Genomic DNA, 135,526 nt, shown 5'->3' with positions numbered 1-135,526 from the left:
AAGGAAATCCAGGATTCCAAAAGACTGGAAGAAGGGAATGCATTTCAAAGAAAGAGCCTGTGCAATGGTACGCAATAGAGTACCAGACAGGCCAGTACAGAGTATCCAGTAAGAACAGGTGACCAGTATAGTCAAAAGTTGAAGATAAGTCAAAAAGAATGAGCATTATAAAATCACTGAATTTGTCAATTAGGGTATCACTGGTGAATTTGTGGAAGAGAGTTTCAGAAGAGTGGTGGTGGCAAAAATCTAGTTAGGATTGACCAGAGAGTGGGTAAGGAAGGAACATCACATACTGACAACTTTTTTTAATTGGTGGACCCATCAAAGCACTCAAACAGATGAACAAGGATCATAGAAATAGAAGATATATTAATAGTCAACTATTCTAACCTGTTCATTTTACAGATGAGGAAACTAAAGACCAGAAAGGATGAATAATTTACCAAAGATCATGCCAGTAAGTAAGCAGCAGAGAGGATTCAATTCTAGGTTCCCACACTCCAGATATAATCCCCTTTACAAAACTGCACCAAACTGCCTCTGGAAAGGTATTACAAACAAAAGACCAAAATGAATCTTTCCCCAAAGTGCTAAGCAACAAATAAAGTGATTGTCTATAACTGTATGCGATAATAAGAACTGATGTCTAGAGCAGTTAGGTTGTACTGGGCCTAGAGTCAGGAATACCTGACAGTTTTCTCAGGTGTAAAATAAAGATAGAAGATAAATAAATGAAGATTTATTTATAAATAAAATTATCGATAAAGCTCTAAACTATAGGAGAAAAGGGAATAAACATTTATTTATCACCTATTATGTGCCAGGCACTATGTTAAGAACTTTACAGATATAATCTTTTTGATCATTTCAAAACCTTTTTGAGGTAGATGCTGTTATTATCCTCATTTTATAGTTGAAGAAACTGAGGCAAGCAGAGGTTAATTGATTTGTCTAAGATGACACAGCTAATAGGTATAAGAAACCAAATTTTAAGTCAGATCTTATTGACTTCTTGACTCTAGGTCCAGCAGTCCTAGCAAGAGCATCAGCTGGCTGCTTATAGGTCAATGACCTTAACTTTGTTTCCTGGAAAAAATTCTTAAATTATTAAAGAGGTAGTTAATTAACATGTAGAAAGGAGAGGCTTTCATGGCTTCATTAAGAACAGATCTCAGGATCAGAGTATTTTAGAATTACAAATTTGTAAAGGCCTCAAAGGTCAGATGAAACTAAGACCAAGAGGAAATAGACGACTTGTCCAAAGGTCATAGACATAGCTAATGAGAGAGCTGAAATTTGTCTCCCCTCTTTCTCCTAGTTTTTATAGTGGATAGAGCACTGATAAGTGTCAAGAAATTGAATTCTATTCTGACATCTGACTGAATATTATTAGTCCTCCTGGCAAAAGCCTCAAGCTACACCATCTTCTGGGAACTCACTTGGCTTCTGGACCCCCACAACTTCAGGTTTGCTCCTCCTCACCCTAGTTTGCATCCTCATAGTGACCTCCAATCTCCCTATCCCTCTGGCTCTGCTACATTCACTTCCCTTCCCAATTTCCACCCCTTGGTGAATCAGTCCGACTTGGTCTAAAGCTCTACTCCTGAATCCCATTTTCCTTTGTCCACAGATCATACTTTGCTAAACTTCAGCTCTAGATCTTCCACTTTTGTTTCTATGCTTAGAGACAGCTAGGCAGGTGAGCCCTCTCAACTGTGCTGTCTCTTGTAGCAAACCAATTCTATAACTCTTCCCTTATTCATTCTCTATCCCACTCAACACAAAAGCTCTTTCAAAATTTTTCTTTTCTCCTCAAACCTCCTATGGCATCTCTCTCCTCAACCAACTCTGCTGAAGATTTGGACTTCACTGATAAAAATTGAGGTGAGACATTTTCTGGGACCTTTTTCTCCAGTCCTCCTCATCTCATATCATCATTCCTCATCATCTCCTTCCTCACTTCAATATCTGATGATGAGATGACCCTTCTGCTTCCTAAGACCAACTACATATACTCTTGATCCCACTCCCTTCCATCTTCTCTTGCAAATTGGCCCCATTGTCATCCCGACTTCTTAATCTTCAAGCTCTCCCTCTACCAGTTGCTTCTCTGCTGCCTACAAATAAGCATGAGTCTCCCCATCCTTTAAAAAAAAAACACCTCATTGGACCTTACCATCTCCATCAATCATCATCTAAACTTCTTGAACAATATGTCTATAATTTCTCACTCTTTTTCAAAACCTCTACAATGTGGTTTCTGACTTCATTATTCAACAGAAAATGACCTCACAAAAGTTATATATAGTCTCTTAATGGGCAAGTGCAATTTTTTTTTCTCAGTCCTCATCCTTCTTGACTTCACTGAAGCTTTGGAAACTGTTGAACACCTCTTTCTCCTGGATACATTCTCCTCTCCAGATTTTCATTACTCTGATATCTCCTATTTTTTCTCCTACTTGCCTCAGTCCTCCTCAGTCTCCTTTGCTGGAACTTCACCTGTGTCATAGCCATTAAATGAAACTGTTCCCAAAGTTCTGTTCTGAGCCTGCTTCTCTCTACACTGTTTCACTTGAGTTTCTAGACTCTCAAGGTGTCATCATTATGTAGATGACTCCCAGATTAATTTATCCAGTCTCTGTATCTCTCCCGAACTTCAGTCACTCAGTACCAATTGCCTATTGGACATTTTGAACTGAATGTTATAGGTTTCTCAAACTCAACATATCTAAACAAAAAATCATTATCTTTCCCTGATAAACTCATATCTCTTTTAAATTTCCTTACTATTACCACTACCATGAGTCTAAGTACTTGGGTTTACAACTTCAGTGTCAACCATAATGCCTGAATCTTTCTTACTTCATATATCTAATCTGTTGTCAAGTCTTATCATTTTTACTTTCACAATATCTCTCTTGTGGTTTCCTTATTTCTACTTACACCACCACCACCACCCTAGTTCAAGTCCTTATCACCTCTCACCTGAATTATTGCGATAGTTTTCTTATTGACCTCAAGCATCTCTCCAATCCCTTCAACACAGATGTGTCAATACCAAAGTGATTTCCTAAAACATAGATATCTCCTACCTTGTCACTCCCTCCACCCTATAAATTCCAGTGTCTATCTATTAATATCTAAGATCAAATATAATGATGATGATGATGATGATAAAATAATAAATAGAATATATATTCTGGGTTAAGATTTGCAAAGCATTTTTATATGGGTTAGCTCATTTTATCCATCTACCATATAAGTGCTATTATTATTCCCTTGTTACAGATGGGTAAACTGAATCTGAGAAAGATTAAGTGACTTGCCCAAGGTCATATGCTAAGGAAATATCTGAACCAGTATGGGAACTAAGTTGTTTTGTTTTTTTTTCTGACCCAAGTCCAGTGTTCTATCTCTTTCATCAAGTATAAACTTTTGCTTTTCATTTGTAGGTTTTCACAACTTGGCCCCTTTCTACTGTTCCGGTCTTCTTACATATTATTCCTTTCCATGAATTCTGTAGTGTAGCCACATTTATCTGCTCATTATTCCTCACAATCTCCCATCTCTGTACCTTTGCTTTTCACTGTTCCTCATTCCTGGAATGTTCTGTCTTCACCTCCACCTCCTAGAATCAAACCCCTTTGAAGTGCTACTTTCCATAGGAGAGGTTTCTTGGATCCCCCTCTCAGCCCTGGGTCTTCCCTATCAAGGCTTCTTTTCACCTACTATCTATTTAACTTATGTGAACCAATTTACCAGTCAGTTGTTTCTCCTTTGGAATTTGAGTTCCTTGAGGGTAGGGACTATTGTTCTTCTTCTGTGTTTGGGTTGTTTTTTTTAATTCTCAATACTTAGTACAATATGAGACACACTAAATATTTAATCAATGTTCCTTCATTGATTGATTAACTTAAGCTCTCTTAGTATCAGTTTTGTCGTTCATAACATGGGGACAATAATGGCTTCACATGGTTAATGAAAGGATCAAATGTAAAGCAATTTGCAAACTTTTAAGTTACTATATAAACGTTTTATTACCAATGCCTTACCATTATTGGGTCTTTATCTTGAATCACAAAGTACTTTTCTCATAATTACCCTGTGTGGATGAAGAAATTGAGGCACAAAGAGATTAATATTTGTGCTAGATTATCATGAAGGTCTTTTCTAGCTAAAAGTTGTTACAATTTATCGTAATTTTCTCCAGGATCACACAACTAGATAAGTGTAGGAGTCTGAGCTTCAAACCAAATCTTCCAATTCCAACACCCAGTGTTCTTTCTATTAGACTACAATGTTTTTGATTTGTCTTCCTTTTTTCTTGGAGTATCTGAAAATCACAATTGTACTCCAGATTTGCCATTATGACTCCTTCATGTTCTTCCTCTCTTCTTTCCCTGACTTTTCATGGCTACAATAATTTTTTCTACCTACCTCCAACCCATACCTGACACTCACAGAACATGAATATCTAGCTAACATTGTAATAGTCCCTTCAAAAGCTCATAATACATTCTTAAATTTCCAAAGCAACACATAAGTTTGTATATCATGTATTTATATATACAAATATATATACACACATATATATACACACATATATGCACACACACATATATATACTCACATATATGCACACACACACATATATATATGCCCAATTTCTGCTATCTTGCTTTCCAGTTTTCCCAATAATATTTTTTAGCAAATAATGAATACTTGTCCCAAAATCTTAAGTCTTTACACTTGTCAAATACAAGGTTATGATATTTATGGGCTGCTGTAAATTGTATATTTACTCTATTCCATTGATATGCCTTTCTATTTCTCAGCCAGTAATAAATAGTTTTGATAATTACTGCCTTGTAATACATTTTAAGATCTGTTACTGCTAAACCTCTTTCCTTTATATTTTTTTCATTATTTTCTTTGATATTCCTGACTTTTTGTTTTTCTGAATAAATTTTGTTATTTTTTTAAACTCAATAAAATGGTTTTTGGTAATTTAATTAGGATGGCATTGAATATATAAACTAGTTTAGATGATCTCAATTATATTAAATTAAAAGGGGTTTATACAAATAAAACAACTACAGCCAGGATCAGAAGGACAGCAGAAAATTGGGAGGAGAGGGAAATTTTATAGGCAGTTTACCAGATAAAGGTCTCATTTCTAAAATATATAAAGAACTTTGTTAAATCTATAAGAATGAGTCATTGCTCAATAGATAAATGGTCAAAGGATATAAACAGGCAGTTTTCCAATGAAGAAATCAAAACAATTTAGGATCAAATAAAGATGCTCTAAATCATTATTGATTAGAGAAATGCAGATTTTAAAAATTGAGATATTTTATACCTATCAGATTGGCTACTGAGAGAAGGGAAAAGTGGCAAAAGTTGTAGTGTGGAAAAAGTGGGACGCTAATTCATTGTTGCTGGAATTGTGAAATGGTCCAACCATTTTGGAAAGCAATTTGGAATTATACCCAAAGAATTATTAACCTGCTTATACCCTTTGATAGCAATACCTCTACTTGGTCTATTTCCAAAGATGATTAGGGAAAACACAAAAGAACCCATATATTCTAAAATGTTTATAGTAGTTCTCGAAATAGCAGGAATGCCCATCAATTGGGGAATGGTTGAACAAGTTGTGGTATGCAATTATGATGGAACAGTACTGTGCTATAAAAAATGATGAGCACAATGATTTTAGAAAAACATGAAAAGACTTGCAAAATGAGTGCAACCAAGAGAACATTGTATACAGTAACAGCAATAGTGTTTTAAGAATGACTTTGAACAAATAATGCATTTTTCTATTATAAATACACAAATTAACTATAAAGGATGTATAAAGAAAGATACTATCTGAATCCAGAAAAAGAACTGATAAGTATGTATCGAACAGTAGTCATCTAAGGCATGGCTGGGTGAAAAGGAAGAAAAAAAAGAAATTTATATGATAATTTGATTGTATGTTTGAAAGGACTAGCAAGTTGTACATAGTAGATCTGTAGTTTCATGTACAATCGTCTCTTTTATTATACTGTGTTATGGAAATGCTTGTTTTATTCCATAAATTTATATATATACATATATGTATATGTGTGTGTATATATATATATATATATATATATAAAATATATGTATATAGTGTGTGTGTGTGTGTGTGTATTCAAAGTAACACATCTCTTTCCTAGCATTATCAGGAAATGTAGGCTAACCTAATTTCCTTTTGTGACATAGTAATTAGCGTGATAAATCAGGAGAATACTACAGAGATAATTTACCTATATTAATAAAGCACTTATGCCAATGTAAAGGCTGCTGGATTTGGAACTGGGTGCATGATTGACTATAAAGAGTACTCATCAGTGGTTCAACTTGAACTTGGAATGTGGTCCCCAGTAGAGTAATCCCAAATTTCTTCTTGATCTTGTCCCATTTAGGGTTGTCTCTTTTTTGATGTAGACAAAAGTATAAATTAAATGCTTATTAAAATTGATGATGTTCCCCAACTGATAAATCATCAAAAAATCTGAACAGGGAGTTTTCAGAGGATGAAATTAAAGCTATCTATAGTCATATGAAAAAATGCTCTAAATCACTATTGATTAGAGAGATGCAAATTAAAACAACTCTGAGGTACCATATCACACCTATCAGGGTGGCTAACATGACAAAACAAGAAGATGATAAATTTTGGAGAAGATGTGGGAGAGCTGGAACACATTCATTATTGGTGGAGCTGTGGAACTATGCCCAACGGGCTACAAAAATGTGCATACCCTTTGACTCAGCAATATCACTTCTAGGACTGTGTCTCAAAGAGATCATAAAAATGGGAAAGGCTCCCACATGTACAGTAATATTTATAGCAGCTCTCTTTGTGGTGGTCAAGAACTGGAAATCAAGGGGATGCCTATCAATTGGGGCATGGCTGAACAAGTTGTAGTATATGAATGTAATGGAATACTATTGTGCTATAAGAAATGATGAACAGGAAGACTTCAGAAAGGTCTGGAAGGACCTATATGAACTGATGCTGAGTGAAAGGAGCAGAACCAGAAGAACTTTGTATACAGCCACAACCACAGCATGAGAGGAATTTTTCTGGTAGACTTAGTCCTTCACAGCAATGCAAGGACCTAAAAAATCCCCAATGGACTCTTGAAGCAAAATGTCTTCCACATCCAGAGAAAGAACTATGGAACTGGAATGCAGAATGAAGCAGAATATTTTCTCTTGTGTTATATTTTGTTTTGCTTTCATGGTTTCTCCCATTCATTTTAATTCTTCTATGCAATATGACTAAAGTGAAAATGTATTTAATAAGAATGTATGTGTAGAACCTATATAACATTGCACACTGTCTCGGGGAGGCAGGGAGGGGGGAAATCTAAGATATATGGAAGTGATTGTAGAAAACTGAAAACAAATTAATTAATTAAAAAAAAAAGATAGGATTGGAAATAAATAAATAAATGAAATTGACAATACAAGGGGGAGGATGCTAAGAAAAGAGGAATAGTTAAAACACTGCATAGCACAGTCAGTGTCCAAATGGATTTTGACAAGCTAGAGCTTGGTGATTTAATTTGAGATTAAATTTAATTCAACAGTTTATAGATGAGCCACCATGCTAGGCCCTTGGGATAGAAAAACCCAAAAAAAGTGCACACTTGCATCCTATTGGGGGAAAGATAGCATTTTCATAGATGTGTCAATACCAGATAATCTGAGGAGGAAGAAAGCACCAATACAGAGGGAGATCTGATAAGACTTTCTATAGGATATGGCATCCAATCCAATTGAGCCTGGAAGAAATTTTCACTTATGTCTTTTAATCATTTTATAAATGTTTCTATGGTGATTTAATAGATAATGAGACAGTCATGGTTTCTCAAAAGCATGCCCAGCATCAGTTGATACCACAAAGCAATATGATTATCTTCCTACCTCATCTGTTTCATTCTCACATAGAATAAAGCATGATATGTGTACATTTAGATACATCTCCACTTCAAACGTTCATATCAACTATTTGTGCCCAATCTGTGGTAGATAGAGCCTTCTGAGCTCATATTAGTCTGATCAGAAACAGTCAGGCACACTGTACCTTGACCCCAACAAGCATTGTGATTCTGGTCCTCTTCTAGAATGAAGGACAATAACCACTATTCTTATTTGCATCTTCCCAGAAATTTACAAAGTCTGACCATTTGCAGGAGCCTTATCTTCACTAAGACACCAACTCTGTCATTTTCAGTAGCAAGGGGAGACTAAGATCTCTCTCTCCTTTTTTATTTTTACATTTTTATTTAAAATTTGGGGTTCCAAATTCTATCCCTTCCTTCTGAACCTTTTTCCTCCCTGAGACAGTAAGCAATCAGATATAGATTATACCTGTACAATTATGTAAAATATTTCCATATTAGTTATTTTGTACAAGAAGACTTGAAAAAAAGAAAAAATGAAAGAAAGTGAAAAATAGAATGCTTCAGTCTGTATTCAAACAGTGTCAGGGCTTTCTCTGGAAACAGATAGCATGCTTCATCATTAGTCCTTTGGGATTATCTTGGATCATTATATTGCTGATAATAGCTAAGTCATTCACAGTTCTTTATCGAACAATATTGCTGTTACTGTGTACAACATTGTCCTGGTTCTGCTCACTTCACTATGCATCAATTATTTAAGTCTTTCTAAGTTTTTCTGAAATCATCCTACTTGTCAGTTCTTCTAGCACAATAATGTTCCTTTACAATCATATACTACAGCTTGTTTAATCATTCTTCAATTGAAGGTCATATGATCTTTTAATGTAGTTACTAAGTGAGTTGATTGATTTGCCATTGGAAGAGCACATTATACAGTGTGCTTTACTTTGCTGGAAAGAGCTAATGACAGTAAGGAATCTTAAAAATTAGTGGGATGAAATTGTGAGACCTCACTTTGAAAACGTACATTTTTAAAATGAAATGGCAGGTGACGCTATCTAACTTAACAGTGGATCTTGAGGAAAGGAAAAAGTTTAAAATAGCAACTGAATAACATGATACAGAACAAATAAAAGTAGTACATACTCTTTGTAGGATCCCAAGTTAATCCTAATAAAGAGTGAAAAATAAAACATTATAAGTGTCTTAAGACACTTATAAGAGACTGTGAAACTTAAGCCATTAAGGGTCAAGCTGTGTTCAGAAAAGGCTAAATTACAAGCCATAATGTGAGAATGCAATAAGTTATATGAAGTGCTATGTTAGTTCATAGAAGGGATGAGTCATTTCTTACTGGAGGTGTCAGGGAAAGATTCATGGAAGAAACATATTTTGAACTGGGTCCTGAATGATGAGTAGAACAGGCTGATTTGATGGCAGGAGCATTCTAGGAGAAAGGAATTCTGGCAGGAGTGAAAATTCCTTGGAATCAAATGTTGCCTTCTAAAAGAGATCCTCTTTTTCTTTTTTTGAATTGACCATTTTTAAAATCCAATATCCTATCCTGTAACTTAAAAGAAAAAATCCTTCCTTTCTTTCTCCTTTTCTCCTCACTTCCTCTTTTCCTGCTTCTTTCCTCATTTTCTCTCTCCTTCATTCTTTCCTTGTTTTTCATTTCCTTCCGCCTCCAGTCTCTCTCTCTCTCTCTCTCTCTCTCTCTCTCTCTCTCTCTCTCTCTCTCTCTCTCTCTCTCTGTGTGTGTGTGTGTGTGTGTGTGTGTGTGTATGTGTGTGTCTGTCTCTCATTGGTTTGTAGCCCTTTTTTGCATTAATTTATTTCTTTTAGTCAGCATTCATTTCCACAAGATTTTGAGTTCCAAATTTTCTCCCCATCTCTCCCCTCCCCTCACCCCAAGATGGCTTGCATTCTGATTACCCCTTTACCCAGTCTGCCTTCCCTTCTATCAACCCCCTTCTATCCCCCTTCCTCTCACTTCTTGTAAGGCAAGATAGATTTCCATGCCCCATTGCCTGTACATTTTATTTCCCAGTTATATGTAAAAACAATTTTTAACATTCATTTTCAAAACTTTGAGTTCCAAATTCACCCCCTTCTTCCTTCCCCATCCACCTCAATTGAGAAGGCAAGCAATTCAATATAGGTTATACATGTATAGTTATGCAAAACACTTCCATAATAGTCATGTGGAAGACTAACTATATTGTCCTGATCCTATCCCACCCACTATTTATCCCTCTCCTTTGACCATGTCCAAATTCAAAAGTGTTTGCTTCCAACTACCCCCTCCCCCAAACCTCCCTTCTATTATCCCCTCACCTTATTCCCTTCTCCCTACTTTCCTGTAGGGTAAGATACCCAATTGAATATTTATGTTATTCCCTCCTTAAGCCAAATTCTATGAGAGTAAGGTTCACTCATTCCCTTTCACCTCTCCTTTCTTCCCTTCCATTGTAAACGCTTTTTCTTGTCTCTTTTATGTAAGATAATTTACCCCATTCTATCTCTCCCTTTTTCCTTCTCCCAAAAATATATTCTCTGACCCTTTAATTTTATTTTTTAGATATCATCCCTTAATATTCAACTCACCCTGTACCGTCTGTCTCTGTCTTTGTGTCTCTGTGTCTCTCTCTTTCTCTGTCTCTCTCTCTATCTCTCTAAGTTTTCCTTTTGGGATCTTTTTCAAGAGATGATCAGTAGATTTTTTAAATTTCTATTTTACCCTTTGATCCTAGAATATCAGGGCAGTTTTCCTTGATAATTTCTTGAGAGATGATGTCTAGGGTCTTTTTATGATCATGGCTTTCAGGTAGTCCAGTAAATTTTAAATTATCTCTCCTGGATCTATTTTCCAGGTCAGTGGTTTTTCCAGTGAGATATTTCATGTTGTCTTCTATTTTTTTCATTCTGCTAGTTCTATTTTATACTTTTGTGATTTCTCTTAAAGTCATTAGCTTCCATTTGTTCTGTGTGTTCGTCCTTTGTTGCCAAAGAAGACCATACCATCAGAGAAATAATGACATGACTTGCACTTGACTTTGTTTTGAGTGAGTGAGGGCTGTGCAGGTCATCAGCTTCACTTCTCCTCCAGAGTCATCTGAATTCAGTGACCAGATATTCATCAGGATGACTGGAGATGACCCAGGATGAGGCAATTGGGGTTGAGTGATTTGCCCAAGGTCACACAGCTAGTGAGTGTCAAGTATCTGAGGTGAGATTTGAACTCAAGTCCTCCTGACTCCTGCACTGCTGCTCTATCCACTGCACCACCTAGCTGCCCATCCATTTGTTCTATTCTGATTTTGAATGAATTATTTTCTTCAGTGAGCTTTTGGAACTCTTTTTCCATTTGCCTTTTCAATTCTGCCTTTTAAGATATTCTTCGCCTCATTGGCTTTTTGGATCTCTTTTGCCATTTGGGTTAGTTTATTTTTTAAGATGCTATTTTCTTCAGTATTTTGGGGGAGTCTCCTTTAGCAAGCTGACTCATTTTCATGATTGTCTTGCATCATTCATTTCTCTTCCCAATTTTTCCTCTCCTTCTCTTACTTGATATTCAAAATTCTTTTTGAGTTCTTCCATGGCCTGTGACCAATTCATATTTTTCTTAGAGGCTTTAGATGTAGGAACTTTGACTTTGTTGTCTTCTTCTGGTTGTATGTTTTGATCTTCTTTGTTACCAAAACAAGATTCTATAGTCTGAAGGGGTTTTTTATGCTATCTGCTCATTTCCCCAGTCAAAAATTTGTCTTTCCAACTCTTTGTCAAGATAGGACTCTGCTTCCAGTGGGGGAGGGGCAGTGTACTGTCCCAAATTTCAGGGGTTTTGTGCAGCTGTTTTCAGAGAGTCTCCTAGGATCTTGTAAATTTTCAGTTTTTCCAAGGTGGTATGCTCAAAGGAGAGGTATTTACCCCTTTCCTGGCCTGTGCTCTCGTCTGTGAGTGACCACGAGCACTCTTTTCTGTCTTGGAACTGTGAGGAGGGTTCCCTCTTCCACTGCACCATGAGCTCCACCACACCAGCTCTCCTCTTCACTCCAGGACCACCACCCAGGACTTCAACCCAGATCCAAGCAGGGTAAAGCAAGAAAATCCTCCTCAGTGCCAGCAAAGAGATCCCTGCAGTCATCCTCTGATCAGTCACTCAATCCCCACACTGTCTGTGGGCTAGGACCTCTGAAAGTAATTATCACTGCTACTGCTGCCCTAGCTGCCATGACTGGGGCTGGACCATGCTTCTCTCTCACCCAGGTCCAACAGTTTCCCCAGTGACCTTCTATGCTGTCTTTGGTGTTTGTGGGCCAAAACATCTAGAAAATGTCACAGCTGCCAGTGATTCAATTCCCTGGGTCCTGCTCTGGCTCTGTCTGTGCCAGTATGGTCCATGGAACATGCTGGACTGTGCTCTGCTCCCAGCCCAGTGCAATAGACCCTTACTGTTGGCCTTCCAGGCTGTCTTGGGCTGGAGACATTTCACTCCATCATTTTGTGGGTTCTGCAGCTCTAGAATTTGTTTAGAGTCATTTTTACAGGTATTTGTAGGGATTTGGGGGAGAGCTCAAGAAAACCCCGGCTTTTACTCAGCCTTCTTGGCTCTGCCCCTAGGAGATCCTCTTTTAAAATACACATCTCAATATGATGGATCAGGAAAACACTTAATGTGATTAATTTGAAAGCTTGATCCTCCACATTTTGAAAGTATTTGATGCTGTGGGGAGTTAGAGAGGCATGACATAGTTCAGTTCAATAAGGCATGTTTCTAGACTCAAGATAGAACATGTATCCAGTAAGTAGACATAAAGTAATTATTAAAAAGGAATTTCAAAAGAAAGAGACAATGCTATCCTAGATTAGTGCTTTAAAATAAACTAGGAATTTCATGAGGCAAATTCATTTTGAGATGGATGGTGAGGAGACAGACCTTGAAACACAAAGCCCTGTTGAGGCAAAATCCTGAGATGCCATCCTCTGGTTGGACAATGGAGAGAGATGCACACCTTAGACTTTCTGTGAGCAGAAGAAATTTCATTTCATATTACAGGGAAGAAATTTCATTCCCCACCATACCAGAAGAAAGTTTGATCTATCCTTTGGAGTCTGTCCCATCCCTGCCCATAGCTACAACATGGTTGGCAATCAACCCTTGACTCACTCACAAGCTCTGGGACAACATGAGTGGTGTGGGAAAAGAGAAGGTCAGTAGAGACATTGAGACAGACATGTCCAGGGAGAAGGCCAACAGGACAATGGTACAATTGTACCTGACATTACAAGTTCAGAGCTAAGTGAGAGCTAATGAGGGATAACAAAATACCAGAGGAGTATGTATTCCCCACCAATCACCCCATTCTAATTATAGCTCTATTTCTATGGTTTGTGGCAAGAAAAAGAATGGTGGAAATGTCAGAAAGAAAAAGAAAGAAAATACAGACACTTGCAAACTAGTAGAACCCTTGAATCTTGTTCAAAGCGTATTGTCAGTGCAAGTCTATACTAATTAATAATGTCAAAAGAAATGGCTGGGCATTAAAAAGTTTTGGAAATGTGGCTTTAGATACTTCCTAGTAGTGGCTCCAACCCTTCATGTCAGGTTATGAAATAATTAACTTTCCCAGGTTTGAAGTTGGATCATATTAGATCCACTCTCTAGCCTTTCCTACTCCAAGATCAATATCTGTGTTCTAAATTCAAATAAGAGTTTTGCCCTATGATAATTTGTGGAGAAATTCGTGTTATAACCTAGGTCATTCTGCTTCTTCAAAAGGAAAGAAGGAAGGAAGGACGAAAGGATGGAAGGAAGGAAGAAAAAAAGAAGAGTGAAAGGAGAAAGAAATGACAGAAAGAGAGAAAGAGAAATAGAATTGGTTCTTTGGAAAGATACATGTAATGGAATGCTTCTGTCACTCACTAGAGATAAGAAAAAAGGAAGAGTTCATTCCATCTGTTTCCGTACCAAAAGTTCCTTTTGCTCTGTGTCAAGGCCAGCATATCTCTGAGTATCCATGGGAGGACTTCCTGAAAGAGGCATAATATATTCAGCCTGTAGGTGACTCCTCCGTACTGATGAGGAGCAAAAGTAAGGAAGACTAGAGAAAGACAGACATTGGTCTTGGGACTGTGAAAGTGGTCTGTGCTCTCTGGTGCGGCAATCTGTTAAGCTCTATAATCCAGCAAAGGAAAAGACATGCAGGATGAAGATGGATACATCACATTAAATTTTAAATCAAGAACATCAATTGTGACTTCAGGATTTGGAGGTAGGAATTCAAATATTCTTGGTCATTGTAAGAGTCAGCAGATTAAGCTTATTCTAATTCCAGCAGTTATTGAGAAAAGTGCCCCCCCTTTTAAAAAAAAAGTGTCACCTATATACATTTATGGATATGCCAATATTTTCATATGTCTGTATTTTTCATATAGACAGCATGGTGTAGAGAGCTGGTCTTGAAGCCAAGAATTGAGTCAATTCTCATTTCTTACATGTCCAAGTTGTATGATAGTCAAAGAGGTAACCTCTTAGTATTCCAGGTATGTCTTATAAATTGTGAAGAAAGTGCCCCTTTTTTTGGTAGAAGGAGTTTTCTCATCTGGGAGTTCCCTATATCAATGAAATCACAGATCCCATCTCTAGATTTACATAACATGTGTGTTGGTGGCACTGGTGTGTGTTTAGTAGAAATAGCATGATATAGTGGATAAAGGGGCTGGACTTGGAATGAGGAAGATCTGAGGTCCTGTCTCAGAGATTAGATGTACAAATCACTTAACTTTTCTAAGCCTTTATTTCCTCATCTGTAAAATGGAGATAACAATAGAAATTACCTTACAGGATATTGTGAGAATCAATCAGATTTTATCTATCTATGTCTGTATTTATGTATGTACGTGTACATATGTACACATACATATGCATATGTGTATAGATATAGTGATACACACAAACATATATATGTATATGTTGTTTTGCAAAATTTAAAGTATTATGTAATTGTGATCTATTTTTCCCCCAGTCAAATAATATGCCAGTCTAGAGGTTATGTAGTATCCAGACATGGGGTACAGACTTATTTGGAAGAGAGATAGTTGAAAAGAAAAGTGCCTTGTTGAACTTATGTCCTTTGAGGAAGACTCCAAAAGACAGATCAGTTTTTAAAATTAATAACATAACTACTTATTTGGACATTATCTTCCACCTTTGCTTGACAGTTTATAGTGAGACAGAGCCTAATAACTTCCCAGGCAGGCCGTTCTCTCTTTCTGTCAGTAACAGTGAGACCATTGAGAGAGATGATCATAGGATCAAAGAGTTAGAGCTGGCAGGTATCTTTGAGGTCAAGTGATCACATACTTGTCTGAGAAGCATAGTATTTAGTGAAGAATGCAAAGTACCTGAGAGCAGAGACTATTTTGTTTCTAACCCCTCATCTTACAGTTGAAATTGAAACTCAAGGAGATTCAGTGATTGTCCAAGATCTCAGTGTTAGTAAATTACAGTCAAAAGCTGACCCCACATTGGGTTCCAAAACCTACTCTTGTTGTACCTCCCTTATCTATACACTCAGATAATATGGATGATTCCTTTGTAGTTGCCTAATAAGTTCCACTCTACCCAACCTAAAATCAGCTTTGAAGGTATCTTATTATTAAGGGAAAATGAAGCCTACTTACCAGTGAGAGTAATGTGTGGGAATGATCAGAAATTCATACTGGAGAGTCATTCCCTTCACTCTTAGCTTAGCTTTAATGATATCCCTATTGATGAGACTCAGGAAAGGAGAAAATGAAATAAAGCTCTCCGTAGCTAAAGGTGTAGGATAGCTCTCCCTTCTTTAATCCCATAAGCAGCAGTTTTAGCCCGTGTCATAGATGCAAGGTTAAGAGGAAAGGTATAGGCATACAACAGGGGAACAGCATATCCTGGAGAGGGGTGTGGAAATGCAGATAAACAGGAGACAAGAGGCAAGCTTGGTCTCTGGAGCTGCCTCTATATCTGGTCAGCTCCTGGGAAGGTAAGGAGAAGCCCCTAGCTTGTGTTTCCAGGACATGTGTGCTGTTCTCTGACTCTGCTCTCTTGCTGATTGCCCATAGTTGAACCCAGTATTTCTCCTGTATGGCGTCCAATGGCTCTAACGCTGCTGTTCGTGTGCCTAGGGCTGACAGCTGGTCTGGTGACTCTAGGAATAATGTGTAAGTATCAATTGGCCCCCAAGATTGGGCTGGGGGAAAAAAGTTCCAACTTACAATTCACCTGTTTATCTATCCTTATAACATCCATTTATACCCCATCATAGGGACCTTACCTCTGTGAAGAACCTCTCACCACATTTAGGCCTTTTTAGAGAAGCAAGATTCCAAACACCAAGAAAATGAAAACAGAGGGTTTTTCAACCCCAATTTACATGTAGTAATGTGATTCCAGAGATCTAGAGGGGAAGGTGTCCTCCTTGTTCTGGTTTAACTTTTCATCGTTGCTGTTTGGTTGTTGTTGCTGTGTGATTGTCCTTTGTTGCCGAAGAAGACCATGCCATCAGAGAAATGATGACATGACTTGCAATTGACTTTGTTTTGAGTGAGAGAGGGCTGTGCAGGTCACCAGCCTCACTTCTCCTCCAGAGCCATCTGAATCCAGTGACCAGATATTCATCAGGATGACTAGAGATGACCCAGGATGCACTGGGAGACCTTGGCCTCTTTAGGCCAAGGTCTATTTAGGTACTCACTTAGGGAGAGGTAAAGTGCATTCATTGAATAAGCCTGTTTAAGAAGTAGCCAGGGCATGGACCCTTTAATGAGGCAAAGAAAAGAAAGGCATCCATTAGGTTGGGAGGGAAATAGCAATAGTTACTATTGATAATCACTCTTAAGCCAGGAAGGTCCAGAAGAGAGCCTTTAGGTTAATATCCAACTCTCTGTGATGCCATTTTAGGCTTTTCTCAGCAGATGTTGGAGTGGTTTGCTGTTTCCTTCTCCAACTAATTTTGAAAATGAGGAATAAAAGAGATAAACAGGGTTAAGTGACTTGCCCAGGGTCACATAGCTAATAACCGTTGACCTCAGGAAGATGAGTCTTCCTGATTCCAAGCCCAGTGCTCTATCTACTGTACCATCTGGTTGTCTCTTTTTTTTTAGGCTTTCTCTTATTTATTAATTAGTTTTCTAGTGTCAGAATATATTCATTCAAGAAACTAATGAGTTCCCTATCACTGGGGACCTTAAATTGGAAGCTGGATAACTATTCATCTATGGATTTAGGTAGGAAGGTTCTAGAAGAATGAATTGGACTGGAAAACCTTTCGTGTTGCTTTTTAACTCTGAGATTTCACTATTTGGCATTTTGCCAAAATCCTGGTCTATTGAGTAAATACTCATGAGATAATTTGTTAGTTAGATTGATTTTCTGGAATTGTACCTGTCATCAATACTCATCTACCTCCCTTACTCTGGTTAGTGGTCTGCCACCATGGAAACACAGGGCATTTCCTGTAATATGTTATAAATTCTTCTTTGATAGGAGACACATTTTTTCTTTCTTCTTTGTCCTCAGCACCAAGCATAGCGCTTATCACAGGCTAGGGGTCATGCAAATGTGTATTGATTGATTTGCCTATTTTGTAGAGGTCATTTGATTCTTCACCTTTTATTCTGGGTTTCTGTCATAGAATAGCACAAGTGGAAGGAACTTCAGAAGCCTTTGACGTCACCTAAGGGGCACAGTAGATAGAAAACACTGGTCCTAGAACAGAAAGACTCAAGTTCAAATCTGACCTCAGAAGCTGATCAAGTCATTTAACCTCTGTTTGACTTAGTTTCTTCATCTGCACCTCCCACCTCCCAGGGTTGTTATGAGGATCAAGTGTGATAATATTCATAGAGCACTTTGGAAACTTAGCTATAGTTATTATTTTAACCCAAATCTGATTGAGAATCCCTCTACAAAGTCATCCCCTTTTTTTGACAGCTCATAGTGAGACAGAACCTAATAATTTCTGAGGCAGGCCATTCTTCTTTTGTGCAAGTCTAATTAATAAGAGAAGTATCTAGGTAGTGCAGTAGATAGAACACTGGGTCTGGAGTCAGGAACATTCACCTTCCTGAGTTCAAATGTGACCTCAGACACTTACTTGCTGTGTGACCCTGGGCAGGTCACTTAACCCTGTTCCCCACAGTTTCATCAGCTGTCAAATGAGCTGGAGAAGGAAATGGCAAACCAAACCCCAAATGAGTCTACAAAAAGTTGGACACAACTGAAACAACCAAACAGCAATTAATACAATTTTTCCTTCATGACTAAATTTTCCTCCTTGCAATTTCCACTCATTGCTCTTAGCTAGCATAGGCAAAGCAGGCTAATCCTTTTCACATGCTTGAAAGTAGCTATGACAATTTCAAGGCCCTTCATCATCATGGCCCTCCTATCTGGACACTCTAAAATTTATCAAGGTCCTTCTTAAAAAATGGTACCCAAAATTGAATGAAATACTCCAAATGTGTTCTGATTAGGGCAGGGAACAATGGAACTTTTACATATTTTGTTAACATTTGTTATCTAGATTCTCCAATCATTTGAGTAACAGCTGTGTTATATTCTAGACTTTCTTTGTCCCTTGATCCCTCTACAGAACTGCTTATCCTATATGTGTGTTATAAATTCTCCAGGGATTAACAACTATTTGATTCATAAAAAGGCCTTTGATTCATTATAAACTAACTTTATTGAATTTCTTTCAAATCCCCCTTCCCCAGCTTCTCCCGTCTTCAAACAGCAAGATTACCTTCCTACCCAGAATGGAAATCTCTCAGAGATTCTCCAGAAAGTAGCAAAAATCTTCTGTCAAGGGCTTAGTCAAAAGTCTGTGGGTAAGTGTATCTAGGGACTCATTATCTTCTTTAAAGTCCATCCCCTCTGGCTTTTCCAGAGGGCTCCTTTGGAGTCTTGAGATCTGAGAGAGACTCCAATATCCAGAGTTGGAAACCATAGCTAGACTGAGAAGGTACCTTTGCTCTGGTTTCTACTATAGATCACAAATGTTACCTCTGTGACAACAACTGGAGATATCATGGAGACAAGTGCTATGGTTTCTTCAGACACAATCTGACGTGGGCAGAGAGCAAACGATATTGCACTGAAAGGAATGCCACTCTTCTGAAGATAACCAGTCAGGATACTTTGGTAAGGATATTGAAGTCTCATCCCACTTCAGAAAGATCACCATAATGAATACTATAGGGAGACTGAGAAAAGACTTGAAATGGTTAGGTTAGCATGCTGACTCCCCTTGATTCCTCAAAAGGTGGCCTGCCTAAAGGGTGTAGGATGTTCCTAAGAAACTGGTAAACAATATCCTCTCACTTTGCCTGGGACTGCTGAAACCTCTACGGCAAAGTCTTTCTTGGCTTTTATGGATTTCTCTTTCTCTCCAGTCAGGCAACACAGAAGATGCTTTGAAACTCCCATATCAGTTAACAGGGGAATAGAGTGGAATTTTATCACCTGTATTTCTAAAAACTCCTTTGAGTTTCTGTAAAAATCTTCAAGGCCAAAGTTAGGTGAGAGATACCTACCTGAAAAATGTACACACACACACACACACACACACACACACACACACACACACATACCCCTCTATATCTATATACATATAGATATATGTGAAGAATAAAGAAGTATTCCCAGTGACTAAAAGTTATAGGGAAGAATTCAATCTAATATGAGGAGGGAGGATCCTCAGACAAAGTGGTCTGAAAATGAAATGAGGTAATTTTGGTAGAAAAATAGGTATAAAAAGAGAGGGCAAAAAATGAGCACTTATTGAGGATGATTTATGATTTATCTTAGATAGAATTTCTACTTAGTTAAGGATTAAACTCAGTAACTTCTGAGCTCTCTTCCACCTCTATGACAATAAGGACACTGACAGTAGATTGGTGAAAGTTAGGTAGCAAAGAGGATGGAGCACCAGCCCTGGGGTTAGGAGGACCTGAGTTCAAATCCAGCCATCACTTAACCCCAATTGCCTCCAAAAAACACCCCAAACAAACAAAAAGTGGATGAAATAGTTCTATAATGAATGGTGAGCTGGAGTCATATTTTTGAGGGATTTTGTTTTGTTTGTTTTGTTTTGCAAGGAGAAAGGCTTTTGCATCTGGAAAAAAAGGATGCTCAACAGGTTGTGAAGGGCAGCTCATTGTCACTTATATCATGGTTCTTATAAGTGATTATGGGTGGTAGAACAGTAACCTCAGACATTAGATACCTGCCAAATAACCTGTGCCATATTTTATTCCTAGGAGATTTTCCTTTGTCCTTTTGTCCCGCTCTCTATACCCCCAGAGTCACCACCCTAGTTCAGGCCCTCAACACCCCTTTATTGGATCTTTGCAAGAGTCTCCCTAATTCAAGTAGCTCTCCATTCCAATCCACTCTGTACATGGCTACCAAAGTGATGTCAGATGAAGTCATGTATCCTACCACACAATTCAAAAAGTATTCAAGCCTCAAAATATGCCTTTCCCCTCATCCTATCTAGCATCTATCTCGTTAACTTAATTCCATTCCATGCTTGTATTCTATCTTTGGTGTCTCCCCCACTCAAATCAAAGTCAACTGTAAGTCATGTCATCATTTTCCTGATGTTATAGTCCTCTTTAAAAACGATGGACAAACACAATAACCTGATGTATAAACTGTGAGAGATCATCTTACCAACAGACTCTGCTAGAGTTATAGTAATAGATCAATTGTTTAGAGTTCTCAGATCATGGGATCTTTCTCATTCTAAAACCACAAACCTTGGAACTCTAATAGACTTCTGTAGTCTACTTCATTCAATCCACCAACTCATTTTCCTATCTTTGCTATGGTGGAATCTTAAGTAACTATCCCCACCATGAGTTACTCTGACTAGTAGGACTTCATGTGTTCCTTTTAGGATTTCATCAAAGGAAGAACTTCTTATATTCGATGGATTGGACTATCCCGTAGAAACTCTGATGGAATTTGGTTTTGGGAAGATGGCTCATCCCTCTCTAAAAGTGTGTAAGTCACTAGACATCAACAATTAAGACATAACTAGATGTTTTGTTCCTTTGGCATGCTTAAAGAATTACACTCCTCCTAACTATTCTCTTATGTTTTTGCTATTTTCCCTCTTCTACTTGTTACTTTATTCCATGTCTGAAGTAGATAAAACTTGCAAGACAATTCAATGATAACACCAGAAAGCTATTTCTAATTGAAATATCTCATAGATTGGGGTCTGAAAGATTGCCTAACATTCAAGATCCTCTACAAGCTGGCCCCAACCTATATCATGTCATCTTGATCCCCAGCATAAACTTTTTGCTTTAGCTAGAGGTGGGAAACCTGCAGCCTTGAGGCCACATGTGACCCTCTAGGTCCTCAAGTGTAGCCTTTTGACTGAGTCTAAGTTTTACAAAACAAATCCTTTTATTAAGGGGATTTGTTCTGTGAAATTTGGATTCAGTCAAATGACCACCCTTGAGGACCTAGAGGGTCACATATGGCCTTGAGGCCACAGGTTCCCCACCCCTGCTTTAGCCTTTTTGTCCTTTCTTCCTCATTCTCCCTTGGTAGATAATTATCTATCAATAAAACAACCAATAAGCATTTATTAAGTGCCTACTATGTTTAGATACTATGCTAAGTACTGGGGTTACAAAAAGAGGCAAAAGAGAGCCCTCATTCTCAAAGAGTTCACAATTTAATGAGAGAGACAGCAAGCAAATATATACAAACATACCAGTACAGGATAAGTGGGAAATAACTGAGAGAGGGAAGGTATTAGAATAAGACTTCCTTGTAGAAGATGGAATTTTAGTTGAGACTTAAGGAAAGTCAGGGCAGGCAGCATGTGGTGTTGAAGAGAGAGAACATTTCAGTCATGGTGGACAGCAGAGAAAATGCCTGAAGCTGAGAGTAGTAATATCTTATTCATAGACTAGCAAGGAGGGCAGTATCACTGGATTACTAGTACATGTAGGGAATTAAGGTGTAAGAAGACTAAAAAGATAGGGAGCTATGTTATGAAGGGCTTTGAATGCTAAACAGAGTGTTTTATATTTGATCCTGGAGATATCAGAGAGCTACTAGAATTGATTGGGTAGGAGGGATGCCATAGTCAGACTTGCACTTTAAGAAAATCATTTCAGTGGCTGAATAAAGGATGCATTGGAGTGGAAGAAACTTGAGATAGACACACCCATTAGCAGGTTGTTTTGATAGTCCAAACATGCAGTGATAAGGACATATACCAGAATGATGGCAGTGTCAGAGAAAAGAAAGGGGTATTTTTAAGAGGTGCTGCAAAAATAACCAGACCTTGACAATAGACTGGATATAGAGAACAAGAGAAAAGAGATGATCCAGGATGAATGCTAGGTTGTGAACCTTAGGGAATAGAAGGATAGTGCTGCCCTCTACAGTAATAAGGAAAATGGGAGGAAGGGAGAGTTTAGCAGGAAAGATAATTAGTTCCATTTTGGACATGTTGAGTTTAGATGTCTACTGGGCAACTAGTTTGAGATGTCCAATAGGCAGTTGGAGCTGCAAGACCCGAAGTCAACAGAGAGTATAGTAGGGTAGGTAGGTAGATTTGAAAATCATTAGCATGGAGATGGTCACTAAAATCCATGGAAGCTGAAGAGGTCACCAAATAAGGTAATGTAGAGGGAGACAAGAATTGGGCCCAGGACAGAATTTCTTAATGATGAGGATATCTTAAGGATCCCTCCTCGAACCTCTTAGTGATCTCATCAGCTACCGTGGGTCAAACTATCATCTTTATTCAGATGATTGCTAGATTTATTCCTAGTCTTTCTTGAGTTTTAGTTCTATGTCACCAAATGCCTTTTGGACATTTGAATCGGGTATCTTGTAGGCATTTCAACTTAATGTGTTCCAAAGAGAATTCATCTTCTTTTCCCAAAACCCACCCTTTTACCAAACTTCACCATTACTGTCAAGGACAACACTGTCCTTCCAGTCACAAGAAAGTCGGGAACTTTCTTGTTATCTCTGGTATACCAAATCATCTGTCAGATATTGTGGTTTCTACTTCCACAACCTCCGTCACATCTATCACCTTCTCTCTACCCACACAGTCATACCCTCAATTCAGGACCTCTTCACTTCTCAATAGGATTATTATAATACTCTGTTAATGAGTCTCCCTGTTTATATTCTTGCCCCTGTCCAATCCATCTGCCAAAGTGGTTTTCCTAAAGTGTAAATCTGATCATGTCATCCCCTACACACATACACACACATACAGACCTCTTTATGCAGTCTTCCTTGCAGTCCAATCCATAGTGGTTTCTCTCTCCCTTGAACTCTTATAATATCTCTTTGACATTTCCTGACATATTGTCTTGTCTTGTTATTCCTCAAATTTTCACATATCAATTGCATTTGCTTGTCTCTTCAATGAGACTAACCTGTTTGAGGGGAAGGTCTACGTCTTAAATCTAATACATTATCATATGATGGTGATCAAATAAGTATTTCCTCTTTGCTTTTTAATTAACTTTTAGCTTTAACGTTTTAATTAAGTTACAGTTTTTATTAACTTTTACTTACCTTTTCCTCCCACAGGTTTAACCTTCTAGGAAATGAAAAAGATCAGCATTGTGCATACTTTCTTAAGGGAAAAATTTATACTTCACTCTGTGAGGACAAGCATTACTTAATGTGTGAGCGGAAAACCAACATAGTGAGGATAGACCAACTAATTACTGAAAAGACAGATGGAGAAGAATGATTTGTCAGTGATAAGCAGCTATTTGATAGTGGCAAGTGAGAAAGTCCTCAACACAAAGAAAAGACTTTGCTCCCTGCCTTTAACACACACACACACACACACACACACACACACACACTCATACACACACATACATACATAGTTTATTGGCTTATCATCTTTCTGCACCCATACACACCCCAATTTTGACTTTCTTCCCCAAGTTTGTTAGTTTGTTTGTTTTGCAAATAAGCCTCTTTCTCGGCCTGTTACTTCTCTTGTTTCAAACTTGAGCGTTTCTCTTTACTTTCTCAGCCATAAATCAGGGCAGGAATGGCTAGTGTCTTTTGGATGAAGCATTTGATCAGACTCAGAACACCTCTAGGAGGATAACAAAGTGATTCCTAAGGAAAACACCTTTGAAAGACAACAGAATGCTGGTTAATTCTGTGCCTGAGGATGACGTCAGAAGAAATCCAATAATGGAGCTAGCGTAGCTGTCTCTTGGCAGAGAGGAGATAGGCTGAAAATGAAGAATGAGATCCATATTTTCCCCTACTGGCCAATGTGGGGATATATTTTGCTTTATTGGACTTATTTGCTATGAGGGAGGATGTCAGAGTGGGCAGGAAACAGTGAGACATAACAAAGTTACCCAAAAAAGAACATCAGCAAACTGAAAAAATATAGACAAAGCCCAAACAAAAAAGTACAAAAAGGGAAACAGGACCATTTTGTAAGTACTGGTTAAATCTAACATACCTAACTATGTAATAGACATAGTTATGTAAATATAGTATACATAGCTAGGTGGGGAGGGGGTGGGCCATGTAACTAGGTGGTGCAGTAGATAGTGTGCTGGGCCTAGAGTCAAAAAGACTCATATTTATGAGTTCAACTCTGGCCTCAGATGCTTACTTTACCTTGGGCAGGTCACCTAACCGTGTTTGCCCCAGTTCTTCATCTGTAAAACATGAGCTAGAGAAGGAAATGGCAAACCACTCCAGTTTTTGCCAAGAAAACACCAAACTGAGTCATGAAGACATGACTGCATAACACCTTTTAAAAACAATCTACATGTAACAGCTCATGGTTTCACAAACAGTCTTCTTTATTCTTCTTTTTATAATGGAATATTTCTGTTTGTTGATGATTTTTAAATGCTTAATAAATAAATGCTGCTCCTATGAAGTACCCCCTTTTGTGGCAAAGTCTTTTCAGGGGTGGTGGAACCTGCAGCCTTGAGGCCACATGTGGCCCTTTAGGTTCTCAAGTGTGGCCCTTTGACTGAATCCAAACTTCACAGTACAAATTCAACCCTTTAGTCTTTTAAGCCCTTCCTGGGAAGGAACTAGGTGTTGATAACTAGGTTTTCTAGTAGCAGTAGTGTGGAAAGGCCTAATCAATTCCAGATCATAATGCCAAAGGCTATGCTGGACTTGCTATGTGTGTCCCATGCCAGTACCCATTTCAGGCTCCATGTTGCTGCATACTACTGAAGCTTAAGCATCTATTCCCTTTGCCAGGGACCACAGGTACTTCCACTACTCCTCTATACTTGGGTTGAATACTATCCCACTCTTCTAGGGTCTGGTCAGGACCCTTACCCAGCTGAAGCCTAAGTACTCATACCCTGTATTAGGGCCTGAGTACCACTAAGCTTTCCTGGGATGCTGAGGCCAAGCACTCAAGTCTACAAGAATGTCAGTCTCAGAACTGTTCTTTACTCACTTGGGCTCAGAAGATACACAAAGCAGACTCATTTAGGTGCCTTAGCTGCCATTTGTAAAGAGGTGTTATTTTAGCTACAATGGAAGAGGATAGACAGAGTCCTTACCACAGAGGTGCCCTACCCAGTTCTTACTCAAGGTCCCAGTGAGAAATAGCATTATTATAGCTAACCATTCTGGAGAAACGTCAAAAGCTGTAGCTGTCTCTCCTTTCAAAATGTCCTCAACGAATCAAGTGGAAATGCATTTAGCACATATATCCATGTCTTCAGTTTTTGAAAGGTCTTTAGGATTCTGGGAAGACCCAAGCATGGTCCTTTTAAGAATCTACCTAGTGCCTGGAACCAAAGAGTCTTAAAGACCTCCTAAATAGTAAATATAATGCACCCAGCAAATCATTTAGATGATCCTCATATTAAAAGTCATTAGGGAGGACCAGGCCTCCCATAACTGGTGGACTTGGAGGTCACTCTCCCACACCAAATATAAAAATTTCAAAAATTCAATTAACAAAAGTTATCATTTTTAGGCAAGGGTTTTAAATGCACAGGACACATTCACATCTGTTTCTAGTTGTGTCCACAGTTTACTAATCTCTCCAGGTCAGTGGGATCTGCCTGTCAGTATGCAATCAAAGGCAGAAACACCACCAGAATCATGGTGGTCAAAGGATGCTAGGCTCCCATATCATGGCATCTGGTCATTTGGGATTATTCTTCCTCTGCATAGCCCTTCCCCCTTCAATCATTCTGATCTAATCATGGTGACTGATCTGTTCTGACTCAAGCCACTTTAGCAATTCAGGTTTAGAACTGAAATAAAATAGGCATGTCTAAGTCATTTAGCAGTTAACAAAAGGAGGGTTAGTAACCACAGCACAGAAAGGATATTCAAGAATAAGGAACTACTTCAAGTGGCCGCAGCTTCTCTGACTCTGGGTTTGTCATGTGACTTACTGGTGTGAGAGACAGCAGAAGTTAAGTTTCCACAGTAAGTTATTGTTAGTTGACAAAGTCATTGAGAAGAAGTCAGATAATAAGAAGGCTAGCAGACTGCAGGTGGACTTAACCAATCAAAAGACAGACAGTAGCCTTCAGAAAATTACAAAGTTTTTGATAAAGGAGCCAAATCTACAGCTAGCTGGAACTAGCCAAGAAAAATGACCTAGAGTTACCTGGAGAAGGCACTGCACTTGCTGAATGAACCTCATGCAGACACACCCCACATAAAATTATCCCTTCATTTTCTGATCATGGGTCCTATGTTAAAGCATGGATCTGTCTTGAACTAACAGTATATAGCTCATCTCATTTCTGTATTCAGTAATCCCTCCTCCTGAAAAGAGGGTGAGGGTCCACTTTGGCCAGTGTTCAATTCCTCTGAACTCAGCTGTAATAAATTTTCCTTGATACCTTATTAGTGTCAAGCATGTCTCTAACACTGGTTAAGAAGTTTTTGTTAAACCTGAAGAGTCCAGCTACCTCCTCATAATCTGGCTACTTGAGGTAACAGGAAACTACATTAGCCTTCTTGGGGTAGATGGTGCTTACAAAACACTACTGCATAGCACAGTGATTGGCACATAGTAAGTGCTTAATAAATATTATGAGATTGATTTTTACTGTAATATTCATTTGTGGTGATGAATGAAATTTATAATTTTATAAAGAAAAAATGTTTTTTAAAAAGGGAAAAAGAAGCAAAAGCCAGATTGTGAAAGACTGTAAATGACAAGTAGAAAAATCTAGATTTAATCTTAAGGGCAATCCACTTTTGAGGAGGGGAAACAATATGATCAAATGTGTGCTTTGGGAAAATTGACAGCTGAGTGGGTATACAAATAGAAAACTGGAGATAGTCTCTGAACACAAAGAACTCACGTTCTAATGGGCAATGCATACAAGCAATTTTAGCTATGATCCAGATGGAAAGGTTCCATGATATTTAGGGTGACTCAGCAAAGAAGCTGGTAATGTATCTTCTTGAATGTCATGTGGGGATATGTAGTTGGATTCAGGACAGGACTGAACTTTCTGTTTGTGTTTCTTTACACAGAAAGAAGAGATGGTCAAAGGTGTCAAAGGTAAAAAGGAAAAAGGTTCAGTTTGTTTTGCATGACTATACATGTTTGTAATGGGTTTTGTTTATCTTGCCTTTTCAATGGTGGAGAAGAAGAAAGGAGGGAGAGAATTTGGAAATGAAAATAAAATTTAACTTAGAACAGGAAAAAAAAGAAAAAGTAGTTTCCTGGTTCTCTTGAATACAGTCATTTTCATCCTGTAGTCATTATCTTAGCAATTATCTATTTTGTGTGTTATCAGTATCAAAAGTAACCTGGACTCAGGAAGACTAGTCTTCCTAAGTTCAAATCTAGCCTCAGACCTTATTAGCCCAAGTCATTTAACCTCGTTTGTCTCAGTTGCTCATCTGTAAACTGAGCTGGTGCTTCAGTACCTTTGCCAAGAAAACCCCAAATGGGGTCAGGAAGAGTTGTACATGACTGAAACAACTGAACAACAAAGGTGAGGCACTTAATGTACTTGGTACTGTTCCAACTACTTTATGAAATCTGTTGAGGGGATAAAAATTTTTATTCTCCAGGTGCTTATGATTCAAAATATACGATACTGAAATGCATCTATGACCTCATGGAACTGTCTTCCCCAAAAAACCTTTCTCAATCTTCTTAATGCTAGTGTTTTGCCCCTAAATTATCTCCATTTTATCCTGTACAGCTTGCTTTATACAGTTGTTTGCCTGCTACCTCTCCTATTAGATTGTCATATCCTTGAGGGCAGAATTTGTTTTCCTTTCTATGTATCTCTTGTGTTTTAGCACAAAGCAGGAATGAAGTAGGTACCCTCATAAATGCTTGTTGACTTGACTTGGCTTAACACCAAGTTCTTTCCCTTTGGTAGAGTAGGGGGGAAATCAGGGTATTTCTGTAAGTAAAGAAAATTGCATAGATCACTGGAAAGGATGTTCTCATGTCTCTGACTATTTTCCATGAGGTAAACCTCAGCTAAGTGTAAAGTGACTACGCTGGCCTCTGCTGCCTAAAGGCCAGCTATGTTACATTTCACTTTACTCCCAGGGTTCCCTACTACTTGAAGTTGGAGGTTTCTAGTCTCTACCATTAGCTCAAGTCACCACCAATTATGTTCCTCCAATTTTAGCAGTTCCCCATACCCTAGTTCCATTTAACCACTAAACAGTGGGATTGGCTTTTACAAAGGATGATCTACCTCAAAGATATAGCTAGAACAACTATATAAACATCTTCCCCAACACAAGGGAACATAATCCATGCCACCACCAGCCCGTCAACACTATCTCAGTCTCCAAGGAAGGGAGAAGGATTAGGTTCACAGCCTAATTCAGTTGCTATATAGCATGGTCCCACCAAGTCCCAAGTCCAAAGTTCCCCTTGCCTTGAACTTTTGTTCTGGCCCTATGGCTTCTAAGAGATTGCTCATAGGGCTGGCAGCAACATTCAGCTTGGAATCCTGCCTCCAAGGCCACCATGACTCGAGCATCTGGGTCTAGGGATTCTATTGCAGGCACCTAGAACTGAAAAGCTCAAATGAAACAACAAAACCTCAAGCCCAGGGCTAAAAGCCATCCAGGGGGATGATAGCCCTACCCTCACACCCAGCTCAGTGCATGGTTCTCATATCCTCTTCCTTCACATCCCTCTGGACATCACCAGAAAGAGAATAACACTGTCTCAGTCTGATACAACTATGTAGTCAGTAGAAAGAGGTGCTTCTACCCATGTGGTAGGGGAACTCAGAATATCTTCCCCTAGAAACAGGTTCCAAGGATCTCCCATGTTGGTGTTTCCATTTTGCGTAATCTCAAAGCCCCATCGCATAGGAATGTCTGAAGGAGTTTTTACAGATCACTGAGAAAAATAGAGGCCCACTAGAAAGGGAATGAAAGTTGTTCTGATTATTTATGGGCATAGATATGAGTCTGCTCTTTTTTTGGTGGATAAAATAAATCCTCGTTTGTGTTTGATATTAGCTTAAGGGCTTTCATTGGAACTGAAAATTCTTTTATTCTGAGATTCCCAGAGAAACCCTTGGGTGGGAAACAAATCAAGGAGAGTGGTTTATGGGAAGATCAGACCCAATTTATGTAAACTCAGAGTTCTAGAATTTAATCTTTTCTACAGTAAAATGGGCATAAATTGTTTGTTGTTCGCTCTTTGGGGGACCTGATTTGTCAGTGCAATTGAGAATTGAGAGAAGCACTCTCAGGAATATGGATTTGAAAAATTTTGTAGAACTACTAGATTTATCCAGGGATGAGAATCTATGTTAGATTTTGTTGTCATTGCAATCCCAATGGTATCCAGCAGTGAACTGGAGCCAGCATCTGATATGCTATCTGGAATAAATTCCATTGATCAGCAGTTTCTTCTGTGGAAGTGAACTTGATGGGATGAATGCTTTATAGAAGATATTTTAACTTTGAATCCACCCTCCCCAGTGATCAAGTTGCTTTAGTGGAGAAGTGGGTTGTTGGTTTTTTTTTTTTTTTGCATTTCTTTTACTTTAGCTTCTCAGCAAATATCCCTTTGTGAAAGTTAATTGATTAAACCATATTGAGTAAATAGTCATTAGAGAATACAGATGATATAAAGCAGATACTAATTAACAGATGATTGATATTGGGGAGAGCACACCAGAATGGGGACTTGAACTTATAGCATTAGAAAAATGCCTCCAACCTCTTAGAGATATCTCCGCTATCCTTCCGGTAATCTGCCTGGTCCAGTGTGAATGGAGGTCCAAAGCCTTTATCAGGTTGCATAATACCCACAATCCTCTCAGTGTTTGTTTTTTTTATTTTTAAAATATATTTTATTTTTAACTTATGGAATAAAACAAGAATTTCCATGACAGTAGAATTTTAAAAAAAGATCATTGCACATGAAACTGCAAATCTGTTATGCACAACTTACTATCCCTTTTAAATACACAATAAAGATATCATGTAAATTTTTTTCTTCTCTCATGCTCCAGAGATGATTAGACACAAGTCTGTATATATATATATATGTATATGTATATATATATACATATATATATACATATACATATATATATATATATATAAATAATCAGTCTATACATCAGTTCTTTCTCTGGATGCAGATAGCATAACATATCCTTTGTAGTTAATTTGGGTGTTTATAATAGTCAAAATGACTTATTTGCTCAAAGCTATTCTTAAAACAATATTGCTTTTACTGTACGTAATGTTCTCTTGGTTCGGCTCATTTCCCTCTTTATCATTTCATCCAAGTCTATCCATGTTTTTCTAAGATCATCAAGCTCATCATTTCTTACAGTACGTTATATTCCATCACAATCATATACCACAACTTGTTCACGCAGGGTTTTTCTAAATAAAGCATTTAAGTTAGTGAGTGCACATAATAACAGCATTGCAAAATTTGGAAAGTGCTTTCTTCAAACACTACTGGGAGGTCAATAATCCAACTATTATTATTTCCCTTTTTGCAAATGAAAAAGCTAAGATCTAAAAAAGATAAGGTGATTTGTCCAGGATCACACAGCTGGTCTCACAGCTGGACCCAGGTCTCTCGATTCAAAATCCAGTGCTCTCAACACTAAACTTTAAAGCACAGCATTAAGTATGAGCTTCTTCAAGTCCTTTATTTTCCCCTACTTTTACATTGGAGTTTGAATAGTTATCTCAGAAATAAGTATATTTCATAAACTAGGATATTTCCCCTAGACATCTAATATGCTGAGTTTTATGAGAGAGAAGTCCAGTCTTTATGGCTGCTAAATACGTAGCAATTATATTCCACACAGCACCACTCTAGTTCAGGCTCTGATTGCCTTTCTTGAAGGTTATAGTAAAGAGCCTCCCATTGGCTCTCCTTCCTCCCAGTCTCTCCTCCCTTCATCCATTTTCTATGTAACTGACAAAGTAGTTTTCTTGCAGCTCAGGTCTGACCATGCCATTCTCTTGCTCAATAAATTCCAGTGGCTCTCTGTTTGTTCTAGGAACAACTACAGACTCCCCTGCCCTACCTTTAAAGCTCTTAAAAACTAGCTTCCTTCCAGCTTCTTCAGTCTCTTACACATTACCCCCTTCCACACACCATATGGTCCAACCATGCTGGAGTCCTTACCTTTCCTTGTGTGCAATGCTCCATCTCCTATCTTCAAGCCTTTACCCTAATCCTCCCTCCTTCCATCTTCCTTGTTCTTCAAAATTCAACTCCTACTACCTTTTACATAAAGTCTTTCCTGCAAAAACAGTTCTGAATGTTTTTTTTTTTAATTTTGAGTTCCAAGTTCTCTCCTTTCTTCTTTCTCCTCGTCTCTCCCTGAAAGAGTCAGCAATTTGATATAGGTTATACATGTGCAGTCATGCAAAACATATTTCCATATTAGTGATGTTGTGAAAGAAAACACAGACCAAAATAAAAAAACCCACAAAAAAGTGAAGTGAAAAATAGTATGCTTCAATCTTCGTTCAGACTTCATCAGTTCTTCCTCTGAGGGTGGACACAATTTTTCCTTCATGCATCCTTCGAAATTGTCTTGGGTCATTATTTTGCTGAGGATAGCTAAGTCATTCACTGTTGATCATTATACAGTATTGCTATTACTATGTACAATATTCTTCTGATTCTGTTCACTTCATTTTGCATCAGTTCATGTGAATCTTTCCAGGTTTTTCTGAAATCATCCTGCTTGTCATTTCTTATAGCACAATAGTATTCCATTATATTCATATACCACATATTGTTCAGCCATTCCCCAATAGATGGACATCCCCTCAATTTGCAATTCTCTGTCCTCACAAAAAGATCTGCAATAAATATTTTTGTACAAATAGGTTCTTATCTCAACCCTTCCCCCAACCTTTTTTAATCTCTTTGGGACACAGAACTAGTACCTGTATTGCTGGATCAAAGAGTATGTACATTTTGATAGCCCTTTGGACATAGTTTCAAATTGCTCTTCAGAATGGTTGGATCACTTCACAATTTCATATGCATTATCTGCCCCAATTTTCCCATATCCCTTTCAAAATATATTATTTTCCTTTTCTGTCATATTAGCTTATCTGATAGGTGTGAAGGGGTACCTCATAGCTCTTCTAATTTTCATTTTTCCAATCAATAGTGATTTAGAGCATTTTTTCATATGGGTAAGTTTTGATTTCTTTATCTGAAAACTGCCGGCTGAGATCCTTTGATATTGTCAACTAAGGAATGAATTGTATTCCTATAAATTTGACTCAATTCTCTAGGTATTTGAGAAATGAGACTTTTATCAATGACACATTGTAAAATATTCCCCCCCCCCCAGCTTCTGTTTTCTTTCTAATATTGGTTGCATTGGTTTTGTGTGTGAAAAGCCTTTTTAATTTAATAAAATCAAAAATTTCCACTTTACATCTTGTAATGTTCCATATTTCTTGTTTGGTCACAAATTCTTCCCTTATCTATAGATCTGGCAGGTAAACTACTGCATGTTTCCCTAGTTTACCCAGAGTATCACCCTTTAAGTTTAAATCATGTGCCCATTTTAACCTTATCTTGGCATATCATGTGAGATATTGGTCTATATCTAGTTTCTGCAAAACTTTTCCAGCTTTTCCAGCAGTTTTTTGTCAAATAGTGAGTTGTTGTTCCCAACACTTGGATCTTTGGATTGATCAAATGCTAGATTACTATGGTCACTTACTACTGTGTAATGTGTACCTGATCTATTCCATTGATCTACCATTCTGTTTCTTAACCAGTACCAGATTATTTTGATGATTACCACTTTATACATTCTTCCTTGATCCCTGCTTCTGGTGCCTTCCCTCCTCAAACTACCTTTGATTCATTTTGTATAATATTGTCTATATACAAACATATACACCCACATACACACATACATACACACTCCTAGAATGAAGGGTCTTTTAAGCTAGATAATATTTTGCTTTTGTCTTTGTATTACCAGTACTTAGTATAGTGCCAGGCACATAGTAGGTGCTTCACAAATTCTTGTTGATTGATTGATGTTCTAACCACAGATTATAGACCACAGTCCTGGAACTTGAGGAGACTTTTGTAGAGCTCATCTTGTCCAATACCCTCATTTTACAGATGTGGAAACTGAGATCCAGAAAGGTTAGTGACTTGCCCAATGTCACACAGGTAGTAAGATTCTAAGCCAGTATTGCTTCCTCTTACCCCAGTGCCAATTCTTCTTCATACAGAACCATACCACCTCCCTCTCATCTCTTAATGAGAAAATTGTCTGTCTAAGGGATAATGTGCATAGTAAATACAGTCATGACCTTAGAGTGAAGAAGACCTGAATTAAAGTCCAGTCTCTGAAACATATTAGGTGTATGACTGAGAATTTGCTTAATCTGTCAGTATACTATGAAATGTTTTAATATGACAGATTGCAACCTAGTGGCTAATCTGTATCATTGAGGGGACATTGGGGACCAGAGATTTCTGCAGTAGAGTTTTCCAACGCAGAGAAAATTCTAGGTTTGCACAACAAAGGGGTGTAAGGGTGGGTGGGATGAAATCCTCATGGACAATTAAATGGGCTTAATGAGGTACATAGATCCTTACAATGCAAATATTTTATCTGGAAAAATCTTGGTGGTCATAAGCAAAAGCAGTATAAAGCGACCAAAAAAAAAAAAAAAAGGAAATGAAACCATTATTACAGTACAAGGAGGAATGGAAGATAAAGACTCAGAAAACCAAGATTCAAATCCTAACTCCTGATAATTACTATGTTGTGTGATCTTAACCTGTTTGAGCCTCAGTTTCCTCATCTGTAAAAAAAATAGGGAGATTGATGTAATGGTCTTTGAGGACCCTTCCAACTCTAAACGTATGACCTTATGGGCTTAATAGCAGACTATCATCACTCTGCTCCCCTCCTATATATACCTTTCATATACACCTACAAGGGATTTCAGCTCTGACTTCCCTTCTACCACCTGGTAACCAAACCAAACCTGCCCTGTGAATATATCAGAGTATAGAAGGAAGGAAGGAAGGAAAGGAAGGAAAAAATCAACAGAGGGAGGGAAGGAGGAAGAGAGGAAAGTCACCAAAAATAGAATGAAATGGTACAATTCCATGATTGGTCAGCTTTAGAATGGGGGATTCACATGATCTCTGCCCTAAATTAATAAAGATCTCTTTCTTTGCACAAAAATCTTTTTTTATCTGTTTCATCTGCTCTGTTTAATCTTAGAAGGAAAACATACCTTACATCTATTTTTGCATTAAAGTTATTAAGAAGCAAAGTATATGTTGACTTGGTTTAGAATAGAAATTCTGTGTGTGTTATGCACACACTGGCAGTGTGGGGAAGACTATGGACTCCTCAGAATAATGTTTTTCAAATGCATAAGAAAATACATGGGATTACAAAGGAAATCAGTTATATTGAAATAGAGTTACAAAATTATTTTTGAAGTTCATGAATCTCAGTTTGGGAATCACTTTTAGCTGGAAATAGTATTTCCCTCTTTGGAAATTTATTGCATTTTTTTCATGTAATCTACTAAGTTGCTGGAAATACAAAAGCAAAAATGGAAGGAAAAATTATCTCCCTCTTCCATATCCCCACCCTGCTCTATAATCATCATTACAGGACTTTGGAAGGTCAGGGTTCCAACAGCTGTCTCTTTCCCCATCTAATTCCCAACTGTCATTCCCTCCAATCCTATGATTTAAAGTTTCTGTCCAATGAGGCATTAATCATTCTCCACCCCAAACTTTTCTCCCACTTTCATTCCTCCTCAGCTCAGCCCTACCTTACCTTTCCACTCCCTACCAAAATCTCTATTCTTCTTTGACCTTCTATTCTAATGTGAAATTCTTCTCTTTTTCAAGTATTCTATCTCCTTATTTACAATTTCTTCAGCTAACACTCTCAAAATAGGTGGGTGGCACAGTGGATAAAACATTGAACAGGAATCAGGAAGACCTGAGTTCAAATTCACTCTCAGATACTTACTACTCAATCTCTTTTTGCCTCAGTTTTCTCATCTGTAAAATGGGGATAATAATAGCATCTGCCCCACTCCCGAAGGTTGTTATGAGAATCAAATGAGATAATTGTAAAGCCTTTAGCACAATGCCAGGTATACAGTAACTGCTACATAAATGTTAGTTGTTATTATCATTATTATTCTATGGCACTCATTTAAATCTCTGTGTTGCCTATAAATGCCCACCCCAAAGCTCTCTGCTCTTTTTCTCGTATTACATGACACAAGATCGTGAGGAGGCATTTGTCAGCTCATAGAACCACAAAGTTATAGAATTAAAGAATCTCAGAATTAAAAGGACTTGAGTCCCCTTAGTTCAATCGTTATCTGAATAAGAATTTACAACACTTTAGACAAGTGCTCATGAAGTCATGGCATGCTGGACGTTTTATTTTCAGATATTGTTAGGAAATTTTCATTTTATGTAAGCCTAAATTTGATTCTCTGAAACTCTCACTTATTTTTCCTAGTTCTGCCCTATGAGGTCAAGCAGAACAATATAATCCCTCTTTCATGTAATGAAAACCTGAAAACAGCTACCATACCCCATGTTCTCTTTAGAAAATTAGCCCCTTCTCTTCTCCTTAGAACTGTTTCACCCTGAGTCTTCTGAGACCTCCTTCTCCTTCCTAAACTGACTGGCCTGGGGTACACCCATACATAGACCATGGGCTACGCACAGATGATGAATCTGCAACTAATCTAAGAACAATTAATTCAACATGTGGGAAAAGAATCATGAGAAACAGTGGTGTCATGAAAATGCAGAAAGGAGAAGATATTCCAAAGAAGAGGGTTGTCAACAGCAGCCAATGCTATAGAGAAGTAAAAAAATGATGAGGACTGAGATAAGGTCACTAAAATCAATAATCAAGATCTTTGGTGACTTTGAAGAGTGGAATTTCAGTCACATGGTGAGGTCTGAAGTCAGATTGCAAAGCATAAAGAAGTGAAAAGGAGATTTTTCCAAACCTTTGAAATATGTTCTACTCAATTCTGGGGCACATGTCTGACCATACTTGAGTTTTTTCTCTTCTCCATATCAAATTCTAAGTTGAATTGGTCCCTCCTCACCAAGGTTCCTATCATTGCTGTCCCAGATAGCAATTCCACCATGCTGATATGAACAAGATGTAGAATAAAAGTCCCACTTGTTCAGTTCACTTTGCGTATGCTCTCCTGACTGCTTTCAACTCCAGGGAACAAGATGTTCCTCCCATGATAAGCTCATCAGGTCTAAACTCAACATTATGTAACTAACTCAAGTCTTGCTTGACACTACCTCCCTCAACCTCCTCTCACCTCTGATTAGAGGACTGGAGAACAGAGTACCAGACTCCTCCCAATGCTTTCTTTTACAGAGGGCAGAAGTTGGACTCAGTTCATTCTGCTTTGTATCTGCTGCCCTACCTGGTTTCAGCTCCATGGAATAAGTCACCATTGTGCTGGGTGTCCCTTGGTGTCCCATCTCTCTCCCCTCCTCCCCCACCTCATCTACATCTGGTTTTCCTGTGTAGGTTACCCCCCCCCCCCGCCTCCTTTTGTCTGTTGTCTCCCCCTTTAGATTAAAACTCCTTGAGGGGAGAAATTGTCCTTTTTATTAATTACATCCCACAGTATCTGTCACATAAAAGGACTTAATAAATGTTCACTGGAATTTTGAACTTGTTAGTTCAGTCACCATCTCAAAGATGAAATTACCATTAAATCAAGTCAAAAAATTATTCACTGCTCTGCTTTGACCATCCTGGTTCAGTCCCTCATCACCTCAAGCCTATTGTAATCTCCTTGTCTGGTCAACCTGCCTTTAAACTCTACCTACTTCAGTCCATCTTCTGTTCTAATACCAAAGTGATCATCCTAAAGTTCAGGTCTGACCCTGTTACTCCCCTTCTCAATAAACTCCAGTGGTTCCTTATTATCTCTAGGTTCAAATACAAAATGATCTGCCTGGCTTTCAGTGTCCCTCATAACCCAGCCCCCTTCTACCTTTCCAATCTTCTTATACATTAGAGTTAAGTATGCTCCAAGTACTCTACAATCCAGCAACACTTGACCTTCTTACTGTTCTTCACATATGACACCCCATATCCCAACTTTCCACTTTTTCTCTAGCTGTTCCCCATGACTGCACTGCTCTCCCTTCTCATCTCCACTTCCTGGCTTTGGTGATTTCCTTCTAGATTCATCTCAATCTCAACCTCCTGAGAGATATTTGTCCCATTTTCCCCTACTGCTAGTGCCTTCCCTCAGAATTTACCTCCAACTTACCCTATATAGGTCTCGCATGTACACAGTTATTTACAGGTTATGTTTCCCTTTAGAATGTGAATACCTTGAGGGCAGGGAATATCTTTTTGCTTTTCGTTGTATCCACAAGTGCCTGGAGGCACTTGATGCATGGTTATTCACTGACTGGCAAAGAAAGAGCTCCAGTAATTCAGAGGATCCTTGAAAGTCCCCTATCAATAAAATATCAGGCCTCTTTCCTTCACTTGAAATCTGCTTTTGAACTCTTCATCTAGTTCCTCTTTTTGTCTATATGATCTATAGTGTACTCCTTTGACATTATTTCAGTTTCTGCCTCTGTGGAGCCTTCTCTGATACCTTTTTCTTAATTCTCTCTTTTCCTAATTACCTTGTATTTACTCAACCATGGAAATGTTGCATTCCCCCATTAGAAAATAAGTTCCTTGAAGACAGGGTCTGTCCTTGTATCCTCAGCACCTAGAACAGTGCCTGGTATATAAATAATAACATTGAATTTGTAGTTGATAGCATAAAGTGTAAAGTGAATCTACAAGACTATTGCTAAAGAACTCATAGTCCCAGAACAAGCTGTGGGTTTTCTTTTTAATTAAAAAAATATATATCTTTGATCTTGAGTTGAGATGGAGAGGAGCTATTTTCAAATTACCTCTCTTCTTCATGCTTGGCCCTGGGAAGGGATAATACAGAATGTTATAAAGAAGGGGCTTTATTTGAGGGTTCCTCTGAACTCCGTTGTCCTGCTGGTGTTTGGATAAAGTAGGGATAATAGTCACTGTTGGCAGGTAGTGATAGACAGAAGTGTCTAGAAGTCTTCAAAGGCTTTCACAAACTGGGGCTAAGTATAGTTCCAAAACAGGAAACTCTCATAACTCTTCTTAGCCACAGTACAATGAGGCAAGGGATAATAACATCCGCTTGCAAATGTCTTCCTCCCAACCAGTTGATACAGTGCTAGAAGAATGAGAGGTTTGTTTTCTGGTCCAGATGACCTTATCTCCTGGGAGTTTCATTATTGTCAACTGTTTAGCACGCAGGTGCATTGGGGAGGAGACTCTTTCTTGCAACTCACATCTGGGTCAAAATTCCTGGTCTTATGATAAGTGATTCAGAAATGAGAAGGGCCTTTGGATGCCTTGTCATCCAGCCCTCTTCTCTATCCCCTCCTCGCCTTTCTCCCCACTTTATAGATGAAAAAACTAATTCCCAGAAAGGAAAGGTGATTTACTCATCGTCCCATAGGTGCCAATGGCAGAGCCGAAGTTCAAAGCTAGTTACTCTTACTCCAGATTCAGGGTCCTTTCCACTGAAACATGCAGTCTCCTTTACCAGCTGTTAGATGTCAAACTTTGTTATTTCTGTTCAGAAAACAGTGTTTATAACTTCCATCACTGATGTACAAAAATCTTAAGTGATTTGGTTTTTGCTTGTTTTGAGTTTTGAGTTTTTGTTTTGTCTTTTTTCTTTGTTTTTTCACTTCTTTACTAGGTTGATATCTATGATGTATGAAGAATATATACCCTACCTTCTTCCTAAGATTATAGGAAGAGCTTATTTGCTGACATGATTAAAGTACTTTGAGCTCATTAAGATACATGTGTAGTGCTCATCCTAGGCCCTCTCTCTTAATTGGGTACTCACATTTGAAGTTTGAGGTCATGAAAGAGTGGCTGGCTATTTATTCCCAAGGTTCTAGGGGTAGGCCTGGGTTTCTAGTACCTTTATTCACGAACCCCCAATCCCTTGTCTTAGGGAAGTATAGGACTGCAGAAATAGCATGAGTTCCAGAGTTAGAGGACCTGAGTTCAAATCCTGCCTCTGACACTTACTGACTTGGACAAAGCACTTAAACTTCCTGTCTCAGTTTCTCTATCTGTAAAATGAGACAGCTAAGTCAGAGATGGCCTTAGAGGTTTTTCCAGCTTTAAATCTGTGATCCTACTTCGTATATATATGCAGATGCCTATTAAACATGTGGCATAGATAGAGTGCTGGGCTAGGCTTGGAATTTCAGATACTTACTAGCTATGCGACCTTGGCCAGGTCACTTAATTTCAGTCCCAATTTCCTCATCTCCTAAAATTAGGGAGCTGAACTTGATGGCATCTAAGGTCCCTTCCAATCCTACATCTACATTCTTATGAACAGCCAACTGACTCAATTAACTTTTAGAAAATAGATTTACAAAGATGATAAAAGCTGGTAAAAAAAAATTCTTTCCATAATCCTAGTTTACATTATCCCACAAATACATATAGGTCCATGGGAAGAGTCAGCTCATAGAGTACAGCAGCATGAAACACACTTAGATGATTCACTTACTCTTATGGCAAAAAAGCAACTCACAACGACTGGCTTTTTATACACTGGAAGTCCTCCCTGGATTTCATAGCCAGCATTCTTCTCTGATATTAGGGGTTACACTCCTGAAAGTGGCCTTCCTCCTTTCATGACTATCTTTCCCTGGCTAGATGTTCTGACTCTTACTGGTTTCCCTTCTTCCATTGTCTGTTACTGGTTCTCTGATGCCATGGTTAATGTTGTTGGATTTGTTCCGTCATTCCAACCATGTCAGACTCTTCATGACCCCATTTGGGGTTTTCTTGGCAAAGATACTGAAGTGGTTTACCATTTCCTTCTCCAGCTCATTTTACAGATGAGGAAACTGAGGCAAACAGGGTCATACAGGTAGTAAGTGTCTGAAGGCAATTGTGAACTCAAATCTTTCTAACTCCAGGCCAGGCATTCTATCCAATGTGTCACCTAGCAATGGTTTATGTTATGGGTAAGGTAAAGAGAGGAGGGAGAAAAGAGAAAGGAGAGAGGAGGGGAGAGAAAGAAAAACACTCTCCTCCCTCCTAGATTAATTCCTTCCCAGGGATTCTCATCTCCTGAACTTGGAATCCTCTACCGTTTGATTGGGTCACCACCTGACTGACTCACTGCTGTAATTCCTCCAGCTGCTTAAATTCCCTCAGACCCTGGTGGCCCTTTTTGCTGAGCCAAAGACCTACTCCCTTCTTGATCTAATCAAAGAGGTTTACAGCTTAAAGAGACCACAAGCTACAGATCTTGCATTTAAACATTTAAAACTTCATCCAGTTGTGCTTATTACATTGAAGTAGGGGATGTGGAACTCCAATTAATGTAATCAACATAACTGTGTGAAGTTTTAAATTTATAAACATGCATGTACATATATGGATATATATGTGTACACACATATATGTTGCTTGCCTCTGTCAGCAGTTATAATATGTGTCAAAAAATGAATATTAGCAACGTCTGCCAATGGACCTTTCTCTAAGGAATCACAATGTACTGAATATTGGAAATAGTGTTCTGTTCCTATGTACATTAAGTACTGGAGCATACAAGGTGTTCAGGGAGGACAAGCCCTTCTGGTGTGAGGGCTGCTCATCTACCTTTGGGGTCCACCTGCCCCCCCAGCTCTCATTTGGGGCTCCAAAAATCTGTAGCATGCACAGCAGCCACACCCAGGTAAAACCTCAGCAGACAGTCTAAGCTAGGTTGAGAGTAACTGATAGGTCTCAAACTTGTCAGTGAGTTAGGGGGATGTCTACTCCAAGAATATGAAGACTTCCCCTTCCAGAATGGGAGGACGAAAGAATTCATTCCAAAAGTTATGAGGGCATCTGAAGCAGGTACTGTGAAGCATTTAGAGATTGGTCAGTCATTGAAGACACCAAGGTCATCCATTTCATCCCAGGCCATTGCCAATCATCTTGACTTTTATCTTTCACACTGGACTTTGATGACTCTGGAAGAAAGAGTGAGGCTGACAACTTTGTGCAACTCTGCCACACTTAAATCCAATTCATACACAAGTCATGATATCACCCTGTGATGTCATTGATCCTCTTTGAAAAATAAAGGACAGGCAACAGCATTAAACACTAATACTAAGAACACAAAAATCCCTTAAGAGTGCTTTTGGCCAGACTTCTTTAGATGACGCTCAGATCTCCTTGGTCAATGCCTCTTTTGGCTAGACTGCTGCCTAAATGCCCACCCACTTTTTCTGAATCAGTTTGTATCTGAAGTCAAAGCCCCATAGCATATTTCCTGCTATTGCAGTGTTTACCTCCTGTATCCTGCTGATAAAACCTAACTACTGGTTCTGTGTTCTGAGGAAAAGAAAGAGCTAATTACTTACTGTGAGCCATTTAGTCTATCATAAGCAGTTCCTTCAGAGCAACCTTCTCAAATGATGGCAGGAAGATCTCAGAGAAGCAGAATCCTTGAAACTAATTCCACTTAGTTGCTGCTTCTCTGTTATTTCTGTCAAGGATTATTCTTGCTCAGCCTTAACTGGAGCCACCTCTTCCCAAGTCTCACCAGAATTTGTTACTTGAAAAAATTATTTTACTCTCTTCTTCTGTCCCTATTCCTCAGGACATAGGATAATGTTGTGAGGCCTCTTCTAAAATGTTAATTACAATGAAGGAGAGTAACGAGTTCAAGGTCACAGAAAATGTTGATGACTGAGATAGGAATACATCTCATATCTCTGTTCTGCAACTCATTATACAAACTCTCCTGGCTTTCTCCAAACTTTCTTTAGGTAGGTTTAAGTTTATTTTAATTCACAGTTACATTTCTCTTAGGATAATCACATCCAATTCACATTTGCAGGATGCTAAGACTTGTATGTATCAACCCTTCTAACACATGTTTTAGCAACTTTCATCGATCCTTACCCATAAAATCTAGGTACTTCACAAATTATTCATTTATCTACAGATCTCTGGGGAAGAACTTTCCCCACATTTCTGTAGCTTCCTTACTTCTAATGATGTCCCTAAGGACTAAAATATATCCTTCGAATTTCAATCTGCTGCTTCAATATAGGCTTGAATATATAGTATAACAGTACTGACAATACAGATTGTTTTTCATTCTCCACTCTAGACATTCCTCCAAGCAATTCCATAACTACCAATCACCAGGTGAACTGGTAGACAACTTTTAGGGAACCTTTCAACACAAAGAGGTGCTGACTGAGTTCTAAGTAACTTATGGAAGTTTCACCACCATCCCAACACTTTCACTGAAAATTGACCTGAAACACCCAGGATGTAAGTGTCCCTATTGGACCATGCACAGGGTCTTTTGGCTTTCCTCTGCAAGTCACTTTCTGTGCTGAATGGCAGTCTCTTCATATAGATGTTTGGTCTTCCATCTCAAGGGTCATTTTAACCTTTCTTGCGAGCTTGGAAAAGAACCATCTGCCCTCTTTGGGACTAAGTTAATTCATTTATAACCTGTCCTTGACACTCCATCATAGGACCCCTCCCCTCACAGCAAAGGTCATGGTATTGAGCACTGAATACAACTGCAAATCCACCTCACAGTTAGTCTATACACACACATTTATTCTTGTACCTGAAAGGACTGATGGTAATTATCTCATGACAAGAGGACCTTAAAAGTCACCAATCCCCTGTATGGAGAGACATCTGGAGCCTTATTTTTCTCTGGACTCCCAAATCCATGAAAGGAGGAAATGAGTCTTATTCCTTCCCATAGTGATCTAAAATAGATATCCTTGGCTGCTGTTGGCCTCAGATAAACTTTCCTCCCTGGTGACTTCTGGGGTAAATGAAAAATTTTGGAACCCATTAGGGGTTTAGAGAATTGCAGTGGTCAAATAATTCTCAAAGGAGGAAAATCATTCATTGCTATAATTTGCAGGAAATGTACCATGAAACAAAAACAAAAATAAACAAAAAAGGATAAATGATGGTCACTCTTCAGGGCACAGAATTTTCTGTTAGTGGCATAATTTTTGTCCAAGAATTTCTCATTTTCCTTCTAAAAGTAGAAGCAATGTCTACAGAGGAATATTAACAGCCAATATAAATGGGAGAAGTTAGGATCTTGAGAATTAAAAACAAGCCCAGGTTATAGAGGATGGGAGTCTAGGGTAGGGTGAAGTATCAAAATTGGTTTTTTCTGTGGCTGAAAAGTTTGTGCTTAAACCCAGGTACATGGGGCTGATCTTCCTTAGTAGTTTCCATGAACAAAGTTCTTTTTTTTTTTTTTTACTGGCCAGAGAGATACGCTCTTCTCCTTCTATTCACAGTGATCCCAGTGTTTCGGAAAGCTCTTGTCCTTTCTCCTGCTTGGCCTGCAGCCTTTTTGGTTTGTGGATATGCTTGAAGGTCCATTTATCTCCCTCTATTCTTTAGGAAGGTTATTCCAGCCATTCTGGCTTCACCATCGCTGCTGTCCTCTGACATGCACAGCGCCTCAGCTCCTTACAGTTCTTTGAGAAAGCCCTTCCATTCAAAATTGTCACACAGTCCCTGCTCCTTAAGCTGCTGAAGTCAATGACAATCTCAAACCTGAGGGGGAAAAAATTAATCTTGGATCACTCCCCATTACCATAAAGGAGTTAAGATCATAGAAAAGAAATGGTCCCTATCCCAAACACTCTCACTCCTATGATGGGGTCACAAAGGCTAAGTCTGGAAACTCCACTTTCTCCCACATTGTATTTATTCTCTCCTTACACCTTGGTAAAATAGTACAGAATTAGCTATTGTGAATAAGAGACAAAGATTTTGTGTTCTGACCTATGGCAGTGACTTAATTCTTTGTACTTCAGTTTTTCCATCTCTAAAATGGGAATGATTGAACCTTCCTATCTCCTAGAAGCATATAAATGTGACAGTTCAGTATATAACCTTCTCTGGGTTCCTTTAAAGAGGAGTACAACATCAATCCAAGACTTTGCTTAAAATGGTGAAAATGTAATAGGTAAAGATTACATCTGAGTGCATATTCTCTACTCACTCAGGTTAGGTGATTTTTGATGCATGCTAGAGAGAGACTGAGAGATGAGGAAATGAGAAGATGAGAAAATGGTGAACCACAATGCATGCATGGAGAATGGAGGCTCAAGATGGTTTGATAACCACTAGAGATGCAAGCTTGGTCTTTTGAAAGGCAGAAAGAGAGGAGGGCGAAGCCAAGATGGCAGAGCAGAAGGATAGACTTACTCTTAGCTCTACCTGCAAAGCCCATAAAATACCTATGAAAAATGACTCTAAACAAATTCTAGAGCAGCAGAAGCCACAAAATGACAGAGTGAAAGAAATGTCCAGCCCAAGACAGCCTGGAAGGCCGACAGGAAAAGTCTATTGCAGGAGTGTGGAGCTGAGTACAGCCCAGCCTTGGCCAAACTGCACAGCAGGGACAGGACTAGAGCAGGTGGAATCCTGGGCAGCAGTTGTGGTTCTGAGATTTCTCACCTCACAAATGCCAAAGACAGCTTCAAAAGTCAGTGAGAAAGCTCTTTCACCTGGGTGAGAAGGGAGCAGGGTCCAGTCCTAGCCTCGGGTCCAGGGCAGTGGAAGTCACTGCAGCACAGCATCCATTTTTGGAGCCCTTGGCCTAAAGATCCTGGGGGAATTGAGCCACTGATCTGGATCTCAGCCCTGAGTGGCAGTCCTGGGGTGAGGAGAAGCACTGGCATGGTGGAGCTGGAGGCAGTTGTGGAGAGAGAAATCTGCTAGAATATCCTGGGCAGAAAAGTCTGTGGTTGCTCCCAGACCAGAGCACAGGCCAGGAGAGGAGTAAACTCCTCTCCCTTGATTGTGCCATCTTAGAGGAACTGAAAACACACAGGTCGCTAGAGTATACCCTCCTCTTGACAAAGGACTCAAAAGTCAAGTAACTGGCTGGGAAAATGCCCAGAAAAGGGAAAAAAATAAAACTATAGAAGGTTACTTTTTTAGTAAACAGGTATTTTCCTCCATCCTTTCAGATGAGGAAGAACAAAGCAAACCATTAGAGGAAGACATCAAAGTCAAGGCTTCTTCATCCAAAACCTCCAAAATAAAATTGCAATGGTCTCAGGTCATGGAAGACCTCAAAAAAGATTTTGAAAATCAAGTAAGAGAGGTGGAGGAAAAATTGGGAAGAGAAATGAGAGCAATGTAAGAAAGTCATGAAAAGTGAGTCAACAGCTTGCTAAAGAAGACCCCCCCCCCCCGCCCAAAAAAAATGCTGAAGAAAATAACACCTTTAAAAACAGACTAACTCAAATGGCAAAAGAGGTCCAAAAAGCCAATGAGGGGAAAAATGCTTTAAAAAGTAGAAAGGGGGGGTGTGGAGCCAAGATGGAGGAGTGAGAGCAGCTACTCACCTAAGCTCTTAGACAAACTCCTTCAGATACCTCTAAACAGAGAATCTGACCAAATTTTGGAGGTGCAGAATCCAATAGGAGACAGATTTGGCATATTCACAGCCCAGGACAGACTGAGAGGTCGATAGGAAGGATCTGTTCTGTGGGAGTGGAGGAGCACACAGGGCACAGCACAGCATGTCCCCACCGAGGCAGGACCAAGGAGGAAAGCCCTGGGGCAGCCTGAGGCAGTGGCAGCAGGGTGGAATAGCAGTGCAGGGTGGGAGTCCAGAAGAGTCGAGTGGGTGAGAGCTGCAGTGCCCCAGGTATCAGCAATAGCTGCTCCTGAGACTATCAATCCACAGATTAAATGCCTCTAAGTCACCTACTTGAACTTCCGGGAGCCAGAATGGTAGAATGATTAGTAAATACTCTCTCTTCCTCCCCTTGCTGACCTTGAAAGAACCATAAAATATTTCCCCAGAAAAATCCTGGATCAGTAGGATCAGCAGAAGGGGCAAAGAGTCTCATAGCATGTGAGGCTAGGAAAATCACTAAGGCATATTCCTCTTACTGTGGCAGAGGACTGGAGCTGTCCCAGACAGTCTCACCTCAGCAGGAGGAGATCCAGAGCTCCAGGGGGCTGGAGCCTTGCAACCACCAACACCAGGAGCCCAGGCATGCCTCAGCACTCCAAGGGAAATGGGAAGACACCAATCGGGAAGACACCAATCACTGAGCTTGCCTTTGCCTCAGCTCAGCTGAGGAGATCTCCCTCAGACCACCAAGCCAGATCACCCTTCCCCCACACTTAAGCTAGCTCCAGGGCTAATCTGGGGAAATACAAAACAAAAAAATAGAATTCACCTGGCCTTTGCTTTCTCACATCTGCTCAGCACCAGGTTCTTTAGCTTCTAGATGAAAGAACCAGAGGCCACAATGCACTAAGAGTCATCATCATGAGTAAGAAGCAAAGCAGGAAGGAAAAGACCATAGAATCTTTCTATGGGGACAAGGACCAGAACACAAATACCAAAGAAGTCAGTATTGAGACTGTACTCCCATATGAAACTTCAAAAGGGACTATGAACTGCTTGCATGCACAAAGAGCTCTCTTGGAAGAGCTAAAGAAAGAAAGAAGAAAAACTAGCCAATGATTTTAAAAGTATGAAAAAAGAATTCACTGAAGAGGACAACTCTTTAAGAAGGGAAATCGAACAAATGGAAAAGGAAGCACAAAACCAAATTGGGAAAACTGGACAAATGGAAAAGAAAGTACAAAAACCAAGTGGAGAAGATAACTCCTTAAAAGGAATAATTGGACAGATGGAAAAGGAGATGCAAAAGTTAACTGAAGAAAATAATTTGATAAAAATTAGAATTGGGCAAGTAGAAGCTGATGACTCTATGAGACATGAAGAATCAGTCAAATAAAATCTAAAGAATGAAAAGATAGAAGAAAAAGAAAATTATCTAATTGGAAAAAACCTGGAAGACAGTTCCAGAAGAAAAAATTAAAGTTATTGGCCCCCCAGAAAGCCATGATAAAAAAAAAAAAAGAACCTGGACAATATCTTCCAAGAAATCATGAAGGAAGTGTCCAGAATTGTTAGAACCAGTGGGCAAAATAGTCATCGAAAGAATCCACCATTCACCTCCCAAAACATCAACGAATATTGTTGCCAAATTCCAGAACTAACAAGTGAAAGAGAAAATACTACAGACAGTCAGAAAGAAACCATTTAAATATCGAGGAGCTACACAGGACCTTGCAGCTTCTACATTAAAAGATCGAAGGAATTGGAATATGATATTCCATAAGGCAAGGGAGCTGGGACTACAACCAAGGATCAATTACCCAGCAAAGTTCATCATAACATTTCAGGCAAAGAGATGATATTCAATGAAATAAGGGATTTCCAGATCATGTTGATAAAAAGTCCAGAACTCAATAGAAAACTCGATCTCCAAATGCAGGTCTCAAGAGAGGCATAAAAAGGTAAACAAGGGAAAAGAAGAACTTGTTACTCAATATGGGCAAACTGTTTACCTCCCTATAAGGGAAGATGACACTTGTTAATCTTGAGAATTGTACATCTGTTATGAAAGATAAAAGGGATATAAATAGATAGAGGGAGCAGGTATAAAAGCAGACAGGCATAAAGGAGACCCCCTGGAGCTTCAGACATGTGTGAAAATGGGACCCAACATGTCCCTTGGCTTCTAACCTTTGCAAATTTAAAGATTACTAAGAACAGATGTCACTTGGTTGAGTTCATTTTTTTTCTCTTTGATGTTGTTTATTTGTTTCAGTCTAGTCAGACCCCATTTGGGGTTTTCTTGGCAAGATACTGAAATTGCTTGCCATTTCCTTCTCCAGTTCATTTGACAAATGAGGCAAACAGGGTTAAATAACTTTCTCAGAGTCATATGATTTTCTCTCATGATTTTCTCAGGGTCACACAGCTAGTAAGTGTCTGAAACCACATTTGAACTTAGGTCTCCCTGATTCCAGGTCTATCCACTAAGCCACTTTATTGCTTTTTGGTGAGCTGGATTCTTATCATCTCACAGCTGCAAAGATATCTTATTCTTGTATGTCTTTGGTATACTCTATCTTGGATAACATCCCTAATGTCCACTTACTGCTTACTTTGATAGAGATTTACTGAGGTTTATTGATGTTGGTCATGTGTGTAACTAGTGTTTGGTTGGGGCAGGGGAGAAAGAGGACCTAGGTTTCATTTGAGAGCTGTCAAGGAAAGTGGAATTGATCATCACTATGGAAGCACCAGACTTCAGAGAGACAACCCAATTTCAGAATCACTATTAAAATAACTTCATTTTTAATTTTAATCAAAAGGAAAAGAAAATTTCTTGCAAAAGAAATTGCTAGCAATCACTAGTGTGAAAATATTCCTGCAGACAAACTCTCCCATGTAGGAAATATGTGGTTGGCTAATGTAATAGAAAGATGGCTAGACATGTGCTTGGCATGGATAGCTATCAGAACTGAGATCTGGTCCACCTATCTCCTAGGGAGACTGTCATTTCTGCTTTTGTGGAAAGCATGAGGAGTACTGTGGTTGGGTTTTTTGGCCTTCCATCTTCCAGAGAGGAACTGGGCTAGAAATATTTCTACTATTATTTAAATAGTGGTATTCCGGAGGGCAGTCCAGGATCATTTTTCCTGATTGCACAAAGTGACATTTCAAATAACTAACACACCTATTTATTAAAGTAACGAGTAAATAGAAATCAGGAAAGTTACATAGATTAGACTAGATCAACAATACTCAAAAATGTAAGAGTTCTTCAGCTGGGAGTAAGGTAAGATCTTGGCTCAAAAAAGAAATAGAACAATTACTAAGGGCAGTCTGCTTTTAGCAGTATCTAGGTTGAAAGCCCTAGAGATTAAAGGATATGTTGGAGCCCACTTCCCTACTGAATTGAAGCTCCAGGGGAAATCTCTTTTTGCCATTCAAAATGTTGAGTTTGCCTCTTATGATCACTTCTCACAAAGACTTCAGATCCCCAGCCCCCAGCCCATCGTTACCCAACATTCTCTCAACCAACAAAGAGTTATATCTGTCTCAATCATATTCAGTAAAAATCATCCATCCTAAATGTGCAAAGATGTTATAAAAGAATTTCAAATCTTCACATTCTTTGCTTCATAGTCATCTTCCCTAAAGTGATATTTCCATTTCACAGTGAATTTTCCCTCATCCCTCCACCCCTCTCCATATTACTGAGAGTCTGGATTCTTACAATTCAGAGGAATGAAGAGATCCATCCATCCACAGCCAGGGATTGCCACTGCTATTGCGGGACAGCCCTGTCCAATAGGAGTAGAAAAACTGAGAGTAGCTCTGAGGCATCACAAATTCCTGTAAAGGAGATAGAGAATGTGGGTTGTTCTTTACCTTCTCTTTGTGCTGTTAGGGCATAACAATTAAACAAAGAAGACAATGTATTAATGAAAAATTCTCTAATAATGTGTCACTTGAGCCACCACATTTGGACTATAACCAATCAATAACTACTTTAAAAGCACTATGCTAGGGATACAAGTACAAAAAAAGGAAAAAAAATTCTTACTTCCAAGGAGATCACATTCTAATTGTAAACACATGCAACATAAATATAAATTTAATAAATATAGATATGCATTACACCAATATATATTTATATATGTATATAAAATAGATATATGTGTGTGCACATATATATGTGTATATATATACATGTATGTATATAAAGTGGCTAAATATAAGGTAGTTTGGGAAAAAAGGAATTAGTTGAAGGACCAGAAAAGGCTTCATGTAGAACATGGTGCTTTAGCAGCATCTTAAAGGAAGAGTAGTTCTCTATGAAAAGGAGTTAAGGAGGGCATGAATTCCAGTCTTGTGGGATGGTCAGTGCAAAAGCAAAGAGCTGTCACAGTCCTTGATTTTGTACATGAGAGAGTAGAAAAGAAATGAAAGAAAACAAAGACAGGAAGAACAAGTGTATCAAGCCAAGAGTGTGTGTGTGTGTATATATATATATATATATATATATATATATATATATACACACACACACACACACACATATATATATACATATATACATACATATATACATATATATATATACATACATATACATACATATATATATATATATATATATATAAAACCCTATTGTCACCAACACTATTGTGAGGCTTTCATGAGAACTATTCTCACATTTTTTGAGAGGACATCAAATTATTTGGAGGAGGGAACAGCAAAATGTTATTTCTTTTTTAGTTTTTTTAAAATAAGCTTTTATTGATATTTCTTATATCACCATAGTTATTTTTGATGTCCTTCTCTTTCTCCCTCCCAGGAAGTTATCTCTTTAGAAAGGAAGAAAAATCAGTACAACAGATCAATACATTGAAAAAGAAAAAAAATATGCACAGTGTGTAACACCTGTGGGCCTTCCACTTCCACAAAGGAGTAGTTGGGGATGTCTTCTTATATTTCTTCATTTGAGTATTGCTTGATCTTTATAATTTTGGTTTTTTTTACCTTCAGTTTTCTAGTGTATAGTTGTGCTTTTCATCTACATTATTGTAGTTACTGGGTATATTTTTTCTTGGCTCTGCTTACTTCACTATGCATCAGTTCATACAGATCTTTCCATGCTTCTCTGTATTCATCATACGCATTATTTCTTATAGCACAGTAACATTCTACTACATCTATGTACCACAATTTGTTTAGTTGGTTTCCCAATTTATAGGCATCAAAGTTGTTTCCAATTCTTAGCTATTATAAAAAGTATTACTATAAATATTTGGGAATATATAAGGACCTTTTTCGTATTGATCACTTCCTTGGGTTATAATCCCAGTAAGAGAGTCTGTGGTTCCTACTTTAGTCATTTTACTTGAATAATGCCAAACTATGTTCCAAAATAACTGTACCATTTCACAGTTCCACCAGCAATGGATTAGTGGGCTTATCCTTTCACAGTACTTCCAACATTGACTGTTGCTATTTTGGGGGTCATTTCGCCAGTTCTCAGGGTGTTGGATAAAACCAGAAGGTTGTTTTAATTTAATTTCTCTTATTATTAGTGACTTGGATCATTCACGTTGTGATTACTTTGCAGTTCTTTTAATAACTGTTTCTTCATATTCTTTGACTATCTATTGGGGAATAGCTATTAGTATACAAACACATACATACAAACACATGTATATGTATGTGTGTGTGTTGTTTATATATCTTGGATACCAAACCTTTATAGTGGAAATTGAATACAAAGATTTTCCCCGTACCAGATTTCAAACTATATTACAAAGCAGTAATCTTCAAAACAATGTTATTGGCTAAGAAATGAGTGGTGGATCAGTGGCATAGATTAGCTACACACTACACAGTAGAAAAGTGTAACTAAGTGGCATGGTGCATAGAGTGCCAGGCTTGGAGTCAGGAAGACTCATCTTCCTGAGTCCAAATCTGGCCTCAGACACTTACTAGCTGTGTGACCCTGGGCAAGTTATATAAAACTGTTTGCCTCAGTTCCTCATCGATAAAATGAGCTGGAGAAGGAAATAGCAAATGACTTTAGTATCTTTGCCAAGAAAACCTCAAATGGAGTCATGAAGAGTTGGACATAACTGAAATGATTAAACACCAGCAACACAGTAGAAAATGGTCATAATAATCTAGTGTGTGGTAAACCCAAAGATCCAAGCTTTGGGGGAAAAAACTCACCGTTTGACAAAAATTGTTGGGAAAACTAGAAAGCATTTGGTAGAAACTAGGCATAGACAAATATCTCATACTATATACCAAAATAAGGTCAAAATAAGTAAAAAAATTTGGATATAAGGGTGATATCCTAAGTAAATTAGGGGAGTACAGAACAATTTACCTGTCAAATCTATATATAAAGAAAGCATTTATGACCAAACAAGAGAAAGAGAGCATTCCAAGAAGTAAAATGGATAATTTTGATTATATGAAATTAAAAAGGTTTTACACAAATAAAATTGATACAGATAAAATTAGAAGGAAACTTGGGGGGTATAATTTAGAACAAGTTTCTCTAATAAAGGTCTCATTTCTCAAATATATTGGAAACTGAGCCAAATTTATGAAAATAAGAGCCATTCCCCAATTATAAGTGGTCAAAAGATAGGACTAGCAGTTTTCAGAAAAAGAAATCAAAGCTATCAGTAGTTACATTAAAAAGTGCTCTAAATCACTGTTGATTAGATAAATGAAAATTAAAACAACTCTGAGGTACCACCTCACACCTATTATGTTGGCCAACATGAAAGAAAATGAAAATGATAAAAACTGGAGGGGATGTGGAAAAATAAGGACATTAACGCATTGTTGTTAGACTTGTGAACTAGTCCAGTCATTCTGGGGAACAACTTGGAACTATGCCCAAAGGGCTATAAAAATGCACATACTCTTTGACCCAGCAATATCACTACTAGGTCTATATTCCAAAGAGATCAAAGAAAAGGGGAAAGGACCTATTTCTGCAAAAATATTTATAGCAACTCTTTTTGCAGTGACAAAGAATTGGAAATTGAAGGTATGCCCATTACCTGGAGAATAGTTGAACAGGTCGTGGTATATGATTGTGATGGAATTCTATTGTCCAATAAGAAATGACGATCAGGATGGTTTCAGAAAAATCCAGGAAGACATATATGAAATGATGCAAAGTAAGGTGAGCAGGAGCAGAACCAGAAGAACAGGGTACACAATAACAGAGATATTGTAACAATGATCATCTATGAAAGACTTAGCTACTTTTATCATGACAGTAATCTAAGATAATTCCAAAGGACCCATGAAGAAAAATGTTATCCACCTTCAGAGAGGGAATTAAGGAATTCCTTGTGAAGATTAAAGCTTTTAATTAAAGCTTTCTTTCTTTTCTCTTTCTCTGTTGTTCTTGCATTTTTGCACTTGTGTGTGATTGCCAAAACGTTAACACAGAAATATATTTTGCATGTCTTCACATGTATAATTTACGTCACATTGCTTACCTTATGAATAGGTGGGAGGGGTGGGAGGCAGGAAAGAACTTGGAGCTCATTCATCCTAAAGATGAATGTTTAAAAAAATGTTTAATGTAATTGGGAAACATTTAATAAAATAAATAAAAATATAATTCAAAAATATTTCTCCATTCAATCCTTTCCTTCTTATGCTAGATGTATTAATTTTGTCTGTTCAATTTCAAGTAATCAAAATTGTCTAGTCTATCTTTTGTAGTTGCTTCTGTCTCTCATTTGATTAAGAATACATGTTTTACCCATAGCTTTGGGAAATATATGATCTGTTCTATTCTATTTTTTACAGTATAATCTTTAATATTAAGGTCATTTACTATTTTGGAATGTATTGTGAAATATAGTGTAAAGTGTTGGTCTAAATTCAATTTCTGCCAGACTGCTTTCCAGTTTTTCCAGCAGTTTTTTTAATCAAATAAAGAGATGTGTTTGTTTTTAACTAGGAAATTTATGCTTTCCATTTTATCAAACGCTGGGCTATTGAATTCAATTTTTTCAGATTCTCCTTTGTATAATCTTTTCTGCTGATTTATCTCTCCATTCCTTAACCAATACCAGGTGGTTTTCATGACTACTGCTTCATTATATGGTTTGAGGTGTGCAAATGATATCTCCCTCTTGTCCCTACTTCTTTTCCATCATTTCCTTTGATATGATAAATCTTTCACTTTTCCAAGTGATTTTTTTATTGTTTTATCAAGTTCAGTAAAGTATCTCCTTGGTAATTTGATTGGTATGACATTAAAAGTTTAAATTAATCTTAGTACATTCTAATTTTTATTTATATTGGCATGGACCACTGATGAGATTCCTCTAGCTATTTAAGCTATTCTTTATTTCTTTAAGGAACACTTTGTAATTGACTGTATAGAAGTCTTTTGTATTCTTTGGTAGGTTAATTCACAGATGTTTTTACATTTTATAGTTATTAGGAATGAAATTGCCCTTTCTCTTACTGTTTCTTGTGTTTTATTACTATTGTATAGAAAGGTTGTTGATTTTTGATGATATATTTTGCAGCTTGCAACTTTGCTGAAGCTATTAAATATCTCAGTTAGTATCTCAGTTAGTTAGTGATTCCCTATAATTTCCAGGTAAATCATCATATCAACCGCAAACAGGGAAAATAATATTTTAACTCAATTCCACAAGCATTGATTAGGTGCATGCTTGACATATGACATGCAAGCACCTAAAGGAAACAATCTCTGCCTTCAAGGAGCTTATACCATACTAATTGAAAACAACATGTATGTAGATGAATAAATATAAAAATATGCAAAATAAACATAAAGTAATCTGAAGTAGCAACACTAACAACCTGGGGGGTCAGAAAAGATCTTTCACCAAACGTGACATTTAAGATAAGACTTGAAATACCAACTCTAGAGATGCCAAGAGGTAAAGAGGGAGAGTTATCTTAAACTGGGTGGGAGGAAGAGGGAGAAATTGCAAAAGCATGGAGACAAGGGAGAAAAAAATACTGTGTATGGGTGATACAAAGCAAAATAATTGGACTGGGACTTAGAGTGCGTGAGGGAGATTAACAGCATAAGCCTTCAAACATGGGCTGGGGTTAGACTGAAAAGGCCTTGACATGCCAAAGAAATTAGTTTATATTTTATTCTATAGGCAATAGAGAATCAATGAAGTTTATTGAGCACGGAAGCATCATGGTCATACCAATCATATCAACATAACAGTTCTGTGGAGAATGGATGAGAGAGAGAGGAGGTTGGATGTAGAGTGAAGTAAAGTATTTCAGTAGGCCAGATGAATGATGACAAGGGCCTGAAGCAGGGTGGTGGCTGCTTGAATGAAAAGAAGAGGATAAAATTGTGTAAAATGTAGAATGAAGGAGAATCAGCAAGTCTTACAAGTGACTATGTACAGCTGAAGGAGGGTACGGAGTTGGAAATGACTCATAGTCTATGAACCTGGGTGACAGTGGTGTTGTCAATAGGAAAAGGGGAAAGTAGGAGGCAGGATGGACTTCTTTCTTGTGTTTTATTAGTATTATATAGAAAGGCTGTTGATTTTTCATGATGGACTAAGTTAGCTAAATTAAGACAGCTAAGTTAAAGGCATGCTGAGTTTGAGATGCCCATAGGGTTGTCAGATGGAGATATTTATAAAACAATTAGACATGTAGAACTGGAGTCCCAGACAGATATAAGGGCTTGACATATAGATAGGAGGTGCCTAAAAACAGATGATATTTAAACTCCTGGGAGCTAATGAGATGACCAAGAGACAGATTGTAGAGAATGAAAAGAAGAGAGTCCAGGTTAGTGCCCTTGACATATTGATACAATATAAAAAATACAGGACATAGATGATGATCCTGCAAAGGCCACTGAGATTGAACAGACAGCTAGAAGGAGAAGCAGGAGAGAACAATGTCACAAAAATCCAGAATCAAGAATAGTCAAGTGTAGAGAAAGGGTAATCAATAGCATAAGATGCTGCCCAATGTTCGTTCAATCAAGTGATGAGCTCTAAAGTTAGGTTGTAAGGCATTGAGAAGTGAGGAGGAAGTATGAAAGTCAAAACAATGAAGGCACACAATTTTTTTCTACCAAATATTTCTTCTTGAAAAATGTGACTGTGGAAATAATAATAGTTGCCAATCCTTGTATCTGTTTCCCTAACTCTATAAAATCTTTATGAGAATATTCTGTCCAAGCATCCAGAGCATCCTTAATGAGAATAGAATAGACAGACTTTCATAATATTTTATAGGAATTGATTTTTTAAAATCACACAATTGATTGAAAAGTACAGAAACTCTAAGATCCTTTTGAGATTATCAATTTTTTTTGTTTATAAAACTTTTGGTTCAGCATTGCAAAATGTCACTTTAAAAGCTATCTGTCAATAAGATGTCTCTGATGCATGTGAAAATTATATGACTCCCTAGGAAATGAAACAGTAGAGGTAACTTTGCTCAATGATTTTTTGATTATTAATATCAAATGAGACAAAAAAATACAGAGATGTATGCTCACCAAAGGTGTTTGTCCACTGTCATGTAGACTAGTACAGAGACCAAGTAGATGAGAAATTCCCTATGGGTGATGAGATCCTCCAAATGCTCCTTTTTGTGGATAACATTGGGCTTGTATCAAACCTCAAAACACTGCAGAGCCTCCTAAATGAAATTCATAGTCACGCAAAAAAGTTTAACCTAACTATTTACTCAGGAAAAACTAAGTGGATGAAGAATGTATATAGTTCAGACTATTATATGCAGTTGAATGGACAGCCCATAGATTGTAGCCATCAGTACATATACCTTAAGTGGACAGCTTACAGATTTTATCTCTAGGTACATATGTCTTAAACAGATACTGCAGAAAGACAATGAACTGAATTGAGAATTGAAGAGGAGGAAAACAGAGGACTGGGTGGCATTTGGGAAATTTCATTGTTCTTTTATGACCCCATGTTTATGAAACCAAAATTAAAAAACCTCAACTTTGTAGCAGCAATAGTCATTAGTAATTTAAAAAAAAATCATTATCTCAGAAGAATCAAAATTGGAGGCACTCAAAGGCAATAGAGAGATAAATGGTGAATGTAAGCTCAAGAATTGTGCACAAGAATAGTCCCAAAAATATATAATCAAAGAGATTTGTGACTGGAAAAGAAGAACCAGTCATTTAGCAAAAGCAAGAGATTGCTACCCATGTAATAGCAAGATTAAAGGAAATTATGTTGGGTAGATCCTCTGTGAAGAATTTATAAGAGAACATAGACATGTCATACAAAATACGAAGATGTAGATGGTTTGCTCTTTACCCAGTTGAAGGAAGTATCCACACTGATGAGGTCACGCTAAGAGATCAGTAGTTACACTAAAGCAGTAGTTATCATAGTGTGACTGAGGGACCCTTGGAGGTTCCTAAGATGCTTTGGGGAGTTCTGCAAGGTCAAAACTATTTTCATAGTCATACTGTTTTAAATTCTAATATGGTAAGTAACAATAGGAATAACATACATAAACAAATAGTCTTTGGGGGTCCTCAATAAATTTTATGAGTGTAAAGGAATCTAAGACCAAAAAGTTTGAGAACAGCCATACTGGAGTACTAAAAAAAAATGTCTATAAGTGGACTCTGAGGTCACCTTAGTATATAGTATATAGTATACATCTGAGTATATAGTATATATCTTAGTATGCATTACATATAGTATAGTAGTATAGTTCTTAGTATTAATAAGAGCACAATATAGGAATTTTGATGACATTGTTCACAGTGATAATCTATATTTTTGTCAATAATTTGTGTATTTGAGAGGAGGATGGCTGTGGCTGTTTATGAAACAGCCAGCAAGTCTGTTTTTGCCCATTTTACCCTACACTATGACTCCTTCTATTCCTTAAAAAAAACAACTAGACATTTGAAACTCAGATACTCTTCCAGCTACCTGATCCTGGGTTGAAATAAAGATCTTACTAGGTTTCTCCAGTCCTCTGTGTTGAGTTGAGGTGCTGGGCTAGGAAGTCTCCCTCTTAGATGCACCCAATGAAAGCGGCCAAAAGGAATGGGATCTGAAATGTGAGACTTTGCTTCTCTTCCTGTCTCAAGAATATTAGGGAAAAAAGCCCCAAACAAGCACACCTTACCAGAACATCTTGTGTCTCTATCTTCAGAAGGGTAGAGTTCTCAGCAGTGCAGAAATGTTCACAGCCTTGCCAAGTATTGCTTTCCTTAGAGAAACAGTAGCAATTGTCCTTGTGCCACTTCCATTTCTTTGGGCAAGGACTGCATGGGTGTTCTGGGAAAGAATCCAGACATTGTATTGGTTTGATTTGTTTAGCTACACTCCTCCCCTTTTTTTTTACAATGGAGTTTTCTAGGGAGGAGGGACGATAAAGACTGATTAGGAAGTAATAGTGACGTAAGGAAGAAAAAAAACAATGATAAAGCACTTTTTTTCTTTTTTGGAGGAAAGAAGTCCGAGTTAGAAAGTTCCTCCTCCAAGTGACTGTCACTGGGCTCTTAGAGTTAAATAGTGTCTCAATCAAATAGTCAATCAATCCATCAAGAAGGCTTTATCAAGTATTTATGATGTGAATAATCACTGGGGTACAAAGGTAAAAGTGAAACAGGATCTGCCCCCAAGGAACTTACTTACATTCTAAGAAGTTCAAGATAACACCCTCTTATTAATTTCCCATATCACTTCATCTCTGCCTAGTTACCTAGACTTCCTGATATTCAGAAACTCATCATTCCGTAAGCTACAAAAAGGAAAGGGGTCAAACCTTGGCATATAGGGCTTGGGGTCTTCCTTACTCCCCCAAATGATAAGGCAATCCATAAGTTAGATGGAACTCAATCATATTCCTTAGATGAACAATATTTAAGGAAGCAGATAGATATGATTCTAGCCCACATCCCCCTCTCTCTGAGGAGTCATTCTGCCTCCAACTTCCTGCTTCTTTTTGAAGAAATAAAAGTATCGCCTGGAGAATGGTAAGGAGAGAAATGAGAACTAAGCCTTTGCAACACATGGGCCTCTCCACAAATGTGGGGCCCACCACTTTCTTTTGCTATAGTGCCCTATCAGGCAGACTTAATAGGAGACTTACCTCCAGTTTTGTTATAGAGCTCCTGACAGAGCTTTTTAGCCAGGTGCTGCAGAGTATCTGTGAGCTTCCTGTTCTGGGCCTGGAGAGAATGTAGCTGTCTAGAAAAATTTGCCAGCTTTTCTTCCTTTTGAGTGAGAATATCCCGCTGGGTGACTGAGAATTGGTTGATCTGAAAAACTGATTTCCTGACATGGTCAGAATATGTATTGGAAATACCCCTATCACTATGCATCATTTATATATAAGCTTCTTTGCTCCACTTTCTGTATGCACTGTCTACTCACCAGCACAACCTAGGCTCTCATTAAATGCTTATATGGGTAACATAGATTGCCCCCTGTGCTTCTATTGTTACTTACCATATTAGAATTTAAAACTGTATGACTATGAAAATAGTTTTGACCTTGCAGAACTCCCCAAAGCATCTTAGGAACTTCCAAGGGTCCCTAGGTCACACTATGATAACTACTGCTTTAGTATATCTACTAATCAGTGTAGATACTTCTTTCAACTGTGTAAAGAGCAAAGATTAGAATCTGGGGCAGGGGTGTGCTGGTACATATTTAATATCAGACTTTCTGTATACATGACATACTTAAAAGCTTAATCTGTGTTTTTATACTTAACATTTTTCTCCATCACTCTCTTTAAAAAAATCAATAAACATTTATTAAGTACCTGCTGTGTGCCAAGTACTCTGCTAAGCTCAGAATACAGAAAGAGGGAAAAGACAGTCTCTGCCCTCAAGGAACATAGAATCTAATGAGGAAGATACCATAAAGGCAAATATACAAAGTATACTAGATACAAGGTGGGGAAAGGAAATAATTAACAAAGGGAAGGCTCTAGAATAAAGAGGGCTTGGGGAAGTCTTCTAGTAAAAGATGGAATTTTAATTGGGATTTAAAAGAAGCCAAGGAAGTCAGTAATGAGAATGAAGGAGAGAAAGTGTGGAAGGAATGGGAGATAGCCAGAGAAAATGCCCAGAGCCGAGAGATGGAGTATATTCTGTTTGTGGTGAGACCAAAGTCACTGGATAGAAGAGTATGTGTTAGGGACTAAGGTATAAGAAGATTGAAAAGTAACAGGGGGCTGGGTTATGATGGGTTTTGAATGACAAAAAGAACATTTTATATTTGATCCTAGAGGCAATAGGGACCACTGGAGTTTGAAAATCACTGTAGGGGTTGAATGAAGGACGGATTAGGGTGGGGAGAGACCTGAGGTAGGCAGTCACCAGCAGTCTATTGCAATAGTCCAGGCATGATGTGACGAGGGCTTGCTATAGAATGATGGTAATATCAGAAAAGAAAAGGGGGCAAATTTAAGAGATGTTGCAAAGGTGAAATTGACAAGCCAACAGATTGAATATTGAGGGTGAGAGATATTGAGCAATCCAAGATGACTGCTAGATTGTGAACCTGAAGGATTTGGAGGATGGTGTTACCTTCTATATTAACAGAGAAAGTGGGAGGAGAGGAAGAGTTTAGGGGGAAAGACAATGAGTTTTGGACATACCAGCTTTAAGATATCTACTGAACGTCCAATTTGAGATAGTCTATACAATCCACAAAACAATGAAATCTTCTAAGTTCCCAGGTGTACATGTTCAGATTAAAAATTTAACAACTGACTCTCTCAAGCCCCTAAATCTTCATCATTCCCATCTCAGGGCAAACCCTTGCTCCAGTACAATCCTGAATTTGAGTATATACTTACATTCAAGTCCTAATATCCCCAGTCCGATCAGCAACATGAAGCACAAAGTCAACAGAATTAGAGCAACTGGGCGCCAAGGAGAAGTAGTTGGGTATCCTAGGAAAACATGAGGAATCAACATTTTTCTTTTTTCCTGGAACAAACTGAGTTTGATTATTATCAAACTCAATTAAACAATATGCATTTATTAAGTGCCTATTATGCGCCAGGCAATGACAGAGTTGGAGAACGTAAAAAAGACAACTGGGAATAGTCTTGGCTCTCAAGGACAATCAGTGATACTGACACAGCCTCTGTCATTGAATTGCTTAGCTTCAGTAGTCAGTGAGGCTAAAAGACACTCATTTCATTCCTGCATAAAGCCAGACCCTCTCCTAAATCCCTCAAGGTCATTTGTTAAGCTTTATATTTGTATGTGATATACTTAATTTATATTATATATAGATAATATATGCTTAATTTATATATATACATACACATTATATACTTAATCACAGCCCTGTGATCCTAGGCTCAAGAACAAGAGCTACATATCCTTAATCATCTAGTCAATAAAGTATTTATCAAGCACCTACTACATTCCAGGCACTAAACTAGACACAGGAGATACAAATAAAAAATGAGCTAGCTCCTGACTTCAAGGAGCTTATATTCTACTCGAAGAATACTATAGTCACAGATAAGTTAATATAGGATAGCAAAAGTACAAAGGTGGGGGAGAACCAGAAATGTAGAAGTGGTGGGAATAAGAAAAGATCTCTTGAAAGAAATAAAACTTGAGTGGAAACTTTAGAAGGGGAGGTTGGGGTCAGAAGAGAATATTCTAGGTATGAAGGGAATCCTGTTGTAAAGTGATGAAGACAGAAAATAGCATGTTGGATACAAGGAATAGTAAACAGAGTGGTTTGGTTGGGAGAATAGAGTGTATAAAATAGAATAATATGTAATCAGCCTGGAAAATGAACTCATGTCAAACTGTAAAAAAAACAGAGAAGTTGAAATTTTAATGCAAAGGCAATGGGGAGCTACTTAAGCTTCCTGAGGAGTGAAATGGTCAGATCTGCACTTTGGGAATATAAATTTGACAGCTTACTGTATTGGAGAGGAGAGGGAGATTACATACTTCCAGATAAACTTTAGGACCATTATAGTAGTCCAGAAAACGGGTAATGAGGACCTAGATAGACTAGGGTGATTCTGGTGTGATTAAGAATAAAGGGATGAATATGAAGGATGACAGTTGTAGTGGAATTGATAAGACTTGGTAACTAATTGGACTTCAAGGGTGAATCTGATCCTTAGTATTAAGGTGAATAAACAGAATCCTAAAGTAGTGAGTGATTTTTTCCAAGATACCACATAGAAAGTAGAAGAGCTGAAGCCAAATCCTCTAACTCCAAGTCCATTAAGCCATTGTGCTTGCCTGGTTTTGGTGAGCTGGAGAAAGTGAGACACAATATAAATGGAAGTCATTATGGCTGTCCTTTGAGAATTTGGAATTTAACTGGATGAAGACAACATAAACTAGCTACATTAATTGGGGGGCAGGAGCGGAAACTCTAGTTTTTGAGGCATAACCTTTCTCATATGCCCTAGTCATACTTCCTCCTCCTCCCTAGTGTCCCCTCCCTCCTTCCCTGCCTCTTTTCTGGAACTTTCCATGTCTGGAGTCTTCTATGCCTATTAGCTTCCAAACCAGAAAAGTCTAGCTTCCCTGTTTATTAGCTGTGACGACAAAGGCAAAGAAAACAATGAAGGACATCACTCTTCCCCCAAAAAATACTTGTGTTACCTGGATCCTTGAAATGCTCTCATGAATACAACTGTAGACTCAGAAGTCTTAGAAATAGCCTAGGGTGACAAAGTCAGTGGCCTCTAAAAAGAACATGTGCTTACATTCGGTACATAGTAGGCACTTAATAAATGCTAATTCACCAATCAACTGGACTCTCTCCTCCTTCCATGGCCTGAAAGCCATCAAACCCAGGGCTCTGTGAAAATCCTTGAGTGAAGCTGATCTTTTTTTCCCTCCCATTTTAGAGGTTTCATTCTTGGGTTCAGTAGGAGAGGCTGTTCAACAGCCATAGTTTCAGATGTACCAGCTGCTACCCCCCAGGGATGCTGCTCTCGTGCTCTTCCTTTGCTGCCCCGGCTTCCTGTGCCATATTCCCTTGGATGTCTGCACTTAAGGCACATGGCATTCCCTGTAAATGCAACAACTAGAAAAGGATATTAGTAAAACATTTTTTTTTAATTTGAATGAAATAAAAGGGTGTATTACTTTTAGCATTGATTAACTCAGTCAATTAACTTAGTTCAATCTTCTTGAGTTGCAATAATGGAATTATATAGAGCTATCTTTGCAAATGTTAAGAGGACACACAAACAATACTGGAATTATTGAATTGAAATAGGAGTCAATCAGCAATAGCACCCGAAGCTTTCTTATAAAAGTTTTTTTCAGGCAGTGTCAGTTGAGGAGCATTTCTTATGGACTGGACAGCTTTCATGCTAAGGTCTAGGGATACAAAGAAAGGGAGAAATAGACACGTGTCCCCAGGGAGTTTACGTTCTCATCAGAGAGATAATGGGAAGGAGGCTCATATTATAATACTTGGATTTTAGGAAATACCACTTTGACAACAAAGTAGAGGATAATTTAGAGTTAGGCAGAGAGACCAACCATTTGACAACTGATCCAACCAGACAACCAGACCCAGCTTAAGAACTGAGCAAAATGATTTATATAATTTAGTTAAGATGGATGCTGTGAAGTTTTATATTAATTTGCCCAGAGAATTATATTAATTTTGTAATTTGCAGTGGAGTCCTGGTCCCTGGGATCTTTAATTTATGTCCCTTGATAGCAATAATGATAAGATTCCACTTCCAAGGGTTCCCTGTGGGATAGTAAAAAGAAATTCAGCATGTCTCATAGATAGGTCAAAATTTTCCAGAATTATTTGAAAGGAATCCTCTTTTTCTGATTACATTTTGGAGTCCACTCTACACAGATATTTTCTTTCTCTTTTTATCCAGAACTTACTCATTCTTGTTGGAGTTGAAAATTTTCAGACTTCAAAAGCTTTCCAAAGTAGGCTTAGTGCCTAGTTCAGCCTGAACCTTTTGTCTTTGGAAAGAAGTATAGGGTCAAAATTTCTCTGACTTACACACACACCCCTACCCCATCCCCACCAATGCTTTTACTCCCTCTGTGTTTTCTCCTTAGGCTGAATTTAATGTTCTTCAAAATTGTTCCAAGTGCCCTCACTTTTAATGAGGTCTCTCTCAAGGGGTTCCATCCCAGAACAAAGCGGCTTTTCATGTGCTGAAACTGCCTGGGAGGTGCCTCTGTTTGGCTTGGCTTTAACTGGATTTTATATTTTAGAAGAACACTCCCATACTATTTGTCGAAACATGTTTGGCAAAGAGGTATGGACAGGTCAAAGACTGATATAAACATCCCAGAGAATAATAATATATGTATATAATTAGTCCTTTCCTGTATCTCATTACTTTGAAAAGGTCTGTCATCAGTCTGAAATTAGAAATATTTCCACTTTGTATAGGACTTGCCAAATATTGTGCTCTCCTGTCATAGGATTCTCAAGGTCACTTCCACACAGCAGTAAGAATCAGAGCCATGAGCATATCTGCCCTTTCTGCCTACACACTCTAGGATAATTTCCCCAGGTTTTAAATAATGAATAGCATTTGAATCCTAGAATTGTACTTATTTTTCTATCTAACAGGGGGCTACATTATTCATTAAAGAAAGATCCAGAACATCAGAATCCTATGCACTGATGTTTGAATGCAAGGATTGCACCAGGAGCTGAAAACTTGAATAAGAAGAGGGAAGAAAAAAGAAAGCCATATGGAAAGGGGAATTTGAGGCATTCTTGTAAGAGAAGCACAATAATGGCGGCTTTGACGTTAAAGGACACGGTCCACTGTACAGGAGGTATTTGGCATGACAACTGCACTTGGTTCATCCAAGTTCCAAGAAGATAAGGACCCATGAACTCCACTATGCATAGAAAAAGCTGGCAGCCCAAAACTAAAATTAAACCCAATTAAGGATTTGCAATAAACTTCAGTGACCATCACTAAGAGAAAACTGGGAAATGATGAATATTTCCCTCATCCCATTTACCTTTATGTTGTTTTTATCCCTTTCTAAGTTTTCCCCTGAGGGGTTTTTCCCTCCTCTATCCACTGCCTCAGAAAATACAGAAAGTTTAACTTATTTGCATATGGAAAGTGGGGTGGAGGTGGGGGAATTGACTGAGATTGATTACCCTACTTGAATCTCCCTCTCTATTTATGACTCCATTAAATGCCTTTGCTAATGGACTTGTGATTCTTGCAAGATTTTTAAGTAAAGAATATTGCACAAGTGGAGGCTTGGATCTTAATTTGCATAAATTTACCCCTCAAAAAGAAGTTGAACTGGAAAAAGTAGTAAAAGGCTTGAGAGTTCAAATTTTCCAAACTTTCAAAGGTTCAATTTTTAGACACAGAAGATACTGTGGTGATAGATTTCTGACAATTGAGTAATCCTCATTAGACTTCTTTACCCATTACCAGGGCCTGCAAGGCAATGGACAGATATGCTCATGATCCTCCTCACAGTTCTCTACTGAAGTCCCACTCAGTCTGATAGTTACCATGATGAAGAGATCCTTGAGAAGACCATTCAAGTAAAGTGTAATTTCCTACAGGTCCTATACTAAGTGGAAATGCTTCTGTTCTAGACCCTGCAGACCATAAGTCTGGTCTTAGCTTAGCTAACATAGTGAGAACCTTCACACCAGGTTGCCACAGATGCCTCATGCATCTGGTTTTTAAGGCATAGAAGGGTTGTGAAGTGCATCAATGGGACAAATATACCGACAATAAAATCAAAGCTCTTTTGAATTATTTAAGTGTCTCCATTGCCCCTTTGTAAAGGAGAAAGGATGTCTGACTCTTTAGAGATGGAGAACACACAGAGAAGTACCTCACCCCAAATCACCGGGAAGATTGATGGCAGCTAAATTTTCAGTTTCTTCTGGTGCTCTCTCTACAGTAGAGTGCATACACATCTTCAAAGGGAAGTGAGAATTAAACTTTCTGTACAGCCAATAACACCAGAAAGGTAGAAACAGCCCCTTGAAGGGCTGTGTCTACTAGTCTTCTCATGCGTGTGTGTGTATGTATATGTGTGTGTGTGTGTGTGTGTTGGCTCCCATTTATGTATTCTTTCTGACCCCTATGCTGCCTATTGAATATACTTTTGCTTTTCTTCCAAAATAAATGTTTTTCTTTTGGAAACTTTCTTGGATTATATTTATTTTTTCTTTAATCTGCATATGTGGAATATAGTGAACACGCCCCATGAGCTGGTCACAACATACTGATCAAAGTTTGGTTCCAAATCATTATTTCTTCCATATGCTTCCAAATAAAGAATAACATTCTATCTAAAAATTTTGTTATTACTTACAGAAGAATTTCTACATGACTTACATGATAGGAAAAAAAGGAAAAGGAAAGGGCCAAAGGCAAAGATTATTTCTATGGGAGAGAGGTTAGACCAGATCTGGTTGGCTCTGGAGGGCAGACCTAGGATCAGTGGATGAGAGTTGGAGAAAGCCAGTTTTAGAACCATTAAAAAATGGAATGGATTGATTTAGGCAGTGATGTGTTCTCCTTCACTAGAGGTCTTCAAGGCAAGGTTAGATGACTACTCATTGGGATGTTGTAGAGGGAATTCCTGCCTGAGTAAGTTGGGACTAGATGACCTCCATGCTTGTTCCTAACTCAGCTTCTGTGATCTGGAAGAAACTGGAACTTTTACATGTCAATGTTTCACCTTAGAGTCATTTTTGCCACTCATTCATTCATTCAACAACACTTATTTTATAAGATATTCCAATTAGGGATTCCATCCAAAGGGATTTAGTTACTGAAAGATAATAACAAAATTACTTTGTAAAGTACCAAAGTTATCTCATATTGGGGTGATTTTAATTAGTGAGATGCTGGAACAAGCTTGTAACATTTATACCTCGGGGACAAAAGCTAACAAAGCAGAGTTTGCTTTATTATTTTGTTGATGGTCTAGGAAAATGATGGAGAAAATATTAATAATGCAGATTAAACTTCAAAGTGTGTCATGTGTACATTTTTTTTCTGGAGAGTCAGTTGTGCAATATTTACCAGCATAGCTCTGGTTTTATCATTACATGGATGCCAAAGACAAAGTTATAGACAAAGTTATACTACCAGCTTCTCATAGATCACATGATTTTAGAGCTGGAAAACTCATCTAAGAGGTTTAAGAGAGAAATCATGATATAGAAAATAGAGAATTGGCACTGGAGTCAGGAAAACCAATCAAATTCCACCTTTGACACCAGCTGTGTGACTAATATTTAAGTTTTCTGGGCTTCAATTTCCTCATCTAAAAAATGGTGATAATGGCACTTGAGGTCCTATTTCATGGGAATGTTTATCAATCTCCAGTGAGAGAATATATGTAAAATGCTTTGCAAACTTTAAAGAGAGAAAAAAAAAAGTCAGCTATTTATTATTATCGTCACTTTCATTATGCCCCATGCTCTCTTTTTAGAGATGAGGAAACTGAAGCCCAGAGAGATTAAATGACTAGTTGAAGATCACATTTTTGTTTTTGTTTTGTTTTGTAATTGCTTCGTTTTGTAATTGTTTCCTCTGAGTTCAAAGTTCTGATGATTCTAGCATGAAAGAAATTGATTTTCTCTTCACCTCCCCTCCTTGTCTAGAGTCTTAATAAGCCTTCCAGTTTGCAATAGGGGCAGAAATCATGCAATAGATTCAAAATATCCTAGTTGAACTTTGTAATTCCCTTGTCTTACTTCCTGTCTTTTCTTCTTGCTATCCACACTTCAGAGAAGAAATAAAAGTGACTGGGGTCACCAGGATGCACATTGATAGGTACCTACACTACTGTCATACAGTACTGTCCAGACGTGGAAGGAGAGCATATGGTGGAAGTGGAGGAGAAGATGGAGAGGGAAGCTAGTGCACCCAGTTAATATTTTTTAGCCTGAGCCATGGATTAGCTTTATCTAGAAACAGTAAAAAAAACTACCTGCTTGAACTCAGGCACTTGCTTCCCCTTCATATTTCCCTAAATCAAGAGTTGTCAAAGTATGGTCCATGGACCCCTGAGGATCTCTGAGATCTGTTCAAGGGATTTGTGATGTCAAAATTATTTTCATAATAATGTCATTTGCCTATTAAAATGATGGGCAGGTAAATATTTAGCAACCAGTTCTCCATTAAAGAGCAGATACTGATGATATACTTTTGGGTTCAATCTGTATGACTAAGACTTTTTCTATCATTTTTAAAAGTCAAGAGACATTTGCAAAGCAATAAGTCAAGCCTTGGTTTATAGTATTTGCCAATTTCTAGGGAGTATTTACTAATTTCTTTATTCATACTGAAAATTTAACAGCTTGTTGTTAAATTTGAATGACTCTAGCACATCCCTGTCTATTAAAGTACTCCTTCCTTCGCCAACTACACATCTGCACAAGGTCAGATTTTTTTCATATACTTCAACCAAAATGACATATCACACCAGACTGAATGCAGAAGCAGATTAAGCCAGATGTTAAAGAGATTAGCAAAAATGTATGAAACAGTGCTACTTTTCTCAATATTTCTTTTGGTTTTGGAAAATATTTTTCTTTTTTAAGTACTTTATTTTTTTAAACTTAGTTAATTTATTTGTTTTCAGTTTTTAACACTCATTTCCATAAGTTTTAAATTTTCTCCCCCTCCCTCCTCCCTACCTCCCTGAGACACATGCAATCTTATATGGGCTCTACACAGACATTCTTATTAAACACATTTTCACATTAGTCATGTTGCATAGAAGAATTAAAATGAGTGGAAGAAACCATGAGAAAAACGAAACCAAAACATAACGTAACACAAGAGAAAATAGTCTGCTTCCTTTGCTGTGAAGGGCTAAGTCTATCAGAAACACTCCTCACACACTGTGGCTGTTACTGTGTATAAAGTTCTCCTGGTTCTGCTCATTTCACTCAGCATCAGTTCATATAAGTCTTTCCAGGTGGAAAATAGTGATTTTTCATAAAAATGTTACTTATGTTAATATGTGATGGGTTTGCTACTTTTAAATGAATTAAATATTTTAAAATTTAATTTTAACATTTAATATACTAGATATCAATATATATGACTCACAAAAACAAAAGAAATCTTCGGGGTCCTCAATAATTGTTAAGAGTATAAAGGTATCCTCAGACCAAAGGGTTGAAAATTACTGCTCTTAGTAAACTCATGTAATTTCAGATAAGAGAAAAGGAATGCTCCATCCCTGCCTACTTTATACAGGACAGGGGTGCACTATTGAGAGAATTTCTCATCTGTACAGAAGATTTGAGAGAGGGGAAGGTGCAACAGAATTAGTTAATATTTCTTTTACATTTATGTCCATGTTATCAAAATCTATGTTGTCACTACAGCATCCTTAAGTTAACTTTATTGGTAAGCCACTTTGGAGAGCATCATATTTAACTAAATATAGAGAGTAGATTTCATATTTTAATATTTTGAGCAATATTCCATTTTGCCTCCTAGATGAAATTGAAACCCAGCCAATGAGGGGTTGCATCAGCAGGACCCCGACATACATAGGAGAGCCTGCTGTACAGGTTCTTACATCTGCTTTTCTAAAAGTAAAGGCAACAATCCCTTTAATCAAGCACATATATCATTCACTTAGTTCAGGGGAAAAAGTCAGCACCCTGAACTTCAGAGAAATGCTAAACAATACAATCAATAGATCCAACTGTCTGACCATACACACATAGTTGTGTGTGTTCATTCTTCATTGCCAAAGAAGACTATGCCATCAGAGAAATGATGACATGACTTGCACTTGACTTTGCTTTGAGTGAGGGAGGGCTGTGCAGGTCACCAGCCTCACTTCTCCTCCAGAGTCATCTGAATCCAGTGACTAGATATTCATCAGGATGACTAGAGATGACCCAGGATGAGGCAAGTTGGGGTTAAGTGACTTGCCCAAGGTCACACAGCTAGTGAGCGTCAAGTGTCTGAGGTGAGATTTGAACTCAGGTTCTCCTGACTCCTGCACTGGTGCTCTACCCATTGCACCACCTAGAGAGAAGCACCAGCATCTGGGTTTTCAAAGCTGGGGGGCTCCTTAGCAGCTGCTCAGAGATTTATTTGGCCAAACAAACACTTTCAATGAGTAAGCCCAAAACAAAACCTCACCTCCAAGTATATATATACTTTTCAGCGCAAGAGGGCATCAAAACCCTTAACAACCAGTGCCTCACTAGAAATTAGCAAAAGGTGTGGGCCTCCCCTAATCACACTTCCTTTAATGGATAGGCCTATTAATGGGTGGGGAAGATCTTTAACTCTCTAATTAACATTACAGGGATTAATAAAAACTATTGGTGATAGTGGTGAGTATCTGCCTAGGTGTTTATAGGACAAGAATTCTTGTGGTCAAGGGAAATACTGCAGTCTCTTAGGAAATGGTGTTCTTCAAGATAGCACCAGAGAGTCACTAATAAGACCAGGAAGGTATTTAAGTAGACTACTACCATCTAGGCAACTTAGACATTTAAATTAGTTATCTGAATTCCACTGATGGAATGGACTTAAGTAAGGTAGTGATCAAGTCATATAATTAAAAGGCCTCACATGTGGGTCAATGTCATATAGGCAAAAAAAAAAAAAAAAAGTTGATATTCAAATCCAGGTCTAGTAATAAGTTAGGTATTTTCTTACAAATCTATAGGTCAAGGAATATAAACTTTATAAAGTAGACATATTGTAAATTTCTGAATTTGGTGAAAGTAGTTTTAAGAAGATTCATCTGGCAGGAGTATAGAAAATAGATTAGAATAGACCAGAGTCAGGAAGACCTTAGCTTAGAAGCTATACTCATGGTTGAGGAATGAGGTCATAAAGCCTGAACTTGGATAAAGACAATGGAAATGGAGAGGAACAGATAGAGCTATTTTGAGAAAAAAAAATATGACTTGGTGGCATATGAGAAGTAAAGGATGAAGAAGCAGAGGTCAAAAGTAATAAAAGGGAATCTAGCCTGAGAGACAAGAAAAAATTTAGTCACTGGTAGAAATAAAGAATTTGGGTTGGGAATTGATTTGGGGGGGAAAGTTAAGAAGTTTAGTTTTGGACAAGTTAGTTGAGTTAATAGTAAAACATTAAATTTTCGAACTGGGAAATATATGTAGTGCTGCATTGTGATGGAGATGCTACAAATGTTTTAGAACCGAGATTTCTGGGAAGGGCTGTGCTTCTTGGTGTCTTAACAACACAGGCTACAGAGTATCAGATTAGAACTACACGTGAAAAATACATTGCTTTGGGAGTTTTCAACACTGAGGTAAGAGCTGAAACTACAACAACAGATGAGGTTTTTGGATTGGATAGAAAGCAAGCAGAGGCAGCTAGGTGGAGAGAGTGCTGGACTTGGAGTCCAGAAGACCCGAGTTCAAATCCTGTTTTAGACATTTACTGGGCTCTATGACCCTGCTAAGGAATTCAAATAACTAATTCAAATGTCTAAGTTGCCCACATAAATACTTTTCCTGGCCTTGTCCCAGCCTGCCTCGGTTTCCTCATCTGTAAAATGGAGGTAATTATAACACCTCCTTCACAGGGATTTTTCAAGGACTAAATGACAGAACACATGTAAAGTATTTTGGAAGCCTGAACGTGCTAGCCACAGTTATTAAATGGTAAAAGGAAGAAGTACCACCTTTTTCCTATTGCTACTAGCACTATTTATTTGAAACTAATCCTAGATAATACATTCAAGCTGCCTGGGGATAATGATTCTATTATAAAGGAATTACTCCATTACCCAGAGAAACCCCTGAACCTTATTTTTGCAGCTGATTCTTTTTTTAAGTTAATTAATTGTTTATTTTTAATTTATTAAAAAATTCTTTCTAGAATCTTTTTAGATCTGTTTTCTTTTCTAAAAAAAATAGTTTTACCATTTTCCCTAAATAGTACTAATATTGCCTGAGTTTGGAAACATAATTATTAGTAATAGGCACAGAGGGTGAGGTTTTTATGTCCAGATGTTTGTCTTCAAGATTTGTTCTCTAGTCTCCACTCCCTGAATCATTAATTTTTCTCTGCAATGGGAGGGGAAGCTGGAGCTGGTTTCCTACCTCTCTGCCCCTGCCATCCCAGCAGCAGGAATTTGAACACTATGTTCCCTGACAATGCCAATTCTTCCCTTCACTAAAAGGAGCTTCCAGACCTTTTCATTGCTAGATTTGAAAGCAGGAAGACTCAAGTTCATATTCCTCTGACACTATGCAACTATGGACAAGTTGCGTAAATTCTGGGCCTCAGTTTCCTCAGGTATAAAATGAGATATCTGTAGTTCTTACCTTGCAGGGTGATTGTAAGGCTCAAATAAGATAATCTTTTTCAACATTAAAGCACGCTAAACATGCCAATCGTTGTTCTAGGAATAGGAACTGGACTTGACACTTGAGAAATTCACTCTACTAAAGCAGATTGCTACCTTCTCTGCAAGTTATAGTCTCAAAAATCTGCCAAGAGCACATAAAGTTAGTGGCTTACCCAAGGTCACATAGCCAGTTATGTATCAGAGGCAGGGCTTGAACTCCATTACAAGGCCAATTCTCTATCCACGGACCTGAATTGCCTTCTTGTTACTATTTTTGCTTTTACTGTAATATAGCAATGGGATTAGATAAGAAACCCAGTCCTTATAAGAACATGACATGCCCAGCTGATGTGGTCCCAGCATGGACTTGGAGCATGTACAGACTTTATGTAAATGGTTCTAGTCTGCTAACCTTCTGATGAAGATGAGACTTTTTGGCTGGTTGGAGAGCTGAAGTAGGTTGCATTCAAAAGGTATTAACTGGCCAAAAGTGAATTCTTTTCCTCTTTCCTACCATTCTAGTAAATAGGTGGGCCTCCAAAACACAGGCCAGACAAGAAGAGAAGTCACTGTGGATACTTAGTTTCTTCCAAATGCACCCTAGTTGTGGTTTCATAGTCAATTTCAATAGCTCCCTTTCGCTGCAGAGCTAGGAGACTAGAACCAGTTACGGTCCATGCATGCACCAAAGTCCACATAGATACTGCATCAACCAATCATGCTGCACATGCTCATAAGAATTGGGCTGATTGAGCAGTTTCACTCTCCTATTTCAGTAATAGTAGTAGCAGCAGTAATAATAGTAGTAGTAATGGTGATAGTAGTAGTAGTAGTAGTAGTAGTAGTAGTAGTAGTAGTAGTAGTAGTAGTAGTAGTAGCAGTAGTATTCCCACACAGATCTAATTCTGTATAAGATTAGCAGAGGGAAAAATTCCTTCTCTATTGCTCACATCCTATGACTGCAGAGACTATCGTCAAACAGGCCCCCACCATGATGTCTAGAGGACTGGAAATCCCCAGGGAGCATTTCCAAAACATGGTACTAGCAGGGAAAGAAATTGTAACTGGGCTTGTATAGGGATTTTGTACAAATGTGACACCAGGAATAACATTAAAACATATTAAAATGTGAATAATTTAGTGCAGAAATAGAAAGGAGAATTTTCAGCTAGGGCCTGAAAAGGACCAGTGTTCCCGAAGTATTATGGGACAGAAATGGAGAAGTTTCAGGGCTAGAAAGGGAATGGAAAGGACACTTTAAATGAAAAACAATAAGGCTTGGAGTTGTATGAAACTTGAGAGAGGGAAGAAAAATGGGATTTTTGACAAATTGTAATGTAATGGATACAATATAAATTACAAAATGGAGGGAAATTTTAGTTCTAGGCATGAAACATTTGAAATGAACTAGAAATTAGAGAATGACAAGTTCATGACACAGGCTAACCATGAACTGAGAGAGAATAAAATTTCCTCTGCCTCTGTTTTTCTTTTGTAAAACTGAGAATAAAATGAAATCTTCAGTTTCAGAAAAATACAGAGACAATCATAAGATGAAAAGGATTAATCCAACACTTTAAAGTAAATGCATTCATAAATAAATCCTCCTATACTAATAGCATTAAGAGGTTTACTAGATCTGGTGTGCTTACAAATTGGGTGGACAGAGCCAGATTTATAATACACTACTTTTATCTTCAAAACCAATGATAGTGTTTCCACTTTGAAACCATTAAGCCAAGTCAAAAAAAAAAAAAAAGCCAGGTAGGAGGTAGCTTTCATAATATTATAATTTGCAAGTTAGTCACATTACAAGGCATTAAATGTTTGGTTTTCATGTAAGAAAAACAAAAAACTTTCTACCAATTCAGACCACTGAGACATATGATCATCCTCATCTCTCTCAGTCTCTTTCTTTCTCTTTCTCTCTCTTTCACACACACACACACACAAACACACACACATCATGGCATAGCATAAAAGAAAAAACAAACACTCATTGAAATACATAACTGACCCAACAATACCTTCTAGCTCTATATCTTTGATCATATGTTCCTATAACAACATGTGTACATATGTACGTGAATACATATGTATATCAAAATGCCATCAGTTCAAATATGATACATATGTAGAGGTAAACACCTAACAACATACTCAAGGGAACTCATAGCAATATAACTACTCACAAAAGCTCTTCTCCTTCCTCTTCCCAAGCTGTACCCACCAACGCTCCCCAAATGGTAAACAACATCATATCAATGCCTTTGGCCTCTTCAACCAAGGAACGCATTGACTACAAGGGCTAACAGTACCTGTGTTCTTGCTCTCTGATCTCTGAGAGATAGTTAGGGCTTGGGAACGCAGGCTTAGGGTGGTCTCCCCATCATCATCCAGCATATCCAGTGTGCTGTTGTACTTTGCCTGCATCTGAATCCTTAGAGATAAGAAACAGCCACAGTGTTTATTCCCTAGCTGCCTAGGATGTTGTAAGGCAAATCAATGCCGCATGAGAAGGAAAAAACATTCCTAATGCTCTGTGCTGCTGGCTTCAGTTGCTGAGGAAGTCACCGACCCCTGTTCCTGAATGGAGAGGCCCAGCCCTTCTCCTGTGTACTTGTAGCAGTCAGAGCTAATGCCAAAAAGTCAAGCTGAGGGGAAATCATTTCTTTCCCTGGTTTGGACCATCCCTTACCAAGCTCTCAGTGAGGGGGCTGACCATCTTAGATCATTATTGTTTTTCAGTCTTTCCCCTTGCTATTGAAGGCATTGTGAAATTCTATTGTTTTGGCCATAACAGATTGGCCCTCTCAGACACCACAGCTGTGAGGTGGAGAGGAAGGACCTGCATTGTTGGTGTCCACAGGGAATCTTTGAAGCAAAAGGCCAAGTAAGTCTCAAGAGATCTTGACAGTCAGGCAGTCCATAGGCATTTATTAGGGCCATCCTTCTGGCCAGGTACTACGGAGAAAGGCAAAAACACCATCACTACCTTCAAGCAGCTCATATTACAATGGGGAAGAAAACATGCCAAAAATTATCGGTACAAGATGCGTAGTCTCAGAGAGAAGTCACAGTCAGTCAATCAACATTCATTAAGTGCTTAGTACTGTGCCAGCACTATTCTAAGCACTGGAGATACAAAAAAAGACAAATACAGTCCCTGCTCTTAGAGAGTTCACAGTCTGATGGAGACAACATGAAAATAACTACGTACAAACATTGTGTTTTCAGGATAAACTGGAGAAAATAAATAGAGAGGAGCTGGAGCAGGAGGAAGAACCACCACATAAGACCTCCAGGCTAAAGGAAGCCAGGAAAGTCAGGAGGAGAGCATTCCACAATTAGAGAATTCATTAGAGAAGAAGGGAAAGACATGAAGTCAAGAGATGAAATTTTGTGTGTGTGATGAGTAGCAAGGATGGCAGCAGGACCAGATCAAAGAATTTGTGGAGGGGAGTGAAACCTAAGAAAACTGGAAAGATCAGAAGGGTCCAGGCTACGTAAACCTTTAAATGTCAGAGGACTATATATTTGAGCCTGAGGTAATGAGGAGCCACCGGGATTCATGTGGTCAGAGAATGTACTAGAGAAAGGAGAGACTTCATTTCAGAGATTTCCTAGGGAGTCCTGGGTCATCTCACCTCCACGCCACACACCTGTGGCCTCTGTCCTAAGACCCAAGGTCTCTCCAGGCATCCAGAGGGTTTTCTCATAGTAGAATATCAGCTCTTATGCACTATCCAGACCCCCACCCCCACCACAGACCATCTTTGATATGCTCCAGCTTTCTGTGAGTTCATTATCTTGAGCCTCACATAAGTCTATACCACCACCTGCCATAAGGCAGACAGAAGGCCTTGAACAGTCTAATCCCATGCCTCTCACAGTGAACCCATCTCCAGCCTCTAATACTCTCCTCAATGGTTAGCATATTATTGCCTTGTCATATTATCCCCATCACAGTGAATCTAAGCTCCTGGTTATAAAAAAAAATCCGATTCCATATCCCCCATGGCCCACTCCATTTCCCCCATCCTCCTCAACTATACCCCTCAAAATGTTCCACTCCAGAACTACCTACCCCTTTCACTGTGGCCTCTGGAACGCCTTCTCCATAATAAACACACTTGCTTTCATCTTAAACTTTATGCCTTTTCTCTTCTCACTCTTGCCACCTCCTGGCATTTACTGAGACATGATAGGGTATATGGGGTAAACAAGAAGAATTAACACCTCTGATTTGAGGGCTTGCTGGGTCCACCTTTCACCCAACTCTCACCTGTGGCTCCAAGAAGCTATAGAACGTGCAGCATCCACACCCTTGTAAAATGATATCAGCAGATAGGCTAAGTCAGGTTGACGATAACTGACAGGTCCCAAACCCATCGATGAATTAGGGGGATGTCTACCCCTGCTGGAACAAGTAGATAAAAACAATTAATTCCCACAGGTATGAAGATAACTGAAGCAGGCACTGTGGAGCACTTAGAGCTTGGTCAAACACCAAAGTCATCCACTGCATCCTGGGCCATCACCAGTCATCCTGATTTTTGTCTTGCCCCTTGTAGGGTTAATGGAATATAAGATCTTCCCTGTCCACTAATAGGCCTATGTGGCCATATATGTCCCCTTTTCCCTTTGAACAAGAGTTGTGTTCCTAGGTCTAAAGGTACACAGGTATTTCACTCACAGATATCTTGCTGCTTTGAAATTTGGCTCAGTTCACAGATATGATTTGTTCTGAGTCATATATAGCCCTGGCAGGTGCTGAGCCAATTAGGCACTAAGTCACATGGGTTGTGATGCCTTCTGGCTCTGAACCTATTAGTTGAAAACTATATATACTGGGAGGTTGGTATTTTACTTTGGGGCTCACTCATGGGAAGAATGTGTCTTTGTGATTTTCAGACCAGTCTCTGGGGAGCCGTTGTTAAGGGGTCCCCCAGCTATAAATGTAAATGTAGGCCTAGATGTTGGTGCTCCCTGGTCTGGTGATGTATGTACCTTTACTTTGTTTAGACAGTTGGAGCCCTGTCTATTGGATTCTTTCTTGCATACTCACTTCTCTTTACTTATATATCTTTATCTTTCTGCATTGCTAAATTAAAGTAAGATTGTTACTGTCTTTCCTTTAGAAAAACAGATCAAGAATCTGTGTTAGCAGTCCTCCTCTGTGCTGGTGTTATTGATCTTACACCTCCACAGCATCTGCTAGTAGCATTAGCAACACACCACTAGACTTTGATTATTTTGGGAGAGAGAGACTGACAGCTTTGTACAACTGCCTCACTAAAATCAAACTCATGCAGAAGTCAAAACATCACCCTTCTGATGTCATTGGTCCTCTTCACAAACAAAGGACAAACAAGAAAAATTAAAACCTGATTCTCTCCTGATGACCCTGTATTCCTTACTATCTTTTCTAGCACTGATTATATTTTCACTCATATTGACTCAGAAGTAATGGCAGGGGAGTTGAATTACACCCTGTTTCTCATTGTCATTTTTAAATTCTCACTCTGCTGCCATCATTCAGTAACCTACCTTCCTTTGAAATTCATTCCATCCAAAGTCATCACTCAATCAATATTCTGGCAACTATTATCTATCCAGCATAATAATCTCCCTCTTGCTTTGATGAGATGATTGTCTGGTACCCAAACTCCTACTCTCATATAGGGGATTTCAGCATACCTTGAACACCCTAACCTCCGCAGTTCCTCAATCTACTGAATTCTTATGAATTCACTTTAGCTACACACAGAAATAGCCGTATTCTTGCTCTTGCCATCACTTAGAAGTGATCTCCACGTTCATGAACTCTGAAATTCATTTTTCAGAACGTAATATTTTCATTCATCTTTCCCTTTGCCTAAAGCCCTTGACCCTGTTCTTTGATGTCACAATGATGTCTAATCCCTTCACTCTTAGTTCTTTCCCAGGCCAGTACTGCTTCAATGACAATCCTTCTTTTTCTGTCCCTATGCCTTGGTAAATTCAACTCTACATTGTCCTTTACACTGGAGTTCCTTTGCCCTCTTATCATCTCAGGCTCGGCCAAGTCTCAACCTGGGATTGCTTTCACCATCTACTGTCTTCCCTCCTATTCACATGCTAGTGAACAGAGCTGGAGAAAATTGCAAAACTGAGCTGATTGGGTCCACTACAAATCTGTGTTATCTACTCTCAAGTAGGCCCTCACTACAGCAAGGTAATCCTTTACACCTTCCTAACTGATTCAGTATCCCACTCAACAAAGTGATTCCCAACCTTTTCATTTCTCTTCAATCCTCCCATGGCACATTTCCCCTCACCCTCTCAGCTGAAGACCTTGTCCTATACTTCATTGAAAAAATTGAAACCATTTGCCAAAAGCTCCCTGTTCTCCACTCGTCCTTATCTAACATTATTAAAACATCCCCCTATTATTTCCTCCTTCACCCTTGTTTCACATGAAGAGGTGACCTCCTTGTCAAAACAAACACTCACTCTTGTTCTCATTCCATCCCACCTTCCCCAGTATATCACCTTCTTTTTCATATCCCTTTCTCACTAATTTTTAATGTCTTTATCTCTCCTTATCTCCTGACTCCTTGCCTTCTTCCTGCAAGACATAGCCATATCTATTCTATCCTTTAAAAACCCTCATTTGATCTGAACATTCAATTAATTATTTTCCTATGTCTTTTTCTCTTTCAAGCTAAACTCCTTGAGAAAGTCATATAGGTGATATCTCTGCTGCTTCTCCTTTCTCTTCTCTTCTAAACCTTCTGCAATTTGGCTTCTGCAATTAGCATTCCAGTAAAACAGTTCTCCAAAGTTAGCAAGGATCTCTTAATAGCCTTTTCTTTGTCCTCATACTTCCTGTGTACTCTGCAAGCTTAAACACTATCAATCACCCTTTTCTGTATAATCTCTCCTTTTTAGGTTTTCATGAAGGTGTTCTGCTCCAGCCTGTTTGTCTCTTTATTTCCCTTTGTTAGAGTTTGCTCCAGGTCAAGGCCGATACCTAGGAGTTTCCTTCAAGGTCCTGTCCTGGGCCCTCTTCTCTTCCCTCTCTACAATGTCTCCCCTGGTGAGCTCATCAATTCCCATGAGTTTAATTATCATCTCTCTTCAGATGATGCTAAGATCTATTTATCTAGCCCTAATCTCTCCTGACTTCCAAAGCTTAGTATACTTCCCAAACCCAACATATCTGAAACAGAATTCATTATCTTTCCCTCAAAACCCCCACCTGGTACTCTCAGAGGTACCAACCAGTCACCCTGTGTCATCCGTAATTTCCCAATTGAATTCCCTCTATATATCTAATGTGCTGTCAAGTCTGGATGCTTCCACCTTCACAGCATCTCTCTTGGATGTCCAAATCTCTCCATTCAGACAGTCATACCCTGATGCAGGCCCTCATTACATCACACCTAGACGCTTGTAATAGCTAACTGTCTGGTCTCTCTGTCTCAAGTCACTTCCATCCGTTCTCCACTCAGGTGCCAAAGTGACCTTTGTAACATGTCACTTCTCTAATCAATGAATTCCAGTGGCTTTTTATTATCTCCAATATTAAATATATAGTTCTCTGAAGCATCTGATGACTCAATGGATAAAGCCCTGAGCTAGATGACCTAAGTTCAAATCTGGCCTCAGAAACTTATTAGCTTATTAGCTGGGTAGTCACTTAACCTCTGTTTGTCTCAGTTTCCTCAACTATAAAATGGGGATAAAAATAGCATTGTTGTGAGGATCAAATGAGATAATGCTTGTAGAAATCACTTAGTGCCTGATACATAATAGAAGCAACATATATGTTTGTTCCCATTCCCTTCTGTTTAGCTTTTAAAGGCCTTCCTAATCTTTCCTATGTACTTTTCCATTTTTCTTACACCTTACTTACCGACATACTTTGCAACCAGTGACATTGTCTTCTTACTGTTCCTTGCATACAACTCTCTGCTTCTGACATTATGCCTTTTCATTGACTGTCCTCTCCTGCCTGGAAAACTTTCTCTCTTCATACAGAAGCAAATAATTTTAATTATTTCTATTTGAGAAAGAGGTAAGTGCTGCATTTGACATGCAAGTTCATAGAGAGTAAAAGAACATAAATTAATAAAGCATGAAAAGACCAAGCAAGTGAAACCATGTTTATATATTTCAAGAAAAGGATGAAATTATTGTCTTACAGTCTATTAATGGTTGTATGAGTAGTAAGAAAGGGACAAATGCAAGGGACACTGCAAAAAAATAGTGATGACCAATGACCATGAAGAGCACAATTTCAGTCTTGTGGTAAAGACATAATCCAGTGGGGGTGAGGAGAATTCAAAAGCAGTAGAGAAGAAGGATAAGGAGACACTCTTAAACAGATTCAGCATCAGGGTATAGAAGATGCAGTATTTGACTTTGTATGTGAGTTCTCAAAACGTTACTTCATTTAGTCTTGTGTTAGTTCTTTCCTGGAGTTGTGTTTAGTAGAAATGTAGCTAGGTGGCAAAGTAGACAAAGCATCAGGCCTGGAGTCAGGAAGACTCAGTTTCCTGAGAGGTCCAATCTGACCTCAGACACTTACTAGCTGTGTGACCTTGGGCAAGTCACTTAACCCTGTTTGCCTCTGTTTCCTCATCTGTCAAATGAACTGGAGAAGGAAATGGCAAACCACTTTAGCATCTCTGCCAAGAAAACCCTAAATGAGACCATGAAGAATTGGGCACAACTGAAATGAATGAATAACAACAAAACTGTTTAGTATAAAAGAAAAGAATACATCTCTGACCCCAAGGATTCTTCAGAACTAATAAAGTTCTAGGGATTTTAGTGAACTACAAGTTCACTATGAGTCAGTTTCTCAATATGAAGTCCCTAGGTGACACAGTGGATAGAGTTCTGTACTTGGAAACAGGAAGATTTGTCTCAGGAACTTATTAGCTGTGTGACTGTGACTTGGCTTCTCTCCACTTTAGCTTTCTCATCTATAAAATGGGGATCATAATAGCACTGATGTCTCAGGGGTGTTATGAGGTTCAAATGAGATAACGTATAGTGCTTTGCAAACTTTAAAACCACTAGATAAAGACTGGCTATTATTAGTATCTATGTGGCAAGTTAACACCTGAATACAGTCTTGGATTGTTTTAAGGAATAAGAAGGCAAGAGTTTCATTGGATTTTTTCTTGTCAGACCCTATCTGGAGCATTTTGTTTGATTTGGGGCCCCATATTTTGGAAAGAGCATTGACAAACTGCAGTGTTGTGGTGAGGACAGCTAAGATGATGAAAAACCACAGTATTAAGGTCGGGAAGAAGGATCATTTGGATGACCTGGAATTTCTTTCCAAGTAGACAAGAGCTATCATTAAGCTTTTCAAGGGGTATCAATATGAAAGAAGAATTAGATTTATTCTGTTTAGTGTCAGAAGGAAGAATTTAGAACCAAAGCATAAAGGTTGCGGAGGGACAGATTTCAGCTTAATGTAAAGGAAACTGTACTCACTATTGGAACCATCCCCAAAATGGGATGGACTGCCTTAGGAGAGAGTGGGTTTGACTTCACCTCACTAGATATGCCTTGGGCAAAGGATCTCTGACCACCCTAGGGGTATGTTACAGACAGCATCTTTGGTCTAGTTTGGGGCAACTAAGTGGTCTCTGAGGTCTCTTTCTGATTCTGTAGTCATGATTAATCAGAGGTATACCTAAAGGTATGTGCAACTCCCAGTCAATGGAAAAGCCAGAGGAAATATGGTGGTATCCCTTTTTTTGGTTATTTTGCAATCAAAGCAAGATGGGAATCAAAATTAAAGGATTACTTTTCCAACTCTCCAACAGAGCTGGAGATCTGGTGGGTGAGGCTAGTTCCTTCCTGCCTCATTTATAGGTTACAATGAATCTGAGATAAATCCTGGGCCTGGAGTCAGAGAGACCTAAGTTCAAATACAACTTCTCAGATACCTACTAGCTGTGTGACCTTGGGCAAGTCACGATCTCAGTCTTGGTTTCCTTAGCTATGAAATGGGGATCATATTAGCATTTACCTTGCAGGGTTGCTGTGAGGATAAAATGAGATAATATTTATAAATTATATAAAATATATACATATATAATTTATTGTATATGATTTTATAAAAATATATTGCATTTAATTTTAAATAAAATATGTTTTATAGAAAATTTATATAAATACATTGTATATAATTTTTATAAAATTTAATAAAATATATTGTATATAATTTTATATAAATATATATGCAAACCATCATTATTAATATGATTTTAGATTGTATTAGGAGAAGATTAGTATCCAGAAGGAGAGAAATCATTACCCTAGTTTTAATCTATATCCGACTGAATCTGGATTATCGGTATTCAGCTGTGTTCCACATTTTAGAAAGAACGTTAAGAAACCATGGAGTGTCCAAAGGAAGGACAACCAGACTGAACAAGAGTCTCACCATCTGAATTTCAATAGAAAGAACTGGCATTAATTAGACTAGAGAAGAGGTGAATTAGTGGGGGCATTATCACTATCTTGAAGTATTGGAAGCGCTCTTATATGAAAGTGGAATTAGACCCATGCTGTTTAGTTCTAAAAAGACAGAAACTTGGAGAAAAGGATATCTGTTGCAGGAATACAGATTTTTTAGCTCCAGGTAAATGAAAATTTCCTAATAATTGGAGCTATCCAAATGTGGAATGGGCTCTCTTGGGAGATTGCCTCTTAGTAAAAATTTTCCAGTAAAGGCTGGATTGCCCACTTCTCATTGTGGGATTTTGTGGAAGGTATTTTTGTCCAGATACTAGGGCTAGATATTCTCTATGGTCCCTTCAGTTCTGAACCATGTGACCTTTATTTTGGACGCATTACTTACTTTGCAAAGAGAGACAATAAGATTTGGAGTCAGAGAATCATTGGAGAACTCTTGGTTTTACCACCTGCTATGAATGTGACCTTGCGGATCTCACTTAATCCCATTGGATTTCAGTTTCTTCATGCATAAAACAGAGATGGTAATACTTGATTTCAGGCATTATTATCTTTAAAATGGGGGAGATAATTTTAATTTACAAGGTCATTGTGAATGGAAAAAGCAATCACTTGGCTAACCATAAAGTGAAATATAAATGGAAACTGTTATTATTACTGTTTGGTTTTCTTATCTGCAAAATGGAAATAATACTGCCTATCTGATCTATCTCAAAGGCAAAGGTAAGATAATGTCATTGACATTGAGACACTTTGAAATTAACATCGTTACATACCCATGAGGTATCCTGGCCCCTAGCATTTATATAACACTTGAAACTTTTCAAATGACTTTACCAATAATCCTCCTTTCCATCTCACGGAATTCTAACCCCCTACCTCTACACAAAGACTTAGACAATTCCCTATATCCTAACCTCTACATAATTTCCTCTGATAAACATTCTCATTCCTCCATTCTTCATTCTTTTATCTCCCTCATCCCTTCAAGCCTTCAATCAATGGGTTTAGTAATTAGCCTAGGTTCTTCCATTTCTGTGTCATTTTCCTTGGCATATGATTACCATCACCTCTCTGCCCTTTGGCTCACTAACAGAGCGGAACAGAATAGGTCTCCATTAATGTTCTGTTTGCCATTCTCCCTTGTTAAAACCACTACTGATCCTAATACTTCCCCCTCCCCCTTCTCCATTACTGGAATGTTGTAAATCAGTGACTCCAGATCTCCAAAACTGTTTAAAAGTAAGTGATTAAGCTTTAAAACAACTTTGAGAGAAGTTTTCCTAATCAGGGAATGGTGAGGAAGGGCAAAAAAGTAACTTGGGGGTCTCATTATAGACCTTCGAAATCTTGTTGCAACCCTATTAGTCTGATGAATCATTAACTTCCATACCAGACATTAAGGACATAGAATGGAACCAATGGAGTGATCATGCATAAACACACACGTGGGTATACACACATATACACATACAGTCACTGAATTGTTGTCCAGTGATGGTAATGGGTGGAGTTTAAAGTAGTATTTATTTTGGGATACTTTGATAATTCTCTTTGTAGTGTAGGTCATGTGAATCACTGCTGTCTCTCCCCAACACCCAGCCTCCCCCAAGGTCTTGGTGAAATGGGGACCATGACCTTGGTTGTGGGAAATAGTTCAGTACGTCTGCAGAGAAATGAACTTGCTAGGTGGAACTCAAGAAACAAATACATGTTTTGGAAGAATAATCAAAGTGTTGCTTCAGCAGTTGGGATGATCTTACTCTAGTGATGCAACTCTTTTTTTGATTTGCTAGGAGTCAAAAGAAGAACTAGGTATTTGGGTTATATCTAAAGAAATCTTTCTCAGGTTAGAGGATTAAATTATCAACTTGAATAGGTGCCTTAAAGGATCACAGAAACTACTTTCTTTAGAAATCTTTAAAAATAGGAAAGGACCCATTGACCTGCTATTGGCTTTTGTCAGGGGACATAGATAAGAAAAGTTGTGGTCAGACTGGTCACAATGAAGCCTTTGTTTTCCTATGTGAATTCACTTGTCACATGTATCATGGAACTCTTCCCAGTTCTAAAATGCTCCTGTTTGATAGAGATGTATAAGCAAGTTGGGGAAATTGGTAATATAGTGGATACAGTGCTGTGTCTAGAGTCAGGAAATCCTGAGTTCAAATCCAGCCTCAGACACTTACTAGCTGTGTGACCCTAGTTAAGTCACTTAATCTTCTCATCTGTAAAATGAGACTAATAACAGGTGAGGATCGGATAAGATAATAACTGTAAAAAAAAGTACTATACAATGCCTGGTATGAGCTATATAAATGCTTATTAAGGGCATCTAGGCAATACAGTGGATAGAGGACTGAGCTGGGAATTAGGAAGACTCATCTTCATAAATTCAAATCTAGCCTCAGGCACTTACTAACTGTGACCCCAGGTGAGTCATCCTGTTCCTTAAATGTAAAATGAACTGGAGAAGGAAATGGCAAATCAGACTAGTATCTTTGTGGACAAAATTCTCAATGACAGGACTAAACAACCACAAAATTGCTTGTTAACCTGGCAAAGCTAGCTCAGGTGACATACTTTGACTTTAGATTGTAGAGATAAAGAAGAAATAGTCTAAAGGTAGCAAATTTGTGCAGTTTTATTTCCTTCTCTCACCCTCTCATGGCCCTCAATGTGACTTCCTTAGAGTTCTCATGAAGAGGGTAGCATTCGGTAAGCATTTTGAAAGTGAAAGATGAGGAGTAGGTATGTGGCACAGTAAAAAAAGCACCAGGCCTAGAGTAGAGAAGGACCTGAGTTCAAATCCGGTCTCAGATACTTTTGAGCTGTGTGATCCTGGACAAGTCACTTAACCCCAATTGCCTCCTCTGCCCTTCCCCTCCCAAAAAAGGTAAAAGATGAGAAGGATTTAAGCAGCTGTAAGAGGCAAAGGAGAGACCGGCATAGTTTAGGGGATGCAGAGTTGGCCTTGGAGTCAAGAAGATCTCAGGTGAAGTTCTCCCTCTGACATATATTGGCTTTATGGCACTGGGCAAGTTATTTAATGTCTCAGTGCCCCCAGACAACTCTTAAGATTCTAAGTCGGGGTGGGGAACCTTCGACCTGGAGGACCTAGAGGGTCACTCTTTCTTTTTTTGTATTGATTTCCATACTCCCATTTCCAATTATTTTATGAGTGTCTCAAACTGCTCTTCAGTAGAAGTCATATACTCACAATGGACAAGACCAAAATAAAGCAAAAAGTAAATTGTCTCTGATTTCAAATCAGCAAAAAGTTTTCAATTAAAATCCATTCCTCTTTATATATTGTTGTTCATTGTTTTTTCAGTTGTGACCCACTTTTCATGATCCCATCTGGGGTTTTCTTGGCAAAGATACTGGAGTGGTTTTCCATTTCCTTTTCTAGCTCATTTGATAGATGAGGAAACTGAGGTAACAGGGTTAAATGACTTGCCCAGCATTACACAGCTACTAAGTGTTTCAGGCCAGATCTGAACTCAGGAAGATGAGTCTTCCAGACTCCAGGCCTAGAGCTCTATCCACTGAGCCACCTGGCTCCCCTTTCTTTTTCCAGTTCTGCTTAATTTCCTACTCACCTTTGATTTGTTTCATTGTGTTTTTGTATGAATTTGATGAACAACAAAAAGTCTAGTTTAATATAGAGCAAAAATAAGAGTAATGATACATAAGAAGGACTGAAAGGTGGATTGTATTTAGGCTGTAAAGGCTTTTAAAAAGCCAATCAAGTTTATATTTTGTCCTAGAGTCAATTGGGAACTGTTAGAGTTTAGGGAAGTGACATAGTGACGTAGTGACATAGGCCTGAGATTTAGGAAAATCACTTTGGGAACTGTGAAGGATGGATGAGAGATGGGAGAGAATTGAAGCAAGGAAACCAATCTGAAGGTTATGTCAATAATCCAAACAAGAGATGAAAAGGAATTAAGCTGTAGTTATGGCAGTTTGAGTAGAGAAGACTGATGTGAGAAGTTGTGTAGGAATGAAAAGACTTGTTAACTTCTTGGAAATATGAGGTAAGTCATAGTGAGAAGACATGGAGATTGTGGACCTGGGTGATTGGAAGAATGGTGACTCCCCCACAAAGAAATGGAGAAGATTGGAAGCGATGTTTGTAGGGGAGAAAAGATAATGTAAAATTCTGTGATGCTGATTATAACCCATCCATGACCATTCACCCTCTCCCATCCTAAATGAAAAGAGAAGGGTATGTCTCTTACTCAGGATCATTGAATTGGAGCATGGAATTTGCCCTCTAAGGAACACATGTTGCATCTACAAGGTCATCAGGGAAAAGGGGCTTTTCTCAATGGCACTTGTACTGCTTCTACTCTGAGTGCCTGGGTCATGGCCAGGTTATGTAACTGCCCTTAGGGCAAATACCCAAAACAGAAAAGGGGAGGTTCAGAAAAGAGGGGGTATAAAAGCAGTGGGGAATAATGGGTGAATGGTTGTATTGGCAATAATCTCCATAGATTTGCTATTCTAATGATCAAACAGAACTTGTAATTAAGCCCTGGTCTCTACCTTGGAAACTACTGCTCTAATCTACCCCATATCTATTCACTAAAGTCAGATTTAAAACCCTGATAATACACAAAGCTAATCAAGTCATTCCTACTAACTCCTCAGCCTGCTGCCCTCCAGTGTTTTTTCAGTACTCATCCTTACTGACTTCTCTGTGCCATTTGAAACTCTTCATCACTATGCATTCCTGGATACTCTCTCTTCTACGGGTTTTTGTGATACTAATATCCTGGTTCTCCTTCTACCTATCTGACATCTTGATCTCCTTTGTTGGTTCATCATCCTGCACCCATCCTTTATCTATGGGTACATCCTAAGATGTTAGCATTGCACTTATTCTCTATACATAGTTTGTTCCTTGGTGACCTTATTAACTCATCTGAGTTGTTTTCTCTATGCAGTTGACTCCCAAATCTACGTATCCAGACAGTTAGAAGCAGACTGATCCCTTTTAATTCACGTTCTATAATGTGACAAAATAAGGTAGTTGTAGATCATTCAACAGTTAACAAAATGAGGTTTACTTAACCCTAACAGAGAAAGAATACTCAACAAAATTGTAACAGCATTTAGATAGGTAGATAGAAGGGGTGGGAGGTGGGGAAGAGAATTAGTCAACAATAAACCAATATTTATTAAATGTCTTCTACGTGCCTGGTACTATGATACAAATAAGGAAAAAAGAGAAAGATATTTCCTGTCCTCAAGGAGTTTATAATCTGGGATCTGGTGATTAGTGCAGCCTCATTTGTTTCTCTAACACATGGGAAAAAATGTTAGAACAGACTATAAAGAAAATAATTGCCTTCTGCCTTAACTTTAATGCTCAATTTTCTCATGTCTCCAAAGGCAAAGTTAAAAAAAATAAACAACCATGAAAATAAATGTAGTTTATGTATTAGCTTCTGTTGCAGAAGATAAGAAGTCTTTGAAGAGCTAGATTAAAAACTTCAAAATTAACTCTCCTATTTCATCAACAGTGCAAAGGTGGAAAAAGGGGAAATGGTGGAAACAAATTGAAAACTAATGCTCCAATATAAGAAATGAAAGAGACCAGAGGTTTGCAGTCTATGCTGCGTATGTCCACATGCCTACATGTGTACATACTTTTCTCAGTTTTGTTTATCTCATCTTTGATAATCAGAATCTGTATTTTTGGATTTGGACAGTTAGGCGGCCCAGTGAACAAAATGCCAGACCTGAAGTCAGGAAGACTCATCTTCCTGAGTTCAAATCTGACCTCAAACACTTACTAGCTATGTGACCCTGAGCACTTAACCCTGTTTGGTGCTATCCGCATCCAGAAAAATAACTGATAAATAGAAGTATGTATAGAATGATTTTACATATACGTATGTGTCTATATATATAAACTATGTGTGTACACACGCACATTTATATCTAACGGTAGCCATCTCTAGGGTGGGGCAGAAGGTTGGGAGGAAAGAAGAAAAGGAATTTACATGATAACTTTATTATATGTTTAAAAAGAATAGCAAGTTGTATATAATAGATTTGCAGTTTCATGTGCAATCATTTTTTTAGCGTACTATGTGATGTAAAAAAATTTGTCTCTGTTGAGGAAAAAGAGGAGAAAATGTCAAACCACTTTAGAATTTGTCAAGAGAACACCGTATGGTATCACAAAGAATCAGACGTAACTGAAATAATTGAACAATGTTTGCGTTTAAGAAGTTTCACCTATTAATTTTCTAGTTTATTGACACTAGAGTCTTTTCCTCCAAACCCCCCCCCCCCTCACCTTTCTCAGGTAAAGAGTAAGTTTCATGAAATACCCATCTTACTCACTCATCCCCATAGGAGCTTGTATAATCCTCTCACAATCCTACTATGAGAAATAGTAATTTTCTCCTTCCTTGTCATCATTAGTTCTCTATTTTATTTAATTTCCCCCCCGTTTTTTCTTTCTCTCTTGATAAATTGCTTAGGCTCTAAATTCATCTCCATTTGTTTCTTCTTTGATCTTTTGAAAATGGGATTTTGATGGGACAAGAATCTCTTCTACCCCTATTAGAACATAAGAATGTGATCATCACTTAACCCTTTCAAATTATTCAAACTTGTTTATTTTCTAATTTTCTTTTTTTCTTGCATTTCAAAGATTCGAACAAGCTCTTGTTTTCTCAACAGGAATATTTGGAAGTCATCAATTCAACTTACAATCTATTTATTTTTCCTATATAGAAAATTATGCTTAGCTTTGCAAGATAAATTTTTCTTGGTTATAGGTATTTTTCTTTTGCCTTTTGACACATTGTTTTCAAAGTTTTCCTTTCCTTTCTTGTACAGTAGAACCTCAGTTTATGAGTGACCTGGTTTATGTATGCTTCACTAGACAAGGAAAAGTTTTTCACAAAATTTGTCTTATAGGATGAACAAAAATTCATAGTACAAACATAATGTTTGGACTTGAATGGCTAGATCCCAGATAAGACAGGAGTTTCAGAAAGTGTTTTATTTTATTTTATTTTTAATTTATGGAATAAAACAAGCATTTCCATAACATAATACAATGAAAAGATGATTGTACATGAAGCTGCAAATCTATTATACACAACTTGCTATTCCTTTCAAATATATAACAAAATCTTCATGTAAATTTCTTTTCTTCTTCCTGCCCCTGCCCTAGAGACAGCTACCATTAGACCCAAATAGGGATATATATGTAAAATTATTTTATACATACTTCTATTTATCCATTCTGTCTCTGGAAGCAGATAACATCTTTCTTCATATGTCCTTTATGGTTAATTTGGTTTTTTTATAATATTCAAAATAACTTATTTGTTCAAAGTTGTTCTTAAAACAATATTGCTGTTACTATATGTGATATTCTTTTGGGTTCTGTTCATTTCACTCTCTACTATTTCATGCAAATTCCTCCATGTTCAAAGGATGTAAACGGGCAGTTTTCTGATGAAGAAATTAAAATAATTTATACTCATATAAAAATTATATATAATATATAATATTAATACAATATATATATACTAAATCACTTGTTGAGATATCACTTTACACCTACCAGATTGGCTAAAATGATAGAAGGGGGAAGAGACAAATATTGAAGGGGATGTGGAAAAATTGGGACAGTAATTCATTGTTGGTGGAATTGTGAACTGATCTAACCATTTTGGAGACCAATCTGGAATGATGCCCCAAGAAGTATTAAACTTCTATATCTTTGACCCAGCAATATCAATGCTAGGTCTGTTTCCAAAATAATTAGGGGAAAAGGAAAAGACCTCCTATGTCTTAAATGTTTATAGCAGCTCTCTTTGTGGAGGCAAAGAACGGGAAATTTCAGGGATGTCCATCAATTGGGGAATGGCTGAACAAGCTGGAGTATGTGATTGTGATGGAATGCTACTGTACTATTGAAAAGTATTTAGAAATTAATTATCAGGCCTCTCACAGAACACAGCAAAATACTGCATAAGACTGTTAATAAATGAGGGGTTATCTGGAGACAAATTTTTTAAACAATTGCCTAGAACATAAAGCTTTTGGAAGTGCCAGGAATAATTAGTTACAGATGTTGACAGACCTCCAACACTTCACATTAGTTCCATCACAATGGAGCCAAAGGCTTAGATAAGGATTTTTCTCAGGAAAAGATCCATTTTCCCCCTGGGCAAGTAAATGGGTTGGAAATGTGATTAAAGCACTACAACACTGGTAGAATATGGATGTAGATAACTAGAAAGCACAGGTTTTAGAATTATACAGATTTCAAAGCCTTCAAAACCTAAACCACATAGCAAGGATACTTGTAGAGACTAAAGCAATAGAAGGATAGTGGGAATCCATAACAAATATATGAAGTTTATTCAGTCTAACACTTCACAAAAAAAGGGAAAGACCATTCATGTTTATAACATGGGTCAACAATCAATTACAAAGACTAATAGAGAAAAAATAAGCAATAAAGTTTGGAGGAGCAAATGTGGCTAAACTTGAACAAAGAATTGGCATTCCTAATTTGGAGTTAAAAACAAACTGCTAAAACTTAATCCTTTTCTGATTGGAGTAAATTAGTTTACATATATTTCCAATCTGTAAAAAAAAGTATCTAACTTCTTTGACTAAGCTCTATCTACTCATCACATCTTCCTGTAAATAAGTCATAGAAACCAGGCATGAGATCATCTCCTGGTTTCCTAGACTCCAAGGTAAGAATCTATGGAGAAAGGAAACAGCAGACCGAATAATTCCACTGGGCCTTTGGTCTGACTCCTCCAAGGCCACATCCACAGCTGGACTTGGTGAAGAAGGTATATCAGCATTTGAGCCAGCTTTTCCCAAGATGGAGCATCTCTGCTAAATAGGTTAAGTCTACGACTGACTCCCTGGGATCTTCACCACCTCCAGCCTTCATCTTGGTGATTCCTTAGTTGTTTCCTCTGTTATCAAAGGATGAAATTGTCGTTCTAGCAAGATAAGAATTTATGAACTGCTCTAAGTAGGGAAAGAGTGCCAGAAGATTTCCAGATAATCAAGTCTCCTGACTTCGAATTGTTTAAAATCATTCTTGTTTTAAAGAAGGGCTATCTCTCTTATCTCCCATAGAGTGTCTACAGTCAATGCTTAGTCACCAATGAACAGACTGGGACTGAATAGAGTGCTCCTAGGCCAAGTTCTAAGGTCTCAATTTCATCAGTTACAAAATATGGTTAAAGATATAAAGGGAAAGGGGTGGAGAGGAGAGAAAGAGGGGAAGAGGGGCCAAAAGGGGAAGAAGAGAAGAGGAAAAGGAAGGAAAGGGAAGAAGGGGGGGGGAGTGAGAGAGAAAGAAAAGTTAAGAGAGGGAGAGGGGAAGAGAAGAAAGGAAGAGGAGAAAGGTGAGAGAGCAGGAGAGAGAAAATAAATGGCAAATTGGAGTCCTCTGAGCCACAGACATATATGAGAGCCAAATCCATCATGTCTCTTGACCTTTTTGAGCCTGCAAATCTAGAGTCTGCTGAAGGAGGACCTCCTCTGGGTGAGATCACTCTCTCTCTCCTGGTTTGAACTTAGATCTTATTTCACTCACAGCTGAAAAGCTTATTCACTCTTATGTACTCCTTAGTATATTCTAATCTGTGGAACTTCAATTTCTGTTTGCTCTTTTCTTTGAGTAAAAGTTCCTTGTTATTATTACTGGTTTCTTTTGTGTGACGAGCATTTCATAGTGATAGGCTAAACTAGAAAGCATAAGCTAAGGAATGCCTCCCTTTAAGAGTAGTGACTTGTTCTGAATCTATCACACTTTTAGTCCAGAGATATTAGAGGACTAGTGGATAGACATCATTCTAGCCTTATGCCCTTCTTTGAGACTGAAAGAGATTAACTAGACTCAGTGGTCCCAGACCTTGCCTGATTGTCTGCTTCCGACATCTTATTGTGGTATAGGCATAGTCCTCCTTCTGTTTTTCCCATAAGGGAGCCAGACTTCAGATCATATCTATCCATTGCCTGTGAGCTACACCTATATTTTTAGACAACATATATGTGTGTATTATGTGTGTCTGTGTGTACATGTCCATGTATGTGTTTGTATATATGCATATACATATATGTACACATATTTATCTGTATATGTATAAACAAACAGCTAGGTGAAACAGTGGGTAGACTACCAGGCCTGGAGTCAGGAAGACTCATCTTCTTGAGTTCACATCTAGTCTCAGACACTTACTAGTTGGGTGACCTTGGGCCAGTCACTTAACCCTGTTTACCTCGGTTTCCTCATCTGTAAAATGAATTAGAGAAGAAAATGGCAAACTACTCCAGTATCTTTGCCAAGAAAATCCCAAATGGGTCACAGAGAATCAGATGTGACTGAAACTGACTGAACAACAACAAAATATGTAATAATCTACAACATACACAAGATACGTATTACTCCAAAAATAAATAATTGTAAATGTTGTTGTACTTAATTAGGCATTTCTTTTCATATATTCTATTTCCTTTCCATATATCTTCTCTCTTATTTGAGTATATTCTCTTGGAGGGCAAGAACTATATGTTAATTTATTTTGTACGTACTAGGCTAGAAGGTCTACGAGGATACCTTTTATTACTTTATTTTTCTATTTTCCTTGTCACCAAGTACATGACTCTTAATTGAGTATAAATGAACGAATAAAAATCATTATTTCCTTTATGCCAATCATTGGGCCTTAGTGCTGTGGATACATATGTAAAAATCAAAGTGCCTACTTTGTTATGCAGGGAGATAGGGAAGTGGTAACCTGGAAAGAATGTTTGGAAAGTCAAAGGGATAGAGTGTGGAGACATTGAGGAGTCAATTGATAAGAACTTAATAGAAATAAGTGCTCAATAAATGTTGGCTGACTGAATGAGTCCCTCCTACAGGGTCTAATACTGCATTCAGTACCAGTAGTAGAATCTCAAACACTGTCATTCACACAGACCAGTTGATTAACTGATCTGTTCTAAGGGGTCTGAAGGCTCCCAGTGAAGGTGTGTGCAAATGGAGCAGCTGCAACAGGGATTCCTGATCTCAATCTTCACCTGGCCCTACCCTAGCTTGAGAAGGCTTTCCAGGCCATTGGACAATCTCTTCAGATATTCTTGAGGTTGAGGGTAAATGGTCCATAACCAGACAAGTTTCTGGCTGCACCTGTAGCGAGGGGAAGCAATGCTATTAGAGACGGGAATGGGAGGAGAATGGTCACATGGGGGAGTAAGGTAGAGGTCAGCCCTGTCACTTTAATTTCCAGCAATCTCTCTGGAGGGTGGTGGGGAAAGAGAAGGAATATTACCACTTCCTTGGCAAAAGAAAGACTAGAATTGGGATTTGATCACTTGTTAGCAATCTACCTTTTGCATTCCCCCTTTTCCCAAGTCAAGAAAACTAATACCTAGGAAAGATAACTGGTAGAGAGGACAGATGGGTCTGACCTGAATATTCCCTCATAGAAAAAGGTTAGAAGAAAAAGAACTAGACATAAAGAAAGGAGACAAGAAGCAGATGTGAACAAGAAAGGAGGAACAATAACCTGATCAAAAAAAAAGAGAGAGAAGACATGAGTAAAAATAGATTTTAAAAAATAAGATTTGAAAGTGGAAACTAGGCAAACGGTGGTTCATGTAAGTGGAGTGTCTCTTTCCATGTAGTCTTTATGTCAAGGAGCATGAGATGGCCCAGGATTTTGAAAGAAGACAGCAAGTAGACACTACATGAGTCAGAAGAAACAGAAGCTCAAAGCCATGGGCAACCATTTCCCATTTGTGACTTTCTTTACTCTGGCGTATCTCTCTCAGGTGAGTTGAAGTGTGAGGAGGGAGATCTCCACCTCCATACACATATACACATGGGTCTGTGGAGAAAAGAGGTTCAGTGGGTCTGCATGGAGACAGGTCCTGTTTAGAAGAGGACAGTATGATCATGGTGATTTCATTGCAAGATTTTATAAAGAAGTAACATACATGTATGTCTGTGCATGATGAGAAGTGGAGTAAGGAACAGAAGTGACAGTCATCTTAGGTTCAGGTGGGATACAGGAGGGCTTTAGAATGGCTACATGAAGGTTCAAGCTTCTCTTTTCCCCAAGATACGTTAAGGATACATTGTCAGCCTTTCCCTACTGCATAGACCTATATGCACTATGTAATATATCAAGATTAGGTATACAAGGAGATTGTCACTCTTTTACTCTCTACTAGGACCTGGGACCCTACATTAAGTAGACAATCGAAGATCCACAAGATAACAAACTGGAGAGTGGATTTGATCAATTGCTTGCCTTCTCAACAAGGGGGAATGGGAAGAAGGGAGGAAGGGAATCTGGAACTCAAAATTTTTTTAAAATGTTAAAAATTGTTTTTATATGTAATTGGTGAAAAATTAAGGTATTAAAAAATTTGTAAAGAATGGATTTGATCCCTTAGGGATGCTTTGGATTGCTAAGATGTCTTCCATCTGGTTATCTATTGCAGGTTAGCCTAGAAGTGGACTAGCTTATTAGATGTGAGAGAACAAGAAAAAACTCAATGGTTCATTTCTCCCTAAGCATTCAGTTCAATTTTTAAGGAAAAATTTGAGTTGTAACGAGATTCCTTGAGAGGAAGAGAGACAATAAAACGGGAAATAGAATTCTTAGAGGTTTGGATGCCATCCTTTTTGTTTTCTATTTATAAAATGGAGTTAGTGTTCTACTCATCTTTGATTTTTCTCTTGGTACTAACATATTTTTGTACCTATTAAGCACATTCAACTTTTATTGACTCTGTATAAGAATTCAATTCTTATTCTAGGAAGTCCTGTTCATGAGAACTGTGAGCAGATATTCCTGGCTGAAGGGTATATGCACAGGGTGATGAGACATCTGGAGAGAGCAAACCATTCAGAGGCAAAGGGGTATAGATTTGAAGACAGACGAAATGTGACCCAGGAAGAATTGTTTGGTACTAGTGCAGCCATACAAATAACAAAAATAGATAAAGAAATGATAGATAGATGACAGATAGACAGACACACAGATAGATACATAGATAGATAGGTAGAACAAGCCTCTAATGGCTTTATTTTTATGCCAGGCATTGTATTAAGTGCCAAGGATACATATTTATGTAAGCAAGACAGTCCTGAAGGAAAGATAACACATACGGAGGTTTGGAAAGGGGTAAGATTTGGAGAGAAGGTGATCAAGAAGTGGTAGGGACAAGACAAGTTAAAAGTTTACCTTTTGGAGGCAAGGGATTGAGGTGAAGAGTCCTAGAGAGACAGCAAGGAAGGAAGGAAGTGAAGAGAGAATGTTCAAGAGTAACTTGGAGCCATTGGCAGAAAGCAACTCTGAGCCAAGGCAGAAGGAAATAGGAGCCCCAGTGGTGACCTGAGTTGAAGTGTTTTCCTAGACACCAAGAGAAGCTGGACCAGCGGGGAAGCAAGTCTATATTTCTCCTTTGTTGGGTTATCACTCTGGACAATATTGTAAGGTATATGGGACTATTCAGGACCTTGAGGAAAAGGAGCTTGCTGAAAGGGGTTCTTGGGATTTTCTGTTGCTTTGTACCCTTTATTGCTCTGTGCTCTTGTTAGTCTGGGTGCTTGCAGGTGATCAGAGCAGCTTCTAGGAGATGGAAGAAATTGACTTTTCCTGTGGATTCCCCAGAGGTAGAGGCACACTTCAGCCAGAGAGCTTTTTTGAGACTCATTGAAACATCCCTAGGTTTTCATGTCAGACCCTCACCAAAAGTGTTACAGTCTACAGAAACGATGCAGCTCGTTCAACAGGAGCCTCAGACTCACCTTCCCACCACTGCCATGATCAAAAGTAGGAGATGTTTTATACCAATTGATTCACACTTCTTTGCCTGGTCCTTGTATTTTGAATAGGGAGTACTTTGGCAAGATGAATGAGCAGGTTTGGGATAAAACCTCTGACCTTGGAACACAGTGAAGCTAATTGACCCATACATGGATTGAAATTGTGTCTCTGTTCTTATCAGTGGAGGAAACAGAAGGGGGAGGAAATGACAGGTAGCAGTAGACTATATAGCAGAGCAGGCTCCAATCATCTCTTACTTTCACTTTTTGTAGCTTCCTTGGGTGACATGTGAAGAGAACTGTGTGAATTCTGAGCAGTAAGTATCTGAACCTTCAAACCTATCTCCCAAGGAGGGAGGGAGAAAGGTTGAGTCAGGAGCAGAGGACGAGAAGATGGGGGAGAGGGCAGATTTCTATTACTGTCACTATTACTGTAACTATTGCTACTGGGATAGGCATTAATGGGGGAACCTTGGTGGCACAGTGAATAGAGAAAGAATCCTGAGTTGGAAAGACCTGGGTTCAAATCCATCCTCATACACTAGTTGTGTGACTTTGGGCAAGTCATTTCATCCTGTTTGTCTCAATCTCCTCATCTGTGAAATAAACTGGAGAAGGAAATGGCAAACCACTCCAGTATCTTGACTAAGAAAACCCCAAATGGGGTCACAAAGAGTCAGGCACTACTGAAACAACTTAACAACAACGATTGTCAGAGATAAGCCATTCAGAAACAAAGATATGCAGCATGATTATCCTAAAGATTCCAAACCAGCATTGCTCACAATGTTATTTCCAAAACCAGACTCCCCATCCACAAAAGTAAAAATTAATCTTGATTCATATAGAATGCAGTCTTAATGGCTTGTCAGACATTCCTTTATATATGATTTTGCGAATCATTCCATGCTGGGCTTTATTTAGATATAGTCCCTGGCTACAAACAGAGTTACCTCTAGGCTTTCTTCAGCACTACCACCACCTCATATTTGAATATCACTTAATATTTTCCAATTCATTCCTCAAACACTTAGTGAATGCTTAGTGTGAAGGCAGCACAGCTTTAGACTTGGAGTCAGGAAGACCTGATTTCAAATCTTGCCTCTGACACTGCAGAATGTAGGTAGGTTACTACTTTATGGGCTTTGGGCAGCTCCCTAAGACCTGTGTAATAATGGCTCAAGGGAATCATAAAACAGTATGCTAGATGTTTGAGGAGATATATAAATATGGCGCTGCATCCTTGCCCTCACAGATCTTACACAGATTCACATATGTGATCCATTTAGCACAATCAATGTCTTATCTTCCTTGCTGTAGTGATTCTGTAAGTTTTCCATGACTTCACTAGCTCACACTGATCTTTTCCTTCTTTGAGTTCCAGGTTACATTTTCAGTTACTACTACATAGTTTAGCATTTAATCATTTTTCTAAATGATAATATATATTAGTTCTATTTTCCCAGATACATTGTAAACTCCTTGGAGAGAAGAATTATATCCTTTTTGAGGATTATTTTCTCTTACATTAATTATTTTTTAATTTATTTGTTTTTGGTTTTCTACAATCACTCCCCCAAGCCTTAGATTTTCTCCCACTTCCTACCACTCCCTCCCCAAGACGACATGCAATCTTATATGGGTTCTACACATACATTCTTATTAAACACATTTTCACATTAGTCATGTTGCATTGAAGAATTAAAATGAATGGGAGAAACCATGAGAAAAACCAAAAGAAAACATAACACAAGAGAAAATATTCTATTTATTCTGCCATCTAATTCCATAGTTCTTTCTCTGGATATGGACGGAATTTTGCCTCGAATACATTGGGAATGTTTTAGGTCCTTGTCTTACATTAATTATTAAAAATGATATTTGAGCCACACAGCAACCTTATGAGTTGCTCCCATTTTACAAATGAAGAAATCAAGGCGCAGTGAGATTAAATAAAGGAAGTCAGAGCAGTAGAGTTGAAAAAGTGCTACTCTTGGCATCAAGTGCTGTTTAAATTCTAGCACTGTTACTTAATTCCTGAGTGACCTTGAGGAAACCGATGAACCTCTTTGGGCCCCAATTTCTTCTGTAAAATGAAGAATTAGATGAGCTCTAAGGTCTCTTCTATCCTCATATCTAAGATCCTACCCAAGTCAATAAAGTGTCAGAGTTGGGATTTTAATCCAAGTCTTTCTTTATCTCATCTCTGGTACTCAATCCCATTACACTTTTACATCATTAGACCTCCATTCTGTCTTGAACCTAGCACAATTTATATTTCATAAACATTTAATAAGCTGCCATGTGGACAGAACACCGTGCTAGGCTTTGGTGAGAAGAAACCAAAAAGTTTAGATGAGGTACGATCTCTGCCTTCAGAGTTTACAGTTAAGGAAAATGTAAAGTGACATACATAGTATTAATATTAGCCCAGTAAAGAGGTACAAAACAAAATGAGGAGGATTTTAAAGGATGATTAACAGAGGTGGGGAGAGAATGAGAGGGGGAGAATGAGATGGATGGGAAGAGATTGAGGAGGGAAAAAGTGAGACAGAAGGAAAGAGAGAAAGGGAATGAGAGGGAAGGAGACAAAAGAAGAGAAGAAGAAAGATGGAAATGGAGGGAGAGGAAAGAAGGGAGGGGGAGATACAGGTAGGAGAATGTGAGAGAAAGAGACAGAGAGAAGAGAGGAACAGAGGGAGGTAGTGGGGAGAGACAGAGACTGAAACATGGAGACAGGATATAATAAGGCTTGTTCTGGAAAGTTTAGAGTTTCTATGGAGGGCATCAGATTGTAGAGGACCAGCAAAGGAGCCTGAACTTTTGCTGGGGGGCCATAGTGAGCTGCTGAAGATTTTTGAGCAGGGCCGTGCAAATGGAAAGTTAGCCTTGAAGTAGAGAAAAGAGAGAAAATGAAAACTGCTTCTTGGAGAGCGAGGATGACTGCTAGAACAGGCTCCTGGAGGAGACAAGGGAACAAAAAGAAGGACACCAGAGGAAGGATTAACCTTAATGAGGAGCAATGATGCTTCTCTGATCAGAGGGAAGAAAGAGAAAATGGGTAATGCTGTGGAGAAATGTAGAGGAATGGAGAAGGAAAGATGGATAACCTCAGGGGAAATAGTCTCCATTTCAGTGAATCTAAAGCTAAATCATCTGCACTAAGTGCAAAAAGTGAGCATGCAGATGTAAGACTAAAGGTGAGAGAAAAGGGTTTGGAACAGTACCTATGAGGAATGAGACAGGATAGTGTATACATTCAGTAGGTGCTAAAGAAATGTTTTCTATTATTATGCCCATAGTACATACAGTATCTTCCTGGGACCTGGGCTCCATAGGTAATTATTGATTGATCAGTTGATTGACCCCATTGTCCTGCTTAACTATGGCAGCATAGAGTGGGAGATAGCTCATCATAACCATTGCTGTTCATTAACCAGAAACACAGCAATCATCACTGAAGAAAGGTATTTAGGAATGTGGCTTGAGAAGAAATATTAGAAGACAAAATTAAAGTAGCAACCATACAGAATATTAATAGTTCCACAGAAACTATATGAGCCATATGATAGAAACTATAGTTCCCATATTTATTTTGTGTTTTCCATAGCACAATCCGAGGGTGTGGTAGATGCTACACAAATGTATGTTGATCGATTAATCAGAAACCAGAGAATGTGAGTGCTTTATGGCTGTACAGAGTACTGCCTAATCTCATTTGCTCCGTACAATAACCCTGCATAGTAAAGTTCTTATTATTTCCATTACATACATGAGAAAATAAGATGCGGAGAAGCTATGTGATTTTAGGTCCAGAGAGGGATGGCATGACTGGACAGCGATGGTACATTGCTTGTAGAGCACTGCTTTTGGAATTAGGGAGACTGAAGATAGAATCTTACCTCAGATACATAACAGTTACATGACTGGACAATCACTTAATCTCTGCATGTCTGTGTTCCATCATCTATCAACGGATAATAACAGAACCTATCTCTTTGGGTGGTTATGTGGATCCAATGTTATAATCTACGTAAAGTGCTTGTAAACCTGAAAGTGTTGCTAGATAAATTGTTATCATCATCATCACCATCATTAGTCTAAAAAAAAATCTAGGTGCTTCATGGACAGCAAGTTCAATATAAACCAATAAGCCAATAAAATCACTAAGATAGCCAATGTGATATGACAACAGAAAGGGGTACCTGGATTAAATCTGGATTTGGAAAGAAATATTATTTAGAATAAGGATGGTACTATATTCTTTCCCACTCAGGCCATATTTGGAATGTTGGGCCCTGTCTTACATGCTGAATTTGAAAAATATTGACCAACTGAAGACTGTCCTGAGAGGGATAATCAGAGCTATGAAATTAAAGTGATTAAAAGAACTGGGAGTATGCCCTGGAGGAGAAAGACTGGGGATAGGGAGGTAGGGGAAATGGCTTATGATCTGTCATCAGATATTTGAAGGGTTATCAAATGAAAGAAGATTAGATTTGTTTTTCATGACTCAAGAGAGCAAAATTAGCAACAATGACCAAGAAAATTCCAAATGGGGTCACGAAGAGTCACACAACTGAACTACAAAGAACTTATCTGTTTCTCCATATGACTTCTGTGTCTGAGTCAGAGCTAAACTAGATATTAGGAGAAAACTCTCTGACAATTACAGTTATCACAAGGTAAAATGAGTCAGACTTGAAAGGTAGTAAATTCCCTATCTTTAGAGATCTTCAAACACAGATTGGATTAGTTTTGTCAGGCTTAAGTTTACAAGTTTAAAAAGACAATTCTGAGATTCTGTGATTCTGATATACTTTCCATGCCTGGGTTTTATAAAGACACAGAAGCCATATGGAGAAACAGATAAGTTCTTTTTGACCCCCTTTGGGATTTTCTTGGCAAAGATATTAGAGTGGTTTTCCATTTCTTCTCCAGCTCATTTTACAGATGAGGAAACTGAGGCAAATAGGGTTAAGTGACTTGCCCAGGGTCACACAGCTGGTAAATGTCTGAAGCAAAGTTGAAGATCACTGAGAACATAGGGAGAACAAGAAGTCAGCAAGCATGTTATTATGTGCCAGGTACCATGCTGAGTGCTGAAGAGACAGAAGCAAAAAGGGGGAAAATGTCTCTGCTCTCAAGGAGCTCAGTCTAGTGAAGGGAGGGGAAACAATGTATAAACAGCGATGTACAAATAAGATACACCCAGGATAAACGGGAGATAATCTCAGGGCGGGGGTGGGGGGCGGGGTAGGCTCTAGGATGAAAGGAAGGAAGACTGGGAAAGGCTTCTTTTATTACATAGGATGTTAACAGTCTTGAAAGAAGTCAAGAAAGACAAGCAATGAAAAGACAGAGAATTCCAGACATGGGAAATCAGCTCAGTGCATGAGGATTCATCGATCTGAGGGGATGAAGTGTCTTTGTGGGGAAGAACAAGGAGGCCAGTGTCACTAGATCAAAAAGTATGTGGAAAGATGTGACAGGAAGGAAGTAAATATAAGAAGACCAGAAAGGAGGGAAGGATCCAGGTCGTGAATGAGGAGAAAACTCTGACAATTACAGTTATCACAAGGTAAAATGAGTCAGTCTTGAAAGGTAGTAAATTCCCTATCTCTAGAGATCTTCAAACAGATTGAATGAGTTTTGTCAGGCTTGAGTTTACAAGTTTAAAAGGACAATTAAAAGTCAAATAAAGGATTCTATGTTTGATTCTGGATATAATATGGGGGTCTATTGAAGAAAGGCAGGGAGGGATTGAAATAGTCAGATCTGTACTTTAGTTGAGGGGGCAGTTCAGAGAAGATGGACTGAAGTGGGGAGAGACTTAAGATAAGGCAGGCTATTAGAATAGTCCAAGTATGAGGTGATAAAGGCCTTCACCAGAGCAGTATTAGAGGACAGAAGGGGGCACATACAAGAGATTTTATTTAGGTAAACTCAACAGGCATTGGCAAAAGATTAGATATGAGGAGTGAGAGAGAGGGACGAGTTGAGGATGACACCTAGGTTGGGAACCTGGTTGAGTGGGAGAAAGATAGTGCCTTCAATGGTAATGGGAAAATTAGGGAGAAAGGAAGCTTTGGTGGGAAGGTGGGGAAGATAATGAGCTCAGTTTTGGACATGTTGGATTTAAGATATCAAAGGGATATCCAGGTCAAGGTGTGAAATTGAAGGTCAGGATAGAGATTAGGACTAGATAGATAAATCAGAGAATCATCTGCATAGAAATGATCCTTGAATCTATGGATGCTGATAAGATCGTCAAGCAGTATAGGGGGAGAAGACAAGAAGGCTCAGAACGGAGACTTAAAGAAAATCCATGGGTACCTGGCATGACCTGGGTAAAAATCTAGCAAAGAAGACTGAGAAAGAGGGTCAGAATTCTCTGAGAGGAAAATGTGGAGGGTTCTTATGGAGGAACATAAAGAGAAGAAAGAGAGAGAAGGGGGTTATTGAGAGTTTCAATGGCTTCAGACAGATCAAAAAGGAGAAGGACTGGACAAAGTAGTAACAACTGAATGAGATCAGAAGCCAAACTACAGAGTTAGAGGAAAGGACATAGAGGCACTGAGTATAGAAAACTTTCTCAAGTTTAATAACAGAATGGAGGAAAGATACAAAATATAAAAGAAAATTTAGAATGGATGTTTTTAAGGATAGAAGAGAGATAAGCATGCTTGTAAGCAATAAAAAAGCAACTAGAAACAGAGGTTTAAGATTAAGGGGAGAGTGAGAATGATAGAGGAAAAAAATCTTCTGAAAAAAATAAGAAGGAATGGGATTGAGTGCATGTAGGGAAGTTAGTCTTAGCAAGGAGAAGGACCCACCTGTTCATATAAGTCAAGAATGAAGGAGGAAATGGTGGTAGAAGGCAGAAGAAACACTCTTTGCTTTTCAAGTAGACAGTAAAGTGAAACCACTTTATAAAGTTTCACTGCAGATTAAATCAAATTCTAAAGTTTCTTTAACAGAGAAAATTAATAACATGGGTTATATCCTTTTCCCCTGACACCAGCATTATAACAAGCTTTCACTATATAACATTATATGACGAAGTTTTCACTATTTTCACTCTATTACCTGACCTTTCTGCTTCATCCCTAGCTGTCTGACCACTGACTGGGTTCATCTCTGGTATATCTGGTAAGTTTCCAAAGAAAATTCTCCAACAAGTTACCCCTCATCAACATTTATTGGTATTATTCAAATATTATTAGTTTCCAGTACCATGTGACAGGAAATAATGAATCTTTCTAGCAATTGAACACATTATAAAGCACATTTCTCATGCTACACTGGTAAGGAGGTAATTCAAATCCTCATTTTCTAGATGAGGAAACTGAAACTTAGAGAGCTTACGTAACATGCTCAGACCCACGCAGACAATAAGTGCTAGGGATAGGACTTGAAACTGGGTCTCCTAACTTCTAATATATATTAATAGTATTTAAAATATTTATTCTTCTAAACCATGTAGGCATAAATGCAGAGGACCAACAGGATGGCATCTCATTAAACTAAATTTCCTTTCCTGAATACAACCTATGTGACTGTAGATGATAAAGCCTTTGATGGAAAAAGATGGAATGGTGTCAGGAATTAGCGAACTACGGCCTGAGGGTCAAATCCAACCTGCCACCTGGTTTTTGTAAGGCCTATGAGATAAGAATGGTTTTTCTATTTTTAAAAGCAATAAAATTATTTCAAAATTTAAAACCCAGTCTTAGAGTGCCTGTACAAAATAGGCAGGGATAGAAGACAGTACTTGTAGCAGATTAGCAATTAGTAGAATGAGCTGACCCAAAAAGTAGTCATTAATGATTTTATATAGACTTGGAAGGATATTGTTAGGTAGAGGTTGCAGATATCTGTCCTGGATCTTGTGCTATTTTAAGTTTTTAGTCAGTGACCTGGATAAAGGTATGTATAGAATGCTAATCAAATTCACAGATGACCACTAAATTGGGAGCGAAAGTTAATCTACCTCCTGCAGCTTATATACGTAAAGTTAAATTTCTGAACCCAACTTTATAAACTGTGTTTTAAAACTTTATATTTATCCCTATTAAATTTAATTTAATTGGATTTGGCCCAAGGTTGTATCCTGTCAAGATTTTTTTTAATCCTGACTTTGTAATCCAGACTATCAGCTATCCCTCTAAGCTTTATGCCATCTGCAGTTTTGACAAGGATGTCTTTCTAAGTCATTGATAAAGGTGTCCCACAGCCCAAGGCCAAGTTCAGACTTGCAGACTTCCTGAAATACTCTCTACTAAGCTACACTACCACTCTTTCTTATAAATTTAATAGACAAGGGATTAATAGGAACAAATGTAAAATCTTAATGTTTGGGTTCAAAAAAATCAATTAAACAAGTATAAGATGAGCAAGAGAAATGACAATATAGAAGTTTATCTACAGAAGAACTGGCTGACTGAATGAATTGCAAGCTCATTATAAGTCAATAGTGAGGGGCATGGTACCTTAAAAAAGCAAAGGCAATCTTGAGTTTCATTAAGAAAGGCACTGTGTTGAGGAATGGGAAAGCAGTAGTTTGGATGTACTCTGCTCTGGTTGGACCAAATATGGAATGTATTTGTTACATTTGGACCACAATTTATAAAAGACATTGATTAACTGGAGAGCATCCAGAAGAGGGCTACCAAGATGGTTAAGGGACTTTAAAAAATCATTGCATACAAAAATCCTCTAAAGAAACTGAAAATCTTTCACCTGGTTAGTCACAGTGAGTGTGTCAACAACTATTATTAAGTATTTACTATATTGCCAAGAACTGAACTAAGCACTGGGGATACAAAGGAAGGCAATAAACATGCTAAGTGGATAAGTGGCACAATGTAGAGAGCACTGGGCCTCGAGTCAGTAAGACTTGCATTCAAACCCAGTCTCAAACACTTAGTAGCTGTCATCTTACCTCAGTTTGCCTCAGTTTTCTCATCTGTAAAACAGAACAATATTAGCACCTACCTTACAGGGTCATTATGAGGCTAAAATGAGATAATATTTATAAAGCACTTTGTAAACCTTAAAGCACGCTTAATCATTCTTAAAAACACCATCCCTGTCCTAAAGGAACTCATATGTTAATGGGAGAGAAAACATTCAAAAAGCTATAAATTCAAGATATACACAGTTGTAAATTGGCAATACTCTCAAAAGGAAGGCATAAGTAGTCAGGCAGAATAGGAAAGGCTTTCAGCAAAAGGTGGGATTCACAATGAGTTCTGAAGAAAGTCAGGGAATTCAGGAATCATGAGGGTGAGCATTCTGGGTACAGAAGACATTCAGTGAAAAGGCATGGAATCTGGAGATAGTGAATCATGTTCAAAGAGCAATAAGAAGGGCAATGTCACTAGCGTTTATGGGGAGACTAAGATGTAAGAAGACTAGAAAGGTATGAAAAGTTTTAAAAGCCAAGCAGATACTTTTATACTCTACAGTGGAGATAATAGGAAACCACTTTAACTCTTAATTGGGGGTGGGAGCAATGACACAGGCATAATCTTTAGGAAAATCAATCCAGCTATTACTGGGTGGAGGATGGATTGGAGTGGGGAGAGATTTGAGACAAGAAAATCAAGCAGAAGGTCATTGTAATATTCAAGGCATAAGTTGAAGATGACCCTAACCAGGACCACAGTGTGTGGGTAGAGAAAAAAGGGAATGCATACAAGAGATGTTATAAAGGTAGAAAATTCAGCAATATGAAGAGAAGGAGGCAGTATAGGGTTGAATTTGGAGCAGACACTAAAGCTTCCACAAGGTCAACCAGAACAAAGAATGGTAACTGATCATATTCCATGAGATGGCCCCTATAGCCAATTAACCCTCACTACACTTAAACAATAAATTTTATGATATAGAGATATTTTCACTTTTAATATTTTAGAGAAAAAATTCACTAGCTTCATCATTTTCCTTATGGAATTCCCAGTGGTTCCTAATGATCTTAATGGTCACAGCTTGGGAAATGCTCCTTTATTGTCTTCTTTTCCCAACATTTATCCCATATGGAAAGCTGGTAACACAGTTTGAATAGATTACTGGGGTTGAAATAAGGAAAGGAATGTTTATTCTGAAGATATAACAATAACGGAAGTTCAATCATTTGATCCAACACTTCAGAGACACACTTTCCCCTCTACTACCTCAGTCTTCTGAAAGTGGGCTCACTCAGCATATTTCCTACATAATATTGGGACTATTTAGTTCATGTCTAGCTGTGACATGACTCCCAGATGAATCCTCATCCCAGCTACCCTAAGCTGTGTCACAAAGGTCACTCCTAAAGACACTTCTTGCTCCTCGGGGGTATTGCCACCGAGTTAGCTACAAAACTCTGACAATAAGACACCAGGATGCCACTCTCCCTTCACCTGAAATAAAAGAGCAAATATTGACCCAGGCAAACAATCCAGGTCCATTTCCAGGGAACCACAGGGTGGCCTCAGTAGGGAAGGACTAAGACCTTTCCCCTTCCAGCATTGCTGTCAGTGGAAGCCATTGGAAGTGCGCAAAAGATCCACCAAGAGCATAGATGAAGAGAAAATGACCCAAGAGACTAGGCAAAGGCTGACTCAGTCCCTTTTGAAGACATATATCAGTTCCAGGTATGCAGCCAATCAAGACAGACCTCTTCTACCCACATAGTTATCATACTGAATTCACTGAAAAATGTCTACAAATGCTCCGGTCTCTCTCGGGCACCAACATCCCACAATATCACAATTGTCCTGGAAGCAGCTTCCTCAGCCTCTCTGCAGGAGCAATGCTAGGCCAGGTACCCTGTGTATACACTACATTCCCATTACACAAAGTCCATGATAAATTCCACAGATTACTTTCCAAACCATCCTGCTGCTTTCTTTTTGAACCTCCTTCCATTCTCTCCAAAGCCTTCTACAAAATGTTTCAAGGACTTTCTTTCAATGGCATCACTAATGCGTATCATCCCTCCACCCCCTTCCAGTTAAACATTGTGATAAAGGATAATGAAGCAAGAAAAATCCACACAGAGGTCATGTCTAAAAATGGAGGCCTCTTCCTGCACCCTGAGTCCATCAACTCTCTGAGAAAAAGGCTTCACCCTAGGTGGAGATGGGTTTGGTCATTGCTTTGATCAGAGTTCTTAAGTCTTTCAAATTTGCTTTTCTTTACAATGTTTTTCTCTTTATATAAACTGTTCTTTTTGTGCTCCCTTCACTTTGCATCTGTTCCTGCTTTCCAAGATCCTCTGCGATTGTCTCTTTCATCATTTCTTACAGCACAATATTTCATTACATTCATATGACATTATATTCTCATATTCTTTTCTATATGCCAAATGCAAATCCATCATTCCCTCCTGCTTCCTATTTTCCTATTTTCCCCAGGCAAAGGATTTATTTGTTTACTGTGTCCTGATACCACAAATTTCATGCTCAATATGTTGGAGACTTAACAGACCTATCCCTAAGTCCTATTCTTTTTTTGTGCACAGGAATTATTGTGGAAACAGTTGTTTTAATCCAGTTCCTAAGAAAGCAGTGGCCAAACTTGTAGTCATATGAACATAAATTATTGGAATTGTAGATCCATAACTGATCAATTCTCAATAACGAAAAAACAAGTCAGAAATCCTACTTCAGACATGTTTCTTCCCCAGTTGAGCCAGGGAAAACAGTATTGGAGAGACATCTATTAGCATAAAATGCTACCATTCTACATGGAAAGAGGCACCCAAACAACTCATTTCCAGGGAAGGAAGCATTTTATTTCAGTGTAGTATAACATATAGTATAACACCTGGGGTGGCAGGTGGTATAATGCATAGAGTGTTGAGTCTAGAGTCAGGAAGACTCATCTTCGTAAGTTCAAATCTGACCTCAGACGCTTACTAGCTGTGTGACCCTGGGCCAGTCACTTAACCCTGTTTGCCTCAGTTTCCTCATCTGTAAAATAAGCTGGAGAAGAAAATGGCAAACCACTTCAGTATCTTTGCCAAGAAAACTCCAAACTCCAAGAAAACTTACAAAGGGTCAGATATGACTGAAAGGACTGTAAAATAACACAACAAACAGAGTCCCCTATAAACCATTCTTAATTATTCTAATGATGACATCAGTACGGTGATGTGATTTTGTTCTCTGTCTCACAAAGAATGAAGACCCTTAGGAAGCTGAAATCAAAGCAATTCTCTGTAGTATACTTTTCAGGTCTTTCTGAAAAACACAGAAAGAAGGAGCAAATGTACACACATTGATGAATAAATTTGGATTTAGAGATATGACCACTCACACCTTGTACCCGCCCCTTCTAGGCTGCTGGTGGTGATTGGTGGGCTATTCCTTCTGTGTGGCCTGACCTCAGTCTGCCTCCGCTGTTGCATCAGTCGACAGCAGACAGGAGAGGAGGTGGGACCCCCACCTTATGAAGTGACAGTCATTGCTTTTGACCATGATAGCACCCTCCAGAGCACCATCACTTGTGAGTACATCCTCATACTTGTATGGGGGAGCCAAGGGAGAGAATCACTTGAAAGAATGCTAGTCTAAATTGTAAGCCTTTGGGATGTTCTGAGTAGATCTGCATTCTCAAGAATACAGAGTATTTTTATATTTGTAGATATTCTGAGTGCTAGAGAGGATAAGGTAATGGTGAGAGTCAGACATGCAAAAGGAAAGATTTTGTTCCCATGTTAAGAAACATAAAGGATCCAACAAGGAGGGGACTGGAGTGGATCAGAACTTTACTATGTGGTAATGGTAATCTACGAAGAAAAGACCCTTGTTGTGACAAAGGGACCATGAAAGATTAATATATCCTTTTAAAATGTGTTCCTGGATCACATCTATCCATCTCAACAGTCTGTCTATGATATCACTGAAAGATATTTTGTGGGAACATATGGTTGTCCCTCATAACAGATTCAAAAGGTTCATGATGGCCCTATCTTAAAATGTTCTCAGCTTCTACTGAAAATACAGTTATTGATCTATCATGCATGTATTATTCTGTCTTCTTGTATATTTTCAATCTGTACTACCTCCAAAGGATGCTGCATTTTAAAATTTTACTACGACTAGATGGCATAATTGATATTGTGTTGGGCCTGGAATCAGTAAAACCTGAGTTCAGATCTTACCTCAGACATTTAGTATGATCTTGGGCAAGTAATTTAACTTCAGTTTGCTCAGTTTCCCCATCAGCAAAATGGGAATAATAACAGCACCTACCTCCCAGGGCAGTTGTAGAGATAAAATGAAGTAATATTTCTAAAGTGCTTTACAAACCCTTAAAGTGCTATGTAGATGCTAACTAGAATTAGTATTGTTATTATTACTGTCCACTGTATAAAATACACTTTTACTTTTCCCAAAATTCATGTCTTTCAAAATCTGAGGAGTATCCTCCCCACTAGTTCCTTTACCTTGGTATTTGGTGAATAACTCCATATCTATGTAATCCGTACCCCTTCACAGTTTTATAGACTTTAATGATATCCCCTTTTAATGAAAGTGGGAAATGTTTGTTTTTCCTGGCTGAAGAATCATATACTTTAGTCTGTTCTCCCTATAACCTCTTTATCATTACAGTGACTCTTTTCTTGCTGAGAGTTCTCACCACCAAAGTTCTTAATACTGTTAAATGCTTCATGGTTCTATTACTCCATCTGCTTTGCTCTTGCATCCTAAGCATCCTAAGATGGGCCTTTCCATCTTGCTTGCCACTGAAACCTCCTATATATGCCTCATCCATTAGAATATTAGCTCCTTGAAAACAGGAGCTATCTTATTTTTCTATTTGTGGCCCCAGTGCTTATCATGTAATTAGCACATTTAATAAGAGCTTTTTCATTCATTCACTCATTTCTCGAGTTCTGAGACTATCTTTTTCCAAATTCAGTGATTGGCCTTGAATTAATATTCCAGGAGTGAAAGTTTTTGTTTCAAGTTTTTGTCCAGTTTTGTCCAGTGACAGTTGGAGAAATCAAGTTTTTATACTATGACAGAATGTTTTCTCTTTCTTGAAAGACACAGAAAGATGTCAGGTAGAACAAAGATAGGCCATCTAAAGAACTCTGATTGTGTAAATGTATTCATCAAAAGATTTCTGAGTATAGCAAGAAGGAGGAATCAGCTGGCCAAAGGGCAGTACAACTAGAATCTGGAAAGCAGGGAAAGATGAATCCAGAGCACTGGGGCAAATGGTTTTTTAAGGAGAGGAGGAAGATGCCTCTCGATCAGGAATCTAGGGATTTCCACAGGGGTTGTGGGAATGGATTTGAAGGTCAGAGGGTTGGTGTTCATACTTTGCATATTTGCAGAAAAGAAGATAACCTCATGCATTAAGGTCAAGGTCTGCTTTTCAAGCATGACTCCCATGCTCTAGCTCCTTTTTTCTCTCTCTCTGACAGCTCTTCAATCAATCTTTGGACCAGCAGCTCGTAGAATCTTCGCAGTAGCTCACTCTCACAACCCCATGCAGATACCTTCATTGTCCTCGACCCTGGAGACACCCCCAGGCTATGAGGAAGCTCTTTGCATGAGCCGCTTCACTGTGTCCAAGTGTGGGCAGAAAGCTCCTGATCTGGCTCCAGTGCCTGAAGAAAAGCAACTGCCCCATGGGGAGAAGGATGTTCCCCAACAACAGGTAGTTGACAACTGACAGTCTCCTGGGTTGTGAGAACCAAGTGTAGTACTTGGAGCACCCTTCTCTCACACATGGAATGCCTAGAATAGCTATCCCAGGTTCAAAGTATGGTCTGTAGTCACTTAAAACTCTACATCTTGAGCCTCTTCCAATAGGTTTACCTTTTTCTCTAGTTAGCCAGATGACACAATTTGTTCAAAGCAAAGGCATTTGATAACATACAACACAGTAATAAAATCAAAATAAAACATTCCTTCCCATAAACCTGGAGAACACTCTCCCACAAAGATACACACAGGGGTGGTGCTGGAAAATGGACACAAGAGGGGCACACTCTTAGAGAATGTGTTTCCAAGACCGTATGTGGAGAGCCAAATCACTTCCAAAGCTACAGGACCACAAGTTTCCTCTGATGAAGTCACCATTCTCATTGTTCTTATTTCTTGATTGGTCGAGAATTTCCACTGGGTGTCTACTCTGCTAGTTGCTAATATTTTTGTAATAAGTGATGGGTGTGAAGTCTCACCTGGGAACTACTTTTCTGATTTCCAGTGATCTAATGTTGACTTCTGGGTGTGATAATCTCTGCAGGACATTGCTCCCTACTACCAGTTTCTGGGCTTCTTGTCTTTAGGGTCACTTGCTGACCATCTCAACTCTCACTTAATGGTGTAGTGACTCGTCTCCCCATGCTAAGGGCATATTGATGAAACTTTACCACACCCCACTAGCAAAAGGTAAAGAGAGTACCTCAAGGATGATTAAGTTTCCTTTTTTCTTTTTTTAACTTATTTTATTTTTCATTTATGGAATAAAGCAAGCATTTTAATAGCATAATGTAATAAAAAAAGATGATTGCACATGAAACTGCAAATCTATGTTGTACAATTTGCTATTCCTTTTAAATATATAATAAAGTTATTGTGTAAATTTCTTTTTTTCCTTTTTTCCCTTTTTTCTTCCCTTTCTCCCCCATCTTAGAGATAGCTACCGTTAGACTCAAATAAGTATACATGTGTATGTTTATGTATGTTTGCATACATATATAGCTAAATATATGTAAAATTATTCTATACATACTTGTATTTATCAATTCTTTCTGTGGATGCAGATAGCATCTTTCTTCTTATCTGCAGGGAGATTGTTGGCCTCTATTCCAGACAACCATACCACTTAGGGTCAGATATTCCTTATATACCTTATGGCTCAGCATGTAAATAAATTTAAGCCAGATCAAAAGGCAAGCTAAGGTGGAAAGGAGAGTGTTGTCCACTTTTCTAGACCTTATTATGCACATCTATCAGCAACAAAAATCCAGTTCCTCAGGTATCATATTTTGGCCAGAGAAAAACTTTGTCTCTAAGAATTTTCCTTTCAGTAAAGAATATGAAAATCTCTGTATTCCAAAGAGGTCATAAAAGTGGGAAAAAGGACCCACATGTACAAAAATATTTATAGCTGCTCCTTTTGTGGTGGAAAAGAATTGGAAATTGAGGGGATGTCCATCAATTGGGGAATGGCTGAAAAGTTGTGCTATATGAACATAATGGGATACTGTTGTGCTATAAGAAATGATGAGCAGGGGAACTTCAGAAAAACCTGAAAAGATTTGTATGAGCTGATGCTGAGTAAAACGAGCAGAACCAGGAGAACACTGTACACAGTAACAGCCACAGTGTGCGATGACTGACTTTGATAGACTTAGCTCTTCTCAGCAATGAAGGATCTAAAACAACTCCAAAGGACTCATGATGGAAAAGGCTATCCACATTGAGAGAAAAAACTTTGGCATCTGAATGCAGATGGAAGCACACTATTTGCTCTCCTTTTGTTTTGTTGTTTTATTTCTTCTTTCTCATGGTTCCTCCCATTAGTTCTCATTCTTCTTTACATCATGACTAATGTGAAAATATGTTTACTGTGAATGTATAAGTAGAGCCAATATTAGATGGCACACCATCTTAGGGAGGGGGGAGAAGAAGGAGGGAGAGAAAATTTAAAACTTAAAATCTTTTGGACGTGAATGTTGAAAACTAAAAATTAATTAATTATTTTTTGAAAGAATATGAAAATCTTAGCAAATTACTTGCAGGGTACATGAGAACATATGTAAACATATATCATGAACAACATAAACTGTTAAATAGGATCCAACTTCATAAGTCATGGCATTCATACTAGCACAACATACATTCAAACATAATATGAACAGAACACATGATATATTTAACAGGGCAGTATGATACTTTGTCAAGAACATTGGCCTGAGAGTGGATGGGATTTGAAACCAGGCTTCAGGACACCCCTGAATCCAACCCTTTCCTCAAGCAAATTGCTTGACCCTCCCTGGGCCTCAGGATCCTCAAAGACAAAATGAGGGTTTGCATTAGAGGACCTCTAAGGTTCTTTGTGATTGTTAATTAAGGAGCCCATAGACTAAACAAAGATAAGAAACATCAATGTAGTACAAAACATATAACATAACAGTTACAGTTAGTGACCAAGTACATTAATCCCTTGCAAAAACATAGAGAAAACATGCATAGCAATAATGCATGTCCAACACTGCATAGCAGCATACGTAGCAATGACAGAAGTGTATTAAACAACAAACATGCAAATCATTTGCAACATAGGTTTTAATTATACACAAAGCACCCAGGTCATGCACTGGGGCAGTGGTGTCATTTGACTCCATTTTTCTTACTTTTCCAAAAGCACTATGTTGTTCTTATTTAGTCATTTTAGTCATTTCCAACTCTTAATGACCTCTTTTGGGGGTTTTTTGACAGAGATACTAAAGTGGCTTGCCATTTCCTTCAGCTCATTTTACAGATGAGGAAACTGAGGCAAACAGAATTAAGTCACACAACTAGTAAATATCTGAGACCAGATTTGAGCTCAGGAAATTCCTGACTTGAGGCCTAGTACTCTATATACTGAGCCACCTAACTGCCCAAAAGCACTATATGAAAGCCTTTTCACTTCCCTAATAGAGTTAGCATTTGTATCATGACCTTCTGAGCTTATAAACAGACCAGGTTGTCAGTGTATTCAGATGTTCTGGTCTGCATTCCTATTCCTGAACTTCTACTTGGTTAGGTCTTGCAGGTGTTTCTGTTTTCTTAAGTACTTCAACAACTTAAGTACTAAACATTAAAGGTGTGTACAACTCTTTTTCTCTATCTGGTCAGAGGTCCCCCTTGGTTTGGGATAGATTTTCTCTGATCTACCAGGAGATACCAACACCCAGTTTTGTCCTCATCTGAGTCAACTTCCAAATCCAGATCTAGATCTGACAGTCTCATGTAACTGGTGAGAAGTGCTCTTCTCAGAGTATAGTTGACTCATTTTTCATCTCTCCAATCCATTGTGAGGGCCCTCTCCAGTCATCCTGATCTCTATCTGGTCACTGGACCCAGATGGTTCCAGAGGAGAAAGTGAGGCTGGTGACTTTGCACAGCCCTCCTTCACTTAAATCTAATTCACTTGCAAGTTATGGCATCACCTTCCTGATGTCATGGTCTTCTTCGAGAACAAAGGACAAACAAGGACACCAACCAATTCATTGTTAAATCTTATCGATTCTACCTTCAGGACAACTCATATAGGTCTTCTACTTTCCATTCACAGACAACACCACTATAATAAAGGCCATGACTGCTTCTCACCTGGATAATTGCAACAGTCTTCTGATTGGTCTTTTTACCTCAAGTCACCTCACCCCAACCCCCATTCATCCTCCAGTGAGCTACCAAAGTGATTTCCCTAAAGCACAGATCTGGCCATGTCACTCCCTTACTCAGCAACCTTCAGCAAATTCTCACCTTTAGGATTAAATATAAAGTCCTCTGCTTGGCTTTTCAATCCCTTCACAAAATATGGCCCCTTCCTACCTTTCCAATCTTTTTATAATTTATTCCACATCCCCTATGATCTACCTCCTTATTGTTCCTCACATATGACATATCCATCTCCTTTCTCTTTGCCATTACTGCGTACTAACTGTTTCCCATGCTTGGAATAATCTTCCCTCTTGCTAAGATTAGCTTCCCTGGCTTCCCCCAAGATTCAGCTCAAATCCCATTTTCTGTAGGGGGCCTGTAAAGCCCATCCCCACCCTTACTCCCATTTTCTTTAGTGCCTTCCCTCCAAGATTACCCTCCATCTACTCTGTATATAGTTATTTAAGTGTTGTCTCCCACATTGCGGGAGGGAACACATGTTTTGGAAGCTCTTGTAGAGCTGGGACAGTGTTTTTTACTTTTTTTAGCACAGTGCCTAGCACATGTAACCTTTAATAAATGTTTGTTGACTTACTGACTATTCAAGACAGAATTTAATTAATTCCACCCGATAGCCAAAGGTGATTGTGATATATTTTATTCAGTCACTTGATTTGTAGTCTAGAAATGTGTCCAATCTTTCACCTTGACTTGGTATAGCTCTTCTTCTTTCTACTATCTTGTGTGTTCCCTTTACATCAAAATTTCTTTGCAGATCTCTTTCCTTGCTGAAGATCTTGCTAATAAATTGATGTATTTCACTGTCACTATTTCTATCAAAGTTGACCCCATACCTAGGCAACGGGACTCCTTTAGCCTATTATTCAGCTGAGAGATGTATATTTCCTACATGTTCTAAGAGTCCAAGTACTTAGCTCACAGACATACATAGTTCTTAACCCAAACACCACCAGGTGTTTAGTGATACCACTGAGCCTCCTACTTAAGCCTTAACCATATTCAGCAGGGTCTGATTGGGAGTTACTTGGAAAGTAATGAAGTATGGTTCCAGATTTCTTTGTTTCTTCTAAGGTCAACACCTCCCTAAGGGCTTACAATTGCCAAGTACTGTGCTAAGCATACAAACAGAAAGAAGTTCAGCTTTTGCCCTCAAGGACCTCCCTAAGTACTTTTCTTTCAAAGTCAGAGTGGATTCTAAAAAGGATTAGATGTAGTAGTCAGTCAATAAGCATTTAAGTACCAGCTAAGTGCCAAGTATTCTGTCAGTTGCTAAATATTCAAAGCGAAAAATGAGATGATTTTTGCCCTCAGGGGGAAATATTTGTCCCAAAACACCTTAGCTACAGTAGGTTCTTCTAAAACACATATCCAAGTGTCCTATCATTAGTAGGCTTAGCAGTGATAATATAATTCTCTACAAAAGATTGACAATAACCACTGAATCCTAGAATGATTCCTTATTGGGTATACTTGTTCTCACAGAGTAAAATAGTAATCAGTAGGATGTTAATTATAATTTTCCTTTTTCCAAGATCCAACAGCTTGCTGGTCCTTATACTTCCAAGTACACAAAATATTTTGGAAGTATTATGCTTTGAACATATTGGATATAACATTCCTTAGAGACCTCAGTTGCCATTTAGGACTAGTAAAATCTGTTTCTTATTCAGTCATGTCCTTCATCATGTAGAGTCATAGAGTCAAATGCCTTCTTGGGTGATACCAACTGCTGCTTTGTAGTGTGTGATCAGTTATATAGACTACTATAGCACAGTAAGATGTTCTCTCTAGGGGATGGAGTTTGAGTCCATGAGGGTCAGTCTCTCAATTTATGTTTGTGTTACTTTCCATAATCCATCATCATGCAGCTACTCCAACTCTCAATCACCCAAAGGAACCCGAGTCAAATATTGGTGCAGTGCAACAAAGGTGACACTCACTGATGTTATACCCTATGAAAGGGGTTCCAAATTATCAACTGTATTTCCATTTGGCTGTGACCCAGCTTCCTAAGTAACAAAGATTGTTTTCATCCCATTCTTAGGCAATTACTTTAGCCTTGGACCTACATGGCCTACAAGGCACAGCATCTGTATTCAAATTAGTCTTCCCTATCCCTGGCCAAGGATGCATTCTGAACTCATCCTCATATACATGCTACCAGGCAGGTAGAAATAAACACAAAATATAGATTAGTGGATTGTCATCTGTTTCAAATTTAAATTTAACTCTATATTCATGGCATTTAAACTTCAAGACCAAGAATGCTAGTTTGTATATTGAATAATGGATCTCACTATAGGTAACTCTTCTATTCCCAAATGCAGTTGGTTTCTGGTGACCCTAACCCTTTTGGTAACAGAAACCAAACACCGCGAGGTGTTTAGTGATACCACTGAGCCTCCTACTTAGTCCTTACCCGTATTCAGCAGTGTCTGATTGGGAGTTACTTGGAAAGTAATGAAGCATGGTTCTAGATTTCTTTGTTTCTTCTAAGGTCAACACCTCCCTCTAGCATTCCAGGTGAGTTTCAAAAGGAATCTGACCGGCTCTGTATCAGCTAGCATTGGTGTGTATCCAAGACGGTTGACCGAATCCTGAAGAGTATATTCACATTTCTCTTCCAATGATCTCCAAATAGTTTTAAAGGGGGTTGGGCTAGATGTCCCATGTTCACCTAGCTGATTTGGGTTCTTCCAAAACACATATCCAAGACTCTTATCATTGGCAGGCTTAGCAGTGATAATATAATTCTCTGTAAAAGACTGATAATAGCCACTGAATCTTAGAAACACTTTCAGTTTGTGGAGGTTCTTTAACCAATCAGTAAGCACTTCTATAACCTATGGATCAATCCTTACTCCATGTTAAGACTCTATGAGACTCACATATTTGACAGGGTCCCTACAAAACTGACATTCATCAGTTGTTGGTTTTAAACTAGCTTCTTCTACTTGATCTAACACTTTCAGTAAGTCAAGTCAGTGAGTATTTATTAAGGGTTTACTATGTGCCAGGTACTGTACTAGGCATACAAACAGAAAGAAATACAACCTCTGTCCTCAAGGACCTTATAATCCAATGGGGGAAAACAACACATAAAGGAGTGTTGGAAAGGAGAGGTGGAAAGGAAGGAACACAGGTATGGTAAATAAAGTCCAGAGGCAGGAATTGAATCTGAAGAGGAATAAAGATATGTCTGTCCTAGGCATTAGCATTAAGATAAAGGTTCTGGGAGGAACCAGCCAATCAAAAGAAGGGACTGAAGGGCTGGAGAGTACTTCCAGTGTGAGAAATTCATCACTAGAGTGAGCTTTCAGGATAAAAAGGCATCTGTGGCATGGTAGAAAAAGTTCAGAGTCAGGGGTAGATCCTGAAAGGGAATTAGTCTTTCTTTATATTCTAAAGACACCAGCACTCCAAGTAGTTTTCCTACTACCTTCGCCATAATTGCTGAAATGAGAACATTGTTCATGATTCTTTGGGGGCCCAGGTTCAAACTCTTAGAGTTTTGCTAGGAGAATAACAACTGTCTTCTCCTTATCTTCCTCTGACGTGGGAATCTGTCAAGAACTTCTATATAAGTCCAGTACTAAAAACCACTAGCTACCCAACAGGCATTCCAGACCATGCTGAACTCATGGAATGGTGTACTACTCCACCTAATTCTCTGATTCAATGTCTGGTAATCTATACATATCTATGAAGATGCCATTGATGAACAATCCTTTGTGTGTGTGTGGCATTGGTGGAGTGGGGTTGTGTGGTTCTGAAGTCTTCCATATCTGAGAAGGCTATCTTTTGAAATCACTTTTTAAAGGACAGGTAGTCATTAAATTAGATTCTGTGCATCACTCCTTAGGAAGACTCTTCAACACATTCACACAGTGAGAATGAACTGGTCTTTGCACTGAATTTCTTTCTCAAATGACCTTTTCATTTCTTAGATTCTAGAAAGTATTACGAGTCAAATTTTTCTGCATCCACTGTTGGGGTAGAGGAGTCAGTACTACTTTGATGATTTCTCTCCTCATAGACATCCACATTCCTGTGTAGATTTCTGCCCAGGGTACATGGATTGTCAAGATGTCTAGAAACAGAGGTTCAGTTTGCTTCCCACAATGCTAATTGGTTGTTGTCCTTCATTCTTGAAGAGGAACAAAATGACATCACTCTGCTAGACACAAGTTTCAAAGTATCCCACTGTGGCTGATCAGAGCAATATGAGTTCAGAATGTTCTGCCACAAGTCAGGCAAAAATAATTCATGTGAATATTTGGGGTGTATTCTCTAAATTTGTGCTTCCTGTGTTTCCTTCGAGCTGTTTCAATTCTGCTTTGCTCATAGAGCATAGTACCTTCTCTGATGTGGCCATGTCATGCTGAGTGGTCCTGTGCCAGTGTCTTCCATGTCACACAATCAATTCCAAAGTTCTTAAGTGAGATCTTGAGAATGTCTTTGTATCACTTCTTCCAACCACATTCTGTGAATGCTTGCCCTGTGTGTGTTTACCATAAAACAGTCTTTTTGGCAAGCTTATATTTTGCATTTGAACAACATGGCCAACTCATCGGAATTGTGCTCTCTGAAACAGAGTGTGAATGCTTGGCAGTTTGGTTCGAGTAAGTACCTTATCCTGCCAGGTGATCTGCAGGATCTTCCTAAAACAATTCAAATAAAAGTGATTCAGTTTCTTGGCATTGTGCTGGTAGATTGTCCAGGTTTCACAGGCATACAACAATGAGGTCAGCACTATGTCTGTGGAGACCTTCAGTTTGGTGGTCAGTCTAATACTTCTTCCCTCCCATACTTTACTTCAGAGCCTCCCAAACACTGAGCTAGCTCTGGCAATGCGTGCATCAACATCATTATCAATGTGTACATCCCTGGAAAGTACACTACCAAGGTAAGTGAATTTAAAATTCAGAACTTTTGCATTTGCTGTAACTGATGGTTCCACATATGGATGATGCGGTGGTGGCTGACGGGGCACTTGTTTTTTCTTGGTGTTAATTGTTAGGCCAAAATTAGAACAGGTTGTAGAGAACTGATCCATATTTTGTTGCATCTCAGCTTCAGAAGCTGCATTGAGTGCACAAAAATCTGCAAACAGAAAATCATGCACCAACACTCCCTCCACTTTGGTCTTGGCTTGGAGCCTTTTCAAGCTGAAGAATTTACCATCAGTGTGGCAGCTGACCTCAATGCTATGTTCATCCTCATTGAAAGCATTTGACAACATGGCTGAAAACATCATGCTAAAAAGCATGGGAGCAAGTATACAACCATGTTTCACTCCATTGGTGACTGGAAAGGCAAGAGAACATTTTCTATTATCTAGAACCTGGGCCAGCATGCGAATACAGACTATCCCAAAAGCCTGTGTATTTTAATCTCAAATAGTTTAGTGAGCTAGTTAAGCTTGTAGAGCTTAAAAACAGCACCCAAATTTTTTAAGACAGCCTGTATTTTGAAGAGGCTAGAGTAGGCTTTGATCAGTGCTGATACAACAGATATATTCACCTGGTTTAGACACTGCCTCACTCAAAGGAGACGTTTAATATAAATCTGTTGATTAATTGCTTAGTTTTGCAGCTTAAGATTCATGATGTTGTTGTGGCTGTTCAGTTGTTTTCAGTCATGTCTTATTCTTCATGAGCCCATTGGATTTTCTCAGCAGAGATACTGGAATGGTTTGCCATTTCCTTCTCCAACTCATTTTACAGATGAGGAAACTGAGACAAATGAGGTTAAGTGACTTGCCTAGGGTCATACAGCTAGTAGGTATCTAAGGCCAGATTTGAACCCAGGAAGATGAGTGTTCCTGACGCCAGGCCCAGGGCTCCATCCACTGCACCACCTAGCTGCCCCAAACTCACAGTACTACAGCCCTAATATGAATAGTCATCACCAGATATAAATAGAAAACTAACCCATAAAGAGCTACTTTTGCAAGTATTTCTCATAGAACAATGGACATGCTCTCCTCACCTGGGATGTTCTCTCTGAAGCAGCAGGGCATTACATCATCCATTGTCACAGTCACTGTCACTTGAGGCCATACAAGTACCAGTATGAGCAGTGCCTCAGAAGTCCTTCCTGATTCTGGTCTAGGGGCATTCAGCTTCTGAAATCCTAGCACCTGACGTGTCCCTCAAGTACACTTAGCACATGCCTGATCATCCATTCTATATTTGGAACAAAATATAGCACTGAGCTAGAGTTCATCTTACCTGAGGTTTGCATGACCTTTGTTCATAAGTCCCAGGAGGGGTGGCTCTGCTCAAGTCAATAATCATTTATTAAGTACCTAATATGTGCTAGGTACTGTGCAAAGCACAGGCTCTACCCAATGAACCATCTGCCTTTCTTTCCTACAGTTTAATAGTGGAATCTGGTTGAGTCAGGGAACCTTCCCTTTTGATTTCAGTGATCCATGAAAAGGAAGGAGTTTTAGAACCTGAGAAGTTGTTTTCTGTTTCATCAGTATGCAATCCTTGTTCATCCCCTTGTCTTCAGATTGGTTATACCATTTCTGAGTACCTGGGGGGACTATTCCTTCTGCTTACTCAGCTGTGGCTGGGTCAATAGCAAAATTTTACGCATAGTCAATCCTCTCAAGAAATTAAATCAGTCAGGTACAACTGTACCTGAACACTCCAAAGGCACTGGGTTCCTGATCATGGCTCTGTATAGCAGCTTCCCTAAACTGAGCAGAAAGTCTGTCCTTCTGAGAGGCAGTTAGGAACTTCATACAGGTGTCATTGGCACCTTCTGCATTACCACACTGACTTTTCAGCACTTGGAAGCATTTAAATACCTTAGATTTAGAGTATTGTATTTCTAATGTACATACAACATCATAGGAAGGTCCCCTGGAATTCTACAATAATAATACATGCTTCTCTTTTTAAGTTTGGTACCCTGACATTCGGTCAGTTAATCAATGAAAATTTATTAAGCACCTACTATGTGCCGGGGACTGTGATGCAAAGAAAGATAGTCCCTCCTCTCAAGGAAGTCACAGTCCAATGGATGAGACAATATTTAAATTAATATTTACAAACAAGCTTTCTACAGGATAAATTAAAAATAATCAACAAAAAGAAGGCACTAGAATTAAGGAGTATAAATACAGGATAGTGGGATTTGGGCTGGGACTTTAGGGAAGCTACTTAAGACAGGAGGTGCAGTGAACATTCTAGGCATAAGGAACAGCCAGTTAAAATACCTGATTCAGGAAATGGAGTACCTTGTACACAAAAATGCAAGGATCACACAGTATGTTGGAGAGAGAGCTGATGTAAGGTATAAGAAGACTGGAAAGACAAGAGGAAGCCAGATAATGACAAGCTTTGAATGCCAAGAAGAGGATTTTATTCACAAATATGAGCTCTTGGTTTTGAACTGGGCTGATGCTGAGAAGTACAAAGAGTATGTATAATGAGCTAAATTTAAGTACTGACAGACTACAGGGTATTGATCTATTTTTTGGCTATTGTCAATCTGCATACCACCTGCCAGAGAAGTGTCGCTGTGCTACCCACCTATGAGTTCAAGAGATAGGGAAGATTAAGATGGATGTGTCCTATAAACCATGTGGGTCCACTCTTTTGGTAACACTCTTAGAAGACATAAAGGGCATATCTGACATCAGAGTATCTGGGTCATAGTCAAAATAGTGTCTTGATTTTTTATTTGTTATCATACTCTATCGTACATGATTTCTCTTCATTCTCAGTCAATGCCCTAGAAACAGAATTCTTATTGTTTCTGTTTAACATAGAACACCATCTAACAGAATAGCTGACTTTTACGTAGGGTTATATTTATTATATAAATATGACCCACCCTGTCACTTGAAAGACTATAATTTCTGCTTTTGTGGGAAGCAGGAAGAGGGCCATGGATGAGTGATCTCCTTTCCTTTTTCCAAAACGGGTGTTAGGTTCAAATTATATCTATATCTATCACACATCAGATATCTATAGTATAATAGATAGAATATGATAGAATAAATATGACAGAACATAATATCTGTAAGACAAAGGTACTATGCACAGAGGTTTGAGGGGGATAGGAGTGTGGATAAAAACCACTTTCTCTTTTTCTTCCAGAGGAAAGGGAAACTGTAAACTTACTCTCAAGTAGCTTGGCTTCCATCCTACCCAATGTTTAATACACACAGGACAGTCATGGATAGGAAGCAAATATATTTGTCAAAGCAGGTAGCAAAAGAGTAATTTGGGTGTTATACACTTTAGATTAGATGATAGCACATATGATGATCAGCAGCTCTGTGGCTTGGGAGTAAGATATAACCTAAACTCACCTTGGACTTGATATCACGTGAGAGGTCTACTCTTAGCAGCTTTTTGGGCTTGAAATCAAAGAATGTTTTGGGGTTCCAGGCTTCCCCACATGCCTGTGGTTCTGCGTTTGGCCTCCTGACCAGCCCTCCTCCTTCTCAGCTTCTCTTTTTCTTCAATCTCATTAACAATCCACAGTCATGTCTCTGTATTCATACATAACATCATAGAATTATTCTTTAGGGAACAGTCCCAAACCAAGCTGGGTGGGGGTAGGGCTACAACAATTTTAGAGTGCCCCATTCCAAAAGTATGTATATTAAATGAATGCTACATTTCAGCTCTTTGTCTCTGCTCCACTCCTATATTCCATTTTCTACCTGTTGCCCCATTTTGTAACTGATCACTTTAGTTGGCTATCGTTATTAGCCTAACCATTCATTCCATGATGAATTGCTATGCACGCCACATTATGACATAGGAAAAGAATTGGATTTGCATTTGAGTTTGAGTCCTATCATTGTCATTTATTAGCTGTATGACCTTGGGTCCATTATTAAACCCTTCTGAAGTCCATTTTCTTTATTTCCCTTCTGGGATTGTTGTGAGGATCACACATGGCAATGGAGGTTCCAGTGCTTTGTAAACTGAAAATTATTATATAATTATAAGCGAATTGTTTGAGAGTATCTCAACTGCCTCTTGCTATTGAAAAGGCAATGAATCATCTCTATCAGACATGGTGGGGGTTGCCCTTCTACCAAAAAAGCATCTTTTGGTATGGTGAGGTAGGAAAGAAGATGGAAGATGATGCAATAGTATTTATCATCACTAGACTTAGCTCCATCTTTAGTACGCATGCTATCAGAATGCTCAGTGAAAGAGACCACTGGCAATACAGTATCTAAAATGAGGTAAAAAGGGGATAAGAGCTGGACATCACATGATTAAAGAACCTGAATATACCCAGTGGATGGAAGGACTACAAAGACAGCACTACTGAAGATCACTATAAAAGACACAGTTTCACATTCTCTGACCAAAAATACTACTTCAATCTGAGGAGTGGAGTTCAGATGGATGGTGCTAAAGCTGCTAATTTCTGAGCCATTTAGAAGATCTCACCTACGATCTGACTTCTCACAGAACACTCTCGCAAATGGCTTTCACTTCATGTTCCCTTCTTTTGCATTGAGCCAACATAGCCACTAGATGTCAGTGGCCTCATGCCCTGACCTACCAAGTTGGCTTGGCTAAGCCACCCTTTGAATTCATGAAATCAAATTTGGCCACTCAAGGTATTAGGCCATGTCAAGTGTCTCCTGCCAAGCCTAGTTCCCTCTTCTTGGCCCATGTACTAGAGTAGTGGTAGAAGGAACTGTTTTAGAGAGTGACTATAACTTGACCCCAGAAAATACTATGACCAAGACAAGTATTTGAAATATCTTGCAAAAATAGGGTTGATCATTAAAACTGGGTTTGCTTTTCCGATTTTCTTGGTCTCCATGGGAAGCAGAAACTTCTTTTCCTGCTTTACTATATGGCATCCTTCAACCACACCTGAAGTGACAGCATTTAATAAATAAATACATGTTAATTGATTTAAATAACATATTATAGACATATGTGATACATGTTAACATGCTTTGCTCTATAAGGGTATGGAATGTTAGCAAAATGTCCTGTGAGGTTTAATTAATTCAATAATTGTTACTTCAGTGTTCTCCAAAATCTTGTTTGTTCCTATAACCTTAGCAATAACAAATTAACCCATACCCCCAAAATATACATGTATCTTTTCTCATTTATAAATTCTAAGTAATGCAGTAGAAAGAGCACTGGGCTTGGAATCAGAAAGACTCATCTTCATGAGTTCAAATCCAGCCTCAGACACTTAGCAGCTGTGTGACCCCGGGAAAATCATTCAAACTTGCTTGCCTCAGTTTCCTCATCTGTAAAATGAGCTAGAGAAGGAAAATGGCAAATCACTCTAGTATCTCTGAAGAATTTGGAATCAATTGTGTGACATGGGAGAAGCAAAGGCATGTTCACATCAAAGAAGGCAGTATACTCTATGAGCAAAGCAGAATTGTAGTAGCTCTAGAGAAATGTGAAGTATACAAACATAAGGGCAAGCAAAATAGGATCTTTTGCTGTTTTTGTTTTAGTCTAACCAAGTGCCTCTGATTGAATCTTGGTTTTATCAACCAAGAGTCTTTACTAGGAGCAAAGTACAGAAACAAGAGTTTCTTTAACTAGAAACAGTATATGTATTTGTATTGTTAATGTGATTAAAGATCTTTTCCACCCATTAATGGGTCTGCCAGCTATTAAGGGGAGTTTGATTGGGGAAGATTTGTAGGAAGGCCCATGCCTTTTGTCAACGAGGCACTGATTCTTAAGGGTTGGGATGCCCTCTGGCTCTAAAAAAGGTATAAATACTTTGAGAGTGAGATTTTTACTTTGGGGTTTAGTTTTTGGATGAAGGTTTGTGTGCCAGATGAGACTCTGGGAAGCCACTAGGCAGCCACCCCCTCCCCCAGCTTTGAAAACCCAGATGTTGGTGCTTCCCTCTCTGGCAACCATGGTCAGACTGTTGGACTTGTCTATTGATTTGTGATATATGTACTGCTTATGTCAGACAGTATGGAAGTGCTGTCTCTTGATTTCCTGAACTAAGTGAATGATATATGTGCTTTATTAGAGATTATTAACCCCTCAAAAGTTGCCTTTCCTTTTAGAAAAGCAGACCAAAGAACCTGTGATAGCAGGCCCCCCTGTGTATGTTGGGGTGCTTACTGATAAGGCAAATTTAGAGATATATCCATTCCAAATGTTCATGTGGACTACTTGTGCTGAAATGAAACAGAGCCTTCCAAGCTTATATTGGTCTGACCAGCCACAGTTGGACACATGGTACCTTGATTCCAACACAGTGATATCCTTTTGGTCCTCTTTAAGAATGAAGAAAACCCAAATGGGGTCATGAAGAGTAAGACACAACTGAAAATGACTAAACAACAATAGTAATGTAATATGATCAGCCATCTGTCCCAACTCATTCATGACTGCTCATCCTGTGAGATTTTCTGTCCTATACAAAATGAAAAGGAAGATGGTAGATTCTATATTCACTGTTCACTCCCCTGGAGTCCAGAACCTGCCCTCGAGAGGATGCTCACTGAAGCCAATAGGTGATCTGGGAAACAGGATTGGATACCCTGCTAGGTGAACCTTCTTTGAATATATTCTTTCTAAATATTACTTTAGGATCTTTGGGCATGAGAGATACCTAATTTCTGGTAATTGAATGAAGAGAGAAATAATTATTAAATAGTCAATTCTTAGGGAGATCCAGGGTTATTATCTTTTTTTTAAGGAAATCTGTCCTTGCCCAAAATTTTACCCTACCTAGACCCTCTTACCTAGGTGGAGTTGTTGCCGCATCCAACTAAAAAACACCACAAAGAATTTAATCTTAAATTTAAGGTAAATTCTGGCCCATTTTCCCAGCCTCTCATTAGAATAGGCTTAACTCTCATTATAATATTTATTCTCTAATTACTTGTTAATGAATCAGACTTGATTGAGATCCTCAGGAATACCCACTCTTCCAAGGGCATATAAGCATTGAGTGAGTTCCATGAGGGATCTTTTGGCATTTGAGATTACTGATTAATAAATTATTAATTACCCAGAAATGTGTCTCAGAATTTTTTATATCTCACAGAGTTTAGTTAAAAAAAAAAAGAAAACTCTTAAAAAGAAATCTCTCCGCTCCTTTCTCTCTTTGGGTTTTCTGCATTAAAGATACTAGAAGATAACTGGTTCTCATCAAGCATCCAGAAAAAAGTTTTAATAGTGAAGAGCAACAGTCAGGGTAACACAAGACTATTAGCATCAAAAAGAATGAGTAGATAAGCAAGAATGATAACTAGCAAAATTGGGCATGTACAATTCTGCAGGGGGAGAACAGACCTTTAAGGAAATAAAGGATGTACAAGCATTCCTGATGAAAAAACCAGAGCTGAGTAGAAATGTAGAAATGTTGAAATGCAAATACAGGAGTCAAGAGAAACATAAAAAGGTTAATGTAAGCAAGCAATCAGAAAAGACTAAAACAATGACAAATTTCCCTAATAGAGGTAATATAAATATCCCCTCTGAATCCTAATATGACCAGGGGTCACAGAGGCTGTCAATTAAAACGAGAGCCCAGCAGTGATTTTATTATGTTGGCATGATCTTAAAAGACAAAGGAAAGGGGCAGAAGAGGGAAGAAATAGCTGGGAACTGGGAGTGGGGAGCAGAGGGAGAATGGGGAAAATTACCTTGCCTAATAATACAAATAAGGAGGAAGGGGTGTAGGGGAGCAGGTAACACCTGAACCTCACTTTCATCTGAATTTTTCAAAGGAGGGAAGAATGCATACAAATACAACTGGGTGCAGAAATCCATCTCATTCAACAGAGAAATAAGAGAGAATATGTTGTATATAAGGTGAGGAATAAGAGGGAAGACAGATCCTGGAACGAATTGGTCATATGTATCAATAAATTAATTCTAACTAGGAGGGTGGATCATGAAGAAGGATTTAAAGGAAAGAAATGGCAAAAATCCATTACTAGAATAAGAAATAAGAGAGGCAAAGGAACAGAAGCAAATTGCATCAAGCCTAGAACACTGGTCCTCAAAGCTTATTACTTTGTCTATGAAAAGGGAGTAGGAAACAGAGAGAATTCCAGAATTTAACTCATCATCTTTCTCTCTAACCTTCTCCATGAGAGAAATTATTTGTCTATTAATAACTAATTATTAAATTAAAATTTAGGGTTTTTTTTTCCTATTTCCTATGCAAGGACCAGTCCTTTTAACATCAGTTAGTCTCTGATGGACAGGGTTAAAGACGAGATTGACCTAATCCCCCAGGAACATTCTCCTCAGTCTCCTCAGAGGACCCCACCCAACTAGAAGAGTTTACTTCTGATTAAAGTGTAAAAACAAACTAATCTAGGTAAATTTGGAGCAGCTGAAGACTTTTTGCTCGTCTCCTCATTAAATGCCCCCACCCATCGATTGTTCACCAATCAGATGTTCACTTGTCAGGGGTACCCACTTTTTCAAAGGTACTTAAGCATTCTACAATCTCCCATGGTCTTTGTCTTTGGTTTCTGAGAGAGATCACTGATCATAAATTTATTTTTTTGCTAGTCTAACTAATAAATTGATTATTAATTACTCAGAAACTGTCTCTTGGGCTTTTCATTTGTCTCAACCTCTTTTCGATTTCCCTATTGCTGTTGAAGGTACCACCACCCGCCCACTCACCCAGGCTTGCAACCTAGGTGTCTTTGACTCCTTCATCCCTCTCTCCACATCCAATATATTGGCAATCTATCTCTTCTATATATCTCTTATACATCTGTCCTCTAGCACCGCCACCTTGGGTAGGCCCTCAAATACCTCATAAACAGATCACATGCAATTATCTCTCCCCACTCCAGCTCATTTTCCATTCAACTATCAAATCTTATTTCCTAAAGCCTGGATCATATCACTCTCTGATTTAGTAAACTCCAGTGACTCCCTAATAGCTATAGGATCAAAAATAAAATCCTCTATATGGCATTCAAAGTCTGTACTCCACTCAACCTTTCTACTCTTTTTATAGGTTACATTCATTCCCCTCACCCCCAAACTCCCACTTTCCATGTATATATGATCAAGTGGCACTAGCCTCCTTGGTGTTAATCACAGAAGATACTCCATCTCCCAACTCTTGGCATTTTTAAAGATTGGTCACCATGCCTGGAATACTCTTCCTCCTCATTTCTGCCTTATGTGAAACTGGTTTCGTTCAATTCCCAGCTAAAATCTCATCTTCTATAAGAAATTTTTCCTCATTCCCATTATTTCTATTGCCCTCTTTCTTTTGTTTTTTGGAGGTAGGTGGTGGGAGTGAGGCAATCAGGGTTAAGTGACTTGCCCATCTAGTGTGATAAGCATTCCTATCATATCTATGTGTCTCTGCCACTTACAGAATGCAATGTCTCCTGGTTGTTATCCTTTGTTCTTTGACACCTAGTAAATCTCATCTGGAATAGAATTAGCATCATGTGCTTTGCCTCACAAAAGGAGACTAATGGCATTCAAAACCTCTTCTTCAGTTAGAACTTCAGCTAGGGAGGGATTGACTTCTACCTGAGGTAAATGGTCAATGGTCATTGATGATCTGTTAAGAACATTATGGAAATGTCTCTAGGATCATGTCCTTATCACTAATCAATGCGACTCCATCAGCACTGAGTAGTTGAGATGCACCATAGGTCTTGGGCCCATAAATAGCCTTCAGGGCATCATAAAAGCACTTTGGATTGTTACTATCAGCATAAAACTGAATTTCATCTGCCTTCTTACTGAGCCAAGAATCCTGTACCTTTCTAAGCTTTACTTGTACTTTACTTTTGATGCAATTAAATGCTACCTTCTTAGAGATGGATTAACTATCCTGCTGGTAAACCCTGAGGAGTTCTCATTTTTCACCTAGCAGGTTCTGAATTTCTCCATCATTTTTATCAAACCAGTCTTGATGTTTGCAAGTGTTCTGACCCAGATGATCAAATGTAATGCTATACACCAAATCTCTGAAAGTAGCCCATGCCTTTTCTGCTCCACTGTTGTCAACTGTGTGTTGGCTCAATTTTCCTCCAAGTTAGTAACAAACTGTTCCCTCTCAGAGAAGAGCTCTAATCTGTTGACATTAATTCTTCTGGTAGTCATTTTGCCTTGAGGATGTTGCTTTTGTTGAATGTGAATATATTTAACTTGGAAAAGATAAGCCTATGATCAGTCTGGCACTCTGCATTACACATTGCCTTTGTCACTCTCACAATCTTGTCTGTCTCTTCTCCTTATAATCACATAGTCTATTAGATGATAATTTTAGCTGCAACGGTGCATCCAAAAAGTTTTATTGTTTAGGTAAACAGAAGACAGTGTTGGTGACAATAAGGTCAAGGGATGCACAAGTCTTCAGTAGAAAGTGACCATTGTGGTTGCTGTGTCCAACTCCATTCCTCCTTAGGACTTCCTACCAAGTCTGGTGGTCTGAGCCTACTCTAGCATTATAGACACCCAGAATTATAAGCTTGTCCTCTTTTGGCACATTGATGATAAGGGTCTCTAGATCTTCATAAAATTTTTCTTTGACCTCATCAGGGTTCATCATGGTGGGAGGATGATGATGGTGGCATGGTGTTTTCCTGCAAGTGGCAATTGCATTGTCATGACTCTGTGGTTCAGTCCTTTTGGGAGGCTTACAAGCTTGCTGACTGTATTAGTTTTAATTGCAAAACCTACACCAGCTTCTTGGTGCTCCCCTTCACAGTGGCCACTCCAGAAAAATGTGTATCCAGCTCCGACTTCAGTAAGATGGCCTTCATTTGACAGCCTTGTTTCACTCAGGGCTGCCATTTGGTTGCAATACTTGCTGAATTCTCTTGCAACAAGAACAGTTCATCTTTCAGGTCTATTGGATTTTGATTTTGTATTGTCTATAAGTGTGCACACATTCCACGTGTCGATGGTGAGTGGAATTGTCTTTGCAGACATTTTTGTATCTTTTTTTGTGTTCCAACCACAGGGTGGGATCCCTACCTGCCACAGTAATCAGGCCAGGGTTGAGTACGCAGACAATTTTTAGGGCATCTTTTCTAGCCTCTTCCTCACATCAAGGGGTAAGCACTATGATACTTAAAAGCCTGCTTAGATATCCAGACTTAAAAGGCTGTCAATTCCCACTGTTGCTTCCAGTGAGAAGATGACCCTATGGCCTGGGCTGCCTGTGTGCAGGGTTGTGAGTACAGCTCCCAGTGCATCCACACCTGCTTCTTCAGCACTTGCCTGTCACCACAGGACTTTGAGATAGGTAAAATGGTAAAATGGTATGGGTGATGTCTCTTGATTCATGCATAAATTATTAGTATTTAAGTGAGGCAGAGTTGCATGAGGTCATCGGGCTCCCTCTCTCCTCCAGTCACACAGTCCAGTGGCAGAACAGAATCAAGATGACTGGTAGTGACTCAGGATGCAGTGGTTGACCTCAGTGTCTTAGATGTCTAACCAGGCTCTAAGCACTCCATAGCACCTGTGTCCACTGCCTTCATGGCCATTGGAACAGGTGGTTCTCATCTGCCCATTCTACCAGGGAAAGTCTTCACATGCTTGGGGTAGATACTCCCCTAAATCACCAATAGTTTTGAGGAAACTAAGGCAAGCAGAGGTTGTGACTTGCCCAGGGTCATACAGCTAGAAATTTATCTGAGGCTAGATTTGAACTCAGGTTTTCACGCTCTGGGGCTTAAAGCTCTCTCCACTGCACCTCCCAGAGCAAAGACAGTGAGATGATCAAAGACACTGAGACTAGAGAAGAAGTGACATGCTTGAGAAAGAGTAAGAAGAATAGTTTGGCTGGATGGGAGAATACATGATGGCCCTCATCACCTCACACTTGGACTACTGATGTTGCCAGTTGGTTGGTGTCCCTCTCCCAAGTTTCTCCCCATTTCAATCCATCTTCCATTTACCTATTAAAGTGTGATTTTCCTAAATGGTGGGTCTGATAATATCATCCACATACTCAATAAATTCTACTGAATCTCTATCATTTCCCAAATGAAATATAAAACCCTCTGTTTTTCAAAGTCTTTCATAACTTGCTCTTACCCTCCACCTACTCTGCAATTCAGTTGACAGGGTGTCCTGATCCATTGCTGACTTTGGGCATTTTCACTGGCTATCCCTACTGGCCTTAAATTCTCTTCCTCATCTCTGCTTCCTGGCCTCTGGCTTCCTTCAGACCCCAGATAAAATCTCATCTACAGGAAGTCTTTTCTCATCCATCTTAATTTTTGCGCTTTCCCTCTCTTATTTCCAATTTATCCTGTATGTAGTTTATTATATATATAGCTATTTTAATGTATCTCTTACTAAATTAAGAGCTCCTTAAGAATAAGAACTTTTTTTATATCTGGTTGTTGTTTTTTGCCTTTCTCTGTATGCCATAGACATAGCACAACGCCTGGCAAAAAGTAGGCTGTTGCTGTGTTCATCCTTCATTTTCAAAGACGACCATGACATCAGAGAAATGATGACATGACTTGCACTGGACTTTGTTTTGAGTGAGGAAGGGCTGTTCAAGATCACCAGCCTCACGTTCTCCTCCTGAGCCACGTGGACCTGTGACCAGATACTCATCAAGATGACTAGAGATGGTCCAGGATGCAACGGGAGACCTTGACCTTTTTCTCCTAAGGCCTATTCAGGTACTTACTTAGAGTGAGGGGGTGCCCATTCAGTGAATAAGCCTCTTTCTCTTTAATCAGGGAATGGCCTCTTTAATGAGCAAAAGAAAAAAATATAAGTAAATCAAGCTGGGAGGGAAAGAGCAACAAAGTTTCTTAATTGTTTATATATAAACTGTTCTTGAGATTTGATTGACTCAGAAGACTAAGGCTTAGGCCACTGATGTAACTTCCTGGTCACCTAGGTACAAAATAGCCAGGACTCAAGGGTCTAAAGTCTCTTTCCCTGAGGTTGAGGACAATAGATCAGCATGATGAACAATATTAGGAAACTTTGTTCAGTTGAGTCATTCCCTTCCTCCCCGCAAGGCTGAGTAAACATTTTGTAAACATGGATTGTGAGTATCCAGTTTCACTCTGACTTCATATCTAAACTACTAAGGACCTTTGGGTGTTCAGAGAGGACTAGAACCCCAGGTGTGATGGCTGCCAAGTCATATGCAGGGCTGCTCAGCCACCTTTGAGGTCCACCTTCACCCAACTCTCACCTGTGACTCTAAGAAACTGTAGCATGTACAGCAGCCATACCCTGGTAAACCAACGGGGCAGATGGGCTAAACCATGTTGAGGGTAACCAACAGGCCTCAGACTTGTTGGTGAGTTAGAGAAATGTCTACCCCAAACATGTGGAGACTTTTCCTGGCAGAAAGAGTGGATGAGAACTATATGTTCCAATGGCCATGACAGCAGCTAAAGGGTGATATGGAGCTCTTAGAGTTTGGTCAGGCATTAAAGACACAAAGGTCATCTAGTGCATCCTGGACTGTTGCCAGTCATCTTGACCTTTGTCCTTCCACTGTACTTTGATTGTTGTTTGTCCATCATTCTTGAAGAGGACCATGACATCAGGAAGATGATGCCATGACTTGCAAAAGAATTGGATTTAAATGAGGAAGGGCTATGCAAGTTCACCAACCTCACCTTCTCTTCTGGAACCATCTGGGTCCGATGGCAAGATATAGATCAAGATGAATGAAGAAGGGTCCCCTCACCCTGGACTTTGATAATTTGGGGAGAGTGAGGCTGATGACTCAGTGCAACTCTGCCTCGATTATACAGCTCACATCCAAGTCAAGACATCACCCATGATTTCATTGGTCCTCTTCGAAGTCAAAGGATGAGCAACAACCAGGGACCCAGCCTGTGGTAGGCCTGCACTGTTAGTCTGTCTTCTGTATTGATAGTCTCTAAATCAATGCCCTCTGGTTGAAAGCCCAGAAGTCAAGAGTTACATTGATCATTTGAAATTCATTAAAGAGAAAATGTAGTCTTTGTTCAAGACGATAAAGGCACTGTGCTATATAGCTATAACTTCTCTAGTTTCTGTTGTTTTTTTAACCTATCAGACTTTACAATTATTTCTTCAGTTTCCAAACTGAGAGTTCATTTAACGCAATATGGATCAAAAACATGATATGATAGAAAAAAGTATCAAAGAAAAATATTAATACTGTACTATGTATTTTATTTTTTTCATATTTCATATTTTTTCCAGTTATATGTAAAAACAATTTTTAACATTCATCTTTTAAAAATCTGAGTTTCAAATTCTCTCCCTCCTTCTTTCTCTTCCTCCCTACTTCAGAAGGCAAGTAATTTGATATAGGTTGTACATGTGCTATCACACTAAACACATTTATGTAACAGTCATGTTGTAAGGGAAAATACAAACAAAAACAAAAAAAGTAAAGTAAAAAAAGTATTTTCAATCTGCATCCATCAGTTCTTTCTCCAGAGATGGACAGCATTTTTCATTACAAGTCCTTCAGAATTGCCTTGGATCAGTATTGCTAAGAATAGTTGTCATTCATAGTTGAGCATCATAATATTGCTGTTACTGTGTACAATTTTTTCCTGGTTCTGCTCATTTCATTTTGCATCAGTTCATGTAAATCTTTCCAGGTTTTTCTGAAAACATCCTGCTTATCATCTTTTATAGCACAATAGTATTTCACAATCATATACCACAACTTGTTCTGCCATTCTCCAACTGATGAGCATCCCCTTAATTTCCAATTTGTTGCTCCATAAAAAGAGCTGATATGATTTTTTTTTGCATTTAAATCCTTTTCCTTTTTGTTCTTCATCTCTTTGGGATGCAGACCTAGTAGTGGTATTGCTGGATCAAAGGATTTTATAGCCTTTTGGGCATAGCCCCAAATTGTTCTCCAGAATGGTTAAATCAGTTCTCAATTCTACCAACAATGCATTAGTGTCTCAATTTTCCCATATCCATTCCAACATGTTGTTTTCCTTTTTTGATAGGTGTGGAGCACCCCAGAGTTATTTCAATTTGCATTTCTGTAATCAATACAGATTTAGAGAATTTTTTTCATATGACTATAGATAGCTTTGATTACAGCCTCTGAAAACTGCCTATTCATATCCTTTGACCATTTATCAGTTGGGGAATGACTTGTATTCTTACAAATTTGCTTCACTTCTCTATACATTTGAGAAATGAGACCTTCATCAGAGACAACTGTAAAAAATTTTCAGTTATAATTACTGTGTATTTGCCTCCCCCACCCCCATTTACCATACTCTTTCTCTCCTTTCACTCTGCTCATCCTTGAAAGTGTTTTGCTTCAAGACTACTGCCTCCCCCAATCTGCTCTCCCTTCTATCAGCAGTACCTCACCCCCTTCTCTTATTCCCTTTCCCTCCTACTTTCCTGTAAGGTACAATAGATTTTTATACCCAGCTGAATGTGTATGTTATTCCCTCTTTCAGCCAATTCCAATGAAAGTAAGGTTAAAGCATTCCTCCCCATTTCCCCTATC

General features: G+C 38.6%; 4 protein-coding genes across 8 annotated transcripts in view; 2 read left to right on the top strand and 2 right to left on the bottom strand.

Moving 5' to 3' along the window:
* Positions 1-410, bottom strand: part of LOC140533777 (C-type lectin domain family 2 member B-like) — a 7,448-nt gene extending 7,038 nt beyond the window's left edge. The window contains exon 1 of one of the 2 annotated variants that reach the window (XM_072653960.1): positions 1-410. This exon is cut by the window's left edge and continues 2,111 nt beyond it. The gene's annotated coding sequence lies outside the window, so the exon portion shown is untranslated. The other variant, XM_072653959.1, reaches the window with a different exon arrangement.
* A 13,508-nt stretch (positions 411-13,918) lies between these two features.
* LOC140533776 (C-type lectin domain family 1 member B-like) lies at positions 13,919-24,919 on the top strand. The gene is made up of 6 exons (XM_072653958.1): positions 13,919-14,227; positions 16,059-16,157; positions 18,714-18,827; positions 18,989-19,140; positions 20,900-21,006; positions 23,581-24,919. The coding sequence occupies exons 1-6, from the start codon at positions 14,155-14,157 to the stop codon at positions 23,744-23,746; spliced, it is 711 nt and encodes a 236-aa protein (XP_072510059.1). The 5' UTR covers positions 13,919-14,154; the 3' UTR covers positions 23,747-24,919.
* A 17,454-nt stretch (positions 24,920-42,373) lies between these two features.
* Positions 42,374-74,957, bottom strand: LOC140533775 (C-type lectin domain family 1 member A-like). Of its 3 annotated transcripts, XR_011977051.1 has the most exons (7): positions 74,650-74,957; positions 60,844-60,939; positions 59,125-59,301; positions 58,156-58,307; positions 53,052-53,097; positions 49,721-49,839; positions 42,374-44,165 (listed from the first exon to the last, which is right to left on the bottom strand). XR_011977051.1 is itself a non-coding variant. In XM_072653956.1 (6 exons), the coding sequence occupies exons 1-6, from the start codon at positions 74,762-74,764 to the stop codon at positions 44,015-44,017; spliced, it is 810 nt and encodes a 269-aa protein (XP_072510057.1). In that variant the 5' UTR covers positions 74,765-74,918; the 3' UTR covers positions 42,374-44,014. The 3 variants fall into 3 exon arrangements, 2 of the variants coding, with proteins under 2 accessions (XP_072510057.1, XP_072510058.1); XM_072653956.1 differs by lacking the exon at positions 53,052-53,097 and having other exon boundaries at positions 74,650-74,918; XM_072653957.1 differs by lacking the exons at positions 53,052-53,097; positions 74,650-74,957 and adding an exon at positions 74,524-74,639.
* Positions 74,958-94,015: 19,058 nt separating this feature from the next.
* Positions 94,016-112,260, top strand: TMEM52B (transmembrane protein 52B). 2 transcript variants are annotated; one of them, XM_072653951.1, is made up of 5 exons: positions 94,019-94,660; positions 96,939-96,982; positions 103,779-103,817; positions 108,994-109,160; positions 111,091-112,260. In XM_072653951.1, exons 1-5 carry the CDS (start codon positions 94,577-94,579, stop codon positions 111,339-111,341), a joined length of 585 nt encoding a protein of 194 aa, XP_072510052.1. In that variant the 5' UTR covers positions 94,019-94,576; the 3' UTR covers positions 111,342-112,260. The 2 variants fall into 2 exon arrangements, with proteins under 2 accessions (XP_072510053.1, XP_072510052.1); XM_072653952.1 differs by lacking the exon at positions 103,779-103,817 and having other exon boundaries at positions 94,016-94,660.
* Positions 112,261-135,526: the final 23,266 nt, after the last annotated feature.

Source organism: Notamacropus eugenii, chromosome 3 (assembly GCF_028372415.1).
Source record: "Notamacropus eugenii isolate mMacEug1 chromosome 3, mMacEug1.pri_v2, whole genome shotgun sequence".
NCBI lineage: Eukaryota > Metazoa > Chordata > Mammalia > Diprotodontia > Macropodidae > Notamacropus > Notamacropus eugenii.
This window is presented reverse-complemented; position numbering and strand designations above follow the sequence as displayed.

What these genes read in the sequence shown, in the direction of transcription:
- LOC140533776 (XM_072653958.1), top strand. Translation starts at nt 14,155, where the DNA reads ATGCAGGATGAAGATGGATACATCACATTAAATTTTAAATCAAGAACA. An exon ending in TGTGACTTCAGGATTTGGAG is followed by an intron (nt 14,228 to 16,058) that starts GTAGGAATTCAA and finishes GATTGCCCATAG; the next exon opens with TTGAACCCAGTATTTCTCCT. An exon ending in TAACCAGTCAGGATACTTTG is followed by an intron (nt 19,141 to 20,899) that starts GTAAGGATATTG and finishes TGTTCCTTTTAG; the next exon opens with GATTTCATCAAAGGAAGAAC.
- LOC140533775 (XM_072653956.1), bottom strand. Translation starts at nt 74,764, where the DNA reads ATGCAGGCAAAGTACAACAGCACACTGGATATGCTGGATGATGATGGG. An exon ending in ATCAGAGAGCAAGAACACAG is followed by an intron (nt 60,940 to 74,649) that starts GTACTGTTAGCC and finishes ATGTTTTCCTAG; the next exon opens with GATACCCAACTACTTCTCCT. An exon ending in TAGAGACACAAGATGTTCTG is followed by an intron (nt 49,840 to 58,155) that starts GTAAGGTGTGCT and finishes TCTCCTTTACAG; the next exon opens with GAATTTGTGATGCCTCAGAG.
- TMEM52B (XM_072653951.1), top strand. Translation starts at nt 94,577, where the DNA reads ATGAGTCAGAAGAAACAGAAGCTCAAAGCCATGGGCAACCATTTCCCA. An exon ending in AACTGTGTGAATTCTGAGCA is followed by an intron (nt 96,983 to 103,778) that starts GTAAGTATCTGA and finishes CTTCATCCCTAG; the next exon opens with CTGTCTGACCACTGACTGGG. An exon ending in CCTCCAGAGCACCATCACTT is followed by an intron (nt 109,161 to 111,090) that starts GTGAGTACATCC and finishes TCTCTCTGACAG; the next exon opens with CTCTTCAATCAATCTTTGGA.